Source organism: Perissodus microlepis, chromosome 15 (genome assembly GCF_051167445.1).
Source record: "Perissodus microlepis isolate ML-2025 ecotype Zambia chromosome 15, ASM5116744v1, whole genome shotgun sequence".
NCBI lineage: Eukaryota > Metazoa > Chordata > Actinopteri > Cichliformes > Cichlidae > Perissodus > Perissodus microlepis.
In genome coordinates this window covers 25,131,215-25,270,763 of record NC_140475.1, presented here as the reverse complement: position 1 = coordinate 25,270,763, position 139,549 = coordinate 25,131,215, and the positions used below count along the sequence as shown (strand labels likewise).

At 42.7% G+C, this 139,549-nt stretch overlaps 8 protein-coding genes, 2 long non-coding RNA genes and 2 other non-coding genes across 19 annotated transcripts; 8 read left to right on the top strand and 4 right to left on the bottom strand.

Annotated features, from left to right (window-relative positions):
* The first annotated feature begins 6,699 nt into the window (after positions 1–6,699).
* On the top strand, positions 6,700–8,864 carry LOC146372261 (uncharacterized). Its single transcript, XR_014802699.1, has 3 exons — positions 6,700–6,987; positions 7,176–7,238; positions 7,592–8,864. It is a non-coding gene; the product is annotated as an uncharacterized LOC146372261 (long non-coding RNA).
* A 9-nt stretch (positions 8,865–8,873) lies between these two features.
* Positions 8,874–16,407, bottom strand: LOC146372260 (uncharacterized). Its single transcript, XR_014802692.1, has 8 exons — positions 15,187–16,407; positions 13,739–14,147; positions 13,472–13,532; positions 12,440–12,535; positions 11,928–12,220; positions 10,304–11,631; positions 9,997–10,186; positions 8,874–9,740 (listed from the first exon to the last, which is right to left on the bottom strand). It is a non-coding gene; the product is annotated as an uncharacterized LOC146372260 (long non-coding RNA).
* Positions 16,408–22,877: 6,470 nt separating this feature from the next.
* On the top strand, positions 22,878–49,201 carry asap2b (ArfGAP with SH3 domain, ankyrin repeat and PH domain 2b). Of its 2 annotated transcripts, none has more exons than XM_084952643.1 (28): positions 22,878–23,306; positions 30,927–30,999; positions 32,196–32,350; positions 32,472–32,546; positions 33,306–33,355; positions 33,678–33,807; positions 34,434–34,519; positions 34,659–34,734; positions 34,846–34,932; positions 35,249–35,352; positions 35,593–35,662; positions 37,398–37,485; positions 37,573–37,621; positions 37,697–37,863; positions 38,751–38,884; positions 39,308–39,402; positions 39,476–39,665; positions 39,917–40,002; positions 40,074–40,189; positions 40,842–40,909; positions 41,003–41,110; positions 41,198–41,432; positions 41,529–41,624; positions 43,891–44,167; positions 44,242–44,303; positions 47,996–48,060; positions 48,183–48,296; positions 48,460–49,201. In XM_084952643.1, the coding sequence occupies exons 1-28, from the start codon at positions 23,181–23,183 to the stop codon at positions 48,532–48,534; spliced, it is 3,057 nt and encodes a 1,018-aa protein (XP_084808769.1). In that variant the 5' UTR covers positions 22,878–23,180; the 3' UTR covers positions 48,535–49,201. The 2 variants fall into 2 exon arrangements, with proteins under 2 accessions (XP_084808769.1, XP_084808768.1); XM_084952642.1 differs by having other exon boundaries at positions 48,177–48,296.
* A 1,776-nt stretch (positions 49,202–50,977) lies between these two features.
* On the top strand, positions 50,978–58,394 carry cpsf3 (cleavage and polyadenylation specific factor 3). Its single transcript, XM_084952648.1, has 18 exons — positions 50,978–51,179; positions 51,601–51,664; positions 51,754–51,851; positions 51,949–52,077; positions 52,382–52,559; positions 53,028–53,117; positions 53,645–53,795; positions 53,879–54,054; positions 54,133–54,291; positions 54,630–54,776; positions 55,075–55,227; positions 55,310–55,418; positions 55,535–55,633; positions 56,006–56,100; positions 56,460–56,547; positions 56,633–56,699; positions 56,854–56,950; positions 58,202–58,394. The coding sequence occupies exons 1-18, from the start codon at positions 51,109–51,111 to the stop codon at positions 58,289–58,291; spliced, it is 2,061 nt and encodes a 686-aa protein (XP_084808774.1). The 5' UTR covers positions 50,978–51,108; the 3' UTR covers positions 58,292–58,394.
* A 287-nt stretch (positions 58,395–58,681) lies between these two features.
* On the bottom strand, positions 58,682–72,538 carry adam17b (ADAM metallopeptidase domain 17b). 2 transcript variants are annotated; one of them, XM_084952646.1, is made up of 19 exons: positions 72,210–72,295; positions 67,011–67,138; positions 66,006–66,138; positions 65,783–65,916; positions 65,175–65,263; positions 64,923–65,103; positions 64,267–64,397; positions 64,098–64,184; positions 63,903–64,013; positions 63,530–63,674; positions 63,356–63,447; positions 63,111–63,260; positions 62,761–62,960; positions 62,581–62,684; positions 62,054–62,188; positions 61,168–61,298; positions 60,924–61,091; positions 60,776–60,832; positions 58,682–60,693 (listed from the first exon to the last, which is right to left on the bottom strand). In XM_084952646.1, exons 3-19 carry the CDS (start codon positions 66,122–66,124, stop codon positions 60,343–60,345), a joined length of 2,385 nt encoding a protein of 794 aa, XP_084808772.1. In that variant the 5' UTR covers positions 66,125–66,138; positions 67,011–67,138; positions 72,210–72,295; the 3' UTR covers positions 58,682–60,342. The 2 variants fall into 2 exon arrangements, with proteins under 2 accessions (XP_084808772.1, XP_084808771.1); XM_084952645.1 differs by lacking the exon at positions 67,011–67,138 and having other exon boundaries at positions 72,210–72,538.
* Positions 72,539–73,657: 1,119 nt separating this feature from the next.
* taf1b (TATA box binding protein (Tbp)-associated factor, RNA polymerase I, B) lies at positions 73,658–85,577 on the top strand. 2 transcript variants are annotated; one of them, XM_084952652.1, is made up of 15 exons: positions 73,658–73,807; positions 74,929–75,027; positions 75,288–75,372; positions 75,443–75,540; positions 75,604–75,696; positions 78,332–78,425; positions 78,540–78,699; positions 78,783–78,882; positions 78,959–79,106; positions 79,214–79,388; positions 79,466–79,503; positions 79,728–79,815; positions 80,199–80,269; positions 80,416–80,638; positions 83,641–85,252. In XM_084952652.1, the coding sequence occupies exons 1-15, from the start codon at positions 73,790–73,792 to the stop codon at positions 83,705–83,707; spliced, it is 1,557 nt and encodes a 518-aa protein (XP_084808778.1). In that variant the 5' UTR covers positions 73,658–73,789; the 3' UTR covers positions 83,708–85,252. The 2 variants fall into 2 exon arrangements, with proteins under 2 accessions (XP_084808778.1, XP_084808777.1); XM_084952651.1 differs by having other exon boundaries at positions 73,660–73,807; positions 85,146–85,577.
* Positions 85,578–95,583: 10,006 nt separating this feature from the next.
* klf11a (Kruppel like factor 11a) lies at positions 95,584–102,428 on the top strand. The gene is made up of 4 exons (XM_084952665.1): positions 95,584–95,750; positions 99,210–99,431; positions 99,661–100,465; positions 100,560–102,428. The coding sequence occupies exons 2-4, from the start codon at positions 99,243–99,245 to the stop codon at positions 100,853–100,855; spliced, it is 1,290 nt and encodes a 429-aa protein (XP_084808791.1). The 5' UTR covers positions 95,584–95,750; positions 99,210–99,242; the 3' UTR covers positions 100,856–102,428.
* Positions 102,429–107,232: 4,804 nt separating this feature from the next.
* Positions 107,233–117,501, top strand: LOC146372253 (ribonucleoside-diphosphate reductase subunit M2-like). Of its 5 annotated transcripts, XM_084952670.1 has the most exons (13): positions 107,233–110,649; positions 110,827–110,904; positions 112,095–112,247; positions 114,467–114,815; positions 114,935–115,003; positions 115,370–115,516; positions 115,590–115,706; positions 115,790–115,923; positions 116,017–116,111; positions 116,201–116,334; positions 116,425–116,529; positions 116,623–116,736; positions 117,135–117,501. In XM_084952670.1, the coding sequence occupies exons 4-13, from the start codon at positions 114,726–114,728 to the stop codon at positions 117,285–117,287; spliced, it is 1,158 nt and encodes a 385-aa protein (XP_084808796.1). In that variant the 5' UTR covers positions 107,233–110,649; positions 110,827–110,904; positions 112,095–112,247; positions 114,467–114,725; the 3' UTR covers positions 117,288–117,501. The 5 variants fall into 5 exon arrangements, 4 of the variants coding, with proteins under 4 accessions (XP_084808796.1, XP_084808799.1, XP_084808798.1 ...); XM_084952673.1 differs by lacking the exons at positions 107,233–110,649; positions 110,827–110,904; positions 112,095–112,247 and adding an exon at positions 112,511–112,649; XM_084952672.1 differs by lacking the exons at positions 107,233–110,649; positions 110,827–110,904; positions 112,095–112,247 and adding an exon at positions 113,650–114,053.
* Positions 116,924–117,059, top strand: LOC146372254 (small nucleolar RNA SNORD94). The gene has a single exon (XR_014802844.1). It is a non-coding gene; the product is annotated as a small nucleolar RNA SNORD94 (small nucleolar RNA).
* A 1,330-nt stretch (positions 117,502–118,831) lies between the features above and the next one.
* Positions 118,832–125,578, top strand: LOC146372252 (galectin-8-like). The gene is made up of 9 exons (XM_084952678.1): positions 118,832–118,954; positions 122,604–122,692; positions 122,803–123,010; positions 123,132–123,254; positions 123,338–123,403; positions 123,859–123,885; positions 124,372–124,460; positions 125,019–125,184; positions 125,273–125,578. Exons 1-9 carry the CDS (start codon positions 118,916–118,918, stop codon positions 125,429–125,431), a joined length of 966 nt encoding a protein of 321 aa, XP_084808804.1. The 5' UTR covers positions 118,832–118,915; the 3' UTR covers positions 125,432–125,578.
* A 233-nt stretch (positions 125,579–125,811) lies between these two features.
* Positions 125,812–129,674, bottom strand: LOC146372250 (ribonucleoside-diphosphate reductase subunit M2). Its single transcript, XM_084952674.1, has 10 exons — positions 128,562–129,674; positions 128,377–128,445; positions 127,864–128,010; positions 127,674–127,790; positions 127,457–127,590; positions 127,269–127,363; positions 127,046–127,179; positions 126,851–126,955; positions 126,644–126,757; positions 125,812–126,245 (listed from the first exon to the last, which is right to left on the bottom strand). Exons 1-10 carry the CDS (start codon positions 128,649–128,651, stop codon positions 126,093–126,095), a joined length of 1,158 nt encoding a protein of 385 aa, XP_084808800.1. The 5' UTR covers positions 128,652–129,674; the 3' UTR covers positions 125,812–126,092.
* LOC146372251 (small nucleolar RNA SNORD94) lies at positions 126,321–126,456 on the bottom strand. Its single transcript, XR_014802843.1, has one exon. It is a non-coding gene; the product is annotated as a small nucleolar RNA SNORD94 (small nucleolar RNA).
* Positions 129,675–139,549: the final 9,875 nt, after the last annotated feature.

Below are 139,549 nucleotides of genomic sequence, written 5' to 3'. Positions count from 1 at the left end.
TTGAGAGACTTACATTAATGAGATACAACAACTTTTTCAAAAACAACACAGCTAAGTAGTACAAAAAATGTTTTGGAAAACATGAGTGCATACAGCATGCAGGAAATATGGTGCTCATTGTTTTGAGGAAGTTTCAGAGGAATTCTGTTTGTTAACCAAAGTTCAGAGTTAACTTCACTTTGTTGAATCACATGACATGATTGCATACATTATGTATGAATATGTTACTCATTGCTTTGAAAATGTAAAAATTTTAATGTTTACTGCGTCAAATATGTCATGTATAACATTTCTTAAGTTAAGCTTTTTTGTTATTCAGATATGTTGCAGAAAAATATATTTGTTATTCTGGAATTGTGTTTCTTAGCTAAAGAAAGTTACATTCCTTACTAAAAAATGTAATTATTAAAGAATGTTTTTTTTATAGAATGTAATAAAGATGATTCAGGAAGCAAAAAGGCTAAACTATTTCATGTTGACTTTAAAAATTATTTATTATTTAACGAGTTTAATTTCTATTGTTTGTCCACTCAAGGTTTATGGGGATTTTAATAAGTATTTAGTTAAATTACTTATTGAGTAATTAAGTTACTTTTCAGACACAGTAATTAGATAAGTATTTTAAATACAATATTGATTAAGTAATTAGTAATAGTAATTAATTACTTTTTTAAAGTAACTTACCCAACACTGGTCTTGACAAACCGAGCAGATATTTGAAGTTTACACAGCTACATTCTCGCCTGAAATTTGAACATTTCCTAATAAGACTGATTCAGGACAGACAATTAGTTATTTTCAACTTTTCTAGCAAACAGGGAACAGTCTGTCTATTCCCTCCATCTGTCAGCTGCTGCTGGCTCTTCCTCCTCTTCCTCACACACTGCTGAGTCTGTCCTGGTGGATCATCAGGGGTGCAAAGCCTCAAAGATGATGTGCAGCAGTGGGTCCCTCACTCTGTCCTCACTCTGGACACTTGCAGTTGTCACACATGGAAATCAAATGTGTGATAAGCTGCAGGATTCAAACACAAATGTAACTTATAAATACATGTTCATACTTTTATTACACAATCAGAGAGAATGAAAAAGAGAGAGAGTGCAGGACAGACAGACAGGTGACAGTCTCAATACACTGCTACAAAACAGCAAAAGAGAAGGAGGATTTAGTGTTTGTGTTATTACGAGTGCTAATAATAATAATGGATTGCATTTATATAGCACTTTTCGAGCCCCTCAAAGCGCTTTACAATTCCACTATTCATTCACTCTCACATACTGGTGGAGGCAAACTACAGTTGTAGCCACAGCTGCCCTGGGGTAGACTGACAGAAGCGAGGCTGCCATATCGCGCCATCGGCCCCTCACCAGTAGGCGGTAGGTGAAGTGTCTTGCCCAAGGACACAACGACCGAGACTGTCCGAGCCGGGAACCGGCAACCTTCCGATTACAAGACGAACTCCCAAACCGTGAGCCACGATCGCCCCTAAACAAGAAGAGTTCCCAGATGGTACAGTGGACACATGTGTGACTCCTGTGATTAAAGCATCTTTCTTTCAGCTTAACGAGTGAACCGTCAGCTCCTTCAAACAAATGTTAAAGTCCGTTTAGCTTGACACCACCGAACAGAGGCATCAATATAACATAGCTAACATTAACAGTGCAGTGAGTCCTGCTTGTGCCGTGATATTCAGGACTGCAAATCGAGCAGCATCACTGACTTTCAGCTTGTTGTGTTTGTGGATATATTGCTGACTTTAATTATCCATAAAATCATCACATTCTCTGTAAGATTAAGGTCGACTATTGAACGGCGTATAAAGTAAAGGCTTTAAAACCAAGTTAGTACTAACATCACTAATGTCACATAACTTTGCCGACATGTGGCCAACAGTAATGTTTTAATGTTCTTCGTTATTAAGCATTTGCACATAAATAAGTGACATAATATTCAGTACTTATTTTTAAGAGTTTACTCTTCGGCCACCCCGCTTCAGCCGTCCGCCGTTTTTATTCGGCAAAATTATCCACACCCACTGCCGTGCTATGAAGTCTGGGATATGCTGGGCCATGAAGTGTACACCACCACATCCTTAAAATTCAGGGAAATGAAGGACAGTTTCCTGTTTCTCTCCTCCTGTGTGAGATGGGAGAGAATCTCCCGTGCAGTATGTTCTGTTCTCTTTGTAATCAGAAAACCAAGGCCATGATTCTCTGCAAACAGTATTTCTTTATAAATCAGCAGTATAATGCGTCATAAAACAGTGTAATATTCCATTCCAGTTATTTCTCAAAATAAACAATCAATTAGTTTTATTACATGTACATAGCGATTTTCATAGCTCAGCATCCAACATCAAAATTTGCTGGGGCAGCTCCAGCATTCACACATTGATACACAGAAATCAACAACCTTTGTCTCTCAAAACTAGATGCTTGCTATTGCCTCTCTATCTCCTGCGTCCCTGTCTCGTGTCCTTGCTGCCCACTTCTTTGCACACTATGTTCTCCTTGCTTTGGCTTACCAACACCTTATCCCACTAACGGCAGCTCTGTCATCTCTGCTTCTCATATACACCTCTGACCTATTCTCAAAATTCTATGTGCTCTATGTGTGAATGTTTAGTGGCTTGAACTATGACCTACTTAAATGAATAATGAATATAATGTTTTATATAATAATGTTTTATATCATAGTGACTAAATCCCTAACACTACGATAATCTATTCCCACACACGTCAGACACCAGTCAGTAGATACTGTTATTTTTGCACACTGTTAGCTCATCATCAGCTACGTGATAGTGTTTACTGGAAAACATTTAAGCGGGTGTCTCAGAGCCTCCCTGTGACCAATAACCCTCCTGGTCCTCTGCGTCTTCACAACCTGTGTGGGATTTTCCACACCATTGTTATTTCCTCTTTTTCACAGTGTTCCTGATTACATCAGATAATCATGATCAACATTTCATGAGCAACCAACCATTTTTGATGTTAACAGCTTTCAGAGTCTGTACAGTTGGTCACAGTCTTCACGGTTAAATACCTGGTTATTCAGATCTCTTTGTACCTTCAGTCACTCCTCAGATTCTGGTAATCAGCTGGTTTAAATAGAGTTAGACATGATAAACATGTCTAACTGGGTGACTAGGTGAGTCTGATTCTGATGTTATTAGTTCTGATTCTGATTGTCTGCTGTTTACCCAAACTGTACAGGAAACCCAACTTATTCGACACAAAGAGCCTTCTTCCCGTTTCTTCCTTTCAAAGTAAAAGTCCTTGACACTTCCATTAGGACATGCCCAGAACATGCCCCTCCTTCAGCTCGATTCTTTAATAACATTTGTCTAAGTATTTATTTCGGACCCTCTGCAGGTCTGCTGATCGGCTTCTATCACATCTGGCTGTTTTAAACCCTGATTCCAACCGTACTCCGCTGGCTCACTGACAGTCCTGTGAGAGGAGATGTGAACACTGCTCTGTGCACCATCACTGAATCCACTGAGCTCATGTTCTCCAACCTCACAGTAATTCTGGAAGCACTTGGGTTTAGGATCAAGGATACAGGTTTAGGAAGTCTCCCATGGAGAGGAAGGCTGAAGCCAAAATCAGGAATCCCTGAAAGGGTGATAGTTGGTTAACTAACAAAAGGTGAAGAAGGGTGTCATGAGAAACAAGTAACGGATGAAGTAGAGCAACATGCCCATAGCTGAGGCTCTAGAAACAACCTCTGTTTAAACCCCTGTTCCTCCCTGTCCTCTTCGTCTGTTGTCTTCGTCTCCGTTATCAGTCATCATAATTTTACCATCTCTGAGTAAGTCTGCAAATTTTTTTATTAAATCATAAGATTCTTAAATTCACCAAGTCTCTCTGTGCCGGGGTCCTCGTCACAAAACATGACATCACTGTTTTGTACATTTTAACACAATTTAATCCCCATTTTTGAGAAAGAAAAGCAAAACACTATTTTAAAAGTCAGTAACAAAACCATCAAATCAGATAAAGGTTATTTAAATGCTGCAAACGAAGAATGGATTGAAATAAAATAAAAAAATACATATCCTAACCTTAATTACTGGGGGAAAATGATGAATGATGATCATAGTGAGTAAGAAGTAAACCGAGTGCATTTTTGGACAGAGATTCACCTTTAATGTGTATGTATAATACAATACAGATATATAAAAATACACTCCAAAAATAGAGTCCTTGAAATGTACAAATGTACAAAATATTGATAAATAAAATTATAAAAATGGAGACAACTTTGCCCATGGTACAATGTATACAATGTATGAAAAGATCTTTACTGCAGATACTACTATGGCTCTGCAGATTTTTTATTTTATTTTAACCTATGTCGCCTCACTATGTCGCCTCTGGGTTTAATCTTGGCACATGCACATATGACAAAATAACCAACTTCTCTCATTCCATTTTAAACAGGACAGTGGCAACAACAGTAGGCTACAGATAATTTTAAGTTTTAGATTTTAAATAGGCTATATAAATTTCAATGGGAGCAACAGGACGGTCAAATGTCGCTGATTTTATTACAGAGCAGGACGGATTGTAGGGTAGCAAACATCGTTGGAAAACACATTTCCAACACCGCAGGCTACCTGGGTGTAATGTTTTTCAGCTAAAAAGAAACATGGTCTGACTCCTACCTAACTATATAAAGAGTAACTGAAGGTTAAATGCAGCTAATATGTCCTGTTTTAAGCCAGGCACTTACACCTCCGCTCCGCTGCGTCTCAGCCACCATCGCTCTGGCAGCAACGGCGCTAGAGCCAGAGCAGGGGAGAGCTGGAACAAACCATGGGGGGGTGTTATCTATACTTTTGTTGTTAAAATGTTATGTCTCAAACAAGTACTGAATGCTTTTTATATTTTTAGTAGTGTGTCACACAAACAGTAAATATTGTCAAAAAAGTAAGAAATCTTTGGGGGTGCTTTGATTCATTTTGGGGTGCTGAAGCACCCCCAAAAATGGGCTAAGTCGCCCCTGTATAAAGTGCAATTCTGATTGACACTCAGGACACAACCACGACCATGGCTGTATCCCAATTCAGGGTCTGCAGCCTTAAACGCTGCATTTTAAGGCCGATTACGTCACAGTGGCGCGCCGAAGGCTGCTCGAAATGCGGCCCTCAAATGCGTCCTTCATTTCCCTGAATTTTAAGGCTGTGGCAGTGTAGACTTCGTGATCCACAGTGACTTTTTACAGGTGTATACAGATGGGTCAAAAGATCCTAAGACAGAAGCAACTGGTGTAGCAGTGGTAATTCCGGTGTTAAATATCAAGATTGCGAAAAGAACATCAACCCGTCTGGGTGTATATGCTGTTGAATTGTTTGCCATACTGCTTGCTCTAGAATGGGTGGAGGACAGCAGGGTCTCAAAAGTACTGATATGCAGTGATTCATTGTCCGCATTATTAAGTATTGAACAGGGTTACACAACTACCCATCAGCAAATTCTGTATGACATTCTTTTTGCTCATCATAGACTGTCTGACCAAAATAAACATGTAGTAATAATGTGGACTCCGGCTCATGTGGGTATCTTGGGTAATGAAAGCGCAGATAGGTTGGCCAAAGCAGCTGTTAAAAGAGTCGCCATAGATGTAAAGTTACCATTGTCAAAATCTGAAGGGAAAAGTGTAGTTTGGGCAGAAAGTAGAAACTTATGGCAATTGGCATGGGATAATGAAACAAAAGGGAGACATTTATATAGGGTGCAAAACACAATAGAAGCTAAGAGGAGTAGCGGATTGCAGAGACGTGAGGAGGTTGTTATCAGTCGAATACGAACGGGCCACTGCTTTTTAAATGGTACTCTTTTTCGGATAGGGAAACATCCGACTGGGTTGTGTGATGGGTGCACTGATATGGAGACGGTTGAGCATGTACTCCTTAGTTGTAGGAAGTATGCAAGTCACAGGAGGGTGATGTGGGGTGACATGAGTGGTGGACGGGAACTTACATTTGAACAAGTGGTTAATAAGTTAAGTCATGGTGAAGGGAAAGTGGTGGTTTTTCGTTTTTTGAGAAATACTGGTCTCATCAAGAGGATCTGAGGATTCAGGAGTGACGGACGGTTAACAGCCAGGAAATGGCAGTAATGCAACAGTTTTGGATGCAAGCTGCCGTTAAACTTGACTGAAGAAGAAGAAGACTTCGTGGTCCCATATATCCCACAATTCATAGCGCGGCAGTCGGTGTGGATAATTCTGCCGCAGACGGCAGAAGCGGAGCGGCCGAAGAGTAAACTGTGAAAAGTAAGTACTGAATATTATGTCACTTATTTATGTGCAAATGTTTAATAATGAGGAAGGACATTAAAACATTACTGTTGACCACATGTCGGCAAAGTTATTTGCCATTAGCGATGTTTGTACGTTCAGCTTTTACTTGCTTTTAAAGCCTTTAAAATATAATACAATGGTCTATGGGGCGCCGTTTGTAAACTGAAACATGCCGAAATTAACGGCAACATTTTTCCACATTTAGCTCTAAATCTTACAAAAACATGTTTTTTCGAGTCATTTTTTACAACATTTAGTAAAATATTTGTAACTTTTCATATTTAAAACAGGATTTTAAATGTTAAATCTAAATGCTAAATGTTAAATCTAAATGTTATATTTAAATGTAAATGTTAAATGTAAATCTAAATGTTATATATAAATCTAAATGTTACGGGAAACTAAATATTTAGCTAATATGCAAATTTATTGTACGGGTCAACGGAAATACCAAAATAAAAGCTTCAAGAAAACCTCCCGCGCTAAAGTGTGCCGGTCGTGGTCAGGTTCTGTGTTTGCGCTCCTCTCACGGTCACTTTTGACTGCCATGAGCTGCTTCACCTATTCCCTACCAGCATGTCCAGCGATTTAGCTGAAAACATTGGAAGAGCCGTTTTGTCGGCCATCCAACGATTCAGCGGTAGTGCACCCTCGACCTCACAAACGCCGCAGCACTTGGTAAGTTTATTATATAGCATTTTGGACGGGTTGATAGCAGTGTTAGCAAAACTAGCAAAGCTAAATTACTTAGCTAGTCCTCAATTATTTCATTTGGTAGGCAGCAGACAGAGATCGAACATCATACAACTCTATTTATTTATTTGGTAGGTAGGTAACAGTCGTTCTTGATGTAAATGTTTCCTTAGGAATCCAGCAATGCACCTGGACCAAGTAGACCTGCCGTCTCCACTGGGATACCATACCGCTCGGTAGGCCTTCTTACACATATCATTTAGCTGACTGGTTTTTGTTTTTATTTTGGTGTTATATGTCACCTTAAATTAAATCCTGTCAAAGTAATGATTCTGATTCTACATACATTTCATCTTCTTAGGGGTCCATCACTAGCAGTGTCACATCACCACCAACAACATTCACAAGTTTTACGTCATATTTTATTACTGTTTTTGCTGTGAAGTGTCTTTTGATTGCTCACTTTAATATTTTAAAACTATTGATAAAATATTACTCTCTAGCTAATCTGTCACAGTACAGTTGCCTCAAATTACCCATCTTTTGTTATAGAATTGTGCTCATTGAGATTATCTGTGCCGTGTTCTAGGATGGTTACCAAGGAAGGCTTCAGATTTCCAAAGAGGAATTGGAAAATGTTCTTTCCCTGAAAACATCTTTTACTGAAGCTGCATCTATCCTTTCCATCTCCAGGCCCACTCTGTATAAGTTACTGCAAGACTATAATATCTCAGAGTCAAAATTCAATGTAATCAGTGACCATGAGTTAGATCAGATAGTGTCCAGATAAAAACTGAACATCCAAATGTTGGAGAAGTGATGCTGATGGGTCATTTGCGTTCCAAAAACATAGTGGTTCAAAGATGGCGCGTAAGAGAGTCACTGCGGAGGGTGGACTCGGCTGGTGTTCTATCCAGAAGAACTGCAGTTGCTCGGCGAGTATATTCTGTGCCTCATCCAAATTTCATATGGCACATAGATGGAAATCACAAGCTGATTCGTTGGAAGTTTGTTGTTCATGGTGCAATAGATGGCTACAGCAGGATGTTGATGTTTCTTCAGTGCTCCAGCAATAATCGAGCTGAGACTGTGAAAGCCCTCTTTACTGCAGCTGTTGGACAATTTGGCAGACCCCTGCATATCAGGACTGATCATGGAGGAGAGAACACTCAGATTTGGGAGGACATGCGAGCAAGCAGGGGTGAAAGCTCTGTCTTAATGGGAAGTTCTGTGCACAACCAGAGGATTGAGCGTTTCAACCGTGACTTAAACAACAACTGTAGCCACATTTATGCACCTATATTTTATGAATTGGAATCACTTGGTATCCTAGACTTAGAAAATGCAACAGACCTATTTTGCCTTCATTATGTGTTTCTACCACGAATCAACCGCACTTTGAAGGAATTCAAAGCTGGATATAACAATCACTCTATTTCCACTGAAGGTAATAGAACTCCCATCCAGCTTTTTGCCTGCGGAACTCATGTGTTTCATCGTCACAACCCAGAACTTTCTACAGCAGAGGTCTCCATACCCTCCTTGTCAAACTCTCAAAGTAGGTTTGTCCCATTAAATGACAGCGATTTACAAGAGCTATATACAAGCATTCACCCTTATGAAGAAGACAACAATAATGGTAAAACATTGTTTCAACGAACACAGCAGTATATTTTTAACAAACTTGTAAATGTGTGACCTCAACCACAGGATACCAGTGATGTTCTAAAGAGTGATGACACTTAGTATTCTTAAATGCTGTACAGCAAATGCGTTTTTTGTACTACTGCAGAAGCCCCCTCCCCTCTAGCAGTGATACCTCCTGCCACATAAGGACTCAAAGTTAATGACTGATAGTGACTCATAGGCTATTCAGAAGGCTACAACCACTTTTGGTTTATAGGTAAAAACAGTTATTCATATTGCAGTAAAGCCATCAAATTCACACTGTAACAGTGTAATACAGTATAACAGTGAAAATTATCAACACAGAACAGTCAGTCTTTAAATCAATTCACAAGATTATCTACAGTATTGTGCTAATCATTGTAAAGTTGCAATAGTCTTAATAAATGTTGCTGTTAGATGTCTAAGTAATCCTGGCTTGTTCTACAAAGCATGTTTAGTATACTCTGTGCATAAACTGTTTTGAAATGTCCTTGTTTAAAAAAAAAAAAAGAAAAAAAAAAGAAAAAGCTTAATAAAATTATTAATTGTATTACACCAGTGACTTTATTGATTTGCCGTTGAAAATACAGAGTTAGCATTTTTATAAATCTATTGAAGCTTTGAAAATTATTACATTTCAACATTAAATGCAGTCAGAATTTATTTCAACTATCTTGTATGAAGCAAAGTTACTTGAAACTACAATTAATGAACAGGATTAGAGTTAACCAACCCACCATTTTAATTTCACTTTTTTGGAACATGTTTAATGGTGCTGAATAAAGCTCCATTCATGAGTGCTACTAAGAAGCAGTAATGAAAAGCATCATCAGCCATTGTTGTTTCATTCACAAAAAGCTGAAGCTCATTTGCACATGTGTGTGCAATCAGGAGATGTTTGCTTTCATCGTGAATGAATGTTATTTTAGGAGCTGGTTGAAAACCTATGGCTGGAACCTTGCTGCTCCCGTTGGCAAAAGCCAAGATGTGACCAGGCCTCAAAGCCTTCACAAATGCCTCTTCATCCTTGGTAAGAGTCCTTTCTCCAAGTGCGTCTCTCAGCTCTATATCTAAAAGCAAAGAAAAACCACCGTTAACCTGGGGACACTAAAATAGTTAAAGCTTGAGCTAACAACTAAATGATGGCTAATGTATTTATAAAAAATACAGAGGTTCTGTCTTTGCTTTGCTTGTCAGTTGTAAGCTATCATACATCTTTATTCCTGTTTTGTGTGTGCATGTGACATAAAAAGACAAATTAAGTTTTACTTTAGTGTCCTGAATTGTTTCATGGCCAGACTACATTATATGTGAATTTCTGCTTACTTTCGACACACTGGAGAAATTCCCGAAATTTGACCACCATCAGCTCCTCTCTAACTCTTCTGTTGCTCCCAAGGACAGAATAACTTGGCCTGAGAACCCCAGCAATTAAACTGGCTGTCAGATCTTTGTCCTCCCCCGATAGGTCAAGCAGAACACGCAAACTGGGGTTCTCTCTCAGGAGTGATAAAATCTAGACAGAAAAGTTTAAATAATGGTTAAATTCCAGTTTTAAATACAAAAAGTAGCTCACTCTAAATGTTTATTATAAAATAATGACCAATTGATACAGAAAAAATATAAATCTCACTCCATAGTAGGACAAGCCATCAGTTAGTTGATCGAAACAGCTTTGCCGTTGCAGAACTGCAAGGTATAGAGCTGCGTTTTTCACAAACAGATCTTTATTGGCCATGGTGACTGTGAGTGGAAGACCTTCAACTTGATATCGCCATGAGTCGCAGCAGCTGACTGCTTCCTCCAAATCATGTTGAGTTGTTGCATTTACAACCTAAATATTTAAGAAAAACACTTTAAATGTTTGTTTTTTACCAGTGTACACAAATACTGCAGATGGTTCATTTTAATTGGACTCGAAACGTTTTTGTTTTGGTTTATTTGGCTGTATTTCACCAATTTTTTTTTTTTTAACAAAAAGGAAACAAATTGAAAATATAATACATGGAATTGCCTCTAATAACCAAAAGTGTATTTATTATATATTATAAAAGAAGACCAGAAGACTTGTGAATATAGGAAATGTTACAATATTCTTGTTATAATATTGCAATTCACCTTTTTCAGATACTCTCTTAACTCAGGGCTGTCATGGTCCCTGTGCCTCACCAGCTGATCCTGTATTAGGCAACATGTTTTTTTTCTCTCTCTCTCTCTCACTCACACTCTCACTCACTCACACACACACACACACACACACACACACACACACACACACACACACACACACACACACACCCCCCTGCCTCCCGCCCCTGGCCCACGCACCTGCTGCCTATCGGGATGATCGCAAGGCCAATTTAAGACTGCAGCACTGTGTCACTCGTCGCTGGATCGTTGAGCTATCAGCGTCAGTCTCTCAACCATTAGTGAGTTAAACTCCATAAAATTGTTTCCGTCTGTTCGTCATTAACCCCGTCTCTGTGTGCAGATCTACCCCGGACCTTTCCCTGCCTGCCTGTTTCCGTGTGGACGAGTGAGTGGATTTATGTTTCCCCAGTGTGGGGAGTGAAGAGAGAGAGCCTTTGGAGTGCGTCTGATTCCCGTCTTTCCCCTCACATACCCCGGAACCCTGGACCCCCCTCCCCTCCCTCCAGCACGTTGTAAATAGTATCACCTGGTGTCGTTGTGTAAATAAACTGATTGTTAACTCTGCAAAGATTCCCGGTCTGCGCCTGAGTCCATTAACTAAAACGTGACAAGGGTCACCTATATCATCCGGTGTTAGGTGTACTTGAAGAATGTCTCCTGACACAATGTAGTCTACTACATGTGGAGAGAGAAAGGCAGGTGCTTCTCCACCTTGCACTATTATCGTGGACAACATCCTGCCAATGGTTCGATATACTCCATTTTGCAAGTGTAGGATGTTAAATTTCAGTGTGCATCCATTTGGTGTAGCTGAAAAATAACACACAAAAAAGTATATTCTGTACAGACCCCAACTGATATCTTGAGATTGACAGACAAAAATGTATTACTTTTTTTTTTTTTTTTTTTTTTTACTGTTTCAGACACACAGAACATAACAGATTTATTATCTGTAGTCATTTATTAACTTGTTAATGTTCTGTCAAACAATGTTCAGATCAGGTGGTTGTTGCGTTTGTAACATTATAAAAACGAGTGTCGTCAACAAGCCTTTAGGCCTTGAGTGAGTAAGTAAGTTAGTTAGTTTGTCTATGAAATCATATTACCTTCAAAAGCACCACTGTCCTGAAAGATGGCCTTCACCAGTAAACGGAAAAACTCCCGCCTTGGCCCCCCAAGGTCAGCAGCATCTTCCTCTGTATCATGTTCATCGCTTGCAAATGTGACATAAAGCATCTCACAGCTTTCTGCAAACTTGGGTCTCTTGAACTGACGCAAAGCAGTCGACCACACATTGGCTCGACTGATATGAAGTTGTCTTGTTCCTGGTGTAATGACTTTCTCACTATGAGCTCTAAGAAGACCTTCAATTTCTTCTTTGCTGAGCTTCTTAAAAGACCTATATAAAAAAGGGACAATGACAAACAGATCTTGGGGAAAAATGGAAATTTGCTGTACATTTGACTCAAGTGCACAGAGTTACAACAGATAATTATGCTGTGATAGTCCATATTAAATTAGTCAGAAATGAGCAATTACCTTTGTAACTGCAAAAAAATGATGCAAGTAAAGATGCAAATAAGATATTCAATTATCAAAGGTTACTTTCAAATCTTACCTTGAAATATGAACTTCACTCTGTCTATCAGACTCTTCTAGGAGGCTACGCTGAATTGCCTCTTCAAGAGCTTCATCTTACTCCAGAAAAATAGGGCTAAGTAGATAAGAGATATTAGAAATCATAAAACATGTCAGCCTTGAAGAATTTCTCACACTACATCATTAAAAAAAAAAAAAATTAAATGTAAATCCTAAAGTTGCAGTCATTCAGCAAAAAAAAACCCAAACATGCAAATTGGAAACCTGCATCAAAACAATATCCTAAACAACATCTAAAATGAAGGATTTCTTTAACCCCTAGACAACAGCTTACACAAATTCTGCCACATTATATGGAAACATCTGCTGTCCCTCTGCCTGTCCCTCATTTTCACTGTCTTGAATGCAGCCCTCTGTTTCCTGATGCTTGGCCTCACTTTCACCTGGTGTTGTAGACAACGCATGATGCACTGAACAAAGGAAAGAAGGTCAGCATGACTTGCTTCATAATGTTAACAGAGCCTTTATATATCCTTATATTAGTTTAAGTGAAAGTTGGGCACATATTCCTCCTTGGCTGTAATCACCTGTGATAATCCATAAACATTAAAATGGTAAATGGCCTGTATTTGTATAGCGCTTTTACTAGTCCCCCCTAGGGACCCCAAAGCGCTTTACACACCCAGTCATCCACCCATTCACACACTGGTGGAGGCAAGCTACAGTTGTAGCCATAGCTGCCCTGGGGCAGACTGACAGAAGCGAGGCTGCCATATCGCGCCATCGGCCCTTCTGGCCAACACCAGTAGGCAGTAGGTGAAGTGTCTTGCCCAAGGACACAACGACCGAGACTGTCCGAGCCGGGGCTCGAACCGGCAACCTTCCGATTACAAGGCAAACTCCCAACTCTTGAGCCACGATCGCCCCAATTGGACAAATTAATGATGCTCTCATCAAACAAACCCCCCAGGAATTATTACGCACTGCAGTAACAAAATCTAACTGGTCATTGAGCTTAGAACCTCACTAGGTTTTCATTCACGTCACATACCTCGTCTTCTCCGGCAGACTGGACTTTCAAAGTCACTGTCAGACAGCTCTTCTGGTTCCTCCTGAGGGAAAAGAAAGCATGTTCTACATAAAATCAAATACAGTTGCATCAAATCACTGGTAACACAGAGGCACATGGCTGTACTAAAAACTGTTTACACCTGCTAAAACTGCAATATTAATTAATACAATTAATAAAATTATGTTAAGGGAACAGACTCACTTTTTAGACAATAAATATTTCTGCACTGCAATATAAAATGTTTACCTGTGCAGGTTTTTGTATCCCTGCCATTATATAGAGGCAGGTGGTGGAACAAATCGAGCCAACTTCTTGGCCACCCCAAAGAAAACTGCTAGAAACATTTGGTTTCATTAGTCGTTTACATCCTCTAATTGTACTCAAATACTCAAAAGGGATTGTCTGGCCAGTTGACAGTGCAAATGTTCTTCTGAAGATTGCTGCTATTTCTTCTCTAAGTTGTGCTTCAGACCAGTCAGATGTAAAGGAAATCTTCCCAATAAGGCCATCTTGTATCTCCTCTCGGTATGAGAAACGTTGATGCTGAAGACAAGGGCAAGCACACAACATCTTTTGTATAGTGTTTGCAGGTCTTGTTTTTTCTCACAAAATGTGAGCGCGTAGCATGAGCTTGAGGAACTGATGGAAGAGGAACCTGAAATGAATTCAAACACAGATACAGATAGACACCTATGCATTACAATACATCCGTAAGGTTTCTGTTATCTGTTTATTTAAAAAAAACAAAAAAAAAAACTGTAGACTCAGACCATCTTACTATTGTCTACCCATTACACAGAAAACTGAACCTTTTGTATCCTGTAGATTAGCATTTGGTGATTGTTGGTCAAGTTGGTGATTCAGTCCCCAGGTGCTCTAATCTAGAGCTCCCAATGGGTTTATCTGAGTATGACTATGTGCGAATGTTGGACAGAAAAAGTGCTTGTAATAATCTGTGCCTGTGAATGGGTAAATGAGATCTGTTGTATAAAGTGCTTTGAGCACTCAATTAGAGTAGAAAAGGCCTGTAGTTAGGTCAGTGTGTATTTGGACCCTAACAAGTTTTATTTTGTTGCCCGTTTACTGAAACATTTTCCAATCATAATTTTATCATGAACATGATGTGCAGACTCAGCTTTAATTTAGGGTATCCATATTAAAATGATGATGTCATTACCAATTAAGCAGATAAAAGGCCTGGAATTGATTTGAGACGTAGTGTTTGCATTTTGAAAATTTTACTGTGAACAGACAATATGCGGTCAAAGAGAACATAACAGAAAAAAGAAAATTAAGAAATTAATACAGCCACTTCAGTGACCATCAAAACGATGAAAAATATTGACGTAAAATTTATTTTGCGACACCACAGAACAAATGATAGCGTATAATATGAAATGATAGATGTTTTCATATCGTCATATCGAACAGCCCTAATACAGAGGGTTCACTGCAAGGTGCAAGCCACTCATAAGCCTCAAGAATAGAAAGGCTAGAATGGACTTAACAAAAAAACAAAACAAAAAAAACATCTAGTAGGGCTGCACGATTTTGCATAAAATGAGAATCACGATTTTTTGGCTTAGAATTGAGATCACGATTTTCTCTTCCAGTATAAATATTTATTGCACTTATTAACTGCACATCAACTTCGTAACAGTAGAGAGTGAACATAAAAACAACAAATGTCTCACGTTTTGTGGTTGCCGCAAAATGTTGTACTGCTTGAAATTCCGTCTCCACCGTTGCTCGACACTGCGTGTATAGAGCAGGTAGTGCAACAATAGAAAAATAGTTGCGGGACGGCACTGTGTAGCGTTTGTCTAGGGTGTTGATCATTTTCCTAAATCCCTCGTTTTGCACAGTGTTGATGGGAGCCATATCTTTGGTCAGGTGATAAGTGATAGCCTCCGTAATTTCTTTGTGCCTGCGGGAGTTCGACGTGTATAGGGAAGCGCTGTATAAGGTTCCCGTTATTGATGTTTGGGTGGTTGACCGGGACGGATTTTCTCCAGTCACTTTCTCGTCATCCCTGACGTGCTCTCCGTTGTTTTTTCCCTGCTAATTTTAGCATCACACGGCACAGCTTCTGTATCACGTGGTATAAGGCTCCGCCCTTGTCATTTGTTGAGCAGGAAGAGTGAGCGCTTGTTTTCATGCAGATTACGTCCCGGATCAAAATGCGGTACAATCGTCGTCGTCGTCGTCTTTTTTTTTTTTTTTTTTTTTTTTTTAAATCGTTGTCATTTGGAAATGAGATCGCACATAAGTATGAATCGAGATCGCGATTTTCTAACGATTAATCGTGCAGCCCTAACATCTAGTAAAAGCCAGCAAAATTTTGGAAAAACATTCTTTGGACAGATAAAACCAAGATCAACCTCTACCAGAATGATGCCAAGAAAAAAGTATGGAGAAGGTATGGAACGGCTCATGATCCAAAGCATCTGTAAAACATGGCAGAGGCAGTGTGATGGTTTGGGCGTGCATGGCTGCCAGTGGCACTGGTAGTGTTTACTGAATATGTGACACAGGACTGAAGCAGCTGAATGTGTTCAGAGACATACTTGTCTGCTTAAGTCCAGCTAAAAGTAGTCACATTGATTGGGCAGCATTTAATAATAAAGATGGAAGACGACCCAAAACATACAGTCCAAGCACCCCATGACTTTAATAAAGTAAAGAAATAGAATATTCTTGAATGGCCAAGTCAGTCACTGGATTTTAACCCAATTGAGCATACATTTCAGTTGTTGAAGACTAAATTTAGGACAGAAAGGCCCACAAACAAACAGCAACTGAAAGCCAATGCAGTAAAGGCCTGGCAGAGCCTTAGTAAGGAGGAATGCCTGCATCTGGTGGTGTCCATGACTTCAAGACTTCAGGCTGTCATTGCCAACAAAGGGTTTTGAATAAAGTAATAGAAATGATCATTTTATTTTCAGTTATTTAATTTGTCTAATTACTTTAGAGCCTCTGAAATGATAGGATTGTGTTTACAAATTACTTTTTTCCCCTCACATTTTTATGCATTCATTTAGTCCAACCCATTGAATTAAAACTTAATGTCTGCACTTCAACTGCATTGGAGTCGTTTCATTTTTAATTCATTCTGGTAATGTACAGAAGCAACATTAGAAAATGTGTCTGTATCCAAATATTTATGAACCTGACTGTATATCAAAACCAGTCAGCTAAGATAAGATAACATACCTTTATTAGTCCCACAAGGGGAAATTTCATGATAAATAAATTAAATGATATGTGTAAGAAGGCCTACCGAGCGGTATGGTATCTCAGTGGAGACGGCAGGTCTACTTGGTCCAGGTGCATTGCTGGATTCCTAAGGAAACATTTACATCAAGAACGACTGTTACCTACCTACCAGTTGTATGATGTTCGATCTCTGTCTGCTGCCTACAAGTGATGTGCGGATCGATCCTGAAATATCGATTCCTCTGATACCAATCATTTATGTTCTAGAATCGATTCTCACATTAAAATATCGATATATTAGTAATTTGGGGTAAATTTGTAGTTTATCATTAACAGGAACACAGTGGAAAGAAACTAACATTCGGATTGTCTACATTCAAAGGAACTACTTCCTCTTCCGCCTTTCATAGTCATGTGTGAAATACGGCTGTATAAATGTCTCGCAGCCGCTGGCGTGCGCGCTCGCAACAATGGCTGAGCGTAATTGGAGTCATGTGTGAACGTATTTTACCTCCACAAACAGCTGAGACGTGGTTTGCGATACATGTGGCAAAAAAGTGAGGTGTTGTGGCCATACTCGCCAACCTCGAGACCTCAGAATTAGGGAGACATTCAAAAGGGCTGTTGGGGGTGGTGGTAAATACATTTTACAGGGTTTATTTATCGAATAAAATACGTTAAATGTCACCGTTATTATTGCCCGGCCTGGAAACAGCGGGGGTGTCCAAATTCAGAGGCTGCTTCCACCTGAGGACCCGGCCTTCGGGGTCTAAACAAAGCCGGGTAGTACGTCACGAGCTCCCTCGGTGGAGTGAAACTCTGCCGTCTGCTCCTTGCTATCTAATTTATAACCGGGCGCTGACGTAAACTCTCGACCGTCTCACACTTTGTTTAATTAGTTTTCTGTTTAACGTTTATTCAGCTGTGTGGAAACCCCGGAGGAACCCTCCCGAGGGATTAATAAAGTTACATTTAATTTAATTTAATCTAATCTAATAACTTTAATCTCAGCCAAACCGATTTACTCACGAACAAATAAAACACTGAAAAAGCCAAACAATAACATTTTTAAGTTATCAAAGTGACTTGTATATCATGTTTAACCCGAGTAGTGAAAGACCGCGGGGGTTTGAAGACGATGTGTCGGTCGGCTCAGATATTTGAAGTTTACACAGCTACATTCTCACCTGAAAATATGTTAAAAGTTTTTTTGCGACCCAGAAAGAGAAATAAGAGTAATATTAAAACTAACTAACTAGAATTGGCTGGGCCGCGCTATGAATTCTGCGATATGGTTTTTCAATTTTGTTGTCCGGGTGGAAAATCGGGAGAAATTCGGGAGAATTGTGGCTCCGGGAGATTTTCGGGAGGGGCGGAAAAATCGGGAGGGTTGGCATGTATGGTTGTGGCAACATCATTAACCTTGTCAAACACCTCAGTATAAATCACATCACAGAATATGACAAGAGTATGTTGAGGCGAACTGAAGAGGAGGACAGGGACAGGTGCTGCTAGGGCGAGACAGACGTCTCTCACGGAGTCCTTTAGTGCTGCAGGAGGGTAAGGTGTTCAAATAGCACACAACTTCAGTTTTTTTTATTTCTATATGATGAACTCTGCATTATTAAGTGATAAGAACAAGTAATCTGATGTCCTGTAATCATTATGATGCTATAATTTGAGATACAATAAATAAAATAAGTTTTTGTACAAAGTATCGGTATCGGATCAGTATTGTCGATACCACCCTGAATATTACTTGGTATCGGATCGGAAAGGAAATCAGTGGTATCGCACATCACTACTGCCTACCAAATGAAATAATTGAGGACTAGCTAAGTAATTTAGCTTTGCTAGTTTTGCTAACACTGCTATCAACCCGTCCAAAATGCTATATAATAAACTTACCAAGTGCTGCGGCGTTTGTGAGGTCGAGGGTGCACTACCGCTGAATCGTTGGATGGCCGACAAAACGGCTCTTCCAATGTTTTCAGCTAAATCGCTGGACATGCTGGTAGGGAATAGGTGAAGCAGCTCATGGCAGTCAAAAGTGACCGTGAGAGGAGCGCAAACATAGAACCTGACCACGACCGGCACACTTTAGCGCGGGAGGTTTTCTTGAAGCTTTTATTTTGGTATTTCCGTTGACCCGTACAATAAATTTGCATATTAGCTAAATACTATAAATATATAGTTTCCCGTAACATTTAGATTTAACATTTAGATTTAACATTTAGATTTATATATAACATTTAGATTTAACATTTAACATTTAGATTTATATATAATATTTACATTTAACATTTACATTTAAATATAACATTTACATTTAACATTTAGCATTTAGATTTAACATTTAGCATTTAGATTTAACATTTAAAATCCTGTTTTAAATATGAAAAGTTACAAATATTTTACTAAATGTTGTAAAAAATGACTCGAAAAAACATGTTTTTGTAAGATTTAGAGCTAAATGTGGAAAAATGTTGCCGTTAATTTCAGCATGTTTCAGTTTACAAACGGCGCCCCATAATAGTCGACCTTAATCTTACAGAGATGTGATTATTTTATGGATAATTAAAGTCAGTCATACATCCACAAACACAACAAGCTGAAAGTCAGTGATGCTGCTCGGTTTGCAGTCCTGAATATCACGGCACAAGCAGGATTCACTGCACTGTTAATGTTCGCTATGTTATATTGCTGCCTCTGTTCGGTGGTGTTGAGCCAAACGGACTTTAACGTGTGTTTGAAGGAGCTGACGGTTCACTCGTTAAGCTGAAAGAAAGATGCTTTAATCACAGGAGTCACACATGTGTCCACTGTACCATCTGGGAACTCTTCTTGTTTAGCACTCGTAATAACACAAACACTAAATCCTCCTGTTTGTAGCAGTGTATACACCTGAGACTGTCACCTGTCTGTCTGTCCTGCACTCTCTCTCAGTTTCCTTCTCTCTGATTGTGTAATAAAAGTATGAACATGTATTTATAAGTTACACTTGTGTTTGAATCCTGCAGCTTATCGCACATTTGATTTCCATGTGTGACAACTGCAAGTGTCCAGAGTGAGGACAGACTGAGGGACCCACTGCTGCACATCATCTGTGAGGCTTTGCACCCCTGATGATCCACCAGGACAAACTCAGCAGTATGTGAGGAAGAGGAGGAGGAAGAGCCAGCAGCAGCTGACAGATGGAGAGACAGACTGTTCCCTGTTTGTGAAGGACTGCTAGAAAAGTTTAACATAACTAATTGTCTGTCCTGAATCAGTCTTATTAGGTAATGTTCAAATAATGTTATCATCCCAGTGTTTTCAGTGTGGGAGAAAGTACTCAGGGCCTTCAAGTTACACACTATGAAAGGCAGCAACAAGTTTAATGTTCAGAAACCTAAAGTATGTATCAGCAGCAGAATGGAGCTAAAAATAAATGTTTGTTTCAGTTCTATGAAGCTTTGAGTATTTTGGATTAGTAGCACTGCTGTTTTTGTTGCATCATATTGCTGTAATTGTTTATATGCTTTATATATTCTGAGGTAAGTTGATCTATAGTGTTACATCATATTCTATAAGGATGTTATGTGTTTGTATACTTTCTGCCCAGTTTGACCCATTTAGCAGAAGTCAGCCTGTTTAAGGCTCTGATATCTATTCTGTATGACTTAAAGCAGTTATGACATGGTCTGATTTTCTCACCCAATAAAGGAATATTTCATATATCAGTCTACTCTTCATTCTATCAGAAACAGTTATCACAGCTCGTACATTTGCTTTTTACACATATATGTAAGCATTGATCCAAATGTAATAATGCCAACATACTGAAGGAACAACATTTGTCTCTTATATATGATACATCTATATATACACTGTCAAAGATACTTGAGTGTCTTTGAGTGAAGATTTAAGGTGATGGGACATATAAATAGCTGCAACCTGAATCTTTACTGAAGCTCAGTATTTGACACAGAGTTCACTCAAATGTGCTGTACCAGTGTACCTGCACATGTGATGTGACAATAGAAGTGATTTGATTTGAGAGTTCAAAGTCACTGCTGTAATAACTAATAATGATTAGTATAATAACTATAATATTGGCCATATCATATTTACACTGACTTTAGTCTCATGAACAACATCAGCTAATTGTTATTTACTAGCTAATCTTAAATGACTGTTCAGTACAGATATGAAGCCCAACAATCATGTTTTACAGTCCTGTGGTCTCAGCCTCAGATACTTATTAAATCACACAAAGCTCATGTAGAAACAAACAAACGAACAAAATATGTTCTCCTTCATTTCTGTCAACCACACGGTTCCAGCTATCATGGTTGCTAGGCAACCTGGGCAGCATGACGGAGGCTAGACCGTCCATTTCACAAGCCTCACACTTCCGGCCTTAGCGGTCTTTGAGTACTTGAGGACCGTTGAGGCTGCGTATTTTAAGGCTGCAGACCCTGAATTGGGATACAGCCCATGTGTACACCTAAGAGGCTGACATGCAGACCAACAATGCTGAATCTAGAATCTTCTCCCCGTGAACATGGAGCCAGATGTGTTTGACGCATCTCAAACACAACCTCACCTGAGTCAGAAACCACATCAGATGATCGAGTTCTACCATCTGTCCACTAGATGGAGCTGACTGACAAAGATATCAGCACAGGTCTGAAAGCATGCGTGGATCTCACACAAATGCACGCAGACAGTTTATTAGGCACATCTGTTCAACTGTATGTTAAAGCAAAAATGTAATTAGTCTGACATGGCAGCAGCTCCTGGGTCAGGACCGCCTGCTGGAGTTCAGACTGAGGAATATTCAGGCTCAGAGCCTTTCTCTTCGTTTAACACGATCAGCACACAGACAGGATTTACCTCAGTGTGACAGGAAGGCTTTTATGCTTTCTGTTTGGTGAAGTCACCTGATTAAACACGTCACCTGTTCACGTCAGTGATGCCTGTTTGAGTTCATCACAGTGTAGACCAGGCTTGTAAAACATACAGCCCAGGGACCAGATTTGAAAAGTGTGAACAGAGATTTTCACAAGTTTTACAGCTATTCCTACTGATACAGATCAGTGCCCATTCATGCTACAGCAAAGTAATGAAGTTGTATCTATCCATCCATTATCTTCTGCTTTTCCTTGTCAGGGTCGGTGAGAGATGGGGGTACACTCTGAACAGCCTGAAGTTGCAGATTTCTGTGATTTTACACTTTCACTTCTTAAAATAAGCAAAGAGTTGAGCTTTTCATTTTTTATTTAATCTCAGGGATTAAATGTGTAGTTAAACGTCTGTGCACTGGCAGAAAGAATGTTTCACCGGTCCGGCCCACATAAGATCAGAATGGGCTGGATGTGGCCCGCCGTGTAAAATGACACAAGTTTACGTGTATGTATGGGGACCTCCAGAGCCTTTCCAACGGCTGCGGACCTGGAGGAAAGCAGTGTAGTGGAAACGACACACTCTTCACTAGTTAAAAGCTTTCTTCTTTATGAATGAGCGATACATGTTTTTATTAAACATTTGAACATAATACTAAACAAACTCTCGTGGAAGATATAAAGTCAGATACATGTTTTGAAATGACGCGTAGAGCAGCTACAAAAAAATGATGTACAAACAGAGCGCTGCGGTCAGCGAAAGTTTGGGTCCTTCGCTCCAGCTAGCGGTCAGCGCAGCGCGTGCCGTGTCCTGAGAGGGCCTTTAGACGTTTTTAGTAAGGCTGTGTGCTGGTGAGCCTCACAGCTTCCTCGTGTTGTTTCAGTGTTCCTGCTTTTATGGCGTGTGTGTGTTGGGGGATGTCTGAGTGCTCTAAATATTAATGGTAAATATAGTTCTCTGCAGCTAAGTGAGAACACTGCTGACCAAAGGGTTAAAAATAAAGGTGCATTATATTTTTCGGGTGTTCCTTTAACCATGTCTCATTAACACCGTTTGTAAAAATTTAGAGGACTTCACACTTTAAACATCATATTGTTCCAGTCCCACCCTGATAGGACTGTGAAAATACTGTGTGAGTGTGTGTCTCTCTGTGTGTAGGTGTTTTGTGTGTGTGTGTGTGTGGGGGGGGGGGGGGGGGGGGGTATGTATCTGTGTGTAAGTGTGTGTGTTTGTGGTTTGCGGAAACAGCAGCAGGGTGGGAGCTCCCTTCTCTGTCCCCGCCCCCTCAGTGTCCCCGCCCCTCTCCGTGCGCTTCCTGCTCAGGTGAAGCAGCTGAGGGTGTTGGAATGTGTCGGTGCTGTCGGTGATTCGTGCTGCGGGACAAACATGGAGGTCGGACCTCTCCTCTTCCTCCTATGACTATGAGCAGCGGCGCGTGCGGGAACAGCAGAGGATCTTGGCTGTGACGCTGCGGGCACTCTGAGGCGTCCAGGTGTGGCTGCTCCACCTGCGGCTGCGCGATCACTGCGGCAGTTTTGACGGGATTTTTGCGGCCCCGGTCAGTTTGCGTCTGCCGAAGCTCACCATGCCGGAGCTGATCAGCGTCACGGAGTTCATCGACGAGACCAATGAAGACTACAAAGCTCCAACCACCTCCAACTTCACTACCCGGATGGGCCACTGCAGGAACGCGGTGGGAGCTCTGGAGGAGGTGAGAAAACAAGGACACACACGGTTGGAAGTCGGGGATTATAAGAGTTTAATAAAGTGGTAAAAAGGCTTCCAATGAGCCTCTCTGTAAATACCCGGAAAGTCCGTTTTGTTCCTTTTTTCATGAACGTGGTTTGTTTTCCCGTGTGTGGGATTGAAGAGGGTTTTAGTCACAGCCTGTTTTCACTGTTTGTGAACCGATAGTGTGGATAAACGGTGATTTCTGCTGCTTTTCAAACTTTCCAAGCAACAGAGCATCAAACGAGTCTGTTTTATTCGAAAGAGGAACTGAGAGAAACACTTCCTTCTGTAGACATTTTGTAAGATTTAACAGCTTCTTTTTATTTTCTCTGTTTGCAACACGATGATGAAGCATATTTCTACAACTGAAGAGATGAGGAAGCAGCAGTTAAAGGTCAAAGGTTTCAGGTGGGGGAATAAGATGGGGCTGAAGGCTTTCCCCACAGGGATGCCCTGGGAAAAAACAAGGCCGTGGGCACAGACATGTGAAAGGCCCCAAACTGCCCTCAAGCTCAGGAGGAAGTCGTCACTGGCTGTTTTTAGTCGAATTTAGAGAAAATATTTTAAAGTAAATTAACGTGATGATTGTACTGTAAATTTAATAATAATATTCATGAAAGGTTAAGGTAGTATCAGCAAAGCCACTCTTCCACTATCACCAACTCGGCTCAACTCGATTCACCTAGACTGGATCGTTTCGGTTGTTTTCCATTACAGTGGAGCACCACCTCAGTGTGGGTGAGATTGTCATCAGTGAAGGACAGCGAGGAGATTGTGGACCTGGTGCTAAACTGAGGGTAAATGTCTGCAGCTTATCGTTGGACCATGTTGTTGGGTTTTGTGCAGCCATTCTTCCTCGTTGCTGATTTTCTTAAATGACGGGTTTGATTCTTGTGAACGAGTCGCTGTTATGACTTATCCAGTGACCTCACTCCCTGGCCAAGTGGCATGTAGTCTACTGATGTCACATTTTCAGCTCAACTCAGCTCACTTGAATCCCCGGCCAAGTATGTACTAAAAAAGTACCCGGCACTAGGTTCTACCACCTAACTGGAAACCCTATCAAGTTGAGTAGACACTAGTGGAAATTAAGCCATTTAATATGCCATTGTCACCATGGAAACGTGAGCGTTTCACCCATATTTGCGATCAAAAACAGACCTTCAATAGAAACATATTTATGAGCAGCACATGAATAAAAAGTCTGACAGCAACCCAGTTTTAAACAGAATTAATAACACAAGTAATGATGATGCTGGCGCAGTTTAACGTGGAAGGGAGTCTGTTTACACACTGCAAAGAGGCAGAGCCATTACTGAGTTGGTGAGCTCAGGTTGAGTGGTAGAAAACGTGTTTCCAGCATCCACAGCAGCTGTTCCTATGATCAACATTTTTTTTCCTGTGATCACCATTAAAACCTTTACTGGGAAACAGCGAGCGGGAGTCCTTCGTCAAAGCAGCTAACACATTTCAACATGAAGAAAAGCAAATTCTGCAGCTGCTCCACCCACTCCTGTTTGTGTTACATGGAGAAAGATCTGCATAAGCCTCCAGAAGTTGTATTAAAATTTGCAGATGAACTGTTAACTTAGTCTGGTACATGTTTAAATTATACAGCTAGCTGAAGGCTGACGTTCTATTTTACATGGAAGCGGTGTTACATGGTGTGTGTTATCTGGCTTCATGGATAGATAGAGTTGGGTGTCATTTGCATAGCAGTGAAAATGTATGCTATTCCCTCTGATAATACTGTCTAAGGGAAGCATGTATAATGTAAATAAAATTGGTCCTAGCACTGAACCCTGTGGAACTCCATGATTAATCTTAGCATGTGAAGAGGACTCTCAATTTCCATGAACAAATTGGAGTCTATTAGATGGATATGATACAAACCACTCCAGCGCAGTACCTGTAATACCTACAGCATGCTCTAATCGCTCTAATAGGATATTATGGTCGACAGTATCGAACGCTGCACTGAGGTCTAGCAGGACAAGCACAGAGATGAGTCCACTGTCAGAGGACATAAGAAGATCATTTGTAACCTTCACTAAAGCCGTTTCTGTGCTGTGATGAGCTCTGAAACCTGACTGAAACTCTTCAAATAAGCCATTCCTCTGCAGATGATCTGTTAGCTGTTTGACAACTACTCTTTCAAGAATGTTTGATATGAAAGGAAGGTTAGCGATTCGCCTATAATTAGCTAAGACCGCTAGGTCTAGAGATGGCCTTTTTAGTAAAGGTTTAACTACTGCCAGCTTGAAGGCCTGTGGTACATAGCCGATTAATGGAGGTGATTGACAAATATTGATTATGTTTGCTTACTAAAGGAGTTAGAAATGTGTCTTTAAACTCCTCTACATCAAACATCTTGGCCGAGCTCATTTAATTGTTTCACAAATCTGGCCGTGTCTTTGAAAGCTGACCTCAGAGCAGTAAAAGCTTAGGCGTTAGTGATCACACTTCGTGCATACTGGCCTGAGACTGTTAATGGGACAGAAAGCTGTTCAGTGAGGACGTTATTGTTGTTGTTTTAATACATATATATGCTCTTTTGTTTGGGTGGTCATGTTTTAGTTTTTTTCTCTCTTTGAGTCTTTGATATCACGTTATAGTTGCCAGCAAGTCTTTCAGGACAGGAGTCCATTGGTTATTCATGGCTTCCTGTCAATAATGAAGGCATTAAATATTTTTTTCACAGGTTTCCTTGTTGATGGATAAATAGAACAGTGTGTCAGAGAGGTTATTTATTAATTCTTAGCATAAAGAGTCAAATGCTCTGAAAAGAAGAGACAACCTGGATGTTTTTTAGGGAGGTGATCACGTGATTCAGGGATGGATTAAACAATCTCTTATTTCTCTTTGTGTGTTTTTGTGGGGACTTTTGTTTGGGTTCCTCTTTTTTTTTAATGGTTTCTAGTTTTTCAGATTCCTTCTGAGACTTTATTGGTTCTAAGGACAGTAAATATTTTTCCCCATCGTTGTAGAGGCCATCTGTTGTTGTTGGGGAGCTGTTGGATTACAGCTCAGAGCACAGAGTTGAACGCTGGTTCCTCTCAGCGTAAAGTGAAGAAATCTACGTCCTTGCAGCGAATGTTTTAAAAGCACAACTGAAAACCTGACGTGAGGTCTGTAGAAATCGCAGGTCTGCACATCATGTCCTCCTCCTCCTGTTGCATGCTGGGATGTTCCCACTCAGTAGACCCGAGGCGATGGTAGAGCCTCACTCCTCTGATCGAGTCCCGACATGATTCGCCTCACCTTGGTCCTCCTGCTGTCTCCGATCTTTGCTTTCCTCTCAGTTAAATCCCTCCATTCTCTCCTCTCTCCTTTGTCATTTTTCTTTGTCTCGTCCTCTTTCTCTCTCCTTTGGTCACTTTTAAAGCTCCTCTCTTCACGTTTGAAGCTCATCTCTGTTTCTGTTGTGTCTCAACTTGTCTGAAGTGATGTGAAAGGAATTAAAGTCTCCAATAAATCATCAGCTCGTCCCTCATCTTCAGACGGTAGAATAATTACAGTAAACACATGAAATCAGCATCAGTGTGCTGAACGGTAAAAACAGCAGATGAGTCCTTTACAGAGTCCCTGCTGGTCTGATCAGTGTTGTGCCCATTCAGGTTTCTTTATCTGCTTCATCTTCCACTCGTCACACTGATCTGCTCACCTACGTTCACTAATGTAAAATGAGTGTTGTTGCACGTGTTAAAAGCAGCTGAGCAGAGCTGGTGTGCAGAGGCTGCGAAACCGAGGAAACCCTAAAAACAGGAAGCGTCTCGGCTGCTTCTATTGTCAGAAAACTGCTGTGAAATGTTCTGTTTTCATGATCACCATTCTCCAAATCCACACTTTGGCTCGTGCCTCATCCTGTAGACCTGAGACCTCTGTTTGAATAAATATCACCACTACAGTGAGCTTTAGTGGCTCCACATCGTCGCCACTCGGTTACAGGAAAATTCATGATGATGATTACTTTTAGTCAATAACTGTAATCTCAATGATTTTACAGTCATTACATTAACAGTTTTACAGGCTGTTTCTTTGAACTTCAGTGTAAAAACCGTGAGGGTGGTGGGGACATGCGACGTCCTGCAGACAGTTTTAGACACACGTTGGTGGACGTTTCTGACCTCACAAGACAAAGCAGCGCCCCTGCTCGCCTGCAGCCTCCAAGTCAGGATGTCTGCAGGTGGAGGTGGGGCGAAAAGAAGTCAGGGCACCAATAACCTCACCTGCCTTCAGACACCTGCATGCATGCTGAGAGTGATGAAGGCCAACTACCAGTCAGTCAGTTGTGATTAGTCAATTGGGCATCTTCATCCATTAACATCCTCCTAGATGTTTGCCTGCAACCTCATAGTAGGTTCCAAAGTCCAAAGAGCTGCATGTTGGGATCACTGGTGATTCTAAGCTGACCATGGGTGTGACGTAGATAAGGGGGGAAAATGATGTACTTGATTTATAACACAGGGTAAAACCAGAGCTTTGTGCTGAAAATGAATTCAGTAAGGTAACAGGGGTAATTACCATTAATTATCATTAAATATGAATCCTCTGACGTCAGCCTGAAACAGTGTGAAGGGGCTGCTGGTAAACTTTGATCAGACAGTTTGACTGATGTATCAGCAGAGGAAGTGATCCCTCTTTATCTTTGCTGACCAGGTCAATGATCTATGTGGTGTACAGTCATACACTAAGTTACTATATTTAACCTTTATGACCTCTTTACCAGTGTTGGTCAAGTTACTTGAAAAAAGTAATCAGTAACTAATTACTGATTACTTCCCCAAAAAAGTAATCCTGTTACTTTACTGATTACTTATTTTCAAAAGTAATTAATTACTTAGTTACTTAGTTACTTTTTAAAAACACGATTTACAACCTGAATAGGTGATAAAGCGATAGATCTGTCAACCCAATTCTACTTTTTCTGCATAATCCATCATACAAAATGTAATCAAATGGAAAAGTCTCTTTTTTTAAACTTGTTTTATCCATTTTAATCTTTTAACTTTATGCATCAAGCAAAAATTAAATTATATGCACCATTCTCTGACTTGAAGAAATTAGTTTAACATTTAAACCTATTTTCTGCACATTCCAGCACATAAAATAAAATATTTTTTGTGTTTACACTCAGTCTTTCAAATAGATGCAAGTAAAACACAGCAGAAAGTAAATAAAATCAAAGACTAGCAGTCCTGTTGCTCTATTTTCACCTGTAAAGCAGGAGTGGGGTAGGCGGAGGTGTGCTCTGGTGCCGGTGTGGCGCAGCGGTCAGTGGAAGAATCAGCGAGTTTCTCTGTGAATTTCCCATTACGTCGTTGCGCACTCGGAGCTTGTTTAGGGTTTTTTTTCGGTGTAAAAATAAGTTCCCACGCACAACAGACGCTAATGTTTTTGTCACTTTTTATGGAATCAAACTCAAAGTAAGGTCAGTACTTCCACGCTTTAAACGCTGCATGCTCATACTCTCTCCCGCACTCGATATATGATCCATTGTTGATCTGCAGACAGCTGTTGTCACGAACGTCTCACTCGCTTACGTCACTGCCATGAGACATTCTCACAAAAAAATCACGGTTTTAGTAACGCAGTAATGCAGCGTTCCTACGGGAAAGTAAGGGTAATCTAATTACCGTTTTTGCAATAGTAATCCCTTACTTTACTCGTTACTTGAAAAAAGTAATCAGATTACAGTAACGCGTTACAAGTAACGCGTTACTGCCCATCTCTGCTCTTTACACCCTTGCAACACCCTTATTAGGGACATAATGAAAGCTCGTGGGTGGGCTGCTGTGACATGAGCCTGTGGGCGTTTGTACCAAGATTTCAACGCTGTCCTCAGAGACCTGCCCTGTGTGTTGTTTGTGTGTTTGCAGGCGTTTCATTGAGATTATTCCATCATTCATCCTGTAGGAGCGGTATTTTCTGAGTTTAACCCGTCCTGTAGCTCTTTTTCAGTGAGTGCTTTGGTGAATTTGCAGGTAAACTCTCACAAACCTCTCACAAGAAGACCATGAATATTTATCTAGGAGGCCCTGCCAGGACCTCAGTGCTGTGAGACCATCAATCATCCACCGTACTGAGTTGAGCTGTTTCTGAGTTCTTTGTATTTGTGCTCGATCTGTTGTTTGGTCTTTGGCTGAGCTGAATGAAGTCGCTGCTCTACACCTGAGCTCACCTGTCGTCTCGCTGTGTTTCTGTGCAGAGATTTGAAATCAGCTCTGGTGTTTGATGAGTGGCTCATCTTGAACCAGTTTTTGGTCAAAGAATAACCAAGTGCATGTTTCTCGCTCTGAGACATGGACCTGTGACTCAGAGCTGTAGACACTTAGGTGAACCCCACAGATGAGGTCGGCAGGAAAACACCTGAAGGTCATGTGACTGAACCTCTGTGGTCTCATCAGTCATGCAAACTATGGTAAAGGCTTAGATCGCATGGCCTCTTCAGTCTCCCTCCCACAGCCTCGGGTTAGACACAAGCAGACTTCATGTTCCTGACTAACATGAAGCTAATGCTGTAGCTCGTGTTACCACTCAAATGTTTAATTTAGGCTGCGTTTTAGCCTCAGGCTAATGAGGAGAGTTTCAGGAACTTGAAGACATTAGCTTTCAGATCAGCTCTCCTGCAGGCACGCCGGCTTTACAGAATATGAGCTCCCTTTGGGTACGTCAAACAGGTGAAAGAATTCCTTCTGAAGCCCTAACCAGATTCCTGTGAATACAGTGGGTGTGGCTACGTCAGGTTCTGTGTGTTCGCCAGAGCTGATCGTGCCAATCAATACAATACTGATGATTCCATCTGATGTCCTGCAGATCACAGACGCAGCGCTCTTATTTTAGGGACTAATGCATCAAACTGTACCGCGCAGATGAGGAGGGACACAGGAAACAGGAACAGCACAGAGAATCTGATCATTTTCAGAACATAAGATTCAGTTCATTACAGATTTATTAATATAGAACAATTCACATCTCAAAGTGCTTCGTAAGATAAAGACTCTAAAATAATAAATATAATACTATAATAATACCCCCTGTGAGGAAGCACTTGGTGACAGGGGGGAGGAAGAACTTTCTTTTAACAGAACCAGGCTTATGTTTGGGGGAGGCAAAAGTTGATGCAAGAGTAAAACCCAAAAAGAACTGACTAAACTTTATGAAATGCTGCCAGCATTCTGAAGCCTTGAGAAGGTCAGACTGAAGTAGCTGTGGCTGCTGGGTGCTGTCCCTCAGCAGGCTTCTTCGGATTATGTTGAACTGCAAGAATAAAAAGATCTGCTTCAAAGGTCTGAATGAAACAGTCTCTGTGAGTGAGAGGTATCTGCTTAAAAAAAAAAGCACCTTTAATAGCAGCACTGCTTTCATCAGTCTCTTATTAGATGTGTGATGTCTTGATAATAACTCTGCTTCGGGTAAAACATGCAGACTCTGCAGTCCATCCACGCACGTCAGCTCAGGGTATGAAGGGTGACAGTCTGAGATGAACACCAGCAGTGGTGAACGGTTCATACTGACTATAAACACACTTTTCCTTTAACTTTGACGTGTAAGCATTAGAGGCATGGCTCCTAATCTGCGTGCTGTTTCTCCTCCTCAGGCTCTCGACTTGGACCGGTCCGTTCTCTACAAGATCAAGAAGTCGGTGAAGGCCATCAACTCGTCTGGTCTGGGTGAGAGATGCAGTTTCATGTCAGTCTGACCCAAAATAACAACGCTTGTCACCACAGTCTCACTTTGACTGTCACTTCCTGTTTGTGGTAGCACACTGCGCTCAGATACAAACTACCAAAATAAAAGCAGTTTTTTATTCAGGTCAGTGCGGGTGGGGTGGGTTCGTCAGCAGCCGCGTGCTGCTGGTGGGTCTCTGCTCGGGCCGGTGGAGTCTCACCTCCAAACATTCCTTTCATGCTTCCCCGTGTCCCGGCATGCTGAGGGATACGCCCACATCCACACTACAGTGCAAACAGAGGAAAGGCCGAGTCCTTCACACACACTCAGCAAACACACAAGATCTGAACGTTATTCAGCACTTCTGCAAAAACTGACAGGAAATGCATCATTCAGTAGTTTCCCAGACAGAAGGCACTGCATGACCAGAAGTATGTGGACAGCAGAGAGGATCTGAAATATTTAGCTTCTCTCTGTAACCTGCAGGTTTATGTTGGAGGTAAATCTCCACGTATATACCAAAGATTCAGAGCGGCTCGGTGCCTCAGCTCGAGGGGAACAGCCCATTTTCTCTGCACAGACATGTCCAACTGAAGCCCGATAAACACTTTTAAATCATCAGAATTATTTAAAGCTGAAAAATTATACAAAAAACTGTAAAAAATCAAGATTTCGTTTCTCTCGTTTTATTTTTTTACTTTAAATTTTTCGTATCAAAAGGGATTAAATTAAATTAACTAGAAATGTTTTTAGAAAAATCTTTTGTTACAATATAAAATTCATTTAAATTAATTGAAATATAATTTCAATAAATTTAAATTTATTTTAATACATTTACATTTATTATTTGTTTAAAATATTTAAAATAAATATTTATGTTTTAATTGTTTAGATTTGTTTATTTTAATTTGAGTTGAGTATTTTATTTCTGTTCATTTATATATCTCCAGTTTTTCTCAATATTTAGTATCAGATTTTTATTTATTCTCTTTGTCTTCTCTTATATTTATTGTTTTTTATTACTTTTTATTTTATTACTTTTTTTATTCACACGTGTTCATTGTCCTTGTTTTTTCCACATGGTGGAGTGGATGGTTTTTGTTTTCACACAGAGTTTAATCATTTTTGTTTTTGGAGTTAAATGAAAGATGATCCGAGCTGCAGTCCGCATTTATTTAAAGTGTTTTCTGTGTCGTAGCTCACGTGGAAAATGAGGAGCAGTACGTTCAGTCCATGCACAAGTTCGGGGAAAACTACCTGACCCGGGGTGACAGGGATGACGGCGATGTCGGCTCTGCCTTCATCAAGTTTGTCGTTTTCACCAGAGAGCTGACAGCGCTTTTCAAGAACCTGGTGAGGAACCAAAGTCAGCCTCAGAGAGTGAAACATCAGACATTTTATTGTGAAAAGTGTCAAATGTAGAAAGTGTGGTGTTTTTGCGCATTTGTGCTGTGACACGACTTCCTGTTTGCAGCTGCAGAACATGAACAACATCATCACATTCCCTCTGGACAGTCTGCTGAAAGGAGACCTGAAAGGAGTGAAAGGGGTTGGTGTCACTTTCTTCTTCCTGCTGAAACAAACCCGCAGACACTCGCTCAGTTACACTTCACTTCCTGTTACTGTGGCTAAAAATGAATCATTTTTGGTTAGATGACATGTTGACTGTGTATTTACAATAATTACATCAGAACTGTAATCATTTTAAACACACAGCTTCAGATTTAACAAATAAAATCACGCTGGGGTCCCACATTAATGTCTAAATATCTTTGTACCACAGCAACAAACCAGCCACTGTAAAATCCTCAGTTTCCTGTCAGATGAAAAAACAAAAGCAGGAAATCGAAATAAAAGATCATTTTTTGTTTTTCCTGATTTATTAAATATTATTTTTCCTGCTTTATGCTCAGTTTGAATAATTAAAAAAAACCTGTGCTTCTTGAATTATAAAATGTAGGCATGTTAGGTAAGGTGGCCCTGAGGTGCCAAATACAACATTTAATTTCTGCAAAACACCCAACAGTTTTTCTTGTAGTTGTGCGATGAGCATGACTTCCTGTTTGTAATGGTGGTGTCGTCCTGCAGGCTGTGGCTCGTGGCATAAAGACCAAATGGCTGAATTTAAAACACCTCTGTTGTGACACGGTCACCATTCTGCTTGTTTTTCTAATCTAACGCACATGTTATCGTCTAGAAATATTTCCAGAGTGACTCAGAGGTTAGAGTCCTGTGTGTGTGTGCGTGTGTGTGTGCGCGCGCGTTTATGAATGAATCACTGACTGTGTGACGTCTATTTTTCCTGCAGGATCTGAAGAAGCCGTTCGATAAGGCCTGGAAGGATTACGAGACCAAACTGTAAGAAGGGCTCATTATCAGCTGCTCTCACTGAAATGTTAAATCACGGAGACGAGAACACGTTAACCAGCTGACTCATTCAGCATTTAAATGAGGATGTTTGAATAAAGTTATCTTTATTGTTTCTGTCTCCACAGACTGATACATGTTGTTTTTTCCTTTTTCTCAAAAAAAGAAGAAAAGATAAAATATGATGATTGAAATCATGGCGTTTCTTGGCTTCTGTATTTTAGCATCTTTCTATTTTTTTCTTCTCCTCAGTTTGTTGTTTTGATCACATTTGTTTGTGTTGAGATTTTAACATGACCTTTGACCTCTGCAGAGCGAAGATTGAGAAAGAGAAGAAAGAGAACGCCAAGATGCATGGCATGATTCGGACGGAGTTTAGCGGAGGAGAAATCGCAGAGGAGATGGAGAAGGAGAGACGAATGTTCCAGCTGCAGATGTGCGAGGTGAGGTCAGAGGTCACACAGGTGACCTGAATGCTAAAACAATCATCTCTATCCTCTGTGGTCAGACCGAGAGCAGCGTTTGTTTTACTGCCTCGACCAGTCAGCGCAGATTTTATATGACGTGGAAGATTTGGTGGACAGAGGTCTGTGACGGATTCTGTTCAGAAGTTTTCCGGTTTCATGGTTTTCAGGGTTTGTAGCTTTTTTGGCTTCATCAGGCGTTGATCTTCAGCTCAGTCTGTGTTTCTCATGGTTTTTGGTTGGTCATGAGTAGAGAAGGAGTGGAGGGTGAGTTCTTTGGATATGCTGGTAAAGAGGTGACAGAAAAAAGCAGTGAAAACAAGCTTCCTCTGAAGGCTGTCCAGGCTCGCTGTTAGAGACCCGATGAGGATCAGCTCAGAGTAAAGCCAGCCGAGATGGTTCTGACCAGGATGCCTAAACAAGATGAGGTTTAAAGGCCAGGAGGAGACCCCGGGCAGACCCAGGAAATGCAGAGATGATCTCTCAGCAGTTTGGGAATGCCTCAGTGTCCTCCTAGAAGAGCTGGAGGAGGACAAGGAAGGACTGGTCATGCAGTAACGGTTATTTTCTTCAGTTTTTCTTGATTCTTTGGCTTTTCTCTGCAGTACCTGCTCAAAGTGAACGAGATCAAAGTGAAGAAAGGAGTAGACTTCCTCCAGAACCTCATCAAGTTTTACCATGCTCAGTGCAAGTATGTCCAAACGTGACCAACAGGTCCATGTATGAGTAAGGTGTTAAAGAAAAGATAATAAAGTGAGAATATTAAAACATTAATTTTGTTATTGATTCACTTTTTTCTTGGAGGTTCTCAGACGGGTTTTTTTCTTCAGTTTTTTCCAGGATGGACTGAAAGCTGTGGAGACTCTGAAACCAGCCGTAGAGAAACTGTCCACAGACCTGACAGCGGTGAGGACGCTTGTGTTCCCTGCAGGAGCATTAAAGCTCACAGCTCACTTACCGATCGCTCTGTGCGAACACAACAATGGGCTTAAAGTTAGAGTTTCTCTTCCTCTGCAGATCAAACAGACTCAGGACGGCGAGAGGAAGCAGCTGGCTCAGCTCCGAGACACCCTGAAGGCGGCACTGCAGTCCGATCAGAAAGAGGTAAAAAACATCAAACATGGTGTAACATCCATTTGACTGATGGCACAGACCGAAAACATGAACACAGTTAAAGTGCAGGATAAACACCTTGTGCAAACATGGTCTGAACAGATGTCATGAGTCTGATGGTGAGCATAACCAGGTGAGCTCTGACAGGCTCACCTGTTACTGGAAAATGTCAAGTTGATGAAGTTGATTAACAAAGCTGTCCATCAAACAGAGGCTGCTCTGAGCTCTGAACTCTGTGTAGGGTCATAGTTCTCACGTCTTTCTGTCATAAGAGCTGCTTCACATAAAGTGTCTAATTTATTGACAGGACGCCCAGGCCAAACAGAACGCAGGTTACAGCCTCCATCAGTTGCAGGGTGACAAAGCCCACGGCAACGAGCGCTCTGGTTTCCTCTACAAGAAAAGTGAAGGGTGAGTGAACGCAGTGTCCCAGAATGCCACATGAACGTGACTGACATGCACATGCAGTTCCTGTGACGTCCAGCAGAGGCAGCATTTAGTCAGTCTACAGAGACTCAATGTTAAATGTAACATATTTACAGATTTAACATGTTTTCCTCCTTCTGCACACGTGTGTTAGTGGTAGCTGCCTCAGTTACGACTCCACTCTATGACCTTTCACACTAAAAGCTTTGTCTCTCTCCTTGTCAGACTGAGGAAGGTGTGGCAGAAGAGAAAGTGCTCGGTGAAGAACGGCTTCCTGACCATCTGTCACGGGACGGTAAGGTCCTCTTCTCCCATTGGTCCATGACAAGCACCCGCCCTCCAGCCTGCACTACATGTCCAGTCAGAAATCTCCTCATGAGTTTATCGTCTACATCAGGGGTAGACAACTCCAGGCCTCGAGTGCCGGTGTCCTGCAGGTTTTAGATGTGTCCTTGATCCAACACAGCTGATTCAAATTGCTAAATGACCTCCTCAACATCCCGTGAAGTTCTCCAGAGGGCTGGTAATGAACTAGTCATTTGATTCAGGTGTGTTGACCCGGGGTGATATCTAAAACCTGCAGGAACCGGCACTCGAGGCCTGGAGTTGCCTACTCCTGGTCTACATTAAGTGGGGTTAAATAGTACATTATCTATTTATTTAGTTTTTTAGTTTTTTTTCTGCCTTCTGTTTTTTATTTTGAAGTTTGAGGAGTCAAATGGCCAATCAGGACTGAGCTAGCAGAAGAGAAAGAGCAGAAGGAAAATGATTAAAAGAAAAGGGTGGGAAAAGGATTTGTTTGATTTGAAATCCGAGGGCTGCTGGAGGGAAAGTTTCTAATTCTTCTTAACTGTTTCTCTCTAACTTTTAGCCTTTTGTTTCTCCTTGAGCTTGCTGAAAAGCAAATTCAAAGAAAAACAAACCTCATATCTACAGATTCACAGTAACACATATCTTCAGTTCTATTTAAGGTAAATTTCAAGATTAGACTCATGTTTCTGAGAACCGGGTTTCCAAGGTAACCTACACCTTCTTGATAGCTGTCGGTACATCCTTGGGTACATCCCTCCTTCAGAGTAATGTTCCGTCATGGAAACGTTCTGTCAGAGTGACGTTCCTTCATGAAAGCATTCCTTCAGAGACATGTTTCTTCAGCGTAACATGTCCAGGATTACGCCAACCCTTCACAGCTGGTAGAAACTGGTAGAAACCTTCCACATTTACCACTCAGACTCAAATGAAGGCAGGTACTGCAGACAGAGTCCTCGCAGTGCTCCATCTGAGGTCAGCTCACCCGTCTTAGGGTCCAATGTGCACTTATTCCCACTCCTTTCTGAGAATAGGTGAAGCGATATTGGAGGGTATTTCTAGTTTAGTATTTCTTTTTTCTTTTCTTTTCCTAAATTGCATTTTGTTTACATGATCAAAATGAATTGAACACAAAGAAACAAACGTTGCGCATGATGATCAGCTCCAGCTCTGAAACCTGACACTTGCCTCATAAAACCTCATAAAACTTTAGTCTACCAGACTTAAAACGGGTCCATGGGCCCATAGTGGGTATGTATGGGTGAACTGTGGGGCCCGCATGGTACGCCCATTCAGGGAGGCAGGAGATAGTAGTGGAGGAAAGGAAAACCCTGTGGTTCATCAATAGTTTTAGGACATTTCCTTATGAATGAGACGTTTTGTGGCATGAAAAGCCAGAGGATCAAAAGTCATGAGGCTTCAGTAAACCGTAGAAAATGAGATTACAGAAAGTCACTGAGGTTAATCATCTCAGAACTTTAAATGATATGTGCAGATGTTTTGCAAGATGAGGGAAGGTTTTGAGTTGTGCAGCTTAAAGTACTTACAGGTTCTCGTTGTGGGCTGAACCTAACTGGGATCCAACTATTGTCCATGTTATGGTATATAACAGTACAGACTCTGTGACAGTTTCAGGATCTTTTCTCTGTAACGCTGAATGTTTGATATCTGAGTGAGGTTCAGTCAGAGCTGAGGTCTCACCTCCTCTCGTTGTCTTGCAGCCAAACAAACCTCCAGCCAAGCTCAACCTGCTCACCTGCCAGGTGAAGAGGAACCCCGATGAGAAGAAAAGCTTCGACCTGTTCTCCCGTATGCTGCAGACTTCCTGCTCACATGTTCCCCTGTATATATGTGTGTAAAGTCTAAACTCTCTCGTGCCCCCCCCCCCCCCCACAGATGACCGGACCTACCACTTCCAGGCCGAGGATGAGGCCGAGTGTCAGATGTAAGTACGAGCCGGCATGGCCTGAGCTGCCGGGCTTCGCGCTACTGCGAGCGCTTATGGTTTGGTGTTTTTCAGCTGGGTGTCAGTGCTGCAGAACAGCAAGGAGGAGGCGCTGAACAAGGCGTTCAAAGGAGACCAGGACGAGGGTGAGAACAACATCGTCCAGGAGCTGACCAAGTCCATCGTGGGAGAGGTGAAGAAGAGGACTGGAAACAACAGCTGCTGCGACTGTGGAGCTGCAGGTCAGAATTATTCAGAAGTCTCTCTCAAACAAACACCACTCATGAAAGGAAACAAAATTCAAAGATTAAACACGGAAGTCCAGGCACTCACGGTCTGGTCAAAAAAGTAGTGACGCTTGAATGAGTCTTTCACCTTTCCATCTGGTTTGAGGGTCTGGACTTGGATGCGTTTGTTTCAGAGGATGCTGATTAGATTCACGGTGGTGGCCTTGACAGTCTTATTTTTATTTTAAGGCTTCCTGCACATGCTCAGAGCAAAACCCAGTGACAGCTTAGTTCTGCCGGCGTTCTAACCCCACTGACCTCTGCAGGACTGCTTGTGGAAAGCTCTGGGCCTTCAGGCAGTTTTTTTCCTTTGCGGTTGTTTTGTGTGGGGTTTTTTTTTTTTTTTGGCATTGAAGTTATTTTATGCAACTTTTTTAGTTGGTCTGTTGCTCTAAACCTAGCTGATATTCTTGTAGATGATGGTTTTACTGAACTGCACTGTGAACACTTGATGTGGAACTTCATAGCACTTCTATTTCCTGTTATGGTTTACAGAAGTGAGAACACGTTAGTGTCATGAGAGAGAGCGCATCAACAGTCTCTCTAATAACACCACAAAACACGTTTTCATCTGTTTATCTCAGCACGTCCAAAGATTAGATTAATAAAATACAGTTTTTTTTATTAATTATATATTCAACATTCACTATATTGCCAAAAGTATTCACTCAGCTTCCTCACGGACCTGAAGTCCAAACACATTTCTTCTTTTCTTTTCCAGGTTTGTCTGTCAGCAGATTGTTAATTCATCTCGTTCACTTTGTTTCTTTAGTCATGAAATTACATTTTGAGGATGTGAAGGCACCGCTTGTTGTTTCTGTGCCCCCACCCACCCTCTACAGATCCCTCCTGGCTGTCCACGAACCTCGGGGTGCTGATCTGTATTGAGTGCTCAGGGATCCACAGAGAAATGGGGGTCCACTACTCCAGGATCCAGAGTCTGGACCTGGACGTCCTGGGAACCTCTGAGCTGCTGGTGAGTCCACTTCACTGTCCCGACAGAAGGTCAGAGCATTCTGTTTGTCAGTTTGCGGTGACTCATTTCATCATGACTTTAATCTGTTAAATAAAATTAAAATATTTGCAGGAAAAAGCCAAAAAAGCAAAGCAAAAAACCCCTCAGATTTTTACCATCCTGCAAGACTGTCTCCTGATTCGTTTAAAACTGTTTCTTTGAAATCTCTTAACCTCATTATATTCACCTGTGTGAAGACGTGAATGGAAGGGACATTCTGAATGTTTGCAAACCTTTTCTGGAATAATCAGGAAACCAGAACCCTTGCCGAGCATGTCAGTCGTGTTCAGCTGTGAAGAATCAGGAATGTGATCACGTGTCTAATCTTAGGAGCTACAGCCAGAACCGAACCAGAGTTGATGTTGGGCTTTTGTTGCCTTTTAGTTGGCAAATAATGTGGGAAACGCCAGCTTCAATGAGATCATGGAGGCAGACCTGTCAGCGCAGGAAGTGACCAAACCAACTCCGACCAGCGACATGTAGGTGACGGCACCAGGAGGTGAGTCTGAGCTGTAGTAGGATGTCGTAGTGACTCGTCCGTCTGGTTTGCAGGCAGATGAGGAAGGACTACATCACAGCGAAGTACACCGAGAAACGCTTCGCCCGGCGGAAGTGCACCGACGCCGCGTCCAGGCTGCGGGCTCTCTACGAGGCCGTCAGGAACCGAGACATTCTGTCGCTCATCCAGGTCTACGCTGAGGGGGTGGACCTGATGGATGCCATCCCACAGCCCAACGAACATGTATGACCTCCTCATCTCTAACACGAGTTCGACGGACTGACTCATGCGTCTCTCTGTTGTGTCTTTGTGCTCATTTTGTGTCTGTTTTTTCCTCCTTTGATCTCAAATCTTTGGTTTTTCAACAGAAGCTTTTACTCTTAAGCTCGGCTTTGTGTGTCCATTCAGTAACACGTAGACACAGCTCTGTGCCTCAGGTGTCCGTTGTTGCTCTGCAGACTGACTGTGTGTGTGTGTGTGTGTGTGTGTGTCAGGAACCCGGGGAGACGGTGCTCCACCTGGCGGTCCGAATGGGCGACAGAAACTCGCTCCACATTGTCGACTTCCTCGGACAAAACAGGTGTGACTGTTCAATTAAATACCTGTTCTCCAGGTGCGTGTATGTGTGTCGTGACCGGGTCTGTGTTTCAGCGGTAACCTGGACAAGCAGACGACCAGAGGAAACACGGCGCTGCATTACTGCTGCCTAACCAACAACAGCGAGTGCCTGAAACTGCTGCTGAGGGGGAAAGCTTCAGTGTCCATCAGTAAGAACACACACACTTGCACATATATCAGAGCGTGCTGAACGCTGACGGTGAGTGACAAGTGCTCATATCATTCATATGAGCATTACACACTCAAATGTTGGTTTTTATGATCTTTTACCGTACCACTGGTCTGAAATCTGTACAAACTTGAGGTTTTAAGATGTATTTATGCAGTGTGTGATTGTTCTAAACTTTATGACATCGTTGTAAAGTCGTTGGATGTCATTTTAGAAAAAAAAAAAAGAAAAAGTGTGTGGTACAGCTCTTTTCATGCCCTTTATATGATATATCACTCGATAAGGTTTCTTGAAGTGTTTTTCAAGATGAACTTTGACATGGATGCTAATGATGAAGGTCAAGTTCAAATAACCAGCCAACCTGGCTCTAGTTTATTGTTGTGAGGTTTAAAGGAAAAAAAGCAAGTTTCACAGCTGGTGTGACCCTCATCTGGGGCCGTTATTGTTTCTACCATCACATAAAATTTAAATGATGTCTTGAGAACAAACAGAGCTGAGTACTTTGTCTTTTCAGGGGGAGAAAAACCTGCAGTAACACAAAGAAAAGTGCAGATCTGATCATTTTTCCCTTTTGGAAACAATGTGCTGACATAATTCACCAAAAGTCTGAATGACTGAATTTGTGTCCACAGCTAACGATGCAGGAGAAACACCGCTGGACATTGCCAAACGTATGCGACACAAAGAGTGCGAAGAACTGGTGAGAATCCAAACACTTCCAGGCTGTTCAAAGTAAAGCAGTTCCTGTGCTGTCGAGTGTCTGTACCAATAAAGTTTGATTGATGTGTTCCAGCTGACTCAGGCTCAGACCGGAAAGTTTAACGTCCATGTTCACGTCGAGTATGAGTGGCGTCTGCAAAACGAAGACCTGGATGAGAGCGATGACGAGATGGAGGACAAGGTAGGCTGCTTTTCTGACATCCTGCATTAAACTTTGTGTTGGCTTTAAGTGACCGTGTACTTCCTGTGTTTTCTGTGGGTCCTGCAGCCCATCCCACAGCGGCGGGAGGAGCGCCCGGTCAGCTGCTTTGTGCCTGGAAGTGGACCCGTGCAGCCCAACCTGGCGGCGCTGGCGTGGGACATTGCCTCTCTGGCATTGGACAAGCAGCGGCCTGCGATCCCCAGCACCATTATTAGCAACGAGACTTACGGCACCATGCTGAATGTGAACCTGCCGCCCCCCGGCCCAACGCCCCCGCTTCCTCCCCGAGGACCCAGCAGAGGTCAGAGGGCGCCTGGGCTGAGATCAGCTCTGCCGTTCAGACCCTGTGAAGCTGTGAGGAAATAAAACTGATCTGATTCTGTCTTGTCACAATCAGGTACCAATAAAGGCCCCTCCGTGGAATCAGTAGGCAGACAGCGGTCGTCCTCTGACCCCCCCAACCCTCAAACGCCGGAGAGGAACTCCAAGTACGGTGGGTGGACTTCCTGTCAGATCCACAGTGGAGGGTCTCGTTTGTGATGTTTTTCTTTGCGTCCGTCATCTTTATTTGGCTTTTGTTGCTTTATTTTCACGAAAAGAGCAGACGGTTCTGTCCTCTTTCTGAGGTATGGACCGGCTGTATGAGGCTTTCAATTCAATTCAAGTTCAGTTCAATTTAATCCAGTTCAGTTCAATTCAATTAATTTAAATTCAGTTCAATTCAATTTTAATTATACAGCGCCAAATCAAAACAACAGTCGCCTCAAGGCGCTTTATATTGTAGGGTAGACCCTAGATACATACGGAGAATACCCAACAATCATATGACCCCCTATGAGCAAGCACTTCTAGACAGTGGAAAGGAAAAAAAATCTCTTTTAACAGGAAGTAAGCTCTGGCAGAACCAGGCTAGGGACAGGCGGCCATCTGCTGCGACTGGTTGGGGTGAGAGAAGGAAGACAAGATAAAAGACATGCTGTGAAAGAGAGCCAGAGATTGATAACAATTATGATTCATATGATTCATTCATGATTTATTCATGATGCAGAGAGGTCTATTAACACAGCGGTCCCCAACCCCCGGGCCTCGGACCGGTACCAGTCCGTGAGTCGTTTGGTACCGGGCCGCGAGAGTTGAGGCTCAGGTGTGAAATGTATAGTTTTCAGGTTTTTATCGGTTTTCAGCGTTATTTTGTTATCGTTTTTATCTTTAACTCTGTTTTCCTGGGTCTTTTCACGTGTGTTATGAATAAATCCGCAACACCTTAAAGGCCGGTCTGTGAAAATATTGTCGGGCATAAACCGGTCCGTGGTGCAAAAAAGGTTGGGGACCTCTGTATTAACACATAGTGAGGGAAGAAGAAGAAACACTCAGTGCATCATGGGAATCCCCCAGCAGCCTACACCTATTGCAGCATAACTAATGCTGGGCATACACTGTGCGATTTTTGGCCCATTTTGAGGCGATTTTTTTCAGTCGTGCGACCATTTTGGTGATCGGCCCGAGTTTCACCTTCATCGTGTGTCATGCGTCCTATAGTATTGTGACAAAGTGGCTAGGACTGAATTCATTTACCATTTGTCACATGCATATATTGTTATTTTGTGTTCTGTTATCTTATAGAACACAAAATAAGCACATGTAACCTTGGCTCTACATACTATCCCGGGTCTGTTTGTGGTAGCATTGGTTATATTCATTTCATCTGTGCAAATGTTCTTAAAGCTAAGAACAATCTTTCATTTGTTTATATAGTTTGGTTATACTTACCATTGTGTGTTCCTTTGAGCAGGTCCTATGTGTAAAACAGGTATGTGGGAAGGGCCGCCCCAGTACTTCCTGCTTTTATAGGTTATGATGTCATTGATTATGTCAATTGGGTGTAACCAAATGTTTCTTTTGTGTAAAATTGTTTATTTCATTTAAAATAACCTCATGAGTCAGATTAAGTGAAGAGATTGACTTTTCAAACTGTTTAATTGGGTGAATGAGTGGAAAAATGATTTTTTTTCCTGTTTCTGATGGTGGTTGTGTGTGTGTCTGTGTGAGTGAAAGACAGAGAGCGAGAGACAGATTTTGTTTTATAACCTTCATGTTAGGGATGCACAGTGTGAGCACTGAGGTCGCATCAGAGCATCAGGCCGCATAGTGTGAGACCCTGCATGGTGACCTACAAACTTCTAACCCCTGCAAGTCAATTGTACAGTTTGAGCAGAAGCTGATTAACGCGACTAAAAAAATCGCACAGTGTATGCCCAGCTTAAGGGAGGATTCAGGGCCACCTGATCCAGCCCTAACTATATGCTTTAGCAAAAAGGAACGTTTGAAGCCTAATCTTAAAAGTAGAGATGGTGTCTGTCTCCTGAATCCAAACTGGAAGCTGGTTCTACAGAAGAGGGGCCTGAAAATGGAAGAATCTGCATCCCATCTACTTTCAAATACTCTAGGAACAAGAAGTAAGCATGCACTGCAAGAGCAAAGTGCTCTAATGGGGTGATATGGTACTACAAGGTCATTAAGATAAGATGGGATCTGATTATTTAAGACCTTGTATATGAGCTGGATTTTGAATTCTGTTCTGGATTTAACAGGGAGTCAGTGAAGTGAAGCCAATATAGGAGAAATATTCTCTCTCTTTCTGTTCCCTGTCAGTACTCTTGCTGCAGCATTTTGGATTGCTTTCAGGCTCTGACTGTGGAGGTGTGCCTGGAGCCACTGCTCAGGGCTTTCTTGACTCTTGTTCTGTCCTCTTCTCCCAGTGCTCTCACTGGTTCCTCCTCCTCCTCCTCCTCCTCCTCCTCCTCCTCCTGGGCCCAGCAGGAGAACCGGCATGTTGGATACCAAAGCCGCCACAGCCAAGACTGCCCCCCTCCCTCCTCTGCCTCCCCTGCCGACAGGACTACCTACAGCACCTCCAGTCCCGCCACCGCCCTGCATCCCACCTCCATCACCACCCCAGCATAAAGTTCCTCTCCTCCCACCCAGCCACCATCACAGAGGACATCCAGGATCCAAAGCCCCTGTCTCTCCTCACGCGTACGTACTGGTCTGATTGAGCTGGGTCTGCTGGGAGGAAGCACACCAGTTTAATGTTGTTCTTATGATTACAGAGCAGCGAGGGTTCCTCCTCCTCCTCAGAGACCTGCAGGCACGATTCCGTTGGAAAAACAAGGTACACGCACACACACACACACTCACACATGCACACACACACTCAGATATCCACAATCAGTAACGTGAAAATATTTGAATTTCACTCAAGCTGCAGCACCGCCTTCTTGGATGTTAGTACAGTAACTCACAGCAGCATATTATTGGTCGTAAGATGTCATTTAAAAATGCTCTAAAAGGCTCCAGCAGCACAAACATGGTGCAGACATCCAGTTCAGGTGAAGCTAGCAGACAGCTAGCAGCTACAGGCACCTGTGTCAAACTTTAAGCCTGAATATGATGTAAGCAGGTGCGTTATAAAAACATAACTGCTGTTAAAAGGCTGAAACTTTTGTGCTTTGACAAAGGACCGTTAATAGAGCTCTGTGGAGCACCATGACCTGCAAGAACACACTCACATGATCTCTGATGTCACTCATTCAAGGAAAGCTGTGATTATGGTGTAAAATACATCAGTGAAATACCCCCGTCATGGTTTAATGAGGTCAGGTGCTCATTAAACCCCAACACTGGATGTTTCTCTGTGTGAAACTTAAGGGTATCTTTGCAGTTTCGTGCCATGTCAGATATTCTGGTGATTTACTGCAGTGGTTCCCACCCCTTGGGTCTGTGAGTGGTTTGGTACCAGGCCATGAGAGTTGAGGCTCGAGTGTGAAATTCGTGGTTTTCAGGGTTTTTAGCGTTTTTTAGCTTTAACTCTGTTTCCCTGGGTCTTTTCCCATGTGATAAGATAAGATAACATAAGATAACATAACCTTTATTAGTCCCACACATGGGAAATTTGTTTTGTTACAGCAGAAAGTGGATAGTGCAAAGTTACATAGAAAAACACTGGAATAGGATAAGAATAAGATACTGTACACAAGTGTACACAATAGAATAAAATAAAATACAAATGCAATATACATCTGACAGCAGTGTGGAGGAAAGACCTGCGAAATCGCTCTGTTCTACACTGTGGGTGCCGCAACCTGCCACTGAAGGAGCTGCTCAGTGCTGTCAGAGTCTCCTGCATGGGGTGAGAGATGTTGTCCAGCACGGATGACAGCTTAGCCACCATTCTCCTGTCACTCACCACCTCCACTGGGTCCAGAGGGCATCCTAGAACAGAGCTGGCCCTCCGGATCAGCCTGTTCAGTCTCTTCCTGTCACCAGCAGAGATGCTGCCACCCCAGCAGACCACACCGTAAAAGATGGCTGAGGCCACCACAGAGTCATAGAAGGTCTTCAGGAATGGGCCCTTCACTCCAAAAGACCTGACTCTCCGCAGCAGGTACAGCCTGCTCTGCCCTTTTCTGTAGAGGGTGTCTGAATTATGAGTCCAGTCCAGTTTATTGTTCAGATGAACACCAAGGTACCTGTAGCTGTCCACAGTCTCAATGTCCATGCCTCGAATGTTTAGTGGTTGCAGTGGAGGATGTTTGTGCCTGCTGAAGTCTACCACCAGCTCCTTGGTTTTACTAGTGTTCATCTGGAGGTAGTTCTGCTGGACCCAGTCCACAAAGTCGTGGGTCAGTTCTCTGTACTCCCTGTCGTCCCCATCACTGTGACCAACTATTGCCAAGTCGTCAGAGAACTTCTGAAGGAAGCACTGGGTGGAGTTGTGGGAGAAGTTGTTTTGTTGAAGCTGGTTCTCCTGTAGCTGAACTTCCCTTTCCTTATCAGTCCTCTCAGCTCTCTCTGCAAGGCCCTCCTCTTCTGCTCGAGGACGGCTTTCATTTCTGGGGTAATCCAAGGTTTGTTGTTGGAGAAACAGCGCACAGTCCTGCTGGGTGCAACATTATCCACACAGAAGTTGATATAGTCCGTAATGCATGTCACAAATCTGTCAATGTCCTCTCTGTGGTCGTCACAGATCACCTCCCACACAGTAGACTCAAAACAGTCCTTAAGAGCCTCCTCGCTCTCCTCTGACCATCTCTGCACTGTTCGGGCGGCTGGTAGCTTCCTGCACAATAAGGGCTCATACACAGGTTGTGATCAGATCTGCCCAGGGGAGGGAGAGGTGATGAACTGTATGCCTCTTCTGCATTGGTGTACAGTAAGTCCAGTGTTTTATTGTCTCTGGTTGGGCGTGTCACATACTGGGTGAAGGTGGACAGTGTGGAGTTCAGTGAGACATGATTAAAGTCCCCTGATATTAGGAGAAGTGATTGCGTTTGCAGTCTGCTGACTACAGAGTGGAGAGAGTCACTGGCTGCATCCGCGTTGGCCGAGGGGGGGGACATGCGCTGTTATCGTGATAACATGCGAGATTTCCCGGGGGAGCTAGTACGGACGCATGCTAACGGCTAGAGGAATTTCAATACACAGCGGTATATTCACAGTTTAAACCAGATATTTACATACACTTTATGGAAAACACAAGAACATTTTTTACTGTACAACATCAATTTAGAGTAAACTTGTTTTGTTTTGGATAAATAAATTTTGAAAGATCTTTTGAATTAGTTAAATGTCAGAATAAAGAGAGACAGAGCTGTCTATTTATTATCACTTTCATCAAATTTAGGAGTACATATACAGTGAGTTTATTGTTAATTAATAAGAAAACTCCAGACGATTCCATTCTGAGCTGAAGAAGCTTCTGATAGGTTAGTAGAGTCCATGTGAGTAATTTGGTGACACACCTGTGGATGCATATAAGGCAAAACACATAGCCTGTTTCTTTGACATGGGAAAATCAAGAGATATCAACCAAAACACCAGGAAAAAAATTGTGGAGCTCCATAAGTGTGGCTCAGTTTTGAATACAATTTGGTGCCATTTTTAATTAAGAAATACAGATAGTTTCTCTCTTTACTCTTAAAGCTAACAAATATGTTTTTTATATTTATCAATCTAAAAAAATAAACATTTAGTCTGATTTGTTACAATTAAAAAAGTGTTTGTGTATTTATCTGAAGAGTGTGTAAATATCTGGTTTCCACTGTATATTTGATGATGTTGATGTTTGGCGTGATTGTCAGCACAAAGAGGGAGAGAGAGGGAGAGAGAGCAGGTGAGACAGACGTGTTAGTCAAATGGTTGTTTACCAAAAGTATCACCGTATCATAGGTACTCATGTATCTCGTACCTAGTATTTCTTTTTTTTTTTTTTTTTTGTTATTTTTCAAATTCTATATTTATTAAGTTATGCAGGCTTGTTTGCACAACAAGGCTAAATAATTATATAAACTTTTCTGAATCTAAATAGTGTACTTTGGTAGAATTAAAAAATAAGTGTAGTGCAGGTCTATGATGATTTTTAGTGCTACTATCATCTAGTTCGGATTCTGTCTTGGTTAAGTCCTAAGTAGTCCTGATTTTGAACTGTTGTAGTCCTGTTTTAATTCCGGATCAGTTCTGGGTCTGGTTGAATTGGGGTTTAGTCCTCTTGTCTTGATGCAGCCCTGATTTTGTTCTGCCTTGCTGCTTAATTAAAAAACTAGTTTAAGGTGTCCTGCATATGTGATATATATTTTTCCCTATATGAAGTCATTCTTTTTTTTTTTTTAACAAAACTCAAAACAGAGCCTATTAATCTTTCAGTCATTTCTAGCCCCCCCCCCCAATCCCACATGCATACTACCCTTTAGGGCTAAGCCTCGGGTGTATCAAATGTCTGCCTCCGCCTCTGGTTCAAACAAAGGTAAAGTTACAGAAGAGAAACTTTTTTCTGAAGTCTGTGGGGGGTTTATCTCTCTTTGGCAGGTCGTCCGATCGTATCCCCCCATAGTCCGTCTCCTCCACCCCGCAAACCCAGAACTACATTTTCTGTAAGTCCTCAAACACACCACCTCATTTATTTCTGCACACAGACACAGTCGTCATCACAAGTCCAGCATGTAACACAGCTTTACTGCTAAATGTGTGTGTGTGTGTGTGTGTGTAGAAGCAGAGGCCTCAGAGGGTGAGGGCCATCTACAACTGTGCAGCGGACAGTCCAGACGAGCTGACGTTCAGCGAGGGAGAGCTGATCGTGGTGGACGGCGAGGAGGACAGCGAGTGGTGGGTGAGTGAGAAACGCCTCCAGCACAGGAAACGCATCATCAGCACAACTTCATTCACTTCACAACATTTATTACAGCATGTGTGTGCGTTTAGATGAAAACCCACCTGAAGAACAATCCTGACCCGTTGTCCAGGTTGTGATTTAACCACCGTCTGCGTTTCAGATCGGTCACATCGAAAGCGATCCGACCAGGCGGGGAGTGTTTCCTCGCACCTTTGTTCACTTCCTGTCGGAGTGATTCGTGCCTCCAACTGTGGTCAGACTGAGGGCACATCTGGATCCTCCTGTGGACCTGAGAGGAGAGTCCGACACCCAAAGAGATCTGATGGGGGTCTCGATCTTCACTCATGCTCTTCCTCAAAATCTGTCGGCCTGAGTTTGAAATGTTCTAAAAGCTATGCAGCGGACACAAAAAGAGCAGACCAGACCAAAAGTATGTGAACAGTGTTCTTCAGTGATACATTTACACACAGCAGAGCTACGTTAGTACAGCGCCTCCACAGACAGAGAGCAGGAACTACAGCTGAACACAGTTACAGTAAAATCCTTCACTGCCTTAAAAAAACGCAACGAAACGACAGCTTTGTTTTTTTCTGCTTCCTGTTACAAAACCAGCTTCATTTATAGAAATAATCTGTTTACTATGAAAGGACTTCATCTTCACTCTGTCAGGATAACCTCACCGGCACAGCGTCCACATACTTTTGGCGGATGTGATGTACATTTCTGTGGTTCTGCTGCTGGGATCCAGCTGTGTTACATCAGGAACATTCAGCTTGTTTGTAAAAGCTTCAGGATGAAATGATTTTTATTATTTTAAGATCAAACATGTAATCTGAGCAGAAAATCTGAGTGTCCTTTAAATTTTAATGTATTTTCGACTTATTAAAATCATCATAAGTGTACCTGTGAGAGTCTGTCCTGTTTTTCTTTCCCAGCACTCACTTTTTCACTCTCATTTATTTCCCACAAGTTTTGTCAGTGGCACAGATTTGTTTAGACGCTTCACTGCTTCAGTTTTTATTTAGATTATTTATTTTACATGTTTCTGTGATTCAGTGAAGAGCAGTCTGAAGCATTTCATAAGTTGGAAGACAAATAATTGGCAAAAAAAATCAAATGTAAAGAAATGGTCAAACCAAACTCTGTGTGCCATGATGAAACTCAAGGCTGCGATCACTTAAAATATTTCAGTTTACTCTCATATGAGTGTTACCTAAAACAATGACATATGTTCAGTTTTATGTGAGCGGAGCCTTTTCATTTTCTACAAACTTGGAAAATCATCAGTTTGGACTTTCAGACCAGCTGGAATTACAGATAATCAGGTAGACATACCTGTGTACTAACAGGACATCGCTAATTACACCGACCATCTTAACCACACCACACTGTGGTCAGAGCAGGAATTACAGCCATACGGAACAGAACAACTACTGATGATCTGTGAAGGATCTAGAGCTGAAGCTCATCAGAAACATAGTCTGTAGTCAAAGAAAGCACTCCTGTTCTGAGATGGACCTGTAAAGCTCTTTGTCAGCGCTGACACGTGAAATAGACTAATAACTGGGAGATGATGAATCGATACACAAGAGAAAACTGACAAGGACACACAGGATGAACAAACTGTGAAAACAAAACGGCATAAAAAACCCCAAAAAGGCATTTCCAGGGGAACAAATAGGTTTTGAAATCAACAAAAACAGAAAACATGTCAAAATAAAAAGCTGGTGTAAAACACCAAACCAAGCTGAGGAAAGAACAACGTGGTTCTATAAACAGAAAGTGGTTCACACAAAAATACTCAAGTTCAGTCTAAACGTTTCCTTTAGTGCATAAAAGAGTTTCTCACTTCGAGACCTGAAAGCAGCTTCAGAGCGGAGGACTTTACTAAGAGCCGAGTTTAACACAAACAGCTTTTCGCTGTGAGCTGTTCAGTGTCCGTGTTCTCCTACATCACTCTTTCTAAACTTCTCAACTCTGTTAAAGTTACTGCATCACTCTATTTATACAAACTCGAATTATCCTGGGTCTTTTCAAATTAATAGTCCTATAGAGTCTCGCTGGTCAAAATAACTTTCTTGACAGAGCTTTTATTGTGAAACATTTTTAAGAACTTGTATAAAACTCAAACTGTTTCCACCTTTTATTAGAAAACGATCAATAATATTCATGCCATATCTGTGGCTCTGATGTTCATCCTGATTATTCTAGAAGAAAATCAGTGGGGGGGGGGAGCATCAGCGAGCAGAGCAGGATGCATTTTGTCAATGTTTTTATGTAAACCATTTGTTTTTATTTATTTATTATTGTTTTTTAATACCTTGAGTACAAAATATTTAAATACTCAAATATAATACACAAAAACATAGTCATGTATATGGTTTTAAATTTAATTAAAGCCAATTTATAGAATGAATTTGTTTAAAGAGTTTTAAAATCTCTTAAATTAAAAGTGCATAGACTTAAAGAGCAAAGATACAAAAACGAAAATAATTTTTGTTTGTAATTATTAGTAGTATATATTTAGTTAATAATTAATTTGAGCATTTATTGATGAACACTATTTATTTATTTGATACATATTAATCTGATAAAAAAAAATGTTAGATTGCTTTAAAGCACACTTCTCCTCCGGGATTCATCGCGGAACAAAATTTAGGACTAATGTTACTACACGGAAAGATTTCACCGGGGACCGGAAGTTACATATTAGTAAACCTTGTGGAGCCGCTGTTGATAGCAGGTGGCTAACTAACGGAGTGATGACGGAGTTTGTTTGTTTGTTTTTCGGCGTGTGGAAGTAAACAACATGGCGGCTAAACGTAAACCCGACGCGACGGTTCCGGCGGAGGAGAGCGACCAGCTGCTGATCCGCCCGCTGTGAGTTTACGGCAACTTCAGCTTCTTTCTGTGTGCGGGCTCCCCCTTCTCACAGAACTACATTCAGAAAATCACTCATTCAGGGTTCATAAATAAACTATAAAACGCGTTAAACACACAACTTAAAGAGGTCCGCGGAAGTTTCCAGTGAAGCGCTTTGATTCAGGACTCATTTAACAACACTTATAATCTGAAAAGATCTCCCTGCCAGCTTCGACACAGCTGATAATTAAATATAAGGTCGTCTGTCAGTGCATATTTAATCTTATGAGTGTAGTCATGTGACTCCAATTCTTTCAGGGTTTTGCTGTTTTACAAATAAAAATTGACTGATTTTTGAATGGAGTTTGGTTTAAAGTGAGTTTGAGCTGGATGTTGGGGTGAGGTGTGGAGTGTGGTTTCAGTGTGTGTCTGTGTGCAGGGGGGCCGGTCAGGAGGTGGGACGGTCCTGCATCATCCTGGAGTTCAAAGGAAGAAAGATCATGGTGAGATAGTGAATATGAACCTTCCAGCTGTGAACGTGAAGCCTCAGTGTGTGTAAAGGTCTGTGTCTCTTTGTGTGTGTGTGTGTCAGCTGGACTGTGGGATCCATCCTGGTCTGGAGGGGATGGACGCTCTGCCCTACATTGACCTGATCGACCCAGCTGAGATCGACCTGCTGCTCATCAGCCAGTGAGTTCACAGCCTCCGAGTGGTCACATGACTGCCTGCAGCATGATGATACTGATGTACCGCAGATGTTTGTGCTGACTCTTCCTCCCTCCATCAGCTTCCACCTGGACCACTGCGGCGCTCTGCCCTGGTTCCTGCAGAAGACCAGCTTTAAAGGTCGGACGTTCATGACGCACGCCACCAAAGCCATCTACCGGTGGTTGCTGTCCGACTACGTCAAAGTCAGGTGAGACTCGCCGGTAGACACATTGACTCTGAGAATGTTTTTAACGGTTTAATAAGAGTGTGGGCGAATGCTGGTGAGCCTCACTTTTGGGTTACCTGCACACGAGCAAAGGTCAGTGTCAGGTCAGTGATAAGCAGCTTTAAATTAAAATAACAAGACATCCAAAGGAGGGTTATTTTAAACTGGAGTAATGCAAAGCTTCTGTAGGAGTTGTGAAGCAGAGGTAAGTGCTGTTTGCCGTCAAAGACGCTGCTGATGAGTTGCTTAGAATCTTTGACGCTTGATTGTCTGATCGTGTCTGCAGTAACATCTCAGCTGACGACATGCTGTACACGGAGACCGACCTGGAGGACAGCATGGAAAAGATCGAGACCATCAACTTCCACGAGGTGAAGGAGGTGGCTGGCATTAAGTTCTGGTGTTACCACGCCGGCCATGTCCTCGGAGCCGCCATGTTCATGATCGAGATCGCCGGCGTCAAGGTGAGTTCTTCAGACATTGATCCAGCCTCCTCTGAGTGTTTGCGCCTCTGTGGGCGTGTTGCTACATGTACACACTCAGAGTTTTTATGGACATTTAGTTGCAGTTTAAAAACTACAGTTCAGATTCTTTGACCTTTTTTTAATCACTGCAGCTTGTTAAGAAATAAAGACGCTGCAAGAACTGAAAATAAAGGTGAAATAAGTTCCTGTGACTTCATGTGAATACGATGAGGGCGAGGCTGTCTTAGACACATGATCAGCGGGGTGATGCTTTGTCGCGTCGCAGTCGGGTTTTTCTGCGTTAAACAGCAGAGAAAATGTGCTGGTGTGTTCCAAAACTATTGTCTCTCCGGAGGGACCACCTCAGACAGGCACTTTGTTTTTGTGAATGAGTGAGTTTACTGAGGACAGCATGGCCACAGCTGCTAATCGCGCATGGTGTGTGTGTGTGTGTGTGTGTGTGTGTAGCTGTTGTACACAGGTGATTTCTCCCGTCAGGAGGACAGACACCTGATGGCAGCAGAGATCCCAAGCGTGAAGCCGGACATCCTCATCACAGTGAGTGATTCTGAAATCAGAAATCAACTGTTCAAAGTTTATGGCAGCTTTGCATGATCCGTCGTTCATAATAATCCTCCTTTATCTGATTCTGGGCTGGTTTGTCCTCTTTTAGCTACGCCCAGTTTAAGCCTAATTTCTCCTGATTGGCTGCCTCACAGAATCCACATATGGGTGGAGCATCTCAGTGACATCATCCAGATCCAAGAGTAGAAAAAAACCTGATATTTTAGAGCAGCCTGAACTTCACAGGGATCAATTTACCATTCTGAGGTCATCGTTAGAAACATCGACCACAGAAACGTGACAGGAAACGGAGTAAAACCATGAATGAGGTGTAACCGCCTCAAATGTCTGTAAGATCTGACATCTCCACATGATCCCGTGTGTGGAGATCACACCCTAAAGGTGAAACCTGGAGCTGCAAACACCTGCTGTTACTACGTCATGTGACTGCTAATCTTGATGCAACTGTGATGAATCAGCGAGCCAAGCATGCTCAGTAATGTTTCCTGCTCTGCGTTCAGGAGTCGACCTATGGCACTCACATCCACGAGAAGCGTGAGGAGAGGGAGGCTCGTTTCTGCAACACCGTCCACGACATCGTGAACAGGGAGGGCCGCTGCCTGATCCCTGTCTTCGCCCTGGGACGGGCTCAGGAGCTGCTCCTCATCCTCGGTGAGGTCTTCTCTCGGTCTCCTCTGCCCATGAGCCCGGCTCCGACCCTACTGACCTCTGATCTGCTCGTGTTTTTGACCCAGACGAGTACTGGCAGAACCACCCGGAGCTCCACGACATCCCTATCTACTACGCCTCTTCTCTGGCCAGGAAGTGCATGGCTGTGTACCAGACCTACATCAACGCCATGAACGACAAGATCCGCAAGGCTATCAACATCAACAACCCCTTTGTCTTCAAGCACATCAGCAACCTCAAGGTCAGTGAATGCGGTCCGTGGGTTGTCAGTTGGCTCATATCATTATACATGCAGTATTTTTACATGTGTGTGTTTCAGAGCATGGACCACTTCGATGACATCGGTCCCAGCGTGGTGATGGCATCTCCTGGTATGATGCAGAGCGGCCTGTCCAGAGAGCTGTTTGAGAGCTGGTGCACCGACCGCAGGAATGGCGTCATCATCGCCGGATACTGCGTGGAGGGGACGCTCGCCAAGGTGAGGTCAGCTCAGACTATTTTAACTGTGGAGTCAGGAAACTGCCCTGAAGGACAAACCTGAGTGAGCCTGCTTCTGAGGCTTTTCCAACATTTTCCCGTTTCTGAGCGGAAAATGTTTCCTGGGAGTCTGATTTCCTTTTGGGGGAGTGGCGGAAAGCCCAGACCTGCAGATCTGCTCTGATTTAAACCGTCTGTGTCAGGGTTTAGGCATTAATAATAAGGAAACAGTGCCCCCATCAGGCCAGAGTGAAAATGACATCATCATTTAAAGCCTTCAAAGAGCCGAGTTTCTCTCCTGATCCCTTCGAGGTCTAACGGTTTGTCTGCATTTCTCAGCACATCATGACAGAGCCCGACGAGATCACCACCATGTCGGGTCAGAAGCTTCCTCTGAAGATGTCGGTGGACTACATTTCCTTCTCAGCTCACACAGACTACCAACAGACCAGCGAATTCATCAGAGCTCTCAAACCTCCTCATGTGGTAATCAGATTTATTCACTCACTCTCAGCTTCTCAGTAAACAGATGACAGCGTTTCAAAAGTGCTAAAATTGTAGCAGCTGTATAATTGTTAATCTTGACTCAGTCTAATCGCTCAGCAGAGCAGAGATCATTTAATGACAGTAAGACGTCTGTGCGCTGTGGACCTTCGCATGCAGCTTCAGCCCTGGACCTGGAGTTTTTCTTTGTTGCTCTACTGACTGAAACTGTGCACAGCACTCTGTCTGATGTCGGGAACAGGTGAGTTTAGTTTAACGTGTGCTGATCCTGGGTCTGCAGATTCTCGTCCACGGCGAGCAGAACGAGATGGCGCGTCTGAAGGCGGCGTTGATCCGAGAGTACGAGGACAACGACGAGGTCCACATCGAGGTGCACAACCCGAGGAACACCGAGGCCGTCACGCTCAACTTCAGAGGAGAGAAACTGGCCAAGGTCCTCCTGAAAACCATCCGCAGCTTTAAGCGTGTCTCGTTTCACCTTCTGCCACCTTAACTCCCAGCATCCTCTGCTGCAGGTGATGGGCTCCCTTGCCGACAAGAAGTGCATTCAGGGTCAGCGGGTCTCTGGGATTCTCGTCAAACGAAACTTCAACTATCACATCCTGGCGCCCTCCGACCTCTCCAGTCAGTAACTCAGTTTACCTACACTAATTATTCCAGCCTGATGCTGCTCCCTGAACGCATCGCCTGTTGTGTTCAGGTTCCCCTGTTGTTTCCTGACATTTGTGCTCTCTGTACAGACTACACTGACCTGTCGATGGGCATGGTGACTCAGACGCAGGCCATCCCATACACCGGACCCATCTCACTGCTGGTCAGCCAGCTGAGAAACCTCGCAGGTAAGAAAGCAGCAAACCTCACCTGGACTCACCTGACTCGGGTCATCCAGAGTAAAACTTAAGCTGGCTCCTCCCATTACCTGAAGTTTTGTGAGGCGATGAATTAGAAATATTTAACAGGATCTTTGATCGTGAATTTTTCTGTATGTCAGACTTGATGATACGTGGGCTTAAAAATGTTCATGTTACAGTTTCTGAAGGTGTTTCACCTCCATCAGGACGTTTACAGAGAATGATGGAGACAATGTCTTTACAATACAAAGCACCTTGAGGCAACTGTTGTTGTGATTTGGAACTATATAAATAAAAGTGAACTGAAGTTTAATTGAACACGGTCCACAGAGCGTTCATGAGCTGCTCTTTGTGTTTCAGGCGATGTGGAGCAGGTGGAGGGAACCGAGAAAATCACCGTGAGAATCTTTAAGAGCATCACGATGGTTCATGAAGCCAGCATGGTGCTGCTAGAGGTCAGACACACATACATACACATACACTACAGCCCATGTGAGCAGAGGTGCTGTGATTTCCTACAGCCTTTGTTGTTCATGAATGCAGCTTCAGTGCTCTGTCTGAAAAAAAATGTTCAGATTTATTTCAAACAGGAACTCACTGCTTAGAGAAAAATTAATTTTGCTTCATACTTAAGCAGCTGTTGAAGTTTTTTTTAAGTTCAGATCTTTTGTTTCTTTGTTGTAAATTAGTTTTTTTGTTTGTTTTTTTAAAGTGTTACAGATCCAGAATTTTACCAATTAGTTTGCTAATGTCTGTTTCATTTTGCCATCATTGAAGTAAGTAAGTGTTTCTTCTTGATTTGTTTCCTCCTCAGTGGATCGCCAATCCGCTCAATGACATGTACGCTGACGCCGTTGCCACTGTCATCCTCGAGGTCCAGTCCAACCCCAACGCCCAGAAGTGTCAGTAAACACAGCACGGCAGCTTGAAGTGCGATGTTTGGGGACAGTGCAGAATCTGTAACATCTGTGTGTTTGTGTGTTTCAGTTGTGGAGGGGAAGAAGGAAAGTTTCGACATGGACGTGTTTGTGGAGAGGCTTGCGCTCATGCTGCAGTGAGTCGCTGCCACACACAGACATGCACACACACAAACACCACACACACCGACACACACAAACCCAAGAAAGGATTTCATTTCTAACTTAGCATTTTCACAATTTTCAAAATAAAAGTCCCCAAGTGGTAGACTAACTTGTGTTGTGTTGCAGCGACATGTTTGGGGATGACTGCGTGAATTTCAAAGATGGTAAAAACCTCAGCGTGACCGTGGACGGCGTCACGGCGTCAGTAGACCCAGAGACCAGAGTGAGTATGAGGAGTGGGCAGAGTCAGACCTTCTGACAGAACACAAAACTCTGACCTTTACCACAGGGGGCTGTGCAGTTTAAGCTGCATTAAGGTCATGTGACAAATCTGGTGTTAAGGATCATTTTGTTTTAAATCCTCAGACTTCCTGTTACAGGAACCCGATCTGTTCATGAAAAACCTGAAAGTATGGGTACTTCCTGTTCCCGCTGCAGGGCTTTATGTTAAGTTTAAACCTCAAAGCATGTAAATAAGAGACGGCGTCTCTGAGATGTCATTGGCTGAAGTTCTGTCAGGCTGCACTCACACAGAGAAATTACCTGACCTTCATGCGACTGAGATCAGCTCTGATCAGTCATTATTACATCATGACGGCATAAAAGTTGTTGGGTTGAGTTGACAGTTGCATGCTCTCTGTTCATGATGACACAGATTAACTGATAAATCAGGGAACATCAAAAGTCTGTGTCCATCTGAAAACCAAAATTCACTTTAACTTCATACATTCAGAGATCTGAAACAGATTCTTCCACAGATAACAAACACAGATCCTCGCCAACCTTGCTTTCATATAGGAACACACCCAGTTAGCAACCACTGGAGTCCCCAGTCGTAAAGACTAGTTAGTTGCACTCAGACCGATTGCAACTCATTGACAAACTGGCTTTCTGCTAAATCTGATGCTGATCATTTGTAAACCTTAAGCAGTCTGTGTGATTGCAGTGACTCTGACCTCCCAGCAGGCAGCTGTGCAGGTTCCATGAGACTGAAAGTCAGCTGCTGAACAGGAAGAAAACTTCAGTGCAACTGAATTTTTTATTTTCTCTGGAGTCCAAAATGTGTGAGGAATTGGGGGGGATGTGTAACACACACGTGATTTTCCTGTCTGTGTTCAGACAGCAGTACTGAGTGAATGCTTCATGATACCGTGATACACAAAATATCCCTGTAAAGCCCGCCTTCTCTCATTTCAAAAGCCCCTTGAATTTTCTTTCTAACACACACAGTAACATTTAAAGAGCGCCTGTAAGGTAAGTAAAGGGCTAAACTGAACTCACACTTGCTCAAGCTTATTTTCTCATAGACTACTATACAGTCACAGTCAGTGCTACTGAGCTTAACTTACAGTTGCTTCCTGGTTATGTGTGAAATTAATAGTTTCACACATATGTTATTTATGCAAGTATTTTGTTTGTTTCTGTAGCAAATGATGTAATACCCTTTATTTGACCTCTGTGTGTTACTCTGCAGTTGGTGTCATGCGCAGAGGACGAGACTCTAAGGGAGATGATAGAAGTCGCTGTCCATCGGCTCTATGACGCCCTAAGCCCCGCTTTCTGACAGGCCACAGTGATGTCACAGGAGATGCTTTTGTACCGAATTCTTATAAAAATGGATGCTTCTTTTTTTTTATGTGTAAAATAAACTTCAGTTGAGTTTCTCAGTCTGATGTTTCCTTTAGACCATCAAAGCCTCCGATGGCCGCTTTAAAAAGGTTTACACCTATTTCAGTCATGCTGGCTTATTCTGGACACAAAGCATCATCTCCAATGGTGTTCTGCAGATCTGTTAGCTGTAGCTTCACAGCCTCAGACACTGACTGTATGTAACAGATGGACATTTGTAGACCACATTTGAACAAGAGGGTGGAGTGCTAGGTCATCAGCTATTACACAGGCACAGATACCTGCTAATTAGCGCAGTATTCTTATCTTCAACACACAAACAGTACAGAGTCTTAGAAATGTTTTCATTTTTTAGTCCAAAAGCAGAATTTTCTAACATGAAATGATATATTAGATCCGACACCACTTCAGTGATGTGACAGTAAACAACGTGTAGATACAGCAGAGCATCGTCTGCACAGAAGAGCACATGAAATTAAAAACACTGGCTCTATTGCATCAGGATACCAGAGAAGAAGAGGAGCTCACTGCTGACTGATTGTCGCTTTAAAAATGGATTTACGGGGAGTTCAGCTTTGGTGTTTGAACCTGGTTTGTTTTTATGCAAGAAAAAGTCTTGCTTTTCTTTAGAAAATTAGAACAATATTCATTTTAAATGTTTTGTTTTATTTCCACATTATTTTCCCCGTTTTTTTTTTTTCTAAAAGTCTTGTAGACTTTGTGAAACTCTTGAAGGTGAGCATTAAACTTTGCCTTACAAAACAGTAGAAAAAAAAAATTCGAAAAAATATTCAGAAAACCATAATCTCTAATTTTTCCAATCCTGAATCTGAGATGCATGAAGTGCTTTAAAAAACAAAACAAAAAGCCCAAAACAAACAAACAAAAACACATCAGCTTAATTTAAACGATTAAAATGAGGGTCCAAACACAAACAGTCCAAAGGGCTTTGCAGGAGGATAAAATATTTTACGTTCATATATTTACAGAGGCTCAGCACGTTGAGCAAGGCACGAACACTGACAGGTTTGATTCCCGGAGCTGCTGAGTTGCTTCACTGAACAGGACGGGTTCTTTTAGAGCAGGGCATCTCCAGGCCTCGAGGGCCGATGTGCTGCAAGATTTAGATATCACCCTTGGTCAACACACCTGAATCACATGATTAGTTCGTTACCAAGTCTCTGGAGAACTTCAGCAAATGTTGAGGAGGTAAATATAGCCAGTTGAATCAGCTGTGTTGGCTCAAGGACACATCTAAAACCTGCAGGACACCAGCCCTCGAGGCCTGGAGTTGCCCACCTGTTTTAGAGGAACACAAAGAACTGGCGTGAAAGACTAAAGTGCAAAACATCGGGAAGGAAAATGAACAGATACAAAAGCTGCGACGCCTGTACTGAAGCCCTGCCCCCAACGACACCATTATTGAATACCAAGTGAAATCGAGACATGAACGCGTCAGGAGGTCGTTTACTGAGGTCAACGGTCAGGGGAGCAGGAGTCTCTTTTAGACACTGAGGAGGCGCCCCCTGCTGGTCACTGCTGCAGGTTTAAGGCACTACGGTGTTTTTATATTGTAATAAGGACATTTTGTCCACTGATAGTGAATAACGATATAAATCAAAGCACGTTATCTGAAGATTTCTTTGTTTTACTTTTTGAGTTTACTTTCTGTTGTACGTAGAATTTAGATTCATTGAAACAACTGATCCCAGACCCTGCAGTTCCTCTATCATCCAATAGAGGCGCCAGCAGGCTACCATGTTTTTTATATCAGTATCTAAAACATATTTTCGGGGCTACGTCCATCTTGTATACGTCTGTGGTCTGAGTGCCAGCTGTTGAGGCTTTAGTCTTACAGAGTATGACACTCTGCAGTCTGGAACGGATCCTGACGAAGATGCAGCTAAAGGTGGAGCTGGGATTTCGTTGTACATGTACAATGGCAAAGAGCTATTCTATTCTATGAAGGTGGAGGCGCTCGCCGCCTCAGCACTGTGTCTCCTTGCTGTCAATCTGATGCTGCCTCTGCAGCCTGAACACCTTCGCCTTCTCACTGCGGCTCATCTTCTCTGTCAGGTCCTCGAAGGAGCGCCGGGTTGCCCCTGCCGGACGTCCGAACGCCTCCTCAAGGGATGCCTCCTCCAGGTGGGAGTCTGAGCTGGGGTCCTCTTGGATGGTGGCCATGCGGGGGCTGTCCAGAGGAGGTGGGCTTTGGGCTGGGTCGGCGCCAGTCTGCTCGGGGCCACTGGGATGAAAGCGAAGGGGGCCGGAGGAGAATGTTGGAGATTTGAAGATCCGAACGGAGGCCGAATCCAGGCTGCTCAGGAGCTCGGCATTCTGGGAAAACAGAGAGACGTGTGTGAGAGCATGTCCGAGAATTGAATTTGAAAACCTTCTTTACTCAGATATTTGTGCTCACGCTGGGGAACAGGAGTGACTTGGTGGTCTGCTCGTACTGCCTATCGAGTTTCCGGTCCTGAAACCAAAGAAGTGCGACAAAATTCAGATTTCAAAAGGCGACCCGAACCCTCCAGTCCCCCACAGATGCGATCACAGACGCCACTCACCACACAGTGCACCAGGATGCTGAAAGGAACCCAGAACAGCAGCGAGAACGCCACCACTGAGCCCACGATGTTATCAGCCAGAAACTTCCAGAACGTGTTGATGTCCAGCTTATCGATGAAGTCCCACAGACGCTCCACCACGTCCTGCACCTGCTTCATGCATTTTCCCTGCAGACACAGGAAACGGTCATCACTTCCTGTCGCCTTCAGTGTAAAAGCTCTGAATATTTAGCGATGGTCTCACCGCTTCATCGCAGAAACCCACGGTACAGGGTTTGCCCTTCCTGAGAAAAAGGAAACTGCCTGATATGTCCTGATAGGGGGTGCAGACGCCGCCGCTGCTCCGACAGCAGACTTTACAGGAAGCGTTGGTTTCTGAGAGGAACAAAGGCAGAAACAACGGCTTTAGCTGCAGCATGAAACAGACTGAAACACCCTCCAGGAGAAAAACAAAACGTAGAGTTTGAGAGAAGAAGCATCGCATGAGTAACTGCAGATGTGATTCTCTGCAGTCAGCTGGGGTTTTTTTTAAAGTTTATTTTGTAATAAAAAAAAGGATATTGTATTTATAAATGAACACTGGTCAATGTGTGATAACATCTTGCAACAAACTGATGCAGTCTCATTAATTTAGAATTAATGTATTAAGAATACAGTGACTAAGAGGGACGTCACCATTCTGCCTGACGGCTTTTTATGCATGTACCTAAATAGTGATCACATAAGTAGTACGCAAAAGGTGAAAGACAAGTCTCGTGCCGTGAAGGGACATTTAAATTCATACCTGCACTTTCAGACTCATGATATGAAGCATCATCGCTATTTTTTATTTTTGCAAAAGGGATCAATGCCAACGTCATTGCCATCTTAATTAAACCGCATCCTCTTCCTCCTCATCTTCTAAACTGAAGTCAGTAGAAATGTGCTCATTTATTCCTGATATTGGGGCTTAGACATATGACAATGAGCTAACTGAAAAACAACAGCTCATTATAACCTAACATTATACTAGATACTACTAGATAACGCTGAGGTAAACAGCCTTCCTGCTATCAGAGTACACTCACTACAGAGAAAACTCAGGGGTATAAACCTAAGTTTAAACTGTTTGCAAATTGAGAGCGTCGTACCGTTACAGGCGCAGGGCTGCAGCTTCAGGACGGCCTGACAGAAGGGGATACACTCTCCATTCAAACACTCGCCACTGTCCAAACACGCTGTCTTATCTGGAGCATTTTCTGGAGGAGGACACTCGCTGCTGTTTCCTGTCAACACACAACACTTTATATTACACTATCAGCGTTTCCACCTGCAGCCATTTATCCAACCTCACTCTCTGCTTCGTCTGCTATTGGTTCAAAAACATTTATTTTATTAAGATAATTAGAAGAAGTTTTCATTGTGATGACTAAAATAAGACAACTACGTATTACTAAACTGAGGATTGCAAAAGATTAGAAAGGATTTAGATTCATTGAAACAACTGATCCGAGACCCTGCAGTTCCTCTATCGTCCAATAGAGGCTCCAGCAGGCTCCCATGTTACATTGTTCAACTTTACAGCAGAAATAATAATAATAGCAATAATAATAATTTAAAAAATCTGTAGTCGTCTGACGCTGTCAACTGAAAGTGTTGTGTGGTAACCGGAGCTCACCTGTGCAGTATGAGTGTCCTTTACAGGTGGCATCGATGGGCTCCTGACAGACCGCTCCTTTGGCCTCGAACCTGCACTCCCTGCAGCAGGCGCTGTTCCTGTCACTGAACACAGACAGCAGGGGTGAGCCGAGAGCACCGCCGCAGGAGAATCACCTCACCTGTCAGGTGTATCTCTGACCTGCACTGAGCATCGGCCTTCAGCCTGCAGTTGGGCGTGCAGCAGAGGTCTGAATTGATGTGCAGCAGTCCTGGGTCGCACTCCTCGCCCTGCTCCACCCGGGAGTTCCCGCACACATTGATCTTCCTCTCTTTAAAGCAGGACGGTGCCTTCAACCTGAGACGCTTCACGATGGAGCGCTTACTGCAGTCAGAGAACATCTGGAAGCACACGAGAGGCAAACACAGACTGTAATTCTGCAGAGGTTCACTGTCGCTTCAACTCATAATCAATGTGTAAAGAGGTGCTAATAAACATGCAGGTGGAACAGTGAGTTTAAAGACTGAAATCCTGGATTCAGCATTTTGCACCTTGTTGTTGACGTGGTCTCCGCTCACGGCGATGGGATACATGACATACTTCCCACCCTGGTCCTCTCGGGGGGCACACTCCGGTTTGTCCGGGTCGTGCTCTGCGCCGAAGTTATGGCCGAGTTCATGGGTTGTCACCAGGTCCGCTTCCTGTGGAGACGATGACGAACAATTCCTGTGTCACACACACAAACAATTCTAAAGGAGCAGGCATTAACCAATCAGAACGCCTGGTTCATTTCCACCTTGGTCAGGATGGTCTTGCCGTAGTTCTTGGTGCTGGTGAGGCCAGTGTTCAGGTAGATCACTCCCTGCTCATTTAAGGTCGAAGGACTAGCTGTGGTGGAAGGAGACAACAACGTGAGTCACACTTCCACCTCCATCTACCAGGGACTCTGGGGCGGAGCCACGGGACTCACCTTTGGAGCAGAGGCCTCCAGCGATGTCGGCTTTAGACGGGGCGACGTAGGCAAGCCCCAGAGTGCCCTCGTCAAAGTCCTGATAGGTGAAGAGATGAGCGAGGCAGACGTTGGAGGCTTTCCCCGCGATGTCCACACTGAACTGCTGCGAGAGGATGGCGAGCAGAGACCTCAGAGAGCTGACCGATCCAATGCATCCGACACACTCCACATCACAGCCTGCTCTACTCACACTAAGCTGTTTCTTTTCAAATTAAATGTCGTTTTCACAAAAAACCTGTGTTCACAGACCTAAATCTTAAACCTGTTTCTCTGAATCTGAATATGGACACCGTTACTCGGTGGCGTGGCAGTGTCAGCTTCCTGTGGTTACCTCTAGCAGCTTCTTCACATCCCAAACGTCTCTGCCCTCCACTGGACTTCCCTTCATGTTGAAATGAGTTTTTCCGGGATCCACAGGAGTCGGATACTTCTTGATGATGATCTGATGGCAGGAACGCGGTGTCACGTTAAAAATCACAGCGTCCGAGTTTAAACACAAACAGGAAGCGGAACAGAGCATGCTCACCTGATCGATCTGGACGCCGTACCCGCTGAACCCCTCGCCCCATGACGTGTTTCTGTAGATGTCGTCGACACGGTCAATCAGCTCGATCTGAAACACATTTGGGAGGGGGCAGGGTTCAGTGTCAGTGGATGGGAGAGGCGGGGGTGATGGATGTACAGGTGGTACCGACCAGGTAGTTGAGGGTGGTGCTCTCCTCGTCGCGGCCCATGTGTTTGAAAAAGCGATGGTCGGCTACCAGCAGCAGAGGACACGAGTTCTTCTTGTGGTCGTGCACGTGACGCTTCACTCTGAACGCCGACTCTAAACAAGAAACCACCGAAACACGTCAGACAATATTATTTATGCATTTGAAACTGAAAGCTCTTTTTTTATTTGTTATTATTTATGAGTGTTTGAATGTGTCAAATATTAAAATATATGTTTTTACAGTAAAATCTCTCTTCTCTTTTTTTCCCCTACCTTAAAAATATTTTTTCAGATTTTGTATTTTTTCATTTAAAGCTCGAACTTTTCATTCGGTTGGAATGGCGAGCTCTCTTTTGTTTCTTTTGTTTAAACAGCTTTTACTTTGTGATTTTTTTTTTCACATTAAAAGTCTTTTTTCTGATTGACTTCCTGTTTGTGTCGCTCGCTCTGTACTCAGTTCAGATGAAGGTGTTTCACTGGGCACGTTTGTGCTGAGCAGTGACAGGAAGTTCGCGCATTCTCTGTGGTTAACGCGGTTCCTGTGTCACCTGGGCGTGGTCACTTTGGGTCAGTGTGAGCTTTACCCTCAAACAGGAAGCAGTCGCAGTGCTAAGTTCAGGTGAGGAGCTCGCTTCTCACCTTCTTCCTCCTTTTCCTCCATCACAGCTGCTCTTACGCTGTCAGGGAGCAAGTCACTGGGGTCAGAGGTCACGTAGCCGCAGACCGAAGGCTGCTGCAGGCGGCTGATGTTGCGGATGTCTTCCGAGCGATAGATTAGGAGGCGACCGCCAGAGGGCGCCGATGTGAACCTCCAAAGAGGCTGAAGAGAGCAGATGAAGGTTTAGGGACTGATCACTCAGCAGGCGTTTACTCCAAGTCTCAGGTGTTTACCTCGACATTGTACTCGGCCTCATCAATCAGGATGTGAGCGGAGAACTCGTCATCTTCGATGTGCGCCTGAACACGGGAGTTCTCCTCCCCTACAACACAAAAACTCATTAAAGGAGCAGTTACTCCATACTAATCCTTTCAGCTAAAGGTCACCGCACACATTCCACACGTGTGTTTGAAGTACTTTGGACCAGCCCGACAACATCTACAAGAAGCCTGATAAGGCCTTGTGAACCTTCTCAAGGACATCTGGGGATTTTTTTAAATTACTCTGCAAGCTTTACAAGAAACCATGAAGTAGAATTCTCAAAACTCAGAGGACCCCAAAAACCTCCACGAGAGACTCTAAAACCCTCTGAGGACACGTGAAATCCCCACATGGACTCTAAAAACCCCATAAGAACACCTAAAATCTCCATGAGAACTCTTTAATCCATTCAAGGAGCCCAAATATCCCTACAAGAAACCAAAAAAAAACCTCTACAAGGACCTTAAAAGCCTCCATCAAGACGAATACAAAAAACAAAACAACAAAAAAAACAAACAAACAAACAAAAACACCAGAAGGACCCCCAAAGACCTCCAAAGGCTCTGCTTAAACAGTTTACCGATGACGTGTCCGGTGAAGTAGTTGTGCCTGTTGACCGGGTAGGTCGACTCTTGGCCGTCCTCGCTGATGACCACGGCTCTGAAGTCGCTGGTGAAGAGCTCATCGTTGGTCCTCAAGTAGAGTCTGAAATGCCTGTAGACACGAGGAGGAAATGTTCAGATTTTACAAATCAAAGATTTTAAAATGGCACCGAGCTGCATGGACGGACGCCGCCATCTTACCTTTGCAGAGCGCTGAAGCTGATCAGCTTCTCCACGTGCGTCTGAGTCTGGACGTCACGGCGGCGGACGGAGTGCGTCTGCAGGCTGGAGAGAGGCAGCACATCAAAGTCATCCAGCATCGCTCTGAGAGACACTGCGGAGGGAACGCAGACCTGCCTGTTAGCATTGAAAATCCTGTGAAATACCTCAGCTCCACCACACGCCAACACGTGACCAAACTCAACACATCAGTTAATAATTAACACAAATGAAATGCTGCAGACTTTATATTTAACCCTCTGGGCTCTATCCTGGCCATTTGTGGCCACTTCACTTTTCTTTTTTCAAACCATTTTTGTTCTCTTAATGCAAATGGAATGAAACTTCCCAAAGGTGTGTATTTCTTTCAGATTTTTAAATTTTCAACATCAGCTCCTTAATAATATCAATAATATTCACTATACACCAAATTGTTCCTCTTGGCTCTATTTTGGCCAATTGAAACCCATTATAACTACCTTTTTGATTCCTTGTTATTGACAGTACTATATCATGCGATTTAGGTAAAATTGCTTTCATTCTAAACTCAACACATGAAAATTGTAGTTTTTAATGTTTTTTTTTACCAAATTACATCATTTACCCATTTTTGGCCAAGCAAGCGATTTCATGTAATATTCCGAGTAGTAGTTCTAGTAGCGGCCTTTGATGGCTTACCACACTCCAATGGACCAAAATAATGAAACAATTTTGACATAGGTTTGATCTTAAGGATCTAATAGTTTGTGTTTGTGCATGACATTGCAGCACAAACATGTATTTGCAAGATAGACTGGAATAAATAATGACGCATCAAACATTACATAGGCTGCAGTGAATTTCTGTGGATGCAGGCTATTCCTATTCCTAACACACAAGGAACCAGCAGTCAGTGATGGGGAATAAAGGATGTGTGAAAGCAAGAAGCAATCCTGGACTACAATAGGCACAAATATTGCTTGGATAACTTAGAGAGGATGTTGGCACCTCGAGTTGTAGAAGGAAAACTAACTGATGGTTGATGGCTCTTTTCTCCAATCTCCTAGATGTCTTGGGATACGATGCCTTTGTCCCGCCGGAAACAACTTCACTGAAGTGGGGGAGTCCTCTACAACCTACAAATGAAGAGTGATCCTGGGAGAGCTGGGACACATGCTGGTGACCTCAACAACTGCAAGACACCCTTCTCCTTAATTCTCAGCCACTTCTGCCATTGATCTCAAGATACAGTAGTCTGAACCAGAGTGTGACCCACACCCCACCAACGAAATGAGAAGAAGGTGCAAAAGGCGCACCTCCAGGATTGGAACAGCAGCCCCTTGCATCAGGTGTAGAAAGTGTGCCTACAAAAACCACTCTAATGTGGTTAGTACATCTTGCTGCTAATGAGGATGCACACAGAAGCACACACTGGAATATAAATTTTGATCATTTTATTGGTCATTTCAGTGGTTATTTGGTCATTAAATTGCCTTTCTGGCCACTAACACACCATTTGTGATTTTTTTGGGGGGCCTTAACCCCCCCCCCCCCCCCCCCCCCCCACCCCCCCCCCCCCCCCCCCCCCCCCCCCCCCCCCCCCCCCCCCCCTTAACCCCCCCCCCAAAAAAGTAAAAATTAATCATTGTTACTGTTACTGACCTGCACTGATGATAAAAAGAAATATTAGGTTTCATCATTCATATGCTAAAAAATGTGAACTTTATTACTATTACTATACTTTATTACTATTTTTACTATAATAATACATAATCTGACTGGTATTCAAAGGGTATAATATCTGAATTTGAATTATATTTTGGTGTTCATGACTAGGACTGGTGCTAATTTAAACAAATCAAGTCAATGAAAGTAGAAAAATGTTTTAATATATATTAATTTTATAGTATTTTGTAAACATAAACAGGGGGTGGCCATTTTTGGCCACGAACAAGCTGAGAGGGAGTTTTTTTGTTTTTCTGTCACTGCACAAAAAAACAAAGATGCATAGAACTCATTGATACTTTTAATTATTGCTACACTTCTAACCTCCACCATGGTTAGAAAATAAATCAGTTTGCATGTATTATTTAGAAAAAGAAAATGGTGATTTTATGCTTTTATCCCTATTTAAATCATTAAAATTATGTGATTTAACTGGTATTTAAAGGGTTAAAATTCTGGATTTGATTAAAATTTTGGTCTTGATGAACAGCACTGATGCTAATCTAAAAAATCAAGTCAAAAAAAGTGGAAATTTTTCTTAATATATATGAATTTTATGCATTTTGTAAACGTAAACAGTAGGGGTGCAACGATACACAAAATTCACGGTTCGGTTCGGTTCGATACTTTGGTGTCACGGTTCGATATTTTTTCGATACAAAAAAAAAATGTTCATGCCTTTTTAATTTGTCATTTATTAAAATTATAAATATATATTTTAACTCAAAAGTACAGTTTTTAAAATTTAATGTTGCTGAAACAACAAAGTAATAAAAAATAAATAAATCTATCTGATCGAGGAATCACTCATCTTTGGAAAAGAGAGTTTATTACAGAGAAATGGCTCTTTCCAAAATAAAAGCTATACTATACGCTTCTTCTGGGCTATATTCTCAGCAGCATATTAAACATATCAGGTCCCCATAAGGAGAATCATGTGCTAAATGACTCGGGTAAAGTTTGTAGCATGTGTGCTTGTTGTTTTTGTCTGCTTCCACTTGTCTTTGCACTAGGATGATGTCGGCGTAAATGTGCAGTCATATTGATTTTGTTCCCACTAGTGCTGTCAGCGTTAATCTCGTTGAAATGACGTTAACGCCACAACACGGCAAATCTCCGTTAACGAGCTACCGCGGATCGCCCCGTGCGTGGGGCTGTACGGCCAACATGTTAACGAGCTAACTGCGCTAACGCGCTAGTTCCCACAAATGTAATTGAGCATTGCGTGGCACATCCAACATACTGTTTTACTTTAGTCCATGACGCGCTTACCTTCAGGGTCATACGTCACATGAAAACCAAAATAGTTCCAAACGCCACATCTGAATGAGGGTGGGGGAGGTTCAATTTGCCATGTTGCAAGGCATTGCTGGACTGGCCATCGGCCCACCGGGCATGGTGATTTTTCGTTTTTATGGGCCGATGGGTTTTTTTTTTTGTTTTTTTCCGTAATGGTATAAACACTGAAAGGTGGTGGATTGGCCAGATGCAGGGAGATGTGTAAAAATAACTCAATTGTTTGGTGGTGGCTATTGCGGAGCTTCCACAGATTCAGTAACATTAGCAAGTGGTGGAGGCCAGCAGGTGCAACACGCTGACAGGTGGATGACGGAAAGGCAGGAGGAGCAGAGACCCGAGGCGGTGAACTGAACTTCAGGTAAGAAGTTATAACCTGCAGTCTATCTGGGTCAGATATAAACCAAGTTTAGGTGGAGTTTATTTTCGTTATGCTGACTTTTTACAGTCAGTTACAATAACTGGTACTGTGTGCTAGCTAGCATGACGGAGTTTATATACAGCTGGGCGGGTGCTATGATATTATTGATGTTGAACTTGTTTTATCTTATTTTATTTATAAGGTTAGTTATTAGAGTTTCCAACCCTCCCGTAAAAAACGGAATCGTCTCGCATTCAGAGAAAATATTACGCGTTTCTATTGAGGTGAAAAGGAACACAGTTTGTCCCGGACTTCAGCTACAATGAAAAAGACACAAAGGTGGAGTTACTCTGTGTTTTTGCTGCACAGCTGCCTCTTCTTCTCTCATTCTCTCCCCCTCCCTCTCCTGTTTCTACTTCAATCATGAAACTGATCAATGATCAGCTGATCAGCTTTTCTCTCTTGTTTACCGCCCACTTTGCGCCAGAAAGAGGAAACCAGCGGATGTCGCGCTAAACAACAGCAGCATGTTTAAGCTTGATCAGCTGCTGTTAGAATTTATTTAATATTAATTTCTAGTATCAGCCGATGTTTGCTGGAGCCACAGCTGTAAAGCTGCTGGTCATGATATCAGTTTGGATATGTGGTGAGAGGGAAACATGAAGATGAAACCAGGAGATGTCCTTACTGAATCATCAGAGCTGAACAGGTAATGGAGAAACAGGTTTACCTTTTAGGTGACATGAATGAGTGGAAGGGAAGTTATGAATTGTTTCTGAGAAATAACACGAGGATCCTTTTCTAAGTAGCTGACAGCTGGTAACTGTGCAGGGGCAGGTCTAGCAAAGTTTTGCCACGGGGGCCAGGTAGGGTATTAACAGGGAAAGGGGGGCACAAAGAAATACTTTCTTATTCTCATTTAAAATTTCTCGCTTTTAACAAATAATTATCTGAATCTTACAACAAACGTTTTCATCTGATGTAAAATGTATAGAAATCCATTATTGTACATAGTAATTTTTTTTAGGGTCCCATCATAATTTCTTCAGAAGTAGCTAAGTACTGTATATGATGCCAGTATTTTCCCACATTTTCTAGATACTGTACCAGTACTGTGTGTAAAATGCCGTCAAAAAGTCAATTAAGTTTTATTCTTTCTCACCTGTCTTTCTCTCCTTTCACTTTTTAAAGGTTGCTATGTTAGAAAAAATATTTTGCCCTGCCATGCTGTTTATTGATGTGGCAAATGAATGGTTTATGAAAATATATCTAAATCTGTCATCAGTAATCAGTAATGATCATGTCTCACCTCTAGTCTTCTCTGTCTTAATTTCAGGTTTTCACCATGTGTTGTAGATAGTTCAGGAGGTTAACTCGACCAAGCAGTCTACTTTCGGGTACTGTTTAGAATACCAGAATAGGGAGGATGGTGTAGGTTTAAGTTTATTAGACTGATACTTATATACCAACAAGACAGTGTACATCACTGTGACAACAGCATTTGTTTTCATTCAAAGGCTTTATGGTTTTTCCTATAATACCTGGTGGGCCAGTCTCTAGTCAAAATGCCCGGGCCGATTTTTTGTCCCAGTCCAGTTGCAAGGAGAGCTTAACTTCTGTCTCGCTAGCTTGCCCTGCGCTCAGTGAATCTGCGTTCGACTACTCCGCCTAGGCTGCACTGTCGAGCGCAGATCCACTGAGCGCTCAACACAGACAGCATCGTCAGAAGGAAAGTTGATAAAATAAATTAAAAATGTTGTATTGTTCGATACATATGCGTACCGAACCGAAAGCACTGTATCAAACGGTTCAATATCGATACGAGTATTGTTGCACCCCTAGTAAACAGGGGGTGGCCATTTTTGGCCACGAACAAGCTGAGAGGGAGTTATGTTTTTGCTCTCCCTGCACAAAAATAACAATGCATTATAATCAATGTTGGTGTGAATCAATTACATGCCACAGACTCTACTATTAATAATACAAGAAATTTTATTATATAAAATTGCGCGATTTGAGGTTGTCTTCCAGCTAGTGCAGTGGACAAACAAACTGGTGTTTAAAGGGTTAAAAATTTAAAAAGTAATAACTATTTTATATTTATGAAAAGAACTGAAGTTAGTTAAAAGCTTTATGCAGAAAAAAAATGGCAAAAAAAAAAACATAAAAATAATAAAAATTACAGACCTAATCTGTTGGTGGCCACTTTTGGCCACGAACAAGCTGAAAGGGTAGTGATTTTGAACAAACCCAGAGGGTTAATAGAAATGTAAGTTTTTCATCCACTTTTTCCTTTTATGAAAAAAAAAAAAGTTTGTAACGATAAAATAAGTTAAAATATTAAACTTCAGGACTCCGCACTTTTTATCGTCTCATTTCCTGTCAAATGATGACATCATGATTAGAAACCAGTGACATATGCCAACATCGTTATGGCACAGCATTATTCTTAGGTTTTGCTTTTTCTTTCTTAAAAGTCACAATTAACTCCCTACACTTCTCTTCTTATTATGACTTTTTTATTTTTAAGTTCATGTATTGTGATTTTTTTTATAATAGTTATATATCTCTGGTCAAAATGTTAACTTTTCTCATTTTCTCATCTCATTTGACTTGATTTTCATTTAATAAACTACTATCATGATCCAGTTGAATAATCCTGCACTCAGCCATTTATTTAATTATCTGTGATTTTTATGCGAATTAAACTTTTGTTTGACATGAGCGGTCCTCCATACCTTCTGCCTCAAACATGAACTTTTCCGGCGGAAAGGCAGCTCTCACAAAGGACACATTTACGATTAAATTCAGTTTTAAACACTCACTGAAGTCCTGCTCCGTCGTGTCCGGGGGGACGGCGGCCTTCGTTAAAGCGGTGAAAGCGGCTAAAAAGGCGAAAAGCAGCCACATGTTGAACCGTCGGGGCGGACTGAATGAAGACCTTCCGCCGCCCGCTTCAACGTCCTAGCATCAGATTAAACTCCAACCGCAGCTCAGACACAAACTTAAGCTTTAAAGCTCATCTCTGGGCCGACCTCACTAAATCTCATCCCACTCAAGTCTTTGTTGTGTTTGGAAACGGGCAGAACAAACGCCCCCACTCTGCCGAACCAGGAAGTCAGAGAGCGTCCGAGTGAAGCTACCGAGAGCCGAGGAAGCAGGGCGGAAGTAGGCCCGAGGGCTTTCACAGTAAAAGCAAGGGATTTTAAGGGTACGATTAAAAAAGTATTAATTCGATTAATAATCAATACTGTTGAAAACAAACGCACGGTAGCTAATAGTAAATATTTCAATAAATTTTAATGATGGAAATCCTTTAGACTGGAGGGGGAGTGCTGTCATCTTAACTTTAAAACTAAAACAAGTAAAAAAAAAAAAGTTCATTTTAAAGTAATAAATATAATACAACATTTAATTAATTTAATGAAATTAACTTGATGAATAAATAACAAATAAAAGTATACAATTTAAATTTAATTAATTACAAATAGTAATGTATACATACAAATGTGTTTCTAATTAATAAATAATCAACTGTTCTTAATTTTGTTTAGTGGGATGTCTGTGTTGTATAGCCCTCTTTGCTATTCTTTTAATAGCAAAGCAATAATCAAACCTTCAGTTGTTTTAGAAATGTTTCACAAAGAAAAGCGTTTACCCGCACGTTTTATTTTGAATATCTATCAGGCGTTTGTGTTTGTTTTGTTGTAAGCTTTGCACGCGAGTCCAACAAAAAGCTCGCGAAACCATTCCCGTGACAGTGATTGATAACAGCTGATCAGCCTCAGCTAGATCAATAATAAAAAAGCAATCAAACGATCATTCTGTCTGTACGTATATGTGTATGTGTGTGTGTGTGTGTGTGTGGGGGGGGGGGGGGGGGGGTCACCTTATATAAGAGAATCAGAGAGACATCTGGCATCTATTTATAACCTCTGACCTCATCAAATCCGCTTAGAAACACAGAGCACATCAGGAACTCATCATCATCATCATCATCATCTGGAGGAAGAAAAACTCTCACTAAAGTGATTTAGAAACATCCAGAAAATTAATACTTAGTATATTTATACGAGGAGATGTAAAAAAAAAAAAAGTATAAAAGACACATTTATCATTTGTTATTTTAAACACATTTAACACAGTATAGCACATGTATTATTTTTACTTTTACTTACAACAATATTTAAATAAAGCGTATTTATTTTATTTTATTTTACAGCTGAGTAGAAGTAGTTGAAGTATGTAATCTGGCCTGTGGTTGCAGCAGAGAGGCGTTCAGTCTCACAGAAATCATGCGCGAAGAAGAAGAGTCCCAGCGTCTCCAACCAGAGGCACGTGCGGTTGTAACAAAGTGCCGACAAAATCCGAAGTTTCGTGTTAAAGCTGCAGTTTTCCACTCAGGATGGATGACGAACACACGGTGAGTCCCCCGGTGCTCTCATAAACCGGTCGTTTCATTTTGCGCAACCTACGGTGAACGCAGTTGTCAGCTAGTTCGGTCCTACCAAACTCAATTAAAAATATTAGTGTTTTAAGATGATTGGCACGACATTCAGTCTACAACTTTAACTTCAGACATTTAACAGGTTTGTGTGACTCCGCAGCCGTTGAGTAATTAATCGGCACACATTTAATAACTGTTCTCTTCAATTAAAATCCGTTAGCGTAGTATCATCAGCGACAGTTTATCCGTAATGTTCAAAATAAACTCCTCTATCTATCAGTACCTGTGAACTGTGAACGCTTAATGAGTTTTGATTTAAAATTTGATTTTAACTACATTATGTGTCGAAATACTCAGAAAGTCTCAAAGAAGCCTTAAAGTTAACAAATGAAAACGCAAAGAAATATTCCCGATAAACATAGACGGATTATCTTAGCAATCGTTGTTAATGACGTCTAGACCAGCGGTCCCCAACCCCCGGGCCTCGGACCGGTACCGGTCCGTGAGTCGTTTGGTACCGGGCCGCGAGAGTTGAGGCTCAGGTGTGAAATGTATAGTTTTCAGGGTTTTTATCAGTTTTCAGCGTTATTTTGTTATCGTTTTTATCGTTTACTCGGTTTTCCTTGGTCTTTTCACGTGTGTTATGAATAAATTTTCTTTTTTTCGGTACCGGTACTAGTTTTATTTTGTTGTATTTATCCGCGACACCTTAAAGGCCGGTCCGTGAAAATATTGTCGGGCATAAACCGGTCCGTGGCGCAAAAAAGGTTGGGGACCGCTGGTCTAGACTTTTGTGGGTGAAGTGTTTAGGATCTGGAGGTTTAATTGTTGACCTTCTTTCCCGTGGGCGCTGCTGTACAGTTTCACCAGCTGTTATACATAAATTTGTTTTTAAAGGCATTTGAACGTGAACATTAGCTCTGATTTCTCCTCTGCTGTTCATTAAGAGCTGAATGCACGAATATAAAGTTAATAAATACATGAAGTACGTTTTTTTTTTTTTTTTTTTTAAGACTGAAAGATTAATTTATTCATTAGAATATTTACAGAAACACCTGAACATTACCGTGTGTCTGTGTATGTGTGCGCGCGTGCAGGCCGAGTACACGGTGCCCTGTGCCCAGTGTTCAGCGGTGGACTGGGGCATTTCGGACGAGGGTCGCTTCTACTGCAGGTCCTGCCACAACGTGATCGAGGTAAAAACATCTTCGTCATTATGACCTGTACAGTGGTCTGTAACTGGAGGTTGAGGTGTCAGGGTCTCTTCAGTGCCCTTTCAGAGACACTCTTTTTACTACACAGGTGGATGAGTATGAATTTGTTATGGGGATATAGGGAATTCAGAACTCCATAAACATGCTTTAAGATGCTTCTTTTAACAATATGGTGTTGGTGGTTAAGCCCACGTGTAGAGGACCTCCTTATTCTGTTGCCTAACATGTGACTGTGTCCTCAGAGGACCCGGGAGGTGGTGGACCTGTCCTTCTTAAAGTTGTCCAGCAGGGTGTCGACCATCAGAGGACCCCGCAAGAAGCAGGCCGGTCAGTGTCCGATCAGCAGCAGCATAAATCGATGATGTCATATCCTGTTTAACGTGTCTGTTTGTCTTAGAGCGTGGTCACGTGTGGATGGTCTGCGAGGGTTTCCAGTTCATCCTGAAGAACCAGGCCGATGCTCTGCTCACGCTCGGAGTCCATCCTCAATTTAAGGTCCGCCTCCTCTGTTAACCACAAAGCAATCAATCTGAGGCCTAACTGGTGTTACTGTTTCAGGATGATGTGCTGTGTCCTCTGTGGAGGTGTTACCTGCAGAAAAGTCGCCAGGCCTACACCCACGACCCCGTGAGGAGCTGCAAGTTCAGAGTGGTGAGTTTTTATGGTGGTGCCTGGAAACTGCTCGTCAGCATTTTTTATATATATATATATATATATATATATATATATATATATATATATATATATATATATATATATATATATATATATATATATATATATATATATCTCCAAGAAAGGGTCTCCAGTATGAAGAGTTGGACAGCACCAGGCCCTGACATGGTTCACGCGTACTGGCTGAAGAAGCTGCCTGCACTCCACGAGCGTCTGGCAGCACAAATGAACCAGCTGCTAGTTGACGAGAGACACCCGGAATGGCTAACCGAAGGCCGGACAGTCCTGATCCTCAAGGACCCCCCAGAAGGGACCGGTCCCCTCCAACTTACCCACCAATAACCTGCCTCAGCACCACGTGGAAGCTCCTGTCAGGCATCATAGCGGCTAAGATGAACAGGCACATGGGTCAATACATGAGCGGGGCACAGAAAGGGATGGGCAAGAATACCAGAGGTGCAAAACACCAGCTACTGGCAGACCAAGCAGTCAGCCGAGACTGCAGGACCAGACTGACCAACCTGTGCACCTGTGTACCTATGACTCAATGCCCCACACCTGGATCCTGGAATGCCTAGAACTATATAAGATCAACAGGACCCTGAGAGCCTTCATCAGGAACTCAATGGGGATGTGGCGGACAACACTGGAGGCCAACCTCAAGCCCATAGCACAAGTCACCATCAAGTGCGGGATCTACCAAGGAGATGCTCTGTCCCCACTACTGTTCTGCATAGGCCTTAACCCCCCCAGTGAGATCATTGACAAGACTGGCTACGGATACAGACTACGGAATGGAGCAGTTGTCAGCCACCTCCTGTACATGGATGACATCAAGCTGTATGCCAAGAGTGAACAAGACATCGATTCACTGATCCACACTACCAGGATATACAGCAATGACATCGGAATGTCGTTCGGACTGGAGAAGTGTAGTCGGATGATAACAAAGAGAGGGAAGGTAGTCAGAACTGAGGGGATCGAGCTACCAGAAGGCAACATTGCAGACATAGAGGACAGTTACAAGTACCTGGGGATCCCGCAGGCGAATGGGAACCATGATCAGGTACCCTGCTGGGGTAATAGGCTGGCCAAAGGAGGAGATAGAAGCCACTGACATCAAGACAAGAAAGCTCCTTACCATACATGGAGGGTTTCACCCCAAGTCCAGCACCCTGAGGCTGTACGCTAAGCAGAAGGAAGGGGGCTGGGGACTGGTGAGTGTCAGCACCACAGTCCAGGATGAGACAACGAACATCCAAGAATACATCACAAAGATGGCCCCAACTGACCGAGTGCTCAGTGAATACCTCAGGCAGCAGAAACCCAAGAAAGTGGAGGAAGGCAAGGAACCATCATGGAAGGACAGGCCCCTGCACGGTATGTACCACCGGCAGATAGAGAAGGTGGCTGATATCCAGAAATCCTACTAGTGGCTGGACAAAGCTGGACTGAAAGGCAGCACGGAAGCACTAATCATGGCAGCACAGGAACAAGCACTGAGCACAAGATCCATTGAGGCTGGGGTCTATCACACCAGGCAAGACCCCAGGTGCAGGCTGTGTAAAGATGCTCCAGAGACAATCCAGCACATAACAGCAGGGTGCAAGATGCTAGCAGGCAAGGCATACATGGAACGCCATAACCAAGTGGCCGGCATAGTGTACAGAAACATCTGTGCCGAGTATAACCTGGAAGTCCCGGGGTCAAAATGGAAGACGCCCCCAAGGGTTATGGAGAATGACCGAGCTAAGATCCTGTGGGACTTCCAGATACAGACGGACAAAATGGTGGTGGCTAACCAACCGGACATAGTGGTGGTAGACAAACATGAGAAGACGGCCGTAGTGATTGATGTAGCGGTTCCGAATGACAGCAACATCAAGAAGAAGGAACACGAGAAGCTGGAGAAATACCAAGGGCTCAGAGAAGAGCTTGAGAAGATGTGGAGGGTGAAGGTGACGGTGGTCCCAGTGGTAATCGGAGCACTAGGTGAGGTGACTCCCAAGCTAGGCGAGTGGCTCCAGCAGATCCTGGGAACAACAGCGGAGATCTCTGTCCAGAAGAGCGCAGTCCTAGGAATAGCTAAAATACTGCACAGGTCCCTGAAGCTCCCAGGCCTCTGGTAGAAGACCCGAGCGCGTGTGTATGTATGTGTGTGTGTATATATATATATATATATATGTGTATATATATGTATGTGTGTGTGTATATGTATGTATGTGTGTGTGTATATGTATGTATGTGTGTGTGTATATGTATGTGTGTGTGTGTGTGTATATATATATATATATATATATATATATAAAAATTTTTTCCTGGCAGTTTCACCTTTGTTTTTATTTTTAATCCATTTTAATTTCTTTTTTGTATTTTTATTTGATGTTATTTGATTTGTGTATTTTTAATCCTTAATTTTGATTAGTTTTGTCTTTATTTTCTTATTTATTTCACAATTTCTTTTAATTTGTATTCTTTTTGTATATTTAATCATTTTATTTGATTTTCTATGTTTTACTTCATCTACTAAGTTTTATTTATTTTTTTGTTTATTGATTTCATTTGATTTATTTCATTTTTTGAGATTTAATAATTAAATCTAAATCCTCAGAGAGCTGTGGGCTCTGACTTGGAGAGCGCTAGCGAGGGGATCAGCTGCACAGATGGCGAGTCGAACCCAGCAAGCACGGCGGGCTCAAACACAGGTACGGTGCTGGAAGCGTCCTCAGTCTGACAGGAAGCTCCTGTAAAAGTTTCAGTGTCAGGTCATATGACCAGATGAGGTTTCCTGCGTTAGTTGACTGCTCGTTTAACCTCAGAGAATTCTGGTTTTTGGTCCGGCTCCTCGGACACCCTCACCTACCTGTCGGCCAGGAAGAAGCGGAGCCAGAGTCTGCTGAGCATGAAGAAGACACTGTCTCTGATCTACCTGGCTCTGGTGTGGAGCCGTGAGGCGCTGACGCTCAGCGACCTGCTCAGGTAACACTTGCACCCACCTGCACTTGCGTGGCTGAGGGGTTTTAACCAGTGTGTTTCAACTGGATGAACGTGATGTTTTGCAGGCTTGTGAATGAGGGTCACATCCCATACTTGAACGCCTATGAGCAGCTTCCCGAGGAGATGAAAGTCACGGGGAAGGACTCCCTCATCTTTGTAGTCGAGGTGAGAAAGCCGCCATCTTGTTTATTACCTGGCCCCGGTAATGATGCGTGACTTGGCTCTCACCTGGTTTCTGCAGACGGTCCCGTCTCATCACGCCGTTCATAAGGAGGCCGAGACTCTCATTCAGTTCCTGCAGCTTCCTGCTTTTCCTCCAATCAGTCGGCAGACCCTGCTGCACCCGGCGCTGCTCAGCCTCAGATACCTGTCCGATGTCAACCTGCCCGGTAACAACTACTTCAGTGTTCTGACCGATAATGGTCTCTGCTGGAGGCGACCTTCTTTACATACAAACACTGACAGAGTGTACCTGTACACGCCTGTTTCCTGTCAGATGAGCTCCACCCCTGGGTCTGCAGGCTGTTGGAGCACACCGGTATGATGGATCAAACGCTCCACACATTTGACCCCCACAATCACCCCACCCTGCCACGGTATGACGTGCAAGCCGCTGCCCTCATCATCGTCACTCTGAAGCTGTTCTTTTGCCTGGACGACATGACCGAGTGGTACGTATCTTTCACGCCGTCAGACGACCTCCGGCAGGGCTCTAGGTGTGCTGACTGTGATTGGTTCTATCTTTCAGGCATCTGTCCAATGATCTTGGACGACAGAAGGACTCAGGTCAGATTTTTATTTATTAAAAAAATAACATGGCACAGATGTAAGGAGCTATTCGATAAGATGATCAGTTTGAAAATCAATGGCTGACTGCACGTGTTTGTGAATGACTGTATACAGATGACGAACTATGTCTGATCTTGGAACTTTTCTGCCCTTTTGACCTTTGAGCGTGACCCCTTCTAGACGTGGCTTGTGTGCGACTCTGTCTCTGTGTGTATCCACAGGTAAGGTGTTTAACCTGAGGAGGTGGTACAAAGTGATGCAGGCCGCTCTGATTCGAGCTCAAGAGAGGAGAGACCAGAATGTCTCCAGGTAGGACATCGACGGTATTTCCCCTGAGGTTGATCTGTGTGCAGAAATCAGGTTTTAGTCCTGATTTTAAAGCGTGACGTCATTGGCGTATCTGCACACAGGAAGTTTGCAATCTATGTGTTACATTAAGGAATAATGGGCTCTTTTTTTTTCGTGTTTTTATGTGAATAATGTGAGTTTGACTCTGGTGTCTGACTCGGACACCTGCAGATGTGGAGACATTTGAAGCTGCTTAATAGCTGCTTGTGTTCCCTTAAAAAAAAAAAACAAAAAAAAAAAACGATCATGATTTGATTTATTTATTTTTTAATTTTTTTTTTTTAAACCTGTGCTTTGTTTTTGATGAAGAGTTCCTGATATGCTTTTTTTTTTTTTCTCGGCAGGAAGCAGTGGAAGTCAAAGAAACAAATTTACCCAAACAAGAAAGAAAAGTGTTCAATGATTAAAAAAAAAAGTAAGAAATTAAATTGGCTGATCTTATTGTGAAAGAGAGGTGAAGTCCTGTCCTTTCCTGTATATTAATTTCTCTCTGCAAAATTAATCTGAAGCACATGAAAAAACATCCTGAGATGCGACACGCTCCTTCTGTTGTTTGTGCAGGAATTGCAGAGCAGGTCCAGCTGTGTTTCGAGAAGCTGACTTCCTGTCCATCGGGGCTCCAGGACGTAGGACCATCGAGCTTCATATTCTGCTGGGGGGACGAGGAGGAATCAGACGGTCCCAGTCTGCACCACATGAAGCTGGACGAGGTCGTGACCCGTAGATACGACTTCCTGACTCCGCTGAACGACATGTACTGGCACCCGGCGCTCAGACGCTGCTTGTGAGTCACTCACAGCTTCAGTCTCAGGTTGAAATATCAAAATACACAAACGGGTTGATCACAGTTAAGGAAATTAAACCCAGCACACTTTGAGTTCACTCAAACTCTCAAAGGTGTTTTTTAAAATTAAAGGTACACATTAAAATGATCAGAAATATCAGGGAATTCAGAGTGTCAGCATTTGTGGGTTTAATAGACAGACTTTTAATTCATTTGAAAGCCTGATGCTTAACATTGTCCACCCCAGCTGTGAAACTCAGAAACCAGTCTTACTTGTTATCATCTATCGTCCACCTGGGCCTTACACAGAGTTTCTGTCTGATTTCTCAGACTTTATATCTGATTTAGTTCTGAGCTCAAATAAAATAATTATTGTGGGTGATTTTAACATCCATGTAGATGCTAAAAATGACAGCCTCAACATGGCATTTAGTCTGTTATTAGACTCAATTGGCTTCTCTCAAAATGTAAAAGAACCCACCCACCACTTTAATCACACTCTAGATCTTGTTTTAACATATGGCATAGAAACTGAACATTTAACAGTGTTTCCTGAAAACCCTCTCCTGTCTGATCATTTCCTGATAACATTTACATTTACAATAATTGATTACACAGCGGTGGAGAGTAGATTTTATCAAAGTAGATGTCTTTCTGAAAGCGCTGTAACTAAGTTTAAGAATATAATCCACCCACTGTTATCATCTTCAATGCCCTGTACCAACACAGAGCAGAGCAGCTATCTGAACGCTACCCCAACAGAGGTCGATTATCTTGTTAATAATTTCACCTCCTCACTACGTACGACTCTGGATACTGTAGCTCCAGTGAAAACTAAGGTCTCTAATCAGAAGTACCTGACTCCGTGGTATAATTCTCAAACACGTACCCTAAAGCAGATGACTCGTAATCTGGAGAGGAAATGGCGTGTCACAAATTTAGAGGATCATCATTTAGCCTGGAGAAATAGTTTGCTGCTTTATAAGAAAGCCCTCCGCAAAGCCAGAACATCTTACTATTCATCACTGATTGAAGAAAATAAGAACAACCCCAGGTTTCTCTTCAGCACTGTAGCCAGGCTGACAAAGAGTCAGAGCTCTGTTGAGCCAACCATCCCTTTAACGTTAACTAGTAATGACTTCATGAACTTCTTCACAAATAAAATTTTTATCATTAGAGAAAAAATTACCAGTAATCATCCCACAGATGTAATATTATCTACAGCTACTCTTAGTACCATTGATGTTAAGTTAGACTTTTTCTCCAATTGATCTTTCTGAGTTAACTTCAATAATTACTTCCTCCAAACCATCAACGTGTCTTTTAGACCCCATTCCTACAAAACTGCTCAAAGAAGTCCTGCCATTGATTAATTCTTCAATCTTAAATATGATCAACCTATCTCTAATGGTCGGCTATGTACCACAGGCCTTCAAGCTGGCTGTGGTTAAACCTTTACTCAAAAAGCCATCTCTAGACTCAGCAGTCTTAGCTAATTATAGGCCAATCTCCAACCTTCCTTTCATATCAAAAATCCTTGAAAGAGTAGTTGTCAAACAGCTAACAGATCATCTGCAGAGGAATGGTTTATTTGAAGAGTTTCAGTCAGGTTTCAGAGCTCATCACAGCACAGAAACAGCTTTAGTGAAGGTTACAAATGATCTTCTTATGGCCTCTGACAGTGGACTCATCTCTGTGCTTCTCCTGCTAGACCTCAGTGCAGCATTCGATACTGTTGACCATAATATCCTATTAGAGCGATTAGAACATGCTGTAGGTATTACAGGTACTGCACTGCAGTGGTTTGTATCATATCTATCTAATAGACTCCAATTTGTACATGTAAATGGAGAGTCCTCTTCACACACTGAGGTTAATTATGGAGTTCCACAGGGTTCAGTGCTAGGACCAATTCTGTTTACATTATACATGCTTCCCTTAGGCAGCATCATTAGAAGACATAGCATACATTTTCACTGCTATGCAGATGACACCCAGCTCTATCTGTCCATGAAGCCAGATAACACACACCAATTAGTTAAACTGCAGGAATGTCTTAAAGACATAAAGACCTGGATGGCCGCTAACTTTCTGCTTCTTAATTCAGATAAAACTGAGGTTATTGTACTCGGCCCTGAAAATCTTAGAAATATGGTATCTAACCAGATTCATACTCTGGATGGCATTACCTTGGCCTCCAGTAACGCTGTGAGGAACCTTGGAGTCATTTTTGACCAGGACATGTCCTTCAACGCACATATTAAACAAATATGTAAGACTGCTTTCTTCCATTTGCGCAACATCTCTAAAATTAGAAATATCCTGTCTCAGAGTGACGCTGAAAAACTAGTTCATGCATTTATTACTTCCAGGCTGGACTACTGTAATTCATTATTATCAGGATGTCCAAAAAACTCACTGAAAAGCCTTCAGCTAATCCAAAATGCTGCAGCAAGAGTACTGACAGGGACTAGAAGGAGAGAGCATATTTCTCCTGTTTTGGCTTCCCTTCATTGGCTTCCTGTTAAATCCAGAATTGAATTCAAAATCCTGCTCCTCACATACAAGGTCTTAAATAATCAGGCCCCATCTTATCTTAATGACCTTGTAGTACCATATCACCCTATTAGAGCACTTCGCTCTCGCTCTGCAGGCCTACTTGTTGTTCCTAGAGTATTTAAAAGTAGAATGGGAGGGAGAGCCTTCAGTTTTCAGGCCCCTCTTCTGTGGAACCAGCTTCCAGTTTGGATTCGGGAGACAGAAACTATCTCTACTTTTAAGATTAGGCTTAAAACTTTCCTTTTTGCTAAAGCATATAGTTAGGGCTGGACCAGGTGACCCTGAATCCTCCCTTAGTTATGCTGCAATAGACGTAGGCTGCCGGGGGATTCCAATGATGCATTGAGTTTTTCCTTTCCAGTCACCTTTCTCACTCACTATGTGTTAATAGACCTCTCTGCATTGAATCATATCTGTTATTAACCTCTGTCTCTCTTCCACAGCATGTCTTTTATCCTGTCTTCCTTCTCTCACCCCAACCGGTCGCAGAAGATGGCCGCCCCTCCCTGAGCCTGGTTCTGCCGGAGGTTTCTTCCTGTTAAAAGGGAGTTTTTCCTTCCCACTGTCGCCAAAGTGCTTGCTCATAGGGGGTCATATGATTGTTGGGTTTTTCTCTGTATCTATGAAGCGCCTTGAGGCGACTTTTGTTGTGATTTGGAGCTATATAAATAAAATTGAATTGAATTGAATTAATCTCAAAATGACCAAAGAGGAATATTTTCTCCAGAAACTTGCCTCAAAGAGAGAAACTTCCAAAGAGGAAAGTGAAGATTTCACACTTAAGAGTGTACTGCTGCTTGTATAGAGCAAAAATAGAAGATTGCACGACATAAACATCAGCGCTTGTAGATCGCTGGTCATCAGCAGTCAGCTTTATGAAATAATTCAGTAAAAAATTGAGATTTATGGTTTTAAACCCTGGAGAATGGCCAGTAAGGGTAGTACACATCTTGGCTTGAGACCTTTTGACAAGTTGTTCTCAGAGGACAGAAGTTCTGCTGAGTCTATTTGGTCGTTTAAGGCTTTAGTCATTTTAAACTGAGCTGATGACAGAGGACTGAAAATAGCGATGCATGAACAAAGAATCTTAGTGTGACGTGTCAGGAAGAAAAAAATTGGGTGGAGGAGGAAGTTACCTGCCAGCGTGGTGGAGTAATGTGATGGTTAGGAGTTGTGAGCTCTATGACGTTCACTGGCTGGTTGAAGTTTCCCCCTCAGGGTGATGACAAAGCGGTGATATATGGAGATGTATTGGTGTTCTGTATGTCATGAAGGTTGGACTGATGTTGCCTCACAGACTGGACGCTGGGTTTGATCGCTTACACAATGACGCTTCTTACCTCATCATGTCTGTGAAGGGTTTCGGTCATCCAGGTCATCATAGTCTAAGGAGCTTAGAAAAGCGTCTGGACTTCTTTAAATTTCTTGGGAAGCTTCTTCAGTTCTTACTGAAGTCAAATGGCCCCGGATGTCAGTGTCTGGGAAGGATCTCAAAACTGGATTATAGATGGCAGACAGTTGGTGTCATAAGCCCCGCCCTCTGTTTAAAGATGGTTGTTCACAGTAGACATAGATGGCTTTTTTCCACTCCTCTTTCAAACCAGAGAAGACATTCTCTGTCCAAAATGTAGACATTTGGGGCATCCTTTCTCTTGGGGAATCAACAATTGCTCTTAGAACTGAAGATGCTTCTCAGATGAGAACGAAACGTCTTCAAGAAACTTAAAGAAGTCCAGATGCTTTTCTTTCCAAGCTCCTTCGATTCCTTCGATGCTCATTAGTGGTTTTTAAACTGATTTGCTGAATGAGATCTCCTGGAAGACCTCAAACTTGTGACTAGGCCCGACAACAAACTGATCCCACATCATAATGCCAAATTTTCCCTCACCTGTTCAAACGTTCCCATGACGATGCATTGACACTTAAATCTTGCCTCCTCCTCCTGCAGGTGCTACAACAGTCATTACAAGGAGGTGGAGGCAACGCTGCCACGCTCCTTCATCTGGCTGCTGCAGCTTTTCGCCTTCATGTTCGACGTGAAGCCGTTTTGCCTCTATGAGGAGGTCCTGAGTGTGGAGAGGAGGATCTTTGACACCAGACTGTACAGAGGGAAGAGCAAGGCCAATGCCGGGGCTTCGGCTGAGACCGCCGGGGCTTCACCCGAGGCCCAGGCTTCACTCAACACCCGGACGTCACCAAGGAGGACCCGGACATCACCCAGGACGGCTGAGGCTTCAGTCGGGACCCGGGCTTCACACAGGAAGCGGCAGAGAAGTAGGAAGAGCTGAGAACTTGCAGCATCTGTGAGACATTTGGCTGTTTCTGCTGCCTCCGTGTTTTTGTTTAAACCAAAGACATTTTTAATAAACGTAAAAGGGCTGCTCTTGTCTTTGATTAATTGCATTAAAACTGATTTTTCTGTCAATAGGAAGAAAATTTGGTCAGAACGTTTCCTAAAAAGGAGAGAGAGATCTCTCTAAAAGAGGAAAAGATTTGTAGTTTGAACAACAGGATCTGATGGAGAGTCGCAGCATCGGGTTGGGAATGGTATCTGCAGGCGGGGAGCACGCAGTATCTGGAAGACTAATGGATGTGTGCATGTGATGAGGGTGTAGTTCTGCGTGTGTGTGTGGATGGAGCTGGAAGAGCTTTTAAATTGTGTAGATTTAAAGTTGTTAAACGTGCTGTCCTGAATATTTGAGCAGACTGTGTGACTCTCCAGGGGACTGCTCTGTGTGCCGTGGATGAACAGGAGTGCTGCACTGACTCAGAGTGACCAGCAGGAGGTGATGTTCAGTCACACTAATGGAGAGCAGCCTGTTACAGGTAGCACACACTGAAACTGCTGAGGTCTGTTACAGCAGCAGCGCCGAGCAGCTGGCCATATGTTTGTGGAAAAGTTTAGCTCAGAGCTTCTTTTGGCTGCTTGATTCTGTGGCTCCTCCTTCCTCTGCAGCTGAATGTTTTTTGGGCGAGTTTGAGATCTTCTGGCTTCAGAAGCTGGAAAACAGCTTGCGGTTGTAGTATGAAGGGTGGAGGCAGCTGTAGTTTAGAGGAGGAGCTAAGGACATATTTACCTCAGCTGACCTCCATCTGACACAGGGTGACCTTTACTTCATGTACAGTCTGCGCCGTGTTAATATATCTTGATCTCAATGATTGAAATGATTGTGAACAGCTGTCTCTGCTGCTGGGCAGATGGCAGCAGCAGCAGAAACAGCTGTACTAACCCTAACTGTTGACCAACCAAAGGTTAAAGGTGAAGCAGTGTTTCAGGTCTTACTCTGGTCTGTTACTCGTGTCAGTCCTGAGGAAGCGGAACTGCTCACCTCTGGTTTCCACCTGCAGAAGAAGAAACTGTGGCCAACACGTGACCTTTTGTAATGTTTTCTTATTATAAACCCCTGAATTGTGCAGGTTTAGCTCATAACTTATCTTTGTGTTTATATGTGTAAAAACCACAACCAATATAGTCTTCACTCTCACAACGTCATACAAATGATTTTTTTTTCTTAAAATCAAAACAGAACATGGGAAAAGAGACTTTCAAATACGCTGTGCCTGTTTCTTGGAATTATCTACAGAAGGAACAAAATGGAGTTTAAGTCCATTTTAAAGAGAGAATAACTCTTCTAGTCAGTGTGACTGTTTTTAATGTCGCTCTTAATGATGTTTTTACATATTATAAATGTATTTGTTTTTTACTTGTTATGTCTTGTAACTTTTGCCGCCATGATGGCCACTGGGAATGTTTTAAATCTCAATGAGCCATTCACCTGGATAGATAAAGGATATTACAGTGTGTCCGGGGATGGGCGTCCAGGTACACACCGCCTCACTCCTTGGTGGCTGCTTGTCGGGGCCTGGAGCCTGGGGCTCACTCGGGCCACTTCGGGGGTGGGGTGTCCTCAGCCTCTCGGCCTGGGGCTCGGTCACTCTGGCACAGCTGCCTGCCGACGGAGCTCATGGGCTTACGGGCACGTCACTGCAACCCCCCCTGGCTTCTGCTCCGCGGTTGCTGAGTGACCCCTCATCTGGGACTCTCCTCAGCTCTTTTTGGGATAGTGGCGCAACAGTGACAGCAATTCTGTGATGATGTGCTGCAGCTGGTTTCTAAAACTATGTAAAGACATCCAAGTTAGAAGACGTCTGAGGCAACCTGAGCCAACTGTTTGACTTCAGGTATGCTCGCTCCATCGAGTCGCTGCTGCTGTGGCCTCCCCTCTGCAGGTCATTTGAGTTAATCAGAAAACAAAAATAAAATGAAAGTAGAATCAAATACAATAAAGTAACAGCAGCGTCTCATGCTTCATTTTTAACTTCATTTGTTTTCACCAGTTATTTGTCCACCTTCATTTACCACAGCTGTTGCTAGGGTAACATTACAGTGTTGGGCAGGTTGCCATGGTGATACTACAGAGAGTAGCCATCAAAGAAGCTTTGTGCTGCATTCACTTACAGTTGGTTGACACTGGCATCGAGTCCTCAGATGAACTCTGAGCTGTAAATGTTTTATTGAATTTCTCTGTGTGCCATAAACGCCATCGTACTGCATTCAAGGCCTGCTGGTTCATCTCAGCTTCAGTACTTTGTGAGCAGTACTTCCTGCATTGGTTGGCACAGCAGACGATGTACAAAAATATCTACAAGGAGCCAGGGCACCAGCTCCAAGCATCTGACAAAATAAAAGCTTTGTTTCTTTCTAAACGCATGATCGTAACCATCGTGTATAACACAGAGCTCACTTCTGCCACCTTTTGGTTTTTCCCAATCCTCAGTCTTTTATTTTTTTTATTGCATTTTGATGCCATTTTGTTTCCAGCGCTCACCATATTTGGATCAGATGGCACAGCATCCATGTTATTAGTGAGATCATTAAAAAGTGCCCCAACAGCACAAACATAGCCCACAGGTCCAGTTCAGGGACTCTAATTAGCTGAGGTATCTGCTAGCAGACAGCTAGCAGCTACGGGCGCCTGTGTTTTGTCATTCACCGGTCAGTCAAAAAGGCCACACCCCTAATAATGCAAACTTTAAGCCTTAATACAATTTAAACAGGTTGTGATATCTGTATCTTACTTCTGATATGAACCCAAATAAACTGTTAGACTCTGTTCTTCAATGTGTAAAATTATGTAATCTGCATATAGTGACACCCTTCTGGTTATTCTTTTACTTCCTCTTTATTCTGTAGCAAAAGTTTAAAATGGGTATTATGAAGGGGGAAATTCTCTGTAGAGAACAACCAATTTGTGTATCAGGCTGTAAACATGTTTATTTCTGCTGTGAAGTTTTAACATGGGAGTGTATTGGGGACTGCAAGGTTGTTGTTGTTTCAGCCTCAGAAGTCTCAGGTTGTTTTTTTCCGGCTGAGTTTGAAATCGTTCATTTACTCAAGTACTAACCTGCAGCGTGCCATCACCATTGCTGTAGATTCAGAAAATAAGAAGTCACACTAAACGAGTAGTTTAAATAACTGACTACTGCATTAATCTTTTAACTGGAGAGGCTTCAGGTCTGTCTTCTTAACCTCTAATAATATTCAAATAATCCTCAGGAAACAGATCAGCTCTCTCGGCTCAGTCCTGTGTGCTGACGGTCAGCTTGTGTTTTTTCAGCTTTTAAAAAAAAAAACTTTCAAAAAAACCACACTTCCTGTTGAAAACTGAGTTCAGCGCTCAGAGAGCCAACTCCGCGTGGACCTTAAACACATCAACTCCCCTGCCATCACGAACTAAACATCTGGAAGAAGTCCAGATTTCACTCCACAGTTCCTGGAAAGAAACTTGGCTCTTTGCAAAGGATCTCTGTCATCTGACCCCTATTTAAACAAACTTAGAAATTAAAAATCAGAGGACATGAAATTCTCAGACTGAGTTTCAACCTAGACTTTTAAGCCATTTTTACCTCATGAAATAATAATCTGTTTGTTCTCATGTCAGTAAAACTTCATCGACTACGTCTGCACTTTGTTTCTGCTGTGTTTAAGTTTGGTGAACGTGAACTGCACAGAAGAAGAAGGTTTGACTCTCAGAGGATAAAACTTGAGGTAGGATAGATCTATCAGTGATCGATAAACCAATAAATCAGACTGCAGGTCAGAATATACCGTCCATATTTCGTTAATTTCCCCAAAAGTAGAATTATTATTTTTTAATCAGGAAAAGATTCTTCTCAAAACTACAAACATCTTTTTTTCTGAATTATTGATACTGATTTCCAAACAAAAATCAGTTGACCTTAAACGTCTCAGTGTGTCAGATTTAAATGAGAAGATTTTATTTAAAAACCACTGACTTCAAAGAAATTCAAAGAGATTTTTTCTTTCATTCTGGTGCTCCAAAGAAATGAATAATTTCAGGGTTTATTTCAGTAAAGTGCAGATTTAAATTTTGTTCAGAAAAAAAGGAAAATGTGTTTGCTGTAAAGAATTTAAATCAGATTAAATTAAAACCAAGAAAAAATTAATGTTTGTGTCGCATATTTTAAAAACATTGTTTAAAAAAAGACTGAAATCAAAGAACAAATTCAGGTTTTTCTTCAGAGTCACAGACTTTGATTTTATTCTGCTGGACGCAGAGATTAAACCAAATCTTCATCACAAACTGTCAGAGAAAGAAGCTTGAAACACTTTTTTTTAATGTAGCAGAAACTCAAATATTCAGACCCAAAACTGAAAGTGACACAAGAACAAATACAAACACTCATATTCTGTGGAATGTTTTTACCTGTTTAATGTCCGTATTAAAACGTAGATAAATGAAATTTCTTCCTTAAAGCCTTAAAGGTTTGATGTATTTTTGATTTGCTCTGAAGCTCAGACTCTATCCTCAGTTTTAATCCCGACACAAAAAAAGAAAACCTTGTGCTGCTGCATGAAGACTAAAGACTAAAGCACATCTGAGGGGAAAACAGGAAATACAGTTTCATTTCAAAACTCAAACTGTAAAAACAGAATCAGAGGGGTTGTTTTTGTCCATCTGATTCCCTCGTTTCTGTCTTTATTCCTATTTTAGTCACAGTTGGAGCTTCAAATATGAAAACATTTAAGTTCAGTGTAAAGTTCTGAGGATTAAACCCGGTTCTTGTGAGCGTTGTTGTGATGATGCGTCTGCAGTTTGATGTCTGCTCTGCTGTTCCCTCCATCACACACCAGGACCATCCACCAGGCGTCATTAAAGTGGCCAAACAGGAAATGAGCGACACAGGAAATGTTTGTTTACACTGGCCTGGAATCAACTGACTCAGCTAAAGCAAAAAAATAAAAACTGATGAACTGACCGTGGAGGACGAAGTGAAGAAGGCCAGGAGAAGGAAACAAAGTAAGAGAAGGAGGGAAGGAAAACGGGGTTCTCTGAGAGCCCTCGGTCCGGCCCCTGCTCTGAGCCTCTGTTTCCCCCTCTGCAGCACCACAGAAAAAGAAAACATTTGTGCAGTGTATGTGTTGAGGGCGTTTGGTGCGCCGCCCGCCTTGTACAGGATGACGGATGGAGTTTGACCTACATTTGAGTGACCCCACCCACCCCCTCCTTCCTCTCCCTCACACATGTTTAATGGGGCTGGGTGTGTCGCTGGTCGATGAGGTCAGCTGGTCTGACTGTACAACTGAAACCTGCAGACACGTTTCAGACTACTGCAAAACTATACTGAGGCGGTTCTGACCAATCAGAGCAGCCGCAGCCAGTCAGAGGAGGCCAGGTGTGTTAGAAAAGTAAAGAAACAACTTTAATCAGTTCACTTTAATGTGTGACAGAGACCACGTCAGCTGACGGCACGCCGTCACTGATCAGGAGCTAAACTCAGGAACGGGCTCAGAACTAACCTTAGAAATAAACTTGGAGCCGTTTTCTGCTGCAGGCAGTCACCTTCAGCAGCATTCACCTGCTCGCAGCGGCTGAACACAAACCCTGCTGCTGTTTTGTTGGTCTCAGAGTTGTAGTTTTAGTTTTTCATCAAAGCTCTTTAAACTCATCACTGTGTGAGTCGAGTGGATCTCCAGCCTTAAACTAACTATCCTAACTTATGAGCAGCTGTCAGTGGTTAAATAAACCAGACGAAACCCGCTGAGCTTGGTTTGTTTGGGTCAGGTTTGGTTGGAGGTCAGCTCATGTGCGAACACAAACAGTCTGATACGCCTGAGCCGGGCAGTGGACGCCCATTAAAGACTGTAGGAACATTGCCATGGGGGGCTGTAATTCCTAGAGGTCTGATTCTTGGAAGTCTGGGAGGAGGAATGACCTTTGACCTTGCAGTAATGTGCACCCCTGCTCCCGTGGAGCCGAGGATTTCTACCTGCTGTTCACAAACTGTAACCGACATGGAAACTGAGTCTAGGGCTGGGCCATATCATACTGTTCACGGTAATACCGGTATAATGTTGGGAAACGATAAGAAAATGAATTATCGCGATAGAATATGAGCAAAACGCGCATGCGCAGTGCCTTTGTTTTCATACGCACATGGCGGAAAAAGTATGGCGGCGACGGAGAATGAGAAGGGCGAAAGCGGATCATTGAATGAAACTGAAGAATTGGTTTGTAAAAATGGTGCAACTTCAGTGGTGTGGAACTGGTTTAGCTTTCGTCCGTCAGATACACAACAAAGCACTATTTTTGGTAGAGCGTGCTACCGGGCCGTCGTTATTACCGTGTTTTTTGGAAAATACGGCACACTTAAAATCAATCCTTTGATTTTTCTGAAAATCAACAGTGCCCCTTATAATCCCGTGTGCCTTATGTATGAATTCTGGTTGTGTTTACTGACCTCGAAAAAATTTTATGTGGTACACGGCGCTCGAAAATCTGTCAAATGCTTTAGTACGACTTTGCTACGAACCCGCACCGCTTGATGGATTGTCAGAGCATTACGGCTATCGTAGGCAGGCGCCTCGCGGAGTGATACGTACTGTGCTTCAACATAATATTACCATATTATGTGTGTGTATAACCTCTTTTTAAGTTTTGTGGATATTTTACATGGTTATGCTGAGGATATGTCGGCCAATTTCCACTGGAAATGCCTTTTGGTTAAACTGTCAGCAAGGAATTTGCATTTGCACTGTTAAATTTTTATATAACTTTAATGCACATAAAAAGCAGCTAAAATCTGCTCACGTCATCAGTGTTTTTCACTTTTTAAGATTATGTTCACATGCATTTGTCATTTCAGCCACTAAAGCTTCAACTTTTCCACAAAACCCAAATTTTATTTTTTTTCTCCAGAAATACACGTGCGTCTAATCCTTTCTGTATTGACAGCAACATGTCAGTGATGTCAAGCTGTTTCTGTTTTTATGCTGAGGATATGTCGGCCAATTTCCACTGGAAATGCCTTTTGGTTAAACTGTCAGCAAGGAATTTGTATTTGCACTGTTACATTTTTATATAACTTTAATGCACATAAAAAAAACAGCTGCTTGTTTAAGTGAAAATACATTGATTTTTTTTTTTGCACTAATAAAGTTGTGGAGTTGTAAAGTATTTTGTCTAGTGTCAATTATATCATCAGTTATATCGTTATCGCAAATTTTCACTCCAGAAGGTTCACATGTTCAGAGTTGCTTCTAGAAAAGATTTTATATATTAAAAAAAACTTTACTCTCTTCACAGGTATGTGAAAACAGAGTACTTTACATTTCTGTTGTAAGAACATTATACTTGTATTCATGTTACTCTTTATTGTTGCAGAAAAGTCTTGTGTTTACAGGACATCACTTTAGAGATGAAATCCTAGAATTTTACTGCTCAGACGGTTTGTTAGTACAGCAACCTCACAGCAGCCAGGTCATTAAAAATGACCAATGACATGGAGCATTTTTAATGTCAGTAAAAATACTTTAAAACACTCCAACAGCACAAACACGGTCCCGAGGTCCAGTTCAGGGTGAAGATGGCAGACAGCTAGCAGCTACGTGCCACCTGTCAGTCAAAAAAGCCACTTCCCTAATAATGCAAACTGAAGCCAATTGTGATATTTGTCTCTGACTTCTGATATGAAGATAAACTGTTGGTCTCCTTTGTCTTCAGTATATAAAACTGTGCCATCTGTATATAGTGATACCCTTTTTTTGCTTATTCCTCTCTTTTTCTTTCTCTTTATTCTGTAACTAAAGTTTAACGGCAGTTTTATGAAGAAGGAAATTACTTACAGAGACTAAACAGTTCGTGTATCAGGCTGTAAATATGTTTATTTCTGCTGTAAAATTTTAACATAGGACTGACTCACTTTAGTGAACCATGGTCACTAAAAATGCAAAGATTTATTACACGTGTGTGATGTCATGATTCAGACTCTCAGTGTTTCTATGAATTATAATCAGTAAAGTGAAAAAGTGTCCTTGAATACTTGAAAATCTCTGCACCTCTACCTCTGTACCTCCTCTCTTGAGTTTGGAGAGTTTTTAAATTTGAGGAGGTTTGAGGGTGCCGTCACCCTGAAGACAGATTCTCCTTTGTGTCTCTAGACTTAGCGCTGAGGTTCAGGTGAGGTCCAGGTGAGTTTCCTGCTGCAGAGCTGGGACATGGCTCACTGAGCGCGCGCTGTGGTTTCTGCACTCTGACTTCATGCTGCAAACAGCTGAGCTCAGCCTCCTACTGCACAAACCTGCGACTGTTTTCTGCCTGGAAACCGTTTTTTATGGACGGATCGCCCGCCTGTGTTTTTCTCCCCCCTCCTTCCCCCTTTTTTCTCTTTTTTTACTTCACAACCTCACTGAACTTGGAGTTGAAAATGAACTCACATCACCCCGGCCTGCTGCCTCTGTCCCACTTTCATCTCTGCAGCTTCTCTGACATCCAGGATGTGTTTGAGCCGCCACCGCCGACCTGAAGGTGCTGTGAGGCAGCAGGTGAAGCTGAAGGTGCATCTTTGTCTGACTTAGACAGGATGTCATCACTTCCACCGCACGTGTCAGAACGATGACGACTGCGGTGATGATAATGATGCGGCTGCTTAAAGGGTTAACCTGCAGCGACAACAAAGGAGGGAGGAAGAGGAGGCAGTGGGTGCTGCCTTTTAGCCCCGCCCTGAAATTCTTTATTGGAGAGGCTGTTTACAACCTCGCCGCATAGGAGTCCCCGGGTTCATCAGCCCTGCGGGGAGGGGGCGAGGAGGAGGAGGGCTCACGAGAGCGAGGAGAGAAATGTTACAGGAAGAAGACAATAAGAGACGATGGCGAGGCCTCCAGAGCCGCCGCTTTGTTTCTTTGTCTCGTTTCTGTGAATTTAACGTGCACATGTCTGAGGCTCCGCGCGCACGTGAGGAAGAGGAGGGAGAAGAAGACGAGATTGTGTAGTTTCAGCTCTGCAGTGAAGAGAAAGTGTTTACATGTCCCTGCTGCAGCATGAAACAGTGAGCACATCACAGCCACGCCACACCAGCTTCACTAAAGAAGGAAAGCAGCTAAAATCTGCTCACGTCGTCAGTGTTTTTCACTTTTTAAGATTATGTTTACATGCATTTGTCATTTCAGCCACTAAAGCTTCAACTTTTCCACAAAACCCAAAATTACAATTTTTTTCTCCAGAAATACACGTGTGTCTAATCCTTTCTGTATTGACAGCAACATGTCAGTAATGTCAAGCTGTTTCTATCATGTCACCAGTAAAATTATTTTTTTGTCTTAGCAGTGTGTCTCATTTCTGACATTAAATCATAAGAAAGCATTTTTAAAATCTATTTCTGTTTTACATGATCAGGATTCAAAGAATATGTATGTATATACACAAATTAATTCCTAATAGAAAACATGTGAAAGTAAATGTGCCTGTGTTTGACAGAAAAGACCTCATTAAAAACACTCCAAAATAAGATTCTGAGTTTTCAGTTAAATATAGAATAGTGTAAATGCACCATAACTGTTGTATTTTAGGTAAATGAGTGTGAATAAACAGGTATTTCTTAATGATACTCCATATTTAGAGAGGCTGAGACAGTCAACACGCTCCACACTCAGTGTATTTACTAACGTTTTACCATGATTTTAACCGTAAACGTTTAAAAACATGCCGGTGACGCGGTGTTTCTGGTGTGGCCGTGTGTCTGCAGTGTGTTTTTCTCGGTTTTACCTGCTTTCACCTGTCCCTTTTTGTTCCTTTTTCACTCCATCTGCAGTTTACATGCCTGTCGCGCGCGTCCCCGCGGTCCCGCCTCGCGCCTCCCAACCTTTCCCCCAGTTCGAGCGCGCCGCCGGGTTCACCGGGTTTACTCTGACACCGCTGACTCCGCGGCCACGCCCCCCGACAGCCACGCACCCCGCCGCGGGCCAATCGCGTGACGCTCACGTAGCGATCACGCACCGCCTCGCCCGTGATTGGCCGCGGCCCGCTACACCTTTGACTTTGATTGGCTGCGTGTTACCACCCGCCAGACCGCTCTGAATTTCGTTTCTGTGTTTTTTGTTTTTTTTCCGGTGCTCTCAGCTGAAGCCAGTCTGCTGGCAGCGGCTCAGCGCTCCGACTGAAGCTCCAGTCGCTGTTCACGGAGTTGTCGCCGACCCTTTCTCCGCTCCTCCGTCCGCTCTTTCTCTTCGTCAACTCAGCCTCGCTGCTGTCAGGTCAGTTTCCAGAAACTTGGAATGTTAGAACTGTGCGGTACCGCCCGGGGCTCCAGAACCTCGGGGTTCGGGGTCCGGTGTCCGGGGACGGAGCGGTTCTGCAGCCCCGGTCGGGTTGTTTCGGCTCGGCTCGGCTGGGCTGTGTTGGCGCTGTCTGCTGGTTTATCTGAGGTCACAGTGAACCCAGTCACTCCTGTGTGTGCGCGCGTGAGCAGTACCAACAGTTGCATCCCTGCAGTGCATCGCTCACCACTGCAGAAACTTTACAGATGTTTTCTTTGTTTTGGTACAGTTGATGCTTTCGGTTCCGTGTCGTCGATTAATCAGCCGGACAGGATTGACTGATTTGATTGATTTTGATGTTTTCGAGCGGCTCTCAGCGTCGTTGTGTTCAGTTTGTTTCTTTGGCTTGTGACAGTGAAGCCAGTAGTTTGAGTTTCACCTGGCATGTTCTCACTGTTCTCTAACACAGATTAATTGATTAATCCGATTTTAAATTTTTTTTAGTACTTTTTTTTTTTGTCTAAGTTTGTTTTTGCAAGTGTGTTTCAGTCTCTCGTGTGCCAGTTTGTTGGTTTTCTTTATTAAACATGACATTAATTTGATTATTTTGATGTTAATCATGCAAATTTTTCACTTCCTTTAATATTTTGGCTAAACAGTTAAATTGATTTTCATCCTCTTAATGTGACAGTAAATTAATTATTTTGACAATGATCAGATGATATTTTCTTTGGTTTGACTAAACAGTTCATCCGTTAATTTTAAACCTGTTGAGCAAAATAATCTATTATTAATTTGATGACTCTCATGAATTTAGATTCTTTGGTCTGAGCTCACTGTAGTAATTAAAGATCGGTTTCACTGTCACTGACTCAATAAAATGTTAAAATCATTTACATTCATTTTGATTTGCATTTGGCTCTAATAGGAAACGCCTGCTTCATTACTGCTGATTTAAAATAATCACGTTTTCATGAGTGCATGTTTTACCTGTTTAAACAGTGTAAAGAAAATATTTGCACCTGAAGCTGACGTGTAAAATTCTGGGTGTTTTTGTTCTAAAAACCAGTTAAAGTTATTTTCCATAAAATAAATCCTAATGTGGCGTCTCTGATTTTCCTGCGATTTTACTGTGTGAATCAGCCTCAGTTTCATCCCAGAAATCTGCACTGAACACAAAGAAAATGCAGAGGAAGAGAAACCTGACAACACACCAGGAATCAATCCGAGTCACGCAGAAAAAAAGATCTCAGAATTAAAAACAGAAAGTGTGTCTGGAGCAATAAATGCATCCCAAGCTTCTCAATCAGGTGTGAGTGTGTCGGGGAACAGGTGTTATTAATCGTGGAGCTCAGTTGATTATTAGCACATTAAAGGCAGCGAGCGGCGTTCATTTATGAGTAAACCTTGTTGTTTCTCTGTCAATAGGTGTGGTGTGTTTTTGTGATCGTGGGAAATCAGAACGCGGGGTCTGTGTATGTGTGTGTGTTGAAATGGATTGTTTTGTCCAACTATACTTCCTGTCAGGAGCTTCCTCTCTCTATCTCTCTCTCTCACAGGGAGAGTTGGTTCATGTCAGTGTGGGAGGAGGAGTGGGCGGGGCTTGTTCATGATGGGTTTTTTTTGTTTTGTTTTTTTCTCCTATTTTTGTTAGCACCTCCCGCAATCTATTCTGGGTGCAGTGAGGTTCCCCGTCAGGCAGGGTGAGAGGTTGGGTGTACCCACTATATCCCCCCCCCCTCCGCCTGTTCTCTCTGTTTACATCGTTATCTCTCGCCCCTCGCTTGCCCTCCTCCCCCTCTTCCTCCCTTCCTGTACGTGCTGCTGAGCAGATGCCAGCCAAGCAGCCAGGAGCCCTTTGTCCCCGAGTCACCTCCCATCTACATTTCTCGCCCCTTTAATTTATTTATTTATTTCCTGACGTGGTGGATGCAGCTCAGCCGGAGGTGGGAAAACTGTGACATCATTGGTCATTAGATGGGAGGTGTTTGGCTTTATCTGTGGAGTAAGAGGAAGAAAGAAAGAAAAAGAAGCTGGGCTGTGAGGCAGACGCTTAACAGTTTATAGGATAGTGAGCACTAACAGTGCGTTTAAGTCATATGGGAGAAAGAAGACGGTCCACTGCCTGCTTGCCGTCACCCTCAATTAGCTTCCAGAAGTTGCCTGTGTAGCTAAAGCCCAACAGAAACTTCGATGAGACCAGAAGAAGCAGCTGGTTGTGGCTGAACTACCCTCTGCCCATGTCTCCACCCATGCCCCTCTTTAGGTTTCCAGAAGCAGTCCAGTCAGATGAAAGTGGGCTTTGATTGGAGCATGACTGATATACCTGTGAAGCTGATATTGGCTGTTTCCCAATATATCGTTATCAGAATGTATAACAGCCGAAAAATAAATCAAAGTAAGGAAGACACGGGAGAAACGATTACTTGTCCACGAGAGGACACTCTGCAACTTCCCTGTTGGCAACATATGTTTGGAAACTCCCACCAAATTCAGTCTTTAAGTCTGATGTTATTAGCCATTTCCGGGTCCAAACTTTGCTTCAGGTCCCAAAGTCAAATGAACACTGTGGCATAACTGAGAGTTAAAAACTGTCTAAATTCTTTCATGTTCAATAAAATGGTCAGTGTGGTTGCTTTACCAGGTGTAACAATTACATTTAACATCCGGGCATCCATGAAAACTGAATTTATGAAGTTTAACGGAGTTCGAAGTTAGCAGGGAGTTAGCTCGCTAGTTTCCATCTTTAAAAGTTGCTACAGTGGTAATAAAAACCCAGAGAGGTCGACAGTGATTACTGACCATTTTTGGGTCTTGTTCATATTAAATAGAACAAGATACAAAACATTAAAATATGTTAAAAAGACAACAGCTTAATAAACACACAGCAGTTTGAACCCGGAAGCGGGGTTCATACGTCATCACTTAACAAACGAATAGCAACCAGCTATTGATCCGAGCGGAGGTGGGTGGAGTGTAATCAAATGATCCTTGACTTGTGATAATAAAATAAGGTTACTTTTACTCCATCATCATAATATTGCTGCAGAGACTCATAAATAACAACCTAACAAATGTCTGGGAACTTTGTTCATGTTTCCAGTGTTTTAAATTTTTACTTTTATATTTTGAATCAGGTTTAAACACACTCAGGCGCTAGCTTTTAGGGTAGAGTGTAGCTGAATGTGCCAAAAACTGCAGTACCTCTAACATCCAGCAGAGGCTCCAGCAGCATTCAAAACAAAAAATGGGGGCAGAGAGAGAGGGAAGACATGCGGCAAAGGGCCACGGGTTGAACCCGGGCCCCCCACTCTCCGGGCCACCAGCGCCATTTGGTCGTAATTCTGCGCTTCGGAGCTGATTTTTGCTTTAAAATCACAGAAAATAATCCGATTAAAGTGACGAGAAATGCTAAAGTCTTTTAAAACTGACCTTTGACTTCTCGACTGTTCTCAGGTCAGCCGTGTGGACAGACAGACAGCAGCAGCCATGGAGCAGAAGTCGTACGTCGAGTACCATGACCTGGAGGCTGCCGAAGCGCTCGTCAGCATGAGCTTCTGGGGTCAAAGGTCGCACAAGCCCCGCCCACTGACGCCCACCTCTGACTCCTGTGACTCTATCCAACTCCACTCGGAGGGCACAGATACACCAAAAGACCTGATCGCCCTCTCCTCGCTGGTAAGAACCAATACAGTCAGAACGTTAGAAAATGTTAAATGCACACACGCATGACTAAATGACCTCATCAGACACATCGTTACCATATTTATAAAAATGTAACACAAAAAATTCTTTCTAGGTTTTTCATTATTTAGTTAACTACTTAATTTGTTTTAAGTAATTTTCTTCTGTGAATGAATTCGTAGCATTTGGGATCCGTCTGTCTAACACCTGCTTTCTCTCTCAGTGTATAACTCCGCCTCAAAGTCCAAGCTTCGCCGAGGCCTCCGCTACCCCCATCCTCACCATCGCCTCCAAACCGCACTTACCCTCCCCCGCCCTTCACAGTGACCCCCATGCCGTCACTTCAGAGACCTCAGCACTTGCACCTCACTCAGAGTCAACCTGTGTGGCTCCGCCCAGCAGAGCGATGGCCACCAGTGTCATCCGCCACACCGCTGACAGCCTCAGCCTTCCTCTGCCCAACACCGAGCTGTCAGAAACTTCCACGCAGCCTCTGCCACCACTTCTGCAGACGTTTCCAGAGGAGAAGGACGACCCTCCCCCAACTCCCGACACCCCCGCATCGCCTCCTGCCTCAGCTTCTCCACCTCACTCGCTGTCTTCCTCACCGCTGCTCTGCCAGGTTTTCCCGGTGAACGGCCGAACGGGGATGATCTCCGCCTTCGTCCAGGCCCCAGTTCAGGTGCAGGGGCCGGGCGGGCCCAAGCCAATCCTTCCCCAGTCTCCCACTTCCAGCTTCGCCCAGCCGCTGCTGCTGGGCTCCGCCGTGCCGCAAGGGACTGTGATGTTTGTGGTGCCACAGCCACCCGTGCCCCAGCCGCAACCAGGCCCGCAGACCGTCATGACCTTGGGCAACACCAAGCTCCTCCCACTCGCCCCAGCTCCTGTTTACATGCCATCAGGACCGAACAGTGGCACCTCGCAGGCAGACTTCTCTCGCAGACGGGACTACGTGTGCACCTTCCCTGGGTGCAAAAAGACCTACTTCAAGAGTTCACACCTCAAGGCTCACCTGCGCACACACACAGGTATGAGTCACCTCAGGGGAAGGAGAACCACAGACAGACACTCACCTGTCCTATAGACATGAGCTAACCACTTACCTGTCCTCTTGCTCCACAGGCGAGAAGCCGTTTAGCTGTCACTGGGAGGGCTGTGACAAGCGGTTCGCCCGCTCCGATGAGCTTTCCCGCCACCGCCGCACGCACACTGGTGAGAAGAAGTTTGTCTGCAGCGTGTGTGAACGGCGGTTCATGCGCAGCGACCATCTGACCAAACACGCCCGACGGCACATGACTACCAAGAGGCCGTCATCGTGGCCCGGCGAAACCCGAGACCTCAGCAAAGGCGCCCTGCCAAAGGGTCAGAACAGAGGACCGGCACTTCCCGTTGGCGTGCTGGTTCCTGCTGCCAACTAACTAACAGACTAGTGTCACTCACAGGGCCATCTCAGGAGCCCCGGGGGGAGGGGCCAAACACAGACCAGACTCTTAAAGAGTGACTGTGACTGGTTGTTTCAATCAGCTCCGCCCACCACATCAGGACGATGTTTTGTACTCGGCTACGTTTACACGACCTCAGAACAGGGTCAGACACACCTGGACTCATTTTACAGGGACCTGTCCTGCTCACTTCCTGCTCTGAAGGGTAGCTTAGCATGAATGGCAGTTCAAAATAAGCCATCCATTCATGATCTCTCTAAAAAAAGACGCCATGGCTCAGTTCTTACTGGCTTCTCATTGGCCAGGGTCTGGAAGCCTGCTGAGGGGAGAACAGTAGATTTACCATATTACTATTATAGATAAGCTATATTAGTATATGGAAGTTCAGGAAACAGGCGCCATTGAGCGAGGGCGTTCTGTCCTTAACCGACCAATCAGCATGTGTTAGCAGAATGCTAACAGCTTCACTGTGAGAAAAATTGAAGGACCTTTATTACAAGGAAGTGATTGCTCTTCTATATAAGGAGATCTGTCACTAGCTGATGTCAGCTTGTCACAGAAGTGACAGGAAAAAACCCAAAAAGACCCAAAAACCCTGTTGGTCCCATGTTTGATGTTTCAGCACATGTGTGACGCAGACAGGAGAGCAGAGCAGGTTCTTTCAGGAGTTTAAGGCCATCCTTCGAGTGGAGGAGGCGCTCAGATGAATCCAGTTCTTTTCTATGTTCATGCTGCCGAGAGTCGAACGATCTGAGTGCCGCCGTTTTCCTGTTACTTTTGTTAACGTAGACATAGCCGTCGTCAGCAGAGGACGGCAAGCTTTCTCCACCATTCTCAGGACATTTTATTCCCACGATCCACAAACACACCGCCGCAGGAGGAGGAGGACCTGAAGGCACCAGGCTGCTACTCACTCACAGACATCCACACAAAGCCGATGTTGCACTGGAATATTTTTGAATCTCACTTGTTTTTGTACTCTCTCTCTCTCTCCCCCGCCGTGTACCATCACGGCTGCGTCTTTTTAGCGACTCGTTAGCGACCTGTTAGTGACTCGTGTACACTCTTATTGTTTGCCAAAGCCTCAGTATCATGCTTCTTACCCCACTTCTGTTCTGACTGTAAATACTGTAAATATCTTGATATCTATATGAGTGTTATGTGTAATCCAATCTACATTTATTCACAGTACGAGATATTAATATTTTAAGAGTCTGTGGACAGTATTCATTACTGTGATACTACCTACTATCTTTGCTTTACACATTATTATTATTATTATTATTATCATTGTTAATATTATTATTATTATTATTATTATTATTATTATTATTTAATAAACATTCGTTGAGGAAAGTGCTGTTTTTGATAGTTTGATTTGGCCCATAGTGTAGCCAGTAAAAATACCTCATGTTATTAAATGTTATTCTTAATAATAACAGCTTATATTAAAATAATCCTTTTCTTTTTCTTTTGAACATTTACCTGTACACCACGGTGATGGTGAAGAAAACGGCTTTTATAATAAAATGTTACCACGAGGCTGGCACCAGCTGTTTTTTGCGTTTGTCTGCAGTCATTGTTTCACTGAGAATTTCAACAGCTGGAAAAACTTTACTCGTCAATATTTTTGTGATTTTTGACTAAAAGTCGAATTTTGTACTTGGCGTCTGTGTTTTAAGCAAAACTAAAACGCTGCAGTGAAGCACATTGCTCCAGCCTGGCTCATGTTACTGATCCAACTCCACAGTAAACATGCAGCACATTTTAAATCCACATGGATGACCCGGGGGTATTTGGGGTTCAGTAACTTGCTCAGGGACACTTCAGATGGATGCAGTAGCTGAGGAACCTCAGAGTGATTAGCATCTCGCTCTAAATCTTGAGCCAGTCTAAGCACCGTGATTTTTTTTGGAGGGGAACCCTCAGGTCGGGTGTAGCTTTTCAGTAAAGTCCCATACTGGATGTTTCTTTGCATGTAGGCGAGTGAGTGAATTCAGTGAATAAAAAGCATCGTTGACCTCAGTATAAACTGATGTCTGATTCGTTGGTGTGTAAACTCCACCACAAACTGCAGTGACCTGTCTGTATGTAATCACCATACTTCAATATGTTTTTCACCATGTTTAACATAATTCAGCAGCTGCACATCCTGCAACATAAAATACATTTAAAAAATGTATTTTATGTTCACATAAAACATTTACATTTCCAGTTTAACACGTCACTTGCTCTGCAGTGCTTACCTTTAAAAATAATCTCTCATCTTGCTCAACTGTCCTCCTTTTCCCCATCTCGGAGTGAGGTTCTCATTCGTCTTCCTGCCTGTTGCACAGCAGCTGGGCCTTTGTCACACAGCATGTCTGAGAGCTAAACTGCACACTAACAGTCTGTGTTCGCTTACATTTGATGAACTCATTTAAAAGTTGGATTTTAAATTTCCTGCCACTTAAAACGCTTTCCTCCCTTACAAACAAACAAATGACCTCTAAATTCGACTTCTACACATACAAACATGTGATTTTATGATCTGACATTAAGATCAATTAAAAGGTAAGTCTAATTTACTTATTTAAAATTATTTTCTTTTGCCAGTGGACAGCCATCTGTAAAATGGCCACCATCTTGAGTTTTAAAATGGCTGGTGGGCTTTAAAAACAAAACTGTACAATAAAGGAGTTGATGTGGCCTCAGAGCAGGAAGATCCTGGCTTTGAATGCACCAGCCGGGGTTCTCCCTGTTCCTTGGTGGGTTCTCTAGCTTCCTCACACATGTGGTTTAGGTTAACTGGTAACTCTTGGCCAAAGGTGTGAATGTGAATCTCTTCACTCTCTGACAGCTGGATGGATAGTCTCCATGTTAGCTGGCACATATGAGAGAGATAAGTGTATGTACTTATATCCCCCCACCATGAATAGTCTTCCTGTAATGCTCAGTTATCTGCTGAACTATTAAACATTTTAAACCTCATTAATACATGAAAATTAGCACCTGTTCTAGGCTAACTCTCGCTCGTGTAATGTTTCTGTTAAAATGGTAAAAAATAAACGACATCAGCATGTTTTCACAAATTAAAGGAATATTTAATGTTGTAATATTAGATTAACAGAATAGAACAGTAAAGATTACTAATAAAAAATATATATATTTTAGGCTTGCTATATAGCAAATTAAAATGTTATGTTATGTTTAAAATACTTTTTAAAAATAGTTTGGGCACAAAAAATTAAAGCAATTGGCATTAAGGACATAACCAGGTTAGCGTTGCATAAAGCTAGCTAGTACTGGCTTCATCCACAGGTCAGAAATATCCAACTGTTTAAAACTGACTGTAGGGTTATTCAGTCGGCGGCCAACTGTAAACACCACACAAAGAAAACCCTCAAAGCAGGACCGAAAAAGAAGATTTGGTTGACTGTTTTTTATTTTTAGTCTAAATGTGAAAACAAGTCGGACACCACAAAGTCAATGCTTTTATATTTTTCCGGTATAAAGTTTGGCGCTCAGGAGAAAAACAAAGGAAAGGGACGGGAAAAAATGACCATTGGAACTGCTCATCCCAAAATGCACTGCAAACCCCAACGAATGACCTCTGATAATTTTTTTGATTTCAGTAAAAACAAAATACAGTGTGTAATTTGTGTACTTATTGTTGTGTGTAACTGTATTTGGGGCTGCATTTTGTTCCTGACTGCAGTGCCCACTTTTTGACTTTGCTGTTAAACGTTTCCATGGAAACAGCACCCTGTACCAATCAGAGACATCACTTTTTGAGTTTAGGATTGTGGGTAGAGTAGTTCTTTTTCTCGACATCGTTAATAAGAGTGTTATTCTTCAAACATCGTAGCTGTCAATAACACGCCTGTGGATGGCACATAACCAGAGTCCCTGTGGACATTTATAAAGGTTACTGCTAATAAATAATAAACTGTTTAAACTAATACAGGTTCTTCTGTGTGAAGGTTAGCTAATGCTCACAATCCAATATCACATTACAAATGAAACATTTCATTCACATGCAAACATTCACGCTCACTTTTCTGATTGTTGTTCTTATACATTCAGACGAATGCATAAAAAATGAGCCTCACACATATCAAGTGAAACTCGTATGTTTTGTTGTTATTTGTTGTCTTTTTGGATCATTTTAAACGCCCACCGTGTTCAGTCAGCGGCATTCATAAATAAATCACAGCCAGTCCTCTTTATTTTCCTGATTTTAAGTCCTTCACTGGGCAAAATGGCGGCTTCGTTGCGCTGTGTGGAGATAAATGAGGTTAATTCTCCGGCCTCACAGTTTCGTTTCCTCCGTGTGTGAAGTTTCTGCTCCACGACAGCAGAGTTACACAACCTGAGCTCCGCGCTCTATGCCCACACCACCAGGTAGCAACCGCCATCCAATCACCACGTGGGGCTGAGGGGGTGTGACCAATGGGAGCGCACGACGTCATGACTTGGCCCGTGAGAGGGGGCGTGTCATCTGTGTGGAATGGTTTCCGCCCCTTTGTCTTACTGACCGACATTCGGCTGGAGCCAAAGTAAAATATAAAGTAAAAATAGAAGAAAAAACAGTGGAGTCTGGTGGAGGCCGTCGGCGGGGAAACAGTGACGCCATGTGGTCGTGTGAGGTATTAAACGCACTACAGGACAATAAAACAATATACAAACGATTATGACATAATCACAAGTATTACCCCTGAGAGCAGATATGTATGAGCCTAATCTGGCTCAGTTATGGCAAATGTCCAGTGGGCGCTGGAGAAAAGTAAACATAACATTAAAAACCTGAACAAAAACCATGTAAACCTTAACACATGGGGGGAATATTATTCAGCAGTAAAATACTGTGATCCACAAATGATTTCAAAAGGTGGGTTCAGATGATTTATTTTACCCCCAAACAGATTAAAATCTACCCCAAATCTTCAATAAATGACACATTTAATATTTCAATTTGCAAAACAAAACAAGGGTATGGAGGGAGGAGACACTGGAGGGAGAGGGGTGAAGCCAAACACCCCTTTCCAGATGGAAATCTGACAACAAACCTTTGGAGCAGAACATTTCTGATGTGGCTTCTTGTTTTCATGTCTAATGACAAATATAAAAATTACTCTCAAAATGCCTCAACACTGGCGTTTTTCTGCATCAAGTACAGAAAAAGATTTAAAGAATGCTGACCAGTCAGTGGTAGATGCTCCTGGATTGGGAGCTTTGGCTACTGCACACATGGCTTTCCTTCGTGATGAGGGAACTGATGTTGAGCTCCCACTTTAGGTACTGGGAAATAATGGCTACTCATTTGGCAGGCAAGCAGGAAAATGGGGTCTGGAAGGGCTGTTTTCAATCTGAAGTCCAGCATCATCTCCACTGTTTGGCAGCAGCTCCAGGTTGTTGTATTTCCCTCCTATAGCCAAACTCATCTCTAACTGAGAAGTGCCCAATGAGTGTGGTGTCATCTGCAAACTTTAAATTTTCCTGACTTAGTTGATCAGTTTTCCTAATCTTTCCATGAATGGTCTGATGGTGTACCACTATAAATTATGGGATGTAATGGCCTCTTCTGCCTCCATAAAGGATCCTTCAGTGTCTCCTCTACTAAAGGAGGTAATGAAGGAAACACTGAAGCTCCTTTCCTCAATATTTAGAGGATTCAATCAGCTCTGATTATGGCTGCACAGACTTCTAGATCAGTCTCTGCATTTGACTTTCAAAGTTTATTTCTGCTCTGTAATGTTTGAGCAAAAATGTTCAGCTCTCATTTCAGGACAAACTTTGGACCACTGTGTTGTGTTTTTATTTGCTGGGGAAAAAACACATCATCTCGCCATTAAATTTCCATTCTGCTATACATATGAAGGAAATGTACTGCTATGTGCTGGAAGGGTTTCGTGGATTTATTTGTTGTCGATGATACTAAACTGGATATTTTCATATCGATGACTCTGAATTCAGCTGCTGGAACCTCTAACTGATATTTGATGGAAAAACATTCAGTATAGAAGAAAACTGGCAGACTAATCAATAATGAAAGTAATGTTTGGTAGCAGGTTTGACTGAGCTCAGAGACGGGATGGAAGAAGCTTCTCATTAACAGTAAATCACTGTGTGTACAGTTCTCTGTAAACTAAGCTGGAATAATTGGTGTCAAGCTTTTAACACTGCTGATTGTTTTTTGAATTGACTGAATATTAATGGACTGAAGCTTCCAGCCACAGTGATTCATTGTGTGTCAGTGAATGCATTGCGTGTGCTGGGCTGCAGCTTCATGGCTCCATCTAGTGGACTGATAGTAGAAGTAGAGCAGCTGATGGCAGCTTCCTCTGCCTCGCACTGATGTCTGACTGCATTCAGCTGACATTGAGAGGAAGCAGAAAAGAAGCGGCTGATATTTGGACAACACACATGATGGAAAGGAGGACTTCAGTTGATGTGCACATGAATGATTTGTGTTTCCTCTGCAGGTGAACTTAGAAAGTGAGCGTGAGCGGATGTGAATGTGAATTCAGCAGCATGGAGCAGTGTGAGCACAGAGAGGAGGGAGTTCCTACCTCTGAATCCACCCTGTGTGGGGAATATGAGAGCCAGACCAAAGCTCGGAGGTGAGAGGACCATCTCTGACTGTCAGGACTCTTCTCCAGGTCACAGCTCAGCACTCACATCACTGCTCTATCAATATTCACAGGAACCTACCTGATGATGATGATGATGATGAGATGATGAGATAGCCTTTATTTGTCAGTTGCAGGTCTTTTGCCCACAACCGAGATGACAGACCTTGCCGACCGTACATACAATACAAACATCACATTGGGGAGACAGGTCAGGCTAGGTAGCGAGGAAAAAAACATTGAAATGTGTAACACAAAAGGATAGTACAGGAATGCACAGGTATCAACACACCATAGCACAATAAACACAGACAAGCAACATGGGAAAGTGTTCCAGTGTGTACATCTGATCTGGGACCGCTGCAATCTTTCGACTGCGCCTCCAGCTGACCCAATGTCCACATCATGGGGGAGGTAAGCGTTGGAGGTGGCGTTGGATAGGGAAGGTGATGCGTCAGTGAGTGCTTATCAGTATCAGTATATGTATGTGTGTGCGTGTCCATAGTTCAGCTGAGACAGTGTCCTTCGCCCCGCCAGGCTAAGTAAACAGTCTTCCAGCCAACCCAGGTGGCCTTGTAGGGAATGGGAAGGAACAGACTCAACACAGTCGTTATCAGGGAGTTTTTGTTCGGCTCCAGCCTTGAGCCCACAGCTGGCGCCGAAGGGGTAGCCGCATTATGATGGTAATTTTTCTTTTGCAAACAACTCATGAGAATTTCAAGCTGTTTTTAACACTCCGACACTGGTCTCTCAATCTCCCGTTAATAGCTGCGAGTTTCTCCGTGATGTTATTAGCCGTCGATTCTGTGGTCTTGTCACTCTTTTTTGCTCACATAGCAGATTCTGAGACCTCACGACTGCAGCCAACTGATCCGAGATGTAGCTTCCGCCCAGAGATGTTGTTCTGAGTTGATTCTTTCCTGATGTAATGTAAACCTGGACCTGGACCCAGCTGTGTGTACTTAAACGGTGTAAGCCAACAACCCTCTACTGCAGAAAGAGGAGCTGTTGTTCTGAACTCACTGATAGCTGTCAGTTTTGAACATCTGATGTTGCTTCTAGTCTCTAACCAGCATCTCAAAGGAAGCCACTGAGCAAGGAATTCATTTATTCTATTAAAAAAAAAAGTCAAAGATCCTGAATTTTTATATTATTCTGAAGAACAATGGATTTCCTTTTTAGAGAGGAACAATACACCAGCTTTATCTGCATATACATTAATGTAAAGGTGGTCTGGAGAGGTAAAATAATTTCATACTCTTCATATAAAAAACTAAGACACTGAAACATGCACTTCAGGAGGTGAAGAAACTGGAGACCCTTCCTTAGGGATTAATAAAGTATTCTGATTCTGATTCAGCCACATGCCAACAGAAATAATTTGTAAACTCATTAAAAACACAGAATCTAAATAGACTTTTTTTTTTAAAAATAGCAATAAAATGGAAAACTGTTCTGTTCTCTAATTTAAAAAATTAAACAATCAGAAAAATCATCAACAGAAGATGCATCTGGACACATCACACAAGATCATAGGGTAACAAAAGTTTTAGACAATATTACTCAAAATTAAACACTCAAGAGGGAGGAAACCTGCAGGGGGTATTTTACAAGCCTGAACATTCCGATTTTCCAGTGCCAGTGCAGCTAGCTAAACAATGAGGAATCATTCACTACTAAAGAGACAGACAGTGAAAGTGAACAGTATATTTGACTTTATATTCTTGGTATACTCTTTGTATTCTTCTGCTATCTGTACCTGAGCAGTGGTAATGTGCACTCTTTGGTTTTAACGTAAAAGTGACGAGGGGCAGCACAAAAGTGATCCCCTTAAACTGATTTTTAGTTTTAGCATCCTTATTTTTCCCAGAATTATTGGTTCTGTAACTCGTTAACAGACAGAGATACATCTATGTCCATTTTTGATGTAAATTAGCCTTTATACATTTAGTGTTTCATTTCAACTCTCACAACTTTAGTCAACCTGTATTTCGACTCTTTGAAACTGTCACTGCTCCTACTCCAAGAGTGTTAGTAAGTCTGGAGATGTGGGACCTGATTCACCTGAGTTGCTGACCAGAGGGAAGCAGGTCAAACAGGTGGTGGGCAAGGTGTGAGGTGTCACCTGTGATGGCCCTGGTTTACCTGAGACAGGAGGATCTGGCGATGGCCTCCGGGGTTGATAGTTGGCAGCCAATTATTTTTGGGGCAGTGACCCTCAGTGCAGCCTTCCTGTTCTTACTCGTAGCCCCTGAGTACCAAACACCAGGCTGGAGGAGAGCACGCTCTCCAGTGAGGAGTGGTAGAAGGCCAGCAGCAAATTCTGGTCCAGGTTATTCTTCCTCAGGACATGGAGGAAGTGCGGCCGCTCCTGGGCCCTCTTTACTAGGTCAATGGTGTTGTGGGTCCAGTTGAGATCAGCAAATATGTGGATGCCCAGAAACCTGAAGGTGGAGACAGATTCCACCCATTCTCCATTGAGAGGGGAGTGAACCTGTCTGTGCCTCCTGAAGTCAATGATAAGTTATTTTTTTTTAAGGACGTTAAGCTTCAGGTTATTTTCTGAGCACAAGTTCTCTACCTCCACCCTGTATGCACTCTCATCTCCATCAGAGGTAAGCCCAACCACATTGGTGTCATTGGCATACTTGATGATGGCGTTGGTTGGGTGGGTAGGTGCACAGAAGGGGGCTGATCCTGTGGGGATCCGGTGCTGAGTGACACTGGTGTTGAGAGGTTGGGCCCAAGTTGGACTGATTGAGGTTGGTTTGTGAGGAAATCTTTCATCCAAGAACAGGTGGCAGGGGGGATCTGAAGGTGAAGGATCAGCAGGAATGGTAAGCTATTAGATTATCAAAGTGTCGTACATGGATCAATTGTTTGGCTCTTTGACTTCAGTCTGACTGAGTCATTCATAAAGTATTCTGTTCCAGCTGCTGGAGGACAACATCATCACTTTTGTAAAGAATGAGCAGAAGAAGATCCAGAAGGTTCTGAGTCCAGATTATCCAAAATGCTCAAAGAGACAGAGGAAGGATGAGGAGGTGCTGAAGATTAAGGATGAGGAGCAGAGGAGGTGCACAGAGTCATTCATGACAATCGCATTGTACTTCTTGAGGAGAATGAAGCAGGAGGAGCTGGGCGATCAACTGCAGAGCAGTAAGCAGATTTCTAAAGATCTAAAGATTCTAAAGATTACAGCGACTGGATGAATGGAGAATTTAATAATGTCTTAAAAGAATCAACATGTATTCAACCAGTCTTTCTTTAGGGGAAAGAAATTGTCATGTAAACTTTATAAAGCATTAACTGATATTCTGATTTTTTTTTATTCAGAACATGTTGCTGCAGTTTGTCAGTGAAGCTGCTGTCTCTGGGACTTAAGAGTCCTCACTGTAAACTGGAAATTCTCAGGTTAGATCACACTGTTGGATTTGATATCTGTTTGCCAAATAGACATTACATTTACTTTAGTAAGTAAATTGTGGGGTTTTAGTGCTTCGTGAGAACACAAAACAGACAAAGTGCTTTACAGTAGTATCAATAAAACCAAAGCAATGCCCCCAAAACAATAGGGAGACACATACATCAAATAAAATGAACACAAAGCTATTCCACGTTTTTGAAACTAAAGTTTGAAAATTTGGCCAATTGCCCTTAGTTTTTAGATGGGTAAATGCAGGAACTAGGGTGTAAGCTCGGAGCCATTCAGTAAGTGGGTGCCTCAACCCATATGTCCATAAAAGTAAGAATCCATATTTTAAATTGAAATCTAAACCTAACAGGTAGCCAGTGCAAAAGCTTTAAAAGCGGGGTAATGTGTGATTAATAAAACAGAGTGAATTGTAAACCTTTGATCAGCATTTAGGGCAGTTTGAAAAAGGCATTTAATAGATGCTTCAATCAAACCAGAAAACACTTCATAACAATAATCCAAATGTGAAGAGATAAAAACATCAGCAATCTTCTATTCAGTTTATAAGCCCCATTTATATATGTTTCCCTTGGGACATATTTTTGAAAGGTATAATTTTTTTGTTATCACTGCTTTGCCGATGACATTCAACACTATATTCCAGTCAAAGAAAATGACAAAGGGTCATTTTAACCACTGCTTAAGTGATCTAAAAACTTTATATGTCTAAATGAGAATAAGACTGTGGTGGTTGTTTTTGGTTGCCCCAAACAGCTCAACAACTCTTGGCACTTTAGCTTTTCACACTCAATATTTGTAAATGTAATTAAGTAGGGTCATCTGCTTAAATGTATCTATCAGTATTAGGCTAATGAATGTGTGTGTGTGTGTGTGTTTCAGTTGCTTTGTTTTTATCTTTTTAATGGTAAACTTGCTTAAATCAGTACCCTGTGACACTGTCACCACTCATTTTCTTTCCCATTGCCTATGTTGGGTAAAAAAATCTAGTCATTTTATTTGAACTTTTTTTCTTGGAGTATTTATATTTCTTTATTTAATTAGTAAATTATTGGAAGCTAAGGGATTTATTGTGATAAGGACAAAGAGTTAAAAAACACACAAACTCAGAAGTTCTAACAAAATATTTTAACACATTGTTTTTTCTCTTGTCCACTATTTTACTTTTCAGGTTGAGGAGCTGCAATCTTTCAGAGAGAAGCTGTGAAGTGCTTTCTTTAGCGCTCAGCTCCCAGTTCTCTAGTAAGAACACCTCGCAGGATTCAGAAGTGAAACAACTGTCTACAGGACTCAAGAGTTCATACTGTAGACTGGAAACTCTCAGGTCAGATCAACATATACATTTGTTTATTCCTTCAGAAATTTAAAAAATAAGAATTGTAGCTACTAAATACAGTTATGTAAACGTTATGTTTTACTTCTATCTACGTTACTTTAAACTGTCAAATTTCTTAACTGCTTAACTAAACGAACTTTGGGAAGGGAATTTTTTAACCATCACCGAAACAAGATTAAATATTGCAGAATCTACTTCTTCCTGTACCATGATTACATGTTAAAACCAGTGTTTTGTCTTAATTTTTTTCTTATTAATTCTACCGGCTGAGAAACTGTAGCCTCAGCTCTCAGCTCCTTGTCCAAGTCTTAGAGAGTTGGACTTGAGTCACAACGAACTGTGCGGTTCAGGAGTGAAGCACCTGAGGAGTCCCAAGTGTACAATTGTCAGGTCAGATCAAGTGATATTTTTGATTCGTTGAGAAAATAACCAATGAGAAAAGATGTTGTAAACATTATACCTTTTAAACATAATTTTCACTGTTAGCATGTTAGTATTGCTAAGTGTTCTCTAACAAGACTGAAGCATTTTCATCTGTGAAAACACAGAATTTCATAATCTAATAAAATTTTTGGCAGCTTTGCTCTCATATTTTCACAATACTTTAAAAGTAACTATCAGTCTGTTCAGGCACATTGTGGGATGATGAAGCAATCAGATTATAGTATACAACATCACTGAAAATGCTCACTATCATGCATTTTTGCAAAAGCTGCAGTAAAAAACTATGAAAACTGTTTTACTGGTAAATGATACATAAATAAATAGGGCAGCACGGTGGCACAGTGGTTAGCACAGCAAGAAGGTCCTGAGTTCAATTCCACCATAAGGCCTGGGGTCTTTCTGTGTGGAGTTTGCATGTTCTGCGTGGGTTCCCTCCGGGTACTCCGGGTGTCCGTCCAAAGACATGCAGTTTGTGGGGATAGGTTAATTGAATAATCTAAATTGTCCATAGGTGTGAATGTGAGTCAAACAATTTGTGGTAACTTGCTATTTTTAATTGAACAACAACAAAAAACAACATTGTTTTGTCATCCTTTAACACTGAGATTTCTACTACAACACTTAATAAAACACTGTATGTAGGTATCATATCTGTAATGCAATTATTTAGCATTATTTAATAAAACTTAATTATTTAATTTCCTTCTAGAACCACCTAGGCTGTTCTAAAATATCTGTTCATTACATTATTTTTGTGACCATAGACGGTCACGTAAGGGTTTCTCACCAAACAGATTCAGTTATGATCAAATATGTTTACAGTTCGATTAAAATTGATCCAACTGATGACCATTATTGCTCAGTAGCAGACAGTAACTGCAAAACTGAGTCATTGTCCATCCCGGACACCAGGGGCCGAAACTGAGCGACCCTTTCTCCTGCAGCCAATCAGATAACCCGGAAGCAGTAGCAGGAAGGTCTCCAGCTGGATATGGGTTTGATGAGGTCTGATTTTTGAGGAAAGTGAAGCTCAAAGTTTGTCTTCAGAGGCTGAAAGCTGCTCAGATCAAAGATACAAAACATAAATCAGCCTTTAAATCAATTTTTTTCTGCTCGAGTGACTCAAAGAAACCGACTAATTCCTGCAGATTCGTTTTTCGTTTACATATTGCATATGTTTACAGATTTTTGTTGATGCCAGTCTCTGATATGAAAACACACAGGGCGCCTGTAAATGGAGAGTTATTGTAATGTCGGGCGTGTTACGTGAATTTTGGCGCTAAATCTCCATGGTGACAGCTCATTTAGATGAGAGGGAAGCAGAAAAGGCGCCGTTGACTGAGCTTTAATGTGAGTTTAAACGACAGCCCTGATGACAGACACTTTAAAGCAGAAATCAGTTATTCAATGTCCGTATGAGGATCCACATGATTTGGAACAATCCGCTGAACTCACCTGCACGAACACAAATGTAAATCTTGACTTTTTCGGCGTTAATGTCTCATTACAGAAGCTTTTTTTTTCTTTGACAGACATTGTAACTTGTTTTTAGAATCACAGTTTAAAATGCTTAATATGAAAAAAAATGCGAGGAGCCCTGAAAAGTCTGAAAGGTTTCGTAAGCGCTCGTTTTAATCATTTTGTAAAAGCGGTTACCTACAGTTTTGTAACCCGCTAACAGAGTTTGAATTTCCCGCAATCGTTTAGGGGTTACGTGAGCACTTCTCTCGACCTGACTGGCTGCTTCTTTTTCTTCTGTATAGGGTTTTAATGGCAGTTGGCAAACAGCAAAATGGTGCATTACCGCCAACAACTACCTGACTGGCTTGGTCCCTCCCGACGGTTTAAAGGGACTCCTCGTATTGGCCAGCAGTTCTGGCGCCAAGATTCCAATAAAAGGGCGAGCTGAAGCAGAAGCCTTTCACTGTCTCCGTCTGTCTGCTGCTGCTATCTTTGCTTTCTGCAACTTTTAGCTTCTTAGGTTTTTTCTTTTCTTCGTCCTTTCGAACCCGCGAATTCACAATGCTGACCGCGCGCTCCCCGCTCTCCGTGAAGAACGAGCAGACCCTCAGCGGGCAGCTGGACAAAATGTCTCTGGACAAAGAAAACACGGTGAGGCTGCTTCAAGGTTCCCGCTCACAGTGGCCGCCGATTCTCTAACGTCTACGAACAATTACAGGTATCGATAAAGAGTCGCTGTGTGTGTGCTGACGGTCTGTGTCTCCTTTCAGCCTCCGGGCCCGAACAGCAGCCGCATCCTGGCGTCCCAAACCGCGCGGAGGATCTTCGACGCTGCTGCGGTAAGTGAGAGAAAAGCCGCAGGAAGCTTCGCACTTTTAGCGAATTCCTCATATCAGCGGACCGAGTCGATGCTGAGCTCATTGACGGGAGCTTCGTGTGTGTTACTGTGCAGATGTGGCGCCTAAACTGTGGCCGTGGCGCCAACAGTGAGCGGCAGGGCTGAGGTCGGTTCAGGGTTCTAGTTTATTAGGAACAGCTGCTGTGGTGTTCAGGTTTTATGCCGTTTCTGTTATTTTGTCCACCACCTTCAGATCAGTGAACGATACAGGCAGCAAATCTGCACAAACTTTAACTTTTCACTGTTTTTGCTCCAGAATCGATTAATAAGCTGATCAATAATCCTGAGCAATGATCTTTGTCTTCAGCCCAAAGTGAAAAAGAGCAGCAGCTCGCAGGAGGAGGAGCCTCTGCTGAAGGACAACCCTCGCCGCTTCGTCATCTTCCCCATTGAGTACCATGATATCTGGCAGATGTACAAGAAGGCAGAGGCGTCCTTCTGGACGGCAGAGGAGGTGGGTAGAGCTGCTGTAATGGGGCGGGGCTTGATGCTGGACGCCGTGATGCTGACGTGCTCTTTCTGTGCAGGTGGATCTGTCCAAGGACCTGCAGCACTGGGATGCCATGAAGGACGAAGAGCGCTACTTCATCTCCCACGTGTTGGCCTTCTTTGCCGCCAGCGACGGCATCGTCAATGAGAACCTGGTGAGACGCTGCGCCTGCTCTTACAGATCGTTTTGAGGTCACGGACCGCTGTAACGCTCTTGTTGTCGCTCTTTGACCAACAGGTGGAGCGCTTCATGCAGGAAGTGCAGGTGACGGAGGCCCGGTGTTTCTACGGTTTCCAGATCGCCATGGAGAACATCCACTCGGAGATGTACAGCCTGCTGATCGACACGTACATCAAGGACCCCAAAGAGAGGTACGCGGGAGGCGGGGCCAAATACTGTTCTGTAGTGGCTTAACTGGTCTGTACTGATCTAACTGGTGAGTGACGATGTGTTCCCGCCCTCAGAGAGTATCTGTTTAATGCCATCGAGACGCTGCCGTGCGTGAAGAAGAAGGCCGACTGGGCGCTCAACTGGATCGGCAACAAGAACGCCACCTATGGTAAATAAGCTGCCGCCCATTAGGCCACCTGACACAATGGCTCCACCTCAAGCAGTTTCATTGATTATTGTCTGTTTATTGATCTGCAGGAGAGCGCGTGGTGGCCTTTGCCGCTGTGGAGGGGATCTTCTTCTCGGGCTCGTTCGCCGCCATCTTCTGGCTGAAGAAGAGAGGCCTGATGCCCGGCCTGACCTTCTCCAACGAGCTCATCAGCAGAGACGAGGTGAGGCGCCCTGTTGGTGTCGGATCGCAGGTATTGATCCAGTGACGATGCCACTCTTAACGTGTGTGTTTGTGCGCCTGCTGCGTTTAGGGTCTGCACTGTGACTTTGCCTGTCTGATGTTCAAACACCTGGTGAACAAACCGCCCAAGGAAACAGTCATCAGCATCATCAAGAACGCTGTGGAGATCGAGCAGGTGAGTCCCAGCTTCACCTGCAGCTGCTCTGCTGGGCCCACTGGTTCATGGTGGATTTACTGGTTCAGGATGGGTTTATTGGTTTGTGTGCAGGAGTTCCTGACTGACGCTCTGCCCGTCAAGCTCATCGGGATGAACTGCGACATGATGAAACGGTACATCGAGTTCGTGGCCGACAGACTGTTGCTGGAGCTCGGCTTCTCCAAGGTAACGCCCCACACAGGTCATGTGATCATGTGACTGACTGAAAGGCAGAAAAACAGCATCACGAAACATCCGCACTCATCTCAGTGACAAGCTAAACTTAAAAAAATAAAAAAAAGATCAGTTCTCCACACAGACACATTTTAGGAACTCTTTGACCTCAGAGAGCGACATGATGAAGGTGATGGTGTGAGTGATGATGAAGTGCGCAGGGGTACGGACCTCAGCCGGTGATGGGGGCTGAGTGCTGCCGTAGAGTCTGATCAGAGGACGAGTGGTTCTCTGACGGGCAGCGGCAGTGCGACACAGACGCCTATCTGAACTCGCCCATGGGTGGGGGCGGGTGACCTCAGGGTGGGGGCAGTGGGTGGAGCTGACTGACATGGTGTTTCTGTGTGCAGATCTACCGGGTGGAGAACCCTTTTGACTTCATGGAGAACATCTCCCTGGAGGGAAAGACCAACTTCTTTGAGAAGCGGGTGGGTGAGTACCAGAGGATGGGCGTGATGACGACGCCCACGGACAACACCTTCCGGTTGGACGCTGACTTCTGAGGCGGTGGCTGCTCTTTGGACTTCAGCCAGTTGGATTGCAGGCAGGACTGCAGTCGGGTTCAAACGTTTTTTTTTTTTTTTTGTTTTTTTTTGTTTGTTTTTTTTTTTTTTGTTTTTTACTTTTTGTACATAGACTTTGTAGAGTTTTTATTAAGTCTTATTATAGTTTTATATATGTACATTTTTGTAATAAAGTAACTGTTTGTAAAAAGCATCGACTCTTCAGTTTCACATCTGTAACATCTTTCTAAATCACCGTAGTCCCATCATTTCAGGCCAGACAAGGCTGGAAGTGAGCGACTTGCACTGGACAGCCTAGCCATTGACGTGCTTGCTGCTGTCACAGTTGCTAGGTGACAGCAGGTGTGTTGTACAGAAATGGAGATGATCTTCATTTCTGTACAACTCATCTGATCTGAATTAAGACTCTGAGGCTGAGCAACCACAGCCGTGTATAAATAGACTGTTGGGCTTGTTTAGACTTAAACAAGTTTTCTAAGAATTACAAAAATTTCAGTGTCCCAAAAGTTTTTACCCATCATGGTTGCAGCCTCCTGAAATGAAATGAGAATGGATGATCAGTTGTTCCACTGACTTATCTGCACAAGGAGTTTGTAGCGGGAACAACAGCTGTGGCAGTTTGTCCTAAAACAACGTCTAATCTGCACATTTAAATATTTTAGATTTTATTCTCAAAGATGATCAATATTTTATTTTCATAACGAAGACCGCACTAGTGTTTCTAGTTTAATTAACAAAAACCCTGCAGTCCAGTGGTGGGATGGCATCTCTTTGTGAGACAGAATTGGATGTACTCATGGGATATGTAGTTTGTACTCAGAGTACACTTTGAGGTCCAGTGTTGCATCTGTTAAACTAACAGGCTGCATCAAGTTGATGTCAAGGTCGGCAGCAACATGTGATGTGGAGGGTCAAAGGTTAAGGATTTTCCTTTAATCTGTCACTCACAGGAGGATGTAAGGAAGGACAACCGGTCTCTGTGTTCTGGATAAAATTCAAAGGCTGGTGCTTCAGTGTTCATACGTTATAAACATGTGAGTCAGACATGATGATAATATTCATCTTTTCTTTGTCCTGGTGGCCAACAGCAGGTTTGGAGATAATTGAGCAGTCATACATTTTATTCCAAAATAAATAAAAACATTTTCCAGAAGTTTTTCAGTGTTAATCACTCAGCAAACCACATGTTGACAATAATGTTCACTGAGATGATTTCCTCATATTTTTATTTTTTATTTTGTTTTTTTCTCAGAGGTCAATCGGAAACCTCGCAGTCTCCCATCAATCATTTATTGGAACCACGAGACTGATTTTCCACCAAACCTCTGCAGTCTCTAAGGAGAGGACAGTGACGTCATCACCAAGGACCACAACGTGTTTTACATAACAGTTTAGACCAAAAACACGCTTTTTAGTTTTAAGTCGGTAAAGTGGGTTTAACTATATTTCTACGAGAATTCAGTTGACGTTACTGTGTGCTCTGATTTTATCTTCGGGTCTGTAGTCTTTGGTCTTATCCTTGAACACGTGATCCGCGTGACGTCATAAACGGAAGTAAACAAACGAAGTAGTCAGAAAGAGCTGCGGAGACGCTATTCTGCGCAAAAATGTCGATTTCCAACCCAAGGCAGGTGTTCCACAACCCGGTAAGATATCCTATGGTTTCGAATTGATCTGTATCATCAGTTTTCATTCTCATTTTCAAGGATAAATCGATTGTTGATCGACGATGCTTCTGTGAAGAGACCAGTTAGTATTTTAGCTCACCTAACAGCCTTAAACAATGACTATCTTATGTTAAACATTCTTTTAAAAAAATATTCGAAGTGTTTTAAATACACTGACAAACAACGGAAAGAGTTCGGCTTTAATATCATCCGCTAAAAGCGTTATTTATAGAAGCTTTGAAGCAAACCTTTGGTACTGCCGCACTGCGGAACACTCGTTCAGAGAGGCTGGCTTGACATAAGTTTCGGTCACATGAGATGCTGTGTGGGTTAAGCGTGTTTTTGTTTTTTGTTTTGTTTTTTCAGGCTGAATTAGAGACCAGGTATTTAAAGTGTGATTTAAGTATGTTTGGGTTTTGATGTGAACACATCTGAGACAATTTGTAAAATATCTTCAAAATTGTATTCAGTTTGGCGACGGTGTTTTGGCTCGTTTGACACTGATTATTTATCATGAATCGTTCTTCTACATCACGTGTGACATCGTGTAAATATAATAACTGACCCCTGGGATTCCGGCTTTAGTGTCATCCACTGAAAACTTTGTTTCGTCAGCCTTTTTGGACAAACTGTGTTAAAGATTAGTGCCTCCGCCCAGCATCATTTTTAGAGTCACATGTCACCCCGTTCGTGTTTTATTTTAGACCGAATTAAAGAACAGGTTTGATTTGATCTGATCTGGTGGGTTGGACATATAGAAAATTTAAAATATACAAAAACTTTAGTGGATTTTCGTCTAGATTAAGGAGTGAGTTCAATTAATTTCAATTCAATTTTGTCCTAACAGTGCCAAATTACAACAGCATTCGCACTTTGTATTGCAAGGCAGACCCTACAATAATACATAAAGAGAAAAACCCAACAATCATATGACCCCCTATGAGCAAGAACTTTGGCAACAGCGGGAAGGAAAAACTCCCTTTTAACAGGAAGAAACCTCCAGCAGAATCAGGATCAGGGAGGGGCGGCCATCTGCTCTGGGGAGGAAGACAGGACAAAGACATGCTGTGGAAGAGAGCCAGATATTAATAATAACTAATAATTAAATGCAGAGAGGTCTGTTAACACATAGTGAGCAAAGAAGAAATGCCCAGTGTATCGTGAGAATCTCCCAGCAGCCTCCACCTATTGCAGCATAACTAAGGGAGGATTCAGGGTCACCTGATCCAGCCGTAAATATATGCTTTAGCAAAAAGGAAAGTTTGAAGCCTGATCTTAAAAGTAAGAGATGGTGTCTGTTTCCTGAATTCAAACTGAAAACTGGTTTAGAAGAAGAGAGATCTGAAAACTGAAGGCTCTGCCTCTCATTCAACTTTTAAATACTCTAGGAACAACAAGTAAGACTGCAGTGTGATATATGGTACATATGGTACTATAAGGTCATTAAGATAAGATGGGGCCTTATTGTTTAAGACCTTGTATGTGAGGAGCAGGATTTTGAATTCTGTATTTAACAGAGTGCCAATGAAGGGAAGCCAGTATAGGAGAAATCTGCTCTGTCTTTCTGTTACATTTTTTTGTAACTTCTTCTGAAATGTAGAGGAGATATTTGTGCATGAAGATCGAGAACGGAGAAGTTTTTTTTTTTTTTTAAATGATTCAAACTAAAAGCAAAAAACTCCAATATGAATAAAACATGTGATTCGTGCAAAAAATTCAGTCACCCCCCCAGGATAAAATCTACTAATGAAAGCAGGAAGAAAATGTTCACAGTGAACAAGAGGAGGTAAAAACAGGCCTTCAGATCTAGACAAATAAAACCTGCAGGAAGTCTCGACCTGCTGAGAGAACAAAACCAGCTTTAAATCAGTGACTCAGCTGCTGAAAGCTGCCCTTCATAAAACCGCTGATATGATTTTAACAGTCAAAAAGAAAAAGGTTTGAATTCAGCTCAAACATGTGAGAAACAACAGAGATTCTTTGTTGGGATGTTAGCAGAGCTGTGGGCAAAAGTAAAGTAACTTGACTACAAGTCACTGTAATTCAATTCAACTTTCTTTCTTTAGCACCAGTTTACAATTACAGTCGTCTTTGGGTGGACAGGTCACCCGATTCAGGTCCACCTATAAACCGATTCAGGTCCACCTATAAACCGATTCAGGTCCACCTATAAACTTATATATATATACCTATAAACTTATATATTTTCCTGCTTATATATTTTCCTGTTTGAAGTTTAATAATGATCACATGACCAGAGGTGGGACGTAACAAAGTACAAATACTTTGTTGGTACTTGAGTAGTTTTTTTTTTTCTGACTTCTTTTTATTTTCACTCCCTACATTTGAAACAAACACCTGAACCTTCTGCTCCTCACATTTTCAGAACGGACTTCAGGTTTGACGTCTTTGGGGGAGTTATTAGTTTATCACTGTGAGCCTCAAACTTCAAACTTATCTGAGCCTGAACAGAAACACATGACAGGCAGTCCTATTCGTTTATTAGTCCCCTGAGGATGTCACATGAAGACCAGAACCACTGCAGGTGTCCGTAAACTGCGCTTGCAGTACTTCAGCATCTAGTTAGCCAAGATGAGCGAGCACTTTTGCCACCTTTGCACATGACTCGTCACACAGTCTTACTGTGGTGACTCAAGTGAGCTAGCAGGTGTTTTACCTGGAGTCAGAATCATTTGACTACAAGTGCGGAACAAGCTTAATGAGAATACTTTGGACCTGAAAGCAGAACTGACGGCCTGATACAGACAGACAGTCCACAGACCTGAGAGCAGATTATTTACAGCTCTGCTTTTATTTTAGTTCTTTTTTTATAATCAAATCAAAGCTGTCTGTGAAGGTTCGCAGTGATCCAGGTCATGGTAGTCTAAGGAGCTTGGAAAGAAAAGCGACTGGACATCTTTAAGTTTCTTGAAGACGTTTCACCTCGTCTCATGGAAAAGCTTCTTCACTTCTAAGAGCAGCTGGTGGAGAGTCCCATCCAAGAGTTTCTCCTGACAGAACGATGCTGTGCAAACGTGCACAACGACCAGCTCAGGCAGAAATAATATCAAAAATTAAACTGAGACACAAAGCTTGGTCAAAAATGCAGTAGTGCAGTACTGTCAGGGCAGATGTTACAGATGTTTCCTGACTGTGAGACAGGAAGAATGTAGCAAACGTTTCTTGAATCTGTCTAGACACGTTTATTTCACTTTATTTCAAATTGTGGATTGTGGATCTGTGCTGCATGCAGGGTAACACATTCAAGCCCAGGAGGGGAGACACACCCATCCCCGGGTCAGAGCCCAGGTAAACAGGAGGGTTGTGTCAGGGAGGACATTCGGCATAAAATCTGTGCCAAATCAAACTTTTGGAAAAACCTCTAAATATATGAAATTTGTAGATACGTGTAAACAGGTGGAGGTTTTCTCGAGCGTCTCTAAGTGAAAGCAGGAGGATTTCTGTGATTCTCCTGTTACATTCTAATTTCAGATTCTAATCTAATCAGCTGCTGACGGAGGTTTGAGCTCTGGTTCATTCACACCGATCTAGTCCCTCCTCTCAGGTGTTTCTAGGTGTTCTCTGTGGTCATCTGACCCTCCTCATGTTTGTGGTGTTCTGTCCACAGTCGATTCCCTTTGCTGGGACGATCCTGGGTGGGTTCTTGCCAGGTGAGATGGTTGTGATCAAGGGCTCTATGCCGTCTGATGCTGACAGGTGAGGATGCTGATCTTCATCATCAATCAGATATTTTTAAAAAACAAACGTCAGAGTCGGGGTGCAGATTCTTAAAGCGGGATCTTCTCTCTCTGTTCGCTGTCTCACAGGTTCCAGGTGGACTTCACCTGCGGCAGCAGCGTGAAGCCGCGGGCCGACGTAGCGTTCCATTTCAACCCAAGGATCAAAAAGTCGTCCATCGTGTGCAACACGCTGACGAAAGAGTGCTGGGGCCGCGAACAGATCCACTACGAGATGCCCTTCAAGCTCGAGGTTGACTTCGAGCTCATCATCCTCATCCTCCAAGACCAGTTCAAGGTGAGAGACGAGCTGACCAATCAGGTGTCAGAGAAGAGTCAGCACGGCAGAACTTTAGTTTAACTGTTCAATGCGAGTCAAACTGGTGTCCAGCGATGTGTTGTTTTCCGTGCATGTTCAGGTGGCGGTGAACGGTGCCCACCTGCTGGAGTACAAACACAGAGTGGAGCTGGAGCGTGTTGACACCATCAGCATCTCAGGAAAAGTCAAAGTTCAGGCTGTGGGCATCCTTTCCCCGAGCTCAGTGAGTGTCTCTGTAACCCGTGGCAACCTGCAGCTTTACCATCAGAGGGTTAACCTGTTTGTTTGTTTGTTTGTTTGTTTCAGAGCCCCACCTCTCCCGCTGGCAGTCCGCCCAATAAGGACACAGACGAATCAGCAATAATTGATCAGGTGTCCTTTCAATATCTGTGTTGCATTTCACTTGTATAGTTTTATGTTAGCTATAGATTTGAAATCACTGTCTGATAGCATCTCTGGATGGCTGGCACTCATAGGGATCGTTTTCTGTGGAAGAAAAGTCACATGATCTATGAAATGCCTCCAAATATGAAAGCCCCGCCCCTTTCATGTGACTGCACAGGTCAAATCCTGAGTTACTTATCCAGTTGATAACCAGCTTGGTGTGAACTCTGACCCTCACTGTTAGCTTAAGTGGATCATAACAGAAAGATAATGTGGGTATCTTCGTAGCACAGGACACGAGTCATCACAGGGCAACGGAAGCGTGGACCTTTCTGGAGAAGCTGCGTCTGTTTTTTGATCAGCGTCGGATGTGGTCTGATTGGCTAGAGTTATGCATCAGTCGATCAGATTTTAATCAGATTTTTTTTTTCCATGCGTTTCAGCCAGTGTTCTCCTCATCAGGTGATTTGGTGAGTTTTCCTGATCAAATCATTGATTGATGATGCATTTATTTCTTACAGTAACAACAGTTTAATACAAAGAAATTTGAATGAATTATTTTTAAAGCAACTTTTAGCTTCTTTTACTTAACATAAATATGATCAATTAAAATCTGTTTTTAATATCAGTCATATTATATCATATATATATATATATATATATATATATATATATATATATATATATATATATATATATATATATATATATATATATATATATATATATATATATATATGGTTGGCCTGAAATCATATTTTGGTAAAGAAATCAGAGTTAAAGAAAATGATTTATCATATTTCACCGATTGATCTTACATTAATCAGTGAGATCACTGATCTTATTTGATACCAAATGATCTTCTAACTTTTAACACAGATCTAAATTTATATTTAAAACTATAAAGCCAAAAAAAGGGAAATGTTTTAGTGTGTCTGACTCCCTGTTTCCTGCAGAGTATCCCGTTCAGAGGTCAGCTGGTTAATGGGCTGACAGTCGGACGCAGCATCATCATCAAAGGAGAGACCAATCAGAATGCAGAGAGGTAAGGATAATAAACAGCTGTGGGAGCCCAGTACAGAAACTGATCAAAGCGACAATCAGTGAGGCATCGATCAGAACTTAAATTAACTTTAGTAAAAATTTTGTTCTTGTTAATGACAACATAAGTTTTATATTCTTAAATTCATAATAAATTAATCACAGCTTTGTGAATACAGGCTCTGATTTACAAGCTGACTCCACAAGCTGCTCAGAGACATTATGTTTGTGGGCTTTAGGTATTGTTGAGCCGACTAACACAATGAAAACCTGACTGTGATGAATAACTTCTTCGTAGTAAACCTGAAGTCTGGAGCCAGTAGAAACTGATTAGCTTAAACTGAAGTTCAAGTTTAAATAAATAATGTTTGGGTTAAAGTCACTGAAACATTTTCAGAGTTTACAGGTTTTATTTAAATATAAATTTAAATTGAGTTATGTGACCGTCACTTGATCATCACAGACCACCTTGCATGAACCTGCAGAGAAAGTAAACATGAAGCAGTTCAGAGTTTCGGTTTAGCCTTTCATGGCTCATTAATGACATCACTTCCTGTTACAGTTTCTGCGTGAACCTGCGGCCAGCAACTGGTTCCGACATCGCTCTCCACCTGAACCCTCGCTTGAAGAAGCGTGTCTTTGTCAGGAACTCCTTTCTGTCTGACTGCTGGGGTCATGAGGAGATGGCGCTCGCTTCCTTCCCCTTTACTGCGGGGCAGTACTTTGAGGTGACCTTTGACCCCTGCCCTAACATCCACATGTTGTGATGGGTTTTTTTGTTTAGTAGTTTTTAAACCTGCTGTCATCTCCCCGCAGATGATCATCCGCTGCGACGCGCAGCACTTCAGAGTTGCCATGAATGGGCAGCACCAGCTCGATTACAAACACCGCATGAAGGAGCTGAGCGCCATCAACCAGGTGGAGGTGAAAGGAGATGTGACACTGCTTGTCGTCGGAGTCCTGAGCGCCTGCTAACCATCATGAAAATGAAGCCATAAAAAAAATAAACCACTGACGCCTCCTCCGTAACCAATCATTTAACAGATTCTAACTTCATTTCCTCTTTTACTAAAAACCCATGTCTTGTCCAGTGTTTTCAAAATAAAAGTCTGTCATTCCTCACATCTGTCCAGCTGTTTTGTTCCAAAAGCAGCTGCTGATGATAGTGGTGCTGGCGCCACCACAGGGACCAGATCATTGCCTAGCCGTGACGCTGGGTCAGATGTTTAGTTCAGATTAGTTTTCTCTATGAACATATGACTTTCTAAGTTCATGCAGTCAAATCAGATGAAACCTGAGGAACCAGATTTTAAAAATGTTTTAAACTTTTCAGTTCAACTTAATGTCAGAAGAAAAAGACCAGAGCTGGTTCCTGTTGACGGAGTCATTTATTAAAGCTCAGTATTAAAAATACACTTAAAAACAAAAAAACAAATGTAAACTGTACACATTTAAAACCCTGACATATTTACACAGCGCTGAGCCGCAGTGTTAGATTTGATTAGGTCTAATGCTGCGGCTCACAGACTCACAAGTCTGTAAATAAAGATTCAGTTCATCATTTGACCCTTAAAGTCCAAGAGTGTTCCAGCATGCCCCGGGACGGAGGTAGTGTGACGGCAGGGACGCTCCACCATCAGAAGTCAGCGTCCAACCGGAAGGTGTTGTCCGTGGGCGTCGCCATCACGCCCATCCTCTGGTACTCACCCACCCGCTTCTCAAAGAAGTTGGTCTTTCCCTCCAGGGAGATGTTCTCCATGAAGTCAAAAGGGTTCTCCACCCGGTAGATCTGCACACAGAAACACCATGTCAGTCAGCTCCACCCACTGCCCCCACTCTGAGGTCACCCGCCCCCACCCATGGGCGAGTTCAGATAGGCGTCTGTGTCGCACTGCCGCTGCCCGTCAGAGAACCACTCGTCCTCTGATCAGACTCTACGGCAGCACTCAGCCCCCATCACCGGCTGAGGTCCGTACCCCTGCGCACTTCATCATCACTCACACCATCACCTTCATCATGTCGCTCTCTGAGGTCAAAGAGTTCCTAAAATGTGTCTGTGTGGAGAACTGATCTTTTTTTTATTTTTTTAAGTTTAGCTTGTCACTGAGATGAGTGCGGATGTTTCGTGATGCTGTTTTTCTGCCTTTCAGTCAGTCACATGATCACATGACCTGTGTGGGGCGTTACCTTGGAGAAGCCGAGCTCCAGCAACAGTCTGTCGGCCACGAACTCGATGTACCGTTTCATCATGTCGCAGTTCATCCCGATGAGCTTGACGGGCAGAGCGTCAGTCAGGAACTCCTGCACACAAACCAATAAACCCATCCTGAACCAGTAAATCCACCATGAACCAGTGGGCCCAGCAGAGCAGCTGCAGGTGAAGCTGGGACTCACCTGCTCGATCTCCACAGCGTTCTTGATGATGCTGATGACTGTTTCCTTGGGCGGTTTGTTCACCAGGTGTTTGAACATCAGACAGGCAAAGTCACAGTGCAGACCCTAAACGCAGCAGGCGCACAAACACACACGTTAAGAGTGGCATCGTCACTGGATCAATACCTGCGATCCGACACCAACAGGGCGCCTCACCTCGTCTCTGCTGATGAGCTCGTTGGAGAAGGTCAGGCCGGGCATCAGGCCTCTCTTCTTCAGCCAGAAGATGGCGGCGAACGAGCCCGAGAAGAAGATCCCCTCCACAGCGGCAAAGGCCACCACGCGCTCTCCTGCAGATCAATAAACAGACAGTAATCCATGAAACCGCTTGAGGTGGAGCCATTGTGTCAGGTGGCCTAATGGGCGGCAGCTTATTTACCATAGGTGGCGTTCTTGTTGCCGATCCAGTTGAGCGCCCAGTCGGCCTTCTTCTTCACGCACGGCAGCGTCTCGATGGCATTAAACAGATACTCTCTGAGGGCGGGAACACATCGTCACTCACCAGTTAGATCAGTACAGACCAGTTAAGCCACTACAGAACAGTATTTGGCCCCGCCTCCCGCGTACCTCTCTTTGGGGTCCTTGATGTACGTGTCGATCAGCAGGCTGTACATCTCCGAGTGGATGTTCTCCATGGCGATCTGGAAACCGTAGAAACACCGGGCCTCCGTCACCTGCACTTCCTGCATGAAGCGCTCCACCTGTTGGTCAAAGAGCGACAACAAGAGCGTTACAGCGGTCCGTGACCTCAAAACGATCTGTAAGAGCAGGCGCAGCGTCTCACCAGATTCTCATTGACGATGCCGTCGCTGGCGGCAAAGAAGGCCAACACGTGGGAGATGAAGTAGCGCTCTTCGTCCTTCATGGCATCCCAGTGCTGCAGGTCCTTGGACAGATCCACCTGCACAGAAAGAGCACGTCAGCATCACGGCGTCCAGCATCAAGCCCCGCCCCATTACAGCAGCTCTACCCACCTCCTCTGCCGTCCAGAAGGACGCCTCTGCCTTCTTGTACATCTGCCAGATATCATGGTACTCAATGGGGAAGATGACGAAGCGGCGAGGGTTGTCCTTCAGCAGAGGCTCCTCCTCCTGCGAGCTGCTGCTCTTTTTCACTTTGGGCTGAAGACAAAGATCATTGCTCAGGATTATTGATCAGCTTATTAATCGATTCTGGAGCAAAAACAGTGAAAAGTTAAAGTTTGTGCAGATTTGCTGCCTGTATCGTTCACTGATCTGAAGGTGGTGGACAAAATAACAGAAACGGCATAAAACCTGAACACCACAGCAGCTGTTCCTAATAAACTAGAACCCTGAACCGACCTCAGCCCTGCCGCTCACTGTTGGCGCCACGGCCACAGTTTAGGCGCCACATCCGCACAGTAATACACACGAAGCTGTCGTCAGTGAGCTCAGCATCGACTCGGTCCGCTGATATGAGGAATCCGCTAAAAGTGCGAAGCTTCCTGCGGCTTTTCTCTCACTTACCGCAGCAGCGTCGAAGATCCTCCGCGCGGTTTGGGACGCCAGGATGCGGCTGCTGTTCGGGCCCGGAGGCTGAAAGGAGACACAAACTGTCAGCACACACAGCGACTCTTTATCGATACCTGTAATTGTTCGTAGACGTTAGAGAATCGGCGGCCTCTGTGAGCGGGAACCTGAAGCAGCCTCACCGTGTTTTCTTTGTCCAGAGACATTTTGTCCAGCTGCCCGCTGAGGGTCTGCTCGTTCTTCACGGAGAGCGGGGAGCGCGCGGTCAGCATTGTGACTTTTCGGGTTCAAACGGACACAAAGAAAAAACACTAAGAGGCTAAAAGGAGCAGAAAGCTAAAGCTTAGTAGCTGCAGACAGACGGAGACAGTATAGGGCTTCTGCTGCATCTCGCCCTTTTATTGGAATCTTGGCGCTAGAACTGCTGGCCAATGGGCACGCAGCTAAATGAGCCCCTTTAAACAGTCGGGAGGGACCGAGCCAATCAGGTCGCGAGAAGTGCTCTCGTGACCCCTAAACGATTGCGGGAAATTCAAACTCTTTGTTTGTGCGGGTTACAAAACCTTTCGTAACTGCTGTTTACAAAATAATTAAAACAAGTGCTTACGAAAGCTTTCAGACTTTGAGAAAAATCTCGCATTTGTTCATATTAAACATTTTATACTGTGATTCTAAACCACTTTAGAATGTTTCTCAAAGAAAAAACGCTTCTTTAATAATGAGACATTAGCGCCTAAAGAATCAAGATTTACATCTATTTTCATGCAGGTTAAGTTCAGCGGGTTGTTCTAAATCATGTGGCTGGATCCACATATGAACGGATACTAACCGATTTCTGCTTTAAAGGGTCTGCCATCAACTTGCTGTTATTTAAACTCGGTCTTTATTTCTGCTGCCGCCATTTCTGATTTCCTCTCATCTAAATGAGCTGTCACCATGGAGATTTAGCCCCAAAATTCACGTAACACGCCCAACATTACATCAGCGTTGAATTTACAGGCGCCCTATGCGTTTTCATATCAGAGAACAAACACTTGCATCAATAAAAAATGTAAAAGTGCAAAGAAAGGGAATCTGCAGGAATATGTCGGTTTCTTTGCGTCACTTGAGCAGAAAAAATGGATTTAAAGGGAGATTTATTGAGTCGTCCTGGCTCCCATCACCTGAATGTGTTGTAACTGCGGTCTGAGTAGCTGTCAGCCTCTGGAGACAAACTTTGAGCTTCATTTTCCTCATAAATCCGATCTTATTAAACCTACATCTCCTTCCAGCTTGAGAGCTTCGTGTTACTGCTTCTAGGTTACAGCTGACGAGATCGTGTCGCTCAATTTCGCCCCCTGTTGTGCGGGATGGACTCAGTGACTCAGTTTTCCAGTTGATGTCGGCAACAGTCATGATCCTTTTGATGCATTTGTAATCAAACTGTAAACATATTTGACTATAACTAAATCTGTCTGGATGAGAAACCCTTATCTGACCTTTTATCTCCAAATAACAAAAATATAATCTTCAGTGAAATCTTCAATGAAAAGACCATGATTACACAAAGCACAACTTATAAAACCAAAATGAAAATATAAAAATATATTTAAACGGCCTGCATTTGTATAGCGCTTTACTCAGTCCCTAAGGACCCCAAAGCGCTTTACACTACATTCAGTCATTCACCCATTGGCAATGGCAAGCTACGTTGTAGCCACAGCTGCCCTGGGGCGCACTGACAGAGGCGAAGCTGCCGGACACTGGCGCCACCGGGCCCCCTGACCACCACCAGTAGGCAAACATGGGGTTAGTATCTTGCCCAAGGATATTTGGCATGCAGCCAGGAGGCAACTTGGGATCGAACCACCGATCTTCTGATTAGTGGTTGACCTGCTCTGCCACCTGAGCTACAGCCACCCATTTAAACCACATTACAAATATAATGAACACAGGTCTAATGCTACAAACAGTACAATTAAAAGAAATCAGTTTACACATAAAGTCTTAAACCAGTGCTTCCTCAGACTGGATAAATGATGGGAATAACTCACAGTAGGATTTGTGAGTGCTGAAATCATAGCGTTAGCCGAAGCATCCAAATACTCTACAAAAGTGAACATTAACTTCTTCAAAAGTACTTTAAAAGTACAAAAACCCTAACCTAACATAAACATCTGACTGGCACTCCCTCCTCTAGGTAGATGGTAGGTAGGATTCTCATTGCATCATTGTAAGTGAAATGCAACTTCTGCATGCTATATTTAAGATGACCACAGGGGCAGTATGGAGCGGTGGGCAGTATGCTTTAAACACACCCACTTTTAGTGGAACTGAACAGAAGCTAAACTTGCTTTCAAGATTGTCACATATCATCATCATCATCACTTATTTAATCAGTAATAAAATAACCAAGGTATTTCAGCTTTTTCCGAACTTCAAGAACATTGTCTTAACGTTTAAACACAGGAAAATGTAGTATTTATTCTGCTTGGTTCTACATATCAAGACTTTTACCAGCAAGAGAAATAAGAGCCAGCCTACTAAGATATTCCTCCTCATTTTCAGGAGTTTCATAAGGAGCATAAATATTACAGACAACAAAACTATTGTTATTCTGTGTATGTTGTATACCATTACACCAGTCTACGTCAAGCCTTATTGGCTTTATCGCAGCCACCGCCCTGGTATTCTGTCTCTGACTATAACTGTGCTGAGATCAGTGGTTGATTTCCCCACTCCCAAACATTTTGGATGAAGGTAGTTGGATCAACCAAGTAAGGTTGGGATAACCTGCAGTCAGCTGAGACTGAAGAAGTCACTTGGATTAGGGACGAAATGTTTCTCCCACTGAAAACACTACGTCCAGATGAACAGAATCAATTTTTTGGGATTTCCTTATCTGAATGTTTCAGCATGCATCAAGACACTGTGCTGATTTAGAGTCTTTTTCTCCAATTGATATTTCTGAGTTAATGTCAGTTTCTCCAAACCATCAGCGTGTCTTTCAGACCCCATTTCTACAAGACTGCAAGACTGCAAAGAAGCCATTAATTAATGCTTCAATCTTAAATATGATCAAAGTATCTCGCTCGTTCATTTGTTCGATCCCCGTCTGCTCCAGTATCCATGCCAAATACCCTGGGAAAGACACTAACCCCAAGTTGCTCTCCGATGCATCCACCTGTGAATGAATGTGTGTGAATGTTAGATAGAAGCACTTGCACAGAAAAAGCTGCTGGTGTAAGTGAGGCAGTTGTATAAAGCACTTTGAGTGCTCAGTTAGAGTAAAAAAGTGCTGTATAGGAATCAGTCCATTTACCATTCAAAAATCCTTGAAAGTGTAGCTATACAACAGCTAACTGATTATCTGCAGAGGAATGGCTTATTTGAAGAGAAATATGAACCATATCTAACCAGACTCTTACTCTCGGTGGCATTACTTGGGCCTCCAGTACCACTGTGAGGAACCTTGCAGTCATTTTTGACCAGGATATGTCCTTCAATGCACATTTTAAACAAATATGTAAGACTGCTTTCTTCCATTTGTGCAATATCTCTAAAATGAGAAATATCATGTCTCAGAGTGACGCTGAAAAACTAATTAATGCACTTATTATTTCTAAACTGGACCACTGTAATTCAATTATTATCAGGATGTTCTAAAAACTCTCTGAAAAGCCTTCAGTTAATCCAAAATGCTTAGAGTACTGACAGGGAACAGAAAGAGGGAGCAGATTTCTCCTGTATTGGCTTCCCTTCATTGGCTCCCTGTTAAATCCAGAATTCAAAACCCTGCTCCTCACATACAAGGTCTTAAATAATCAGGCCCCATCTTATCTTAATGACCTTATAGTACCATATCACCCCATTAGAGCACTTCGCTGTGGCACTGCAGGCTTAGTTGTTGTTCCTAGAGTATTCAAAAGTAGAATGGGAGGCATAGCCTTCAGTTTTCAGGCCCCTCTTCTTCTGAACCAGCTTCCAGTTTGGATTCAGGAAACAGACACTTATCTCGACTTTTAAGATTAGGATAATCTTTCCTTTTTGACAAAGTATATAGTTAGGGGGTGGATCAGGCGACCCTGAATCCTTCCTCCCTCCTAGTGGATGCCATACTTGCAGAAACTAAAAATACGTTTTCAGTTTCTTTTCTTTTTCTGTCTTTGCCTTTCAACTCCAACTTTTTTGCCACTTCAACACTAAACTCTCTTCTGCAAACTGCATGAGCGCACAACGTAGGGGAAGGCTTGGTGGCATTAAGTGATTTGAGGGAGCAATACAGTGTCAGTAATTAAAGTGAACAAATGGGCTGCTGTCAGTGCCTGTACAGCCTGTGTGGAGTGTTCTTTTAATTGACCCATCGATCCAAAATTGCCAGTCCAGCCCTGGTTTTAGCTCTATAGCCATAGGTTTTAAAAACTTGTAAAAGCAGTGCACTGTAAACCCAATTTTTATTTTCATTAAACCTTTATAGTGGTCATTAGTTATTTTTTATGTTTTATTAAAAAAGTAGATGCTGCTAAAACTAAATTAGTTGTACAAGTTCAGTGCAAGATCAGTGCACTGATCATGTTACGTGGAGATAACTGAAATAGGCTTTATCCTGCAGCTTATCATACATTTGATTTCCATTTGTGACAACTGCAAGTGTCCAGAGTGAGGACAGACTGAGGGACCCACTGCTGCACATCATCTGTGAGGCTTTTCACCCCTGATGATCCACCAGGACAAACTCAGCAGTGTGTTAGGAAGAGGAGGAGGAAGAGCCAGCAGCAGCTGACAGATGGAGAGAATAGACAGACTGTTCCCTGTTTGTGAAGGACTGCTAGAAAAGTTTAAAATAACTTATTGTCTGTCCTGGATCAGTCTTATTAGGTAATGTTCAAATAATTTGATCATTCCAGTGTTTTCAGTGTGGGAGAAAGTACTCAGGGCCTTCAAGTTGAACACTATGAAAGGCAGAAACAAGTTTAATGTTCAGAAACCTAAAGCATGTATCAGCAGAATGGACCTAAAAATAAATGTTTGTTTCAGTTCTATGAAGCTTTGAGTATTTTGGATTAGTAGTACTGCTGTGTTTGTTGCATCATATTGTTGTAATTGTTTATATGCTTTATATATTCTGAGGTAAGTTGATCTATAGTTTTACATCATATTCTATAAGGATGTTATGTGTTTGTATACTTTCTGCCCAGTTTGACCCATTTAGCAGAAGTCAGCCTGTTTAAGGCTCTGATATCTATTCTGTATGACTTAAAACAGTTATGACATGGTCTGATTTTCTCACCCAATAAAGGAATATTTAATATATCAGTCTACTCTTCATTTTATCAGAAACAGTTTTCACAGCTTGTACATTTTGTTTTTACACATGTATGTAAGCATTGAGCCAAATTTAGTAATGCCAACATATTAAAAGAACAATATTTGTCTCTTATGTATAATACATCTGTATATACACTGTCAAAGATACTTGTCTTTGAGTGAAGATTTAAGGTGATATATAAATAACTGCAACTTGAATCTTTGACCCAGAGTTCAAGCTCACTGCTGTAATATATCCTGTAATATATATATATATATATATATATATATATATATATATATATATATATATATATATATATATATATATATCATAATAATCTGACAATACATATAATATTGGCCATATTATATTTACATTACCACGGTGAGATGATTTCAGTCTCATGAACAACGTTAGCTAATTGTTATTTACTAACTAATCTTGACATGACTGTTCAGTACAGAAATGAAGCCCAACAATCATGTTTTACAGTCCTGTGGTCTCAGCCTCAGATACTCAACTAATCAAAGTGATGTCATGACAAAATGAATGACCAACAAAACATTTTTTCTCCTTCATTTATGTCAAACAAAGCTGTATGAAACATTTCTCGCGGTTAGTATCATGGTTGCTAGGCAACCTGAACAGCGCGACGAAGGCTAGACCGTCCCATTTCACAAGCCACTCACTTCCGCACTTCTCGTACTTATAGTACGCACCGTACGTAGTACGCGTAGTGCGCGTACTTCAAGCGTGCAGACCCTGAATCTGGACACAGCCATAGTCTAGTAAAGTACCAGGAAGGGGTGGGGCTTCCTGAAAACTCCAGATACTTTATATTTAAAAAAGTGGTCTGTTTTCTTTGCTCTGCTAATGCATTTCTAAGTAATGTATAGTGTTTTCTGGCTGGACTTATGAATGGGTATTAATAGAAATATCATGATTGTGCTGTTTCGTTTTTAAGACTCTAATGACTCATTTCATCACACTGATATTCGGACATTCCTTCTTGTTAAGCATGAAGGTGCTCCGTTTACACTTCACTCTGTCCGAGCATAAATGTATTTTTTATTGTTAATTGATTTGTATTCGTTTTATATTCAGTGTTTCACATGATAAATGTAATTGGTTAATACTTTTGAACTGGTCAGAGTTCATAACTCATTCATTTGAGCAATAGTCATATGCAAATTAGTTATATTTTTTGATACTTAAAGATGGGATAAATATTTAGCATGATTAATTTATGCGTTTTAAGGTAAGTGTTTGTTTTTTATATTATGTGTGTTTATTATTAGATGGTACTTCAATATGAAACCTGTCACTGCCATGATGTTTGTAAATAGCTTGGTGTTGAAGTAAAGGGTCACAGTGAAGATTATCAAAGAATCTCCTGGAATTGTTTGTTTGGAAAGGGGGATTCCTTTGAGAATGTCAAGCTAAGGCTTCATTCATCAGGATTTACAACATCTCTCCCTGGATTGCCCCAGAATCTCTGTCTGCTCACTCCCATCTTTTGAATTGTGTAGTTTTCTCACTGTGACTCGAGTGTGTCTGAGTGGTCTGCTCCTTTTGTCCATTTCTCACTACTCATCTGGGACTCAACAGCCGCCTGTGTGCATGGGTGTTGGACTTCCTCACTGGCAGAACTCAGGTAGTGAGGGTGGGTAGGTGCATCTCCGACAGCATCACCATCAGCACGGGAGCACCACAGGGGTGTGTCCTCTTGCCACTGCTCTACTCCCTCTATACTTCAGACTGTGTGGCCACCCACGGCTCCAATACCATTGTGAAGTTCGCTGACGACACAGTGGTGGTTGGCACCATCTCCAGCAACGATGAGGCGGCCTACATGGATGAAGTGAAGAATCTGGCATCGTGGTGCCAGGACAACCATCTCCAGCTGAACGTCGGCAAGACCAAGGAGCTGGTGGTGGACTTCAGAAGGGGTCAGCACAGAGACTACAAGCCCATTATCATTAATGGAGCTCCAGTGGAGAGAGTGCAGTCCTTCAAGTATCTCAGTGTCCACATCTTCTCAGACCTGACATAGTCTGCCCACATTCAGGTCCAGACCAAAAAGGGTAGGCAGCACCTGTACCACCTATGACAACTGAGGAAGTTCAGGGTCTCTCCAGTGATCCTCAGGACTTTCTATACAGGCGCTGTGGAGAGCATCCTCACACAGAACATCACACCCTGGTATGGAAACAGCTGTGTCAAGGATAAAAAAGCTCTTCAGAGAGTGATCTGTATGGCAGAACGCTGCTGCAGGACTGCTCTCCCTTCCCTACAGGACATTTACATCAGGAGATGCTGGACTAGAGCAGCTCAGATTTTGAAGGACCCATCATATCCCAGTAACGAACTGTTCCAGCTTCTGAAATCAGGCAGAAGGTTCCGCATCATCCGAACAAAAACAGAGAGGCTCAAGAGGAGTTTTTATCCTGAGGCCATTCGTGCGCTGAATCCCCAGGATATAGTGTCAGTGTGTATCGAGGGTAATTTAAGGAGAAGGCATTGCATTCCAGAACTGCAACATTAATATCAGTTAGGCAAGCAGAAATTTAAATTTGTTTATAGATTGGTTTACTTAAATTTTTATTTTGTTTCTGGATTTTTTTTTTGGTACATAATGAAATAAAGATGTGGCTTAACATTTTAACTTCAGGAGGAGACAACACAGTGAATAGGCGGGGGTCTAGGAAGGACAAACAAACAGGTTTGTGCGTCTGTGTCATCAGGGTCATATAGTAGACCTTATTTTATGACATGGTCATGCAAAGTTTGGAGCTTCAGAAAATCAACAGTTTGTTGTATGTATGTAAAATCCCTCGTATGTAATATGTGGGATTTTTAAACAGAGAGGCAATACTTTGAAAACCTTGAAAGTCATAAAACTGTATGAAACTGTTCATTGTGTTCTTCTGGCTACATTATTAGTACATATATATACTTTTGGTTGACATGAAAGTCTGGAATGGGAAATCCACCCATTCTGGGCACTCCAGGATGATTGTGAAAATAAAGAAAACCCATTTCGAAGACATTTTTTCCTGTGTCCTCTATGCCTTCGCTGCTTGGTCCCTCATACCCTGGGTTGAGGAACGGGTCCTGACTGTCGTTTGAGCTTATGGGCCAAACGACAGTTTGGAGTCTCCAGCCTTCCAGTCATTCAGTACCATCAGGCCAACCCTTCTGGATGATACGCTGACAGTGTTGCAGGTGGATGTGTCTCTCATGTCCCAGATTGTTGATTACCTGTCAGGAAGACCACAATATGTGCATCTTCAACATTGTGTGTCTTACAAGGTGATCAGCAACACAGGGGAACCACAAGGGACCGTCCTCTCCCTCTTCCTCTTCACCCTCAGCACCACAGACTTCAGCTACTGCACAGAGAGCTGCCATCTTCAGAAATTTTCTGATGACTCTGCAGTGGGTGGATACATCAGTGAGGGTGTTGAGATGGAGTATTGGGCTGTGGTCAACTCCTTTGCCACATGGTGTGAGCAGTATCAGTGTGACAAATAACAAAGACTTGATTGTGGACTGTAGGAGGACCAGGAAACGTGTGACCCCTGTTTCAATTCAGGGGGTTGATGTGGACATTTTGGAGGACTATAAATACCTCGGGGTACACACAGATAATGAACTGAACTGGCTTAAAAACACCACCACAAAAAAAATCAGTCTGTTACTGTTATTATTGTCTTGGAGCAACTGTAACCATACAGGGAGTGCAGAATTATTAGGCAAGTTGTATTTTTGAGGAATAATTTTATTATTGAGCAACAACCATGTTCTCAATGAACCCAAAAAACTCATTAATATCAAAGCTGAATGTTTTTGGAAGTAGTTTTTAGTTTGTTTTTAATTTTAGCTATTTTAGGGGGATATCTGTGTGTGCAGGTGACTATTACTGTGCATAATTATTAGGCAACTTAACAAAAAACAAATATATACCCATTTCAATTATTTATTTTTACCAGTGAAACCAATATAACATCTCCACATTCACAAATATACATTTCTGACATTCAAAAACAAAACAAAAACAAATCAGCGACCAATATAGCCACCTTTCTTTGCAAGGACACTCAAAAGCCTGCCATCCATGGATTCTGTCAGTGTTTTGATCTGTTCACCATCAACATTGCGTGCAGCAGCAACCACAGCCTCCCAGACACTGTTCAGAGAGGTGTACTGTTTTCCCTCCTTGTAAATCTCACATTTGATGATGGACCACAGGTTCTCAATGGGGTTCAGATCAGGTGAACAAGGAGGCCATGTCATTAGTTTTTCTTCTTTTATACCCTTTCTTGCCAGCCACGCTGTGGAGTACTTGGACGCGTGTGATGGAGCATTGTCCTGCATGAAAATCATGTTTTTCTTGAAGGATGCAGACTTCTTCCTGTACCACTGCTTGAAGAAGGTGTCTTCCAGAAACTGGCAGTAGGACTGGGAGTTGAGCTTGACTCCATCCTCAACCCGAAAAGGCCCCATAAAAGCTCATCTTTGATGATACCAGCCCAAACCAGTACTCCACCTCCACCTTGCTGGCGTCTGAGTCGGACTGGAGCTCTCTGCCCTTTACCAATCCAGCCACGGGCCCATCCATCTGGCCCATCAAGACTCACTCTCATTTCATCAGTCAATAAAACCTTAGAAAAACCAGTCTTGAGATATTTCTTGGCCCAGTCTTGACGTTTCAGCTTGTGTGTCTTGTTCAGTGGTGGTCGTCTTTCAGCCTTTCTTACCTTGGCCATGTCTCTGAGTATTGCACACCTTGTGCTTTTGGGCACTCCAGTGATGTTGCAGCTCTGAAATATGGCCAAACTGGTGGCAAGTGGCATCTTGGCAGCTGCACGCTTGACTTTTCTCAGTTCATGGGCAGTTATTTTGCGCCTTGGTTTTTCCACACGCTTCTTGCGACCCTGTTGACTATTTTGAATGAAACGCTTGATTGTTCGATGATCACGCTTCAGAAGCTTTGCAATTTTGAGACTGCTGCATCCCTCTGCAAGATATCTCACTATTTTTGACTTTTCTGAGCCTGTCAAGTCCTTCTTTTGACCCATTTTGCCAAAGGAAAGGAAGTTGCCTAATAATTATGCACACCTGATATAGGGTGTTGATGTCATTAGACCACACCCCTTCTCATTACAGAGATTCACATCACCTAATATGCTTAATTGGTAGTAGGCTTTCGAGCCTATACAGCTTGGAGTAAGACAACATGCATGAAGAGGATGATGTGGACAAAATACTCATTTGCCTAATAATTCTGCACTCCCTGTATATAATTTCCTTAGGGGTTAATAAAATAATCTGATTCTGATTTCCTGAGTGATAGGTTGCTTTTCTCTTCTTTACACCACTACCACTTTTTCAAGCTGTCAATCTCAATAGTAACATTGTGACACACGACCCACAGACGGAGACTTCTGCGTTTGTCAGTTCAGTAGTGCTTTATTTACAACTGTGATTTTTTTTGGAAGGTCACTTCTCTGGTGGGGAAGGAGCCTGAGTTAGTGCATGAGGCTGAGAGGTACTAGATATAGTCAGGCTCACCTCAACACATAGCTTGGGCTCTGGAACCATTCTCCTGGAGAGGGGTCGGACTCTATCTTAGTCTGGAGTTGCTCTTGTTGATAGGCGGTGGGCTGGGGTGGGTATCCTAGTATGCCCTTGGCTTGCTGCCTGTACTTTAGGGTTTCTCCCAGTGGACAAGAGGGTTTGTTCCCTGTGCCTTCGGGTTGGGGAACGGGTCCTGACTGTGCTCCACTGGGGGACTCTGTTGTCCTACTGGGAGACTTTAACACTAATGTGGGCAACAAGAGTGAGACCTGGAAGAATGGCCTTCTGGAGCTGAACCCG

What these genes read in the sequence shown, in the direction of transcription:
- asap2b (XM_084952642.1), top strand. Translation starts at nt 23,181, where the DNA reads ATGCCGGAGCTGATCAGCGTCACGGAGTTCATCGACGAGACCAATGAA. An exon ending in CAGCGCTTTTCAAGAACCTG is followed by an intron (nt 32,351 to 32,471) that starts GTGAGGAACCAA and finishes TCCTGTTTGCAG; the next exon opens with CTGCAGAACATGAACAACAT. An exon ending in TCCCCGAGGACCCAGCAGAG is followed by an intron (nt 41,433 to 41,528) that starts GTCAGAGGGCGC and finishes TGTCACAATCAG; the next exon opens with GTACCAATAAAGGCCCCTCC.
- cpsf3 (XM_084952648.1), top strand. Translation starts at nt 51,109, where the DNA reads ATGGCGGCTAAACGTAAACCCGACGCGACGGTTCCGGCGGAGGAGAGC. An exon ending in GAGGAGAGAAACTGGCCAAG is followed by an intron (nt 55,228 to 55,309) that starts GTCCTCCTGAAA and finishes CCTCTGCTGCAG; the next exon opens with GTGATGGGCTCCCTTGCCGA. An exon ending in CAGTAGACCCAGAGACCAGA is followed by an intron (nt 56,951 to 58,201) that starts GTGAGTATGAGG and finishes GTTACTCTGCAG; the next exon opens with TTGGTGTCATGCGCAGAGGA.
- adam17b (XM_084952645.1), bottom strand. Translation starts at nt 72,294, where the DNA reads ATGTGGCTGCTTTTCGCCTTTTTAGCCGCTTTCACCGCTTTAACGAAG. An exon ending in AGCTTCAGCGCTCTGCAAAG is followed by an intron (nt 65,917 to 66,005) that starts GTAAGATGGCGG and finishes TCGTGTCTACAG; the next exon opens with GCATTTCAGACTCTACTTGA. An exon ending in AGGACACTCATACTGCACAG is followed by an intron (nt 62,189 to 62,580) that starts GTGAGCTCCGGT and finishes GTGTGTTGACAG; the next exon opens with GAAACAGCAGCGAGTGTCCT.
- taf1b (XM_084952651.1), top strand. An exon ending in TGGACGACAGAAGGACTCAG is followed by an intron (nt 79,504 to 79,727) that starts GTCAGATTTTTA and finishes GTGTATCCACAG; the next exon opens with GTAAGGTGTTTAACCTGAGG. An exon ending in TTCAATGATTAAAAAAAAAA is followed by an intron (nt 80,270 to 80,415) that starts GTAAGAAATTAA and finishes TTGTTTGTGCAG; the next exon opens with GAATTGCAGAGCAGGTCCAG.
- klf11a (XM_084952665.1), top strand. Translation starts at nt 99,243, where the DNA reads ATGGAGCAGAAGTCGTACGTCGAGTACCATGACCTGGAGGCTGCCGAA. An exon ending in TGATCGCCCTCTCCTCGCTG is followed by an intron (nt 99,432 to 99,660) that starts GTAAGAACCAAT and finishes TTTCTCTCTCAG; the next exon opens with TGTATAACTCCGCCTCAAAG. An exon ending in TCACCTGCGCACACACACAG is followed by an intron (nt 100,466 to 100,559) that starts GTATGAGTCACC and finishes CTTGCTCCACAG; the next exon opens with GCGAGAAGCCGTTTAGCTGT.
- LOC146372253 (XM_084952670.1), top strand. Translation starts at nt 114,726, where the DNA reads ATGCTGACCGCGCGCTCCCCGCTCTCCGTGAAGAACGAGCAGACCCTC. An exon ending in ATCAAGGACCCCAAAGAGAG is followed by an intron (nt 115,924 to 116,016) that starts GTACGCGGGAGG and finishes TCCCGCCCTCAG; the next exon opens with AGAGTATCTGTTTAATGCCA. An exon ending in AGCTCATCAGCAGAGACGAG is followed by an intron (nt 116,335 to 116,424) that starts GTGAGGCGCCCT and finishes TGCTGCGTTTAG; the next exon opens with GGTCTGCACTGTGACTTTGC.
- LOC146372252 (XM_084952678.1), top strand. Translation starts at nt 118,916, where the DNA reads ATGTCGATTTCCAACCCAAGGCAGGTGTTCCACAACCCG. An exon ending in TCCTCCAAGACCAGTTCAAG is followed by an intron (nt 123,011 to 123,131) that starts GTGAGAGACGAG and finishes GTGCATGTTCAG; the next exon opens with GTGGCGGTGAACGGTGCCCA. An exon ending in CTGCGGGGCAGTACTTTGAG is followed by an intron (nt 125,185 to 125,272) that starts GTGACCTTTGAC and finishes ATCTCCCCGCAG; the next exon opens with ATGATCATCCGCTGCGACGC.
- LOC146372250 (XM_084952674.1), bottom strand. Translation starts at nt 128,651, where the DNA reads ATGCTGACCGCGCGCTCCCCGCTCTCCGTGAAGAACGAGCAGACCCTC. An exon ending in GCATCGTCAATGAGAATCTG is followed by an intron (nt 127,591 to 127,673) that starts GTGAGACGCTGC and finishes TTTGACCAACAG; the next exon opens with GTGGAGCGCTTCATGCAGGA. An exon ending in TGGAGCTCGGCTTCTCCAAG is followed by an intron (nt 126,246 to 126,643) that starts GTAACGCCCCAC and finishes TTCTGTGTGCAG; the next exon opens with ATCTACCGGGTGGAGAACCC.